This window comes from Homalodisca vitripennis, chromosome 8, assembly GCF_021130785.1.
Source record: "Homalodisca vitripennis isolate AUS2020 chromosome 8, UT_GWSS_2.1, whole genome shotgun sequence".
Taxonomy (NCBI): domain Eukaryota; kingdom Metazoa; phylum Arthropoda; class Insecta; order Hemiptera; family Cicadellidae; genus Homalodisca; species Homalodisca vitripennis.
This window is the reverse complement of record NC_060214.1, coordinates 50,536,973-50,681,151: the sequence shown is the minus strand read 5'-3', so window position 1 is coordinate 50,681,151 and position 144,179 is coordinate 50,536,973.

Here is a 144,179-nt window from a genome sequence, read left to right as displayed (position 1 = left end):
AGCACTTCATTTTTGCAATGTTTGAAGACTGTTGATGGGAGCTCATCTGTTCCAGAAGACAGTTTTGATTTCAAGTATGTTATTGTTTTGTGTACTTCTATTCTACTTGTTGGTCTAAAGCCCTCTTCAAAAGACCTGAATTCACTCTCATGGATTGTTGGCAGTTTTTTAAAAGTGCCTGCTGGGAGTTTGACAGAGCTTGTTCTGCAGTATTAGCAAAGAAGTGATTCATGTATTCAGCTATTTGTTGAGGGTCTGTTATTGTTAAGTCTTCTGTGTTAATGGATGTTATATAATTGTTTTGAGATTTGTTGCTGAAACGGTTATTATTTATTACTTGCCAGACTGCTCTGGTCTGGTTCTCTGCATTTGCAATGTAGTGTATTGCTGCTTCCTTTTTAAAATATTTCAGTCGGAGATCATATTCTTTTTTTCTTTCATTGGCTTGTTTTTTATTTTCCTCAGTGCTCATCAAGATTGATTTATTAAGAGCTGCAGTATATGCTCCTTTCAGTCTCATCAGTTCACGTTCCTGTTCTTGGTTTGTGTTGACTTTTTTTTTTTTAGATCTTGACTGTACGGTGGGACATGCTATGTCCAATGCTTCTCTCATAATCTTGTTGAATTCTGTGTATGCCTGGTCTGCATCTCGTGTATTTAAGACAGTTTCCCAAGTTTCACGCACTAGAATATTTTTGAGGTTTTCCAGGTTACGTGCATTGAAAAACCTTCGAGATGTTCTTGGCATTACAGCCTTATCAAGTTCCAGGTTTATTTTGCATATCTGACCGGTGTGGTCTGATAGGCTTGTGTGAAGCACTGCAGTTTCAACTTCTGATAGCATCAGGTTTGTTGCAATTATGTCTATTGATGTTGCTGAATAAGCAGTGATCCTTGTTGGTGGTAGAGGGATCCTGATGATACCATGACTCATAAGAACTTCATTCAGAAGTTTATTGTCATCTCCGTCAGCCAGGCAGTCCACATTTATGTCTCCAGTTATGATAATTGGATTTTTCCAGGTAGGGATGTCGTCAAGTATGTTATACAAGTTATCAAGGGCCTTTTCGAGATAATGGTGAGCGGGAGGCCTATATATACCCAGGATGTATAGTTCAGAGTTTTTTATTTTGATTTTTATTAGCTGCGTTTCACAGACAAGTTCTATTTGTTTCCCTGTGATGTCAATACAGGAAATTTCGTTGCCTAAGTTTTTTTTGGCATAAATTGCAACTCCACCTTTCCTATGTTCAAGTCTTGAGAACCCCCCTACATACTCGTAATTATCAAGCCGGGTGTTTATTAGTTTGTCCTTAGAAAGACCATGCTCTGTGAGTACAACCATGGTTGGGTTGGCGAGTTTGAGTTCATGGTTTAGTCTGTCAATTTTACTCCCGAGGCCATTAATATTTTGGTGGAAAATTGTGAACTTGGCTGGTTGCGGCAAGGGCATTTTCTTAGGTTTGGCTATGTTGTTGCTAGTCGCTTGGTTGTTGGCACTAAAAAAGAAGTTTGGCTGGCATCTGTAATTTTTTCAGTTGAGAGTTTCACATCCCTTTGATAAACCTCTTTTAAGGGTTTATTTGGGTGAAGTCTGGTTCTAGGGATATTTAGATTTTTAGATAGGGATGATTCACTTAGTACTTGTTTAATGCTTCTGTCATAGAACGTTTGTAATGATTCAGAGGGGTCTCGCCTGACTGCTGTGATTGGGGGAGATATTGTGACTTGAAACTTATTTTTATGTAGTGTAGGTCTGGTTTCAAGCAGGAGTGATTGCTCTCTCTGTTGCTGTGGTTGACTATCTGTTATTTCGCATTCCTCTCTGTATTTTCGTGCCTGCAATGAGATGCTGAAGTAGTTTTTCCCATGTTTAACCTGTCTGTGTTTGTTTTCAGGTGTTAAAGAGGAGGCAGTATAGGGTTTTAAGACAGATTTATTAAGCTTTTTCATTTTTGGTTTGGGGGTATCAGAGGGATGAGCTTGATCTTTCATGTCTTTAATCAAGCTTTCTATTTGACCTTGCCTTATTTTTATTTGGGCTATGTCCCAAATTACAGTGGAGTTTGATAGCTGTATGATATTTTCTATATTGTCTTGTCCTGATTTCAGTTTGGCTAGTTCTGTCAGTAAGAATTTATTTGAGGCCAATTGCAGTGCATTTTGGGCCGAGTCAGCCGGTGACTCTGAGTTATAAGTTTGCGTTTCTGTGTTCTTGACATTTTTTTGGCTGTCTAATTTATGTGTTACCATATACTTGTTTGTCTTAAGTTGTGTCATTTCCTCTTGCAGATGCTTTATTTTTTCTTCATATTTATGAATTATTTCTCCATTTTTCTTGTCATGATCTTCAAAAGTCCTTGTTAGTTCTTCTCGCAGTTTAAACTCTTTTTCCAGTTGTCGGTCAGTTTCGTTCACGGTTTCAAGAAGACTCAGGTTTCGTTGCAGTATAGTTTCCTTCTCTTCTTCCAATTTTTCAATTTGAGCTTCATAGTACACATTGCTAGTATTTTTTATTTGGTTAATTTCTGTAGTTAGTTTTAGGTTTTCCAATTTTATCTGTTCCAGGCTTTGTTTAAGTTTCTCATTTTCCACCAGTAGGGTATTCCCTACTTCAGCAGCCAGAGTGAGAGAGGTTTCAAGATCTGGTTCTTGTTGATTTTGTAGATTTTTTATTTTTTCTTCAACATGTTGCATACTCTGGCTTTGTGGGGTGGCTGTACAGGTGGGGCATTTCCATTTCTCTATTTCCTCAATTTTCAGTTGTTTAAACATCTTGTCTGCCACATTAAGGCATTTTGAGTGGAACCATTTATTACAGGGGCCTGTACAGAGGAGTGCTTTGTATCTTACACTGGTGGCACAAGCTCCACAGGGGTATTTATTAGGCATAGCCCCTGCAATAATTATCTGTTATATAATCAATTAAACAGACAGTAGTATAAATGTTCCTCTTTATGGAATTTATGGTATGATATTTTGGTTCTTGATAAATAAAATTAAAAATATAATAATATAATAAATAGTGTATTTCTTTTTTCTATAGCAAAAAGTTTACTAGGGTCCAGGTGGATTTGAAATAGGGATCATGCTGCCAGTAGGTAGTGGCTCTATCCACTGATATGATATTTGGCCAGAACCTCCATGCCTAATTTTGTTTAATTAATACATATCAACATTTGTGTTTTACTGTAAACAATAGTAAAACAGCTATATATATATATATATTCACTTCGGGTGTATAAATGCAGAATTGCTCTATTATAACAATTGTTGGACTTCTTGGTATATAATTTCCTTTAATATTAAAATTAATAATATAGTTTTCAAAAAGGTATAATAAAAATAAAAAATAACCCCGCAAACAAAATTTACATAAGTATATGTATAAAGATGAAATGATAAATTGTTTTTATCATGTATTATTTTTTCTAAATTCTTTCTCTGTTCATGATATTTCTCTTTGGTGTTAATCACATGTTCAAAAATTCCTGTTTATTTATTTATGTAAATTTTTATTTATTTACTTATGTAAATTACATTATATATATATTATATATAATATTTATATATATATATATGTGTGTGTGTGTGTGTAAAACAGCTATATATATTAGCTGTGGTGTAATTTTAGCATATTCACCCGGCAAGTGAGAGTTCCGGGTTTGAGTCTCGACGGAGCAAGTACTTTTTGTGATTCAATGTTTATTGAAATTAAATTCTGCTATTGCCATTTATGCAGATTTAATTCATGTAAATAAAAGTTGTTTGACAGGTGTTTGGTCTTCCGATCATATGTTAGTTTGGTTATTTAAACGCACATGTGACAGATACGGCCAAATACAAAATAATTGAATGGTAAAAACTAAGGGCTCTGTGGTGTAATGTTTATCAACAAACTGGTGAACCAGCTAAACACTCCATAAATTAACAGCCCATATTCATGAATAGACATGGTAAACCAGTCAAACACTCCATAAAAAAACTGCCAATCGTTATCTATTGACATAGTGAACCAGTAAAACACTTCATAAAAATTGTTTAGTCTTTATTATAAGCATAGTGAGCAAACAAAACAACAAAGAAAATACTTATTCAGTTTTTACTCATATACATAATACTGTTTATCTCTAACTATTAATCAAATCACCATGGTAAAACCAAAAACAGAAACCCCAAAGTACCGTTGTGGTGGTGTATTTAGTATTGGGGTAAAATATTCAGGCTTTTATTGTTCTGGGGATATAAAACTTGCAGTAACAATAATTAACTTGGAGGCCAAAATAGAAGACATTAAAAAGGAGGAAGAAGCATATCTTCGAAGAATTGAGACACTGCAGCAAAAGCTAGAAGAAAGGAAAAAAACAATTTGAGAAAGAAAAACAACACTTTCAGGAAATGCCAGATATTTTTGAAGATAATGATAGAAAACCATTGCAGTCTATAGAAGGATATATCACAGACATTAGGAAGTTAAAATCAAAACTCCTACATAAAGAAAAAACTCCTCAACATTATATTGAGGATAAACAAAATTGTACTAGTGAAATAAAAGAAAAATTTAAAGGTCAATCTACTTCCTGTACTGAAATAGTTATATGGGTGACACCAAATTTCCTTTGTGACCTTAAAGAGTTAAAGCAGCATGCCATGGAACATAAAGTTGTGCTATTAAAAGGGAAAATAGTTTCCTAAAGCGAAATAAAAAATACTGAAAGCACTAAAGCAAAACAGAAAAAACTGTGCTAATATCCATAAAAGATAAATAAAAAAATAAGTTTGAAATTTCTAACTCAGCATTGAAAATAAGAGAGTAAACCTCTCAACAATCTTGAAGAGTTCCTCTCTAAAACCTGTCATTCACCCTCACATTCTGCTACTTGATGACAAAGCGGATAGTACCATCACTCAGCAAACGTGAGCATGAGAATTATTACAGCTATAGCAGTCAACTCTAATACCGACCTCATCTCGACAAAAGATTCTCAATATGTACAAGTGATTGGAAAGTTGAAATCGTTAGCATTAGCTTAAAAAACTGCAGAGGACATGACTAAAAGAGTAAATGAACACAAGCTCTCACACAATAGTTTTGAAAAGCTTTTTTTAAAAAAAGAAGATCTACTTTGTAATATGTCAGCCATCAAAGCACGGTAATTGGAGAGAAAAACTTTAAATTTAATTAAAATATTAACGAATGTGAATTCCGGTACTTTTCTCACTGGATGAAAGTGACATGCTTTTTTTGTTCTCTTAGGACAAGAAGCATATAAATTGCGCTTAGTCCTATAAGAACCTTAGCACTACTTCCGGAGTGACAGGATGGGTAAGGTTAGGAGATATGGGTCGCCTCCTATCGAGATCCATTAGGAAGAATTAGGCCACTATATCTCAAATTCATGTCTCCCTTCAAGAAGGGGAAGCTATGACTCAGCCTCTCCAGTCAATGTAGGCAGAGTGTGGCACACCCTTGTTGAGGCTTGCAAGAACTTCTGAGGTTAGGGAACAAAACCCCACCAACTCCAACAGTCATCTCCCACAGTATAATAGACCTATTGAATTGCCCTTGAACCCCAGAATCTCGACATTTGCTATTAGTGATGTGCCGCTCCTGGACATCCATAAGGTTGCCCAGATTTAAGCGACACATCGGTTTTTGCTGTGTCTAGTGGTAGGTTCAACTAAAGGTATAAACCAGCCAGAAGTGATCCCTGCTGGGTATAAGTGACATGCTTGGCTCACTAGAACTATGAATCAGCAGTAATACAGTTATCCTGCAAGTATTTCAACAGTTTGCCTGCAACGCTTATGTACACATTCAGATTCTATACCAGTGACGAATTATTTAAAGAATCTTTGGACCAAATTGAGTTTTTATAAAAGAAGACACAAAATTAAAAGAAACAAACAAAAAAGTGTAAATCAAGAATACCACTTTTACACACCACTGTATTTCTTAATGGAATTACAAATAAATATTATTGTCTATTAAAGTTCTAGTAACAGTAGTAAGTTCAATATACATACAAATTTATCAATTTATCTTAAGAAACTAATGTTGGGCAGACAGTAATACAATGCTTAAATTATTCCTTGATGACATATTTGTTGATATGCTAATTTCTAAACAACCTATAAATAACTTCAGTTTTAAATACAATGTCTCCATAATTTTAATTTTGAAATAGTAAAACATATAAAAAACAAAAGTTGGACATTTACATTCATAAATTAATTACATGAGCCATTTTAAAGTGATTAGATAAAATATTTAAGAAGATAACGTATTTATTCCAATAAATTATTTTTTAGTATCTGCTACAACTGTATTTGTTACATACTTCTAATAGAGAGTAGTAAATATTTGTGAATAATTTTATTTTTATTTTACATTTAAAATCTAAACTTTAAAAGACTAAACGTTTTCTTATGATTAACCGGTGTATTTTAATAGATAACGTGTTTAGGATATTGCATTTGTTTTGGAAAATTTCGATGTTGAAAATTAAAAAAGCCAGAGCATATGGGTTCCCTTTTATTTATTAGTTATTTATATAGCATACTCCCTTACAATTACATTTAAGTAAAGCATATTTATAAAGAAAAAGTGTGTTTGATTTGTATTTTTTTATAAATATGTAAAATAATATGAAACAAATAATAACATAATTTCAAAAAGTGCTTATTCATTGTCAAATTATAAAAGTGGCAAAAATCTTCAAGGAATGGACTTGTGATGGAAATATTCATTAGCGTTGTTCTGCTCCGTTTGCTAATAAGTAATAATCTCACTTTGCTCTTTCTTGATTTATTTTCATAAACTAGATTTTTAACTAGAAAATTTTTAGATGTAAAACCCAACACAGCTTCATTATTTATATATGATTGAATACCTTACATTTATATTTCAAAACATATTCTCTCAAAATTGACATGACATTAGATTTAACAATATGTTACTTTCTTGATGCCATGAAGTATTATGAATCTATTTCTATCTATCTGTTGTGACATATAAATATAATAAATATACAGGGTGATTCAAAACTAAACGGCAATCTCTCTAGAGCTTATTCTATAGCTAAAAACAAGTAAAAAAGTTCATATAACCATATGCCCGGAAACGCTTCGTTAGCGAGTTACGCCAAGCGAAAGATTTCGCCCGGATTTCAGAACCCTTGGTGAAGTCAGGCCGTATAAAAATGGTAAAGGTAGTTACAAAGATACAAATACGATTGTTTTTTATGTTTTTATATCTGACAAATTTATTAAAATTCGTCCCAGAGCTGTAAATGCAATACTTTCAGAGATATCTTACGTAAAACACAAGAATTGGTGCAAAGAAATAACACATTTTTGTGTTTAACGTAAGATTACTTCCATAAATGTTAAATAAAGGTCATTTTTTTCTTAAACATATTTGTAGAACATTTAATTCTGAAAAGATTCATGTGAATTACTTAGGAAAAAAATTAATAATAGGTATTGAAATTTAGCTTTATTTAAAAATAAAACAGACGCACAAAAATGCATATTCTTATCTGCATAAAATATTAACTAATGTTTAGGTTGTGAGTAACAGCTGATCATTTATTCAACACTTTTTATCGTCATATTTTCTTTGCAAAGGTTGGCAATATCAGCTGATCAACAATTAAGTTCATGAAGTAATATTTGAATAACCTTTATGGAGGTTTTTGTATTGTGGCGTGTGAAGATTGTATTTTGTGAGATCCTGTGATTATTTAGAAATATTTTATACAAGTGTATAAAATATTTATTAAATATTTATTTTTAAAATATTTTATTAAATATTTTTATAAAAGTGTATGTAATTATCTTAGTAAATAATGGCAGATAATGTAAATGGTATGTATTCGTTTGAAGAGTATACGGACATGATACTGATTTACGGCAAAGTTAACAAGAATGGTTTAGCTGCAGTTCAGGAATATCGTGATACTTTTCCACATCGAAGAACACCTGATCGCAAAACATTTGAAGCTGTGGAGAGACGACTTAGAGAAACTGGTAGCTTTAAACCGAAGCGAATAGATACTGGTCGTCAACGTAGCGCAAGGAACTATAATAATGAACAAGCAATAATAAATGCTGTAGAATTATCACCAACCACAAGCACCAGACGATTATCACGTCAGTTAAATATTTGCCAGTCAAGCGTATGGCGGACACTTCATGAAGCACAGTTGTACCCATTCCATATAACACGTGTTCAAGACTTATTACCGCAAGATCTTAATAAACGGAAGATGTTCTGCCGCTGGTTAAGAAGAAATTGTTTACGACATCAGTATTTTCTTCGGCGTATTCTCGTTACTGATGAATCCTGTTTTACTAGAAATGGAATTGTAAATTTTCGTAATTACCCATACTTGGGCGTACGACAACCCACATGAAACTGCGACGAGGCATTTTCAACATACATTTTCAGTCAATGTATGGCTTGGTGTTCTGGGTGATAATTTGATTGGTCCATTTTTCCTCCCTAATCGACTTAATGGAGTAGCGTACTTAATTTTTTTAAGAACAAACCTGCCTACCCTCTTGGAAGATATTCCTGTTCAAAACAGAATAAATGCATGGTTTATGCACGAAGGAGCACCTCCACATTTTTCTAATGATGTGAAAAACTATTTAAATGATACATACGGTAGACAATGGATTGGTCGAAATGGACCAGTAAAATGGCCACCACGTTCTCCTGACCTCACGCCAGCAGACTTTTTCTTTTGGGGTTGGATGAAGTCAATTGTTTATTCAAAACGGATTAACACCATAGAGGAGTTACGTAATCGCATTACAGAGGCGGCAGAGAAACTATCAAGAATGCTCCAAACGTTATGAAACGCGCTAGAAAAGAGTGGATTCGTCGTGCGAAAACGTGCATTGCTAACAACGGAGGACACTTTGAGCAACTATTATAGGTGATTATTACAGTTTTATAAAGATAAATACATTTTATGTTAATGTTCAGTCTAGAATAAATGATCAGCTGTTACTCACAACCTAAACATTAGTTAATATTTTATGCAGATAAGAATATGCATTTTTGTGCGTCTGTTTTATTTTTAAATAAAGCTAAATTTCAATACCTATTATTAATTTTTTTCCTAAGTAATTCACATGAATCTTTTCAGAATTAAATGTTCTACAAATCTGTTTAAGAAAAAAATGACCTTTATTTAACATTTATGGAAGTAATCTTACGTTAAACACAAAAATGTGTTATTTCTTTGCACCAATTCTTGTGTTTTACGTAAGATATCTCTGAAAGTATTGCATTTACAGCTCTAGGACAAATTTTAATAAATTTTTCAGATATAAAAACATAAAAAACAATCGTATTTGTATCTTTGTAACTACCTTTACCATTTTTATACGGCCTGACTTCACCAAGGGTTCTGAAATCCGGGCGAAATCTTTCGCTAGGCGTAACTCGCTAACGAAGCGTTTCCGGGCATATGGTTATATGAACTTTTTTACTTGTTTTTAGCTATAGAATAAGCTCCCGAGAGATTGCCGTTTAGTTTTGAATCACCCTGTATAATAACTATATTAATTAATAGTCAAGTTTGTAAAAAATAAGATAATCATTGAACTTATTAATTTTTACACCATATGTTCAATTAAGTAAGTAACCTTCAAGGTAATCGGTTTCTTACAAGAATTTGAAATCAAGAACCTCGTATTAAACCTCATGCTTATCATTTAAGCATATTATCAAACATTTAATTAGTATTTACCAATTTGTTCTAAACTCTTAATAATAATATGTTGATCTAAAATTATGGTCACTTTTGATATTAATAAGTTTCCGGAAGAGCAAGAACCTAGCCACTATACATATTTATAGATATGAAATTGGCTGTTACCATTTGTACAAAATCGATGGTAACAACACTAACCTAAAATTAAGGTACTATCTTATGATATTAATAAGCTTAATACACTACAGGAAGAACAAGAACTTTGCGGCTATAAATATTTATAGAGATAAAATAGTCTGTTGCCATTTGTATGAAGTCAATGGTAATAGCACTGATCTGAAATTAATTACTGTATCTTTTGATATTTATACCATTAATACAATCCTGTATAATAGAATACATTTTTGTTTAGAAGTCTATTCAAATAGGTAATATAAACTTACTAGCCACGGTTTCACATACAATTTTCAAAATCGAAGACCTTATACTACTTAGTGAAAGCACTTAAGATGGAAAGTCCTATGAAATTTTCTAGGGTTGAGATAGAAATATCTAGTTTCCATTGTTCTTCTTTCTTTTATCAATTCCTTTCAAAAGATGTGTCACTTAATGGGTCATTACATTTAAAAAGGTTGATCCGCCTCCCCAAAATCCCATTTCAGGGGAATGGGCAAAGTTGTAAGTTGTTGTTGGGACTAAAAACTTCACTTTTATGTCTTAGAAAAGTGTCATGAGTTCCATCCCTCTATCAAAAACTAAACAGAGTATCCATACTTTTAACTCACACTGTATATAATTTTTAGTATATGAGCATTTCTTGTTTAAATTGATTATATTTCTAAACTCACAGTTGACTCTGCCTTGTTAATCCGATCAAGAAAATATAACTACACGTCTCGGAAACCTACTTCTAGCCTTTGTTATATACTTCCAGTTTAAGATATTTCCAGTGCCATCGTAGAGTTTGCCTTGTTTCCCCAATAAAGAAAAAATGTATACGAATGCGGTTTGATAAGTCTGGTCAATTTTTATGATAGAGCGGGAAATTTTCTGAACCTGCTTTGTTATTGGTAACCCTGATATTTACATGGACATTACACAAGTTTCGAATGGCAACTGTTATTAATTGATTTTTGGCAGCCAGCTGAAGTAGTAACTGCATAGTTTGTTCCTTAGTATGAAGAAAAATGAATTTCGTGTGGTTATTAAACATTTTCATTTTAATGGTTGGACAGCTGCACAGATCAAATCTTAGTTAGATGAAGTCCATGTGGGTTCTGCACCAACAATGAAGACCATTTACCAATCTTTAGATGGATATAATGCATGGATAATGATGCCGTAAACTATGAAAACTTTGCATGCAATGCAACTATTCAAAACTTACATTATTTTCTGACCGATTTTTATTATCTAGGTGTCAAAATGTTTTTAATTAGATTTAGCAAGTTTATTTCGTCTTTAAAAAGTTTTCTAACCATATTATTTTTTAAGGTATTAAGCCTTCGACCCTATCTTTACTGGTTTCTGATATGACAAACAAAAACTAAAAAACACATACAATAACAGACAGACATAAACTAAGAGATAGACCATTGGTTGCATTTAGTTTTTAGCTCCTCTAGGTCCATGGAACAATATCCTACAGCTTCCTTAGAGAGATTTTTACACCCTGTTATTGCTCCTTGAGAAAACACCATTCATGCTCAGTTCTACCTTCAGTCCAGAACTGAGAGGCCAGACTTTGATCTTAGAGTATGAAAGTTTTCAGTTTTCAATAAGAGGTTGCAATAACGGTAACCGATATTATACTATTAGTAGTTACAACAATGTTCAAAATAGTTGTATTTGTTATTTTTAATTTTATTTCAATCATAAATTAAGTCTAGTTATGTAAATTTCATAATTTAAAAATAAACTATGTACAAACATTTCTGCTAATTGCTTTTGTTGGGGATAATATCACAGACAAAATTTATTACATTGGAATAAATTTTGCTTCAAAATTATTTTTCCCAATCCGAACCTTCAGTACGGAGAACCCACAGCACAAATCCAAGATAAAACCACTCAGAAAGTCACGAATAATTAGTTCACTAAGTGACATCGCTGTGCAATATACAAAATTTTAATGCAATTTAGGGCCTTTCCTATATGACTAGCTATTGCTTTAATACGACACTTTAACATAAGAGAACTTTCAACGCTGCTAAAAGTAGACTTTTAATGCACAAGTTGCATTATATATTTAAATCTAGTCTGATAAATCATCCCTTCTATTTATGTATCCTCATAATCATTTGTATTTTGTTCAGCAATGATTACTTAATAGAATTAAATGAATAAAATTAATAATGATTAATTATCCAAGTTACATAGAGAAATCCGCTTTTATTCGAATATGTCAAACAATGTGTTGGCTTTAAAAGCTGATAGCAAATAATGGATAATACAATTATAATTGCAATTTTATTACAAGTGAAATAAATCACTCTAAATAACCTACAAAATTTTACAAATAGCTTTGGCAAGGGTAAACAAATTAACTGTTCAAATATAATTTTACAGTTTGAACAGTCACTTATAAAAAAGTTGCTTGCCATCACAAGATAGAACTAACATTAATTTTCTTTTTTTATAAAAATAGTTGTGCTTGTTACTACAGTAGCCAAGCTGCTAATCAGGGTAGCTGTGGTCAAGGCCACTAGCTCCTTGATAATATCTGACTTCTAGTAGTCTGGGAACCTGGTTCAAATCCCATTGTGAGCATTTAACTTTTGCAACACAATAATAAAATAAATAAACTCAGCAAATCACAATTAAATATAAAAATATTGACTATCAATTATAAGTAGAATTTGTCATGGATAATGGAAATTGGGTAATTAAGTACCAAATTGGCGGAAAAGAACTGAGAATATTTTGTAAAAGAGTTTTTTAATTAAAGGGAACATTGATGTATATTTCCATTCACCAAAAGGAAATATTTATAAATTGAAATGAAAAATTGTGAAATATATTGAGAAAAATAACTCACAAACCAATGTTCATTTAAATTTTAAAGCAACTAAAACTTCGGATAAAAACCCTACATATACAGAGCAGGATCAAATCTAAAAAAAAGATGATAATCAAGAGGTTTTGTGTAAGGGTTAAAAATTAAGAAATAGCTCTTCTAATTATGTTTCATCATCACCGTTGAGTGAGGCCAATAAAGAAGACACAATAAATGAAATTTTCATAAATGATGAAAGGCAAGAGTTGTCAAATTTTGCTATTAACCAACATATGACTGTTCTCTCTGACTGAGTCCTTAGCTCAATAGCATTTTGAGAAAGATAAAAAAAACAGAAACTCCAATGATAACATTGGAAGAAGAGGCCGAGGAGGCCATTTTTAAGACATAAGGAGATAGAATAATTTAAAAAAGAAAACTACAATTTAAAGAATGATACTAAAAAGAAATATGAAGAAATAGGTAATATTATAATTCAAACAAATACTGAAATTCAAATTTCTACAGTAAAAATTACTATAATGAAAAACCAAATGATCATTGAAATAAGAAATTATGTAGGGAATTGAAGCAAGTGAAATTTAAAAATTGTATATATGGGAAAGCTTTCTATCCAACTGGAAAAAGAAAAACTCAAAACTTATGGATACAAAGCCCCCTTGTTCCATCCCTGACACGATACCATTAGAACCAAATTAAATTTCTGGAAAGTAAACTAAAACTATCTGAGGAAAAGAATGAAAGGGACAAAACTACATTCAAAGAAATTATTGAACTATTAACATCGGTCATAGAAAATGTAAACCTAGAAATGATAAAATAAAGGTAACATTTGCCAGTTAAGAATCAATGGAGAAACAGTTTTCTACCTTGAAACAAATATTCAAGGAAGCAAAACATGTAAAGGTTAACATAAATCAAACGCTAAATTTGACAAATAGTTGTCATTGCTTGGAAACTAGAAAACTATGATGAGGCTGAAACTTGTAATAAACAAAGAAAGGTCGAAAGAGAACAAAAACGTTAAGTCCTGATACTCTCCGACAGTCTTGGTTGAAACCTTTATTAAATATACAACAAATTTGGCCAAACTTAGAATTTTTTTTCATTTGGAATCCAAATGCAAAGTTATCATCTGTGGCAGGTGATATCAAAGAACTTTTAACAGATTTCATGAAACATGATGCAGTAATTACTATAGGAGGCTCTATTGATGATTTACACAGTCAGGAAGATTAACGAAAGAATTAAAAAAATACTAGACATGACAAGTAACACGAGAGTAATTCTTGCTGGTTTACCATACAAGCATCACACGGCAGGACTTAACAACAGGGTGGGCTTTGTTAACATTGAAACTGAATAGATAGTAAACAAGTCAACTCATGCCACCTTCCTGCCTGGTAATCAATTACCTTGATACTTGTACACTAAACTCTGCCTACATATCAACTGTGAAGATAAAAAAGACATTGTTATATAATGATAGTAAAATGCTTTAATGATTAAAAAACCTGCTAAATTACAAGAAACTAAGTAACACAGGCCAAAGAATAAACATTAAAATTTAAAGAGTAATGGAAAACATGTCCAAGTTATAGAGACAAACATCTAAAATATAGTAAACAAATATAGAAACGACAAAAACTCTGTAGTTACCCATTCAATATCAGCTGATGTTGAAGATCTGAGACAGATTAGTACTGGTATTGTAGTAATTTTCAAAACTATATCAAAACCACCTTTAGAAGACATGAAAACAAATACCCAGTAAGTCAAAATTCAAATCTCAGTGCAACAGTCTATGGGCTGGTAACCAAACCCATGTACAAAAAACCTACAGAGGAAGATTATGATCACACATTTCAAAAGCTAAACCTGGATTTTAAACAGAAAAATATAAAAATGTTTTTTTGGTCACCTATATTATTCACCTAATATTGATTGTACACATAATCAAATTTCCATAGAACACTTTGTGATATATTTAATTAACTTTCATCAAGAAACAGGAGATACTGTCCAAGTAGGTACTTATGAAGAAATGTCAAGACAGGTTATAGGAGAGGACTAAGCTATCCAGAATTTGTGGCTAGTAAACAAAAAGACTCAGAATCAACATATGTTCAAGGGACATGTCCTGCATACCTGTATATACCTGAGATGAATGATTATCCTCCACTTTCGAGACTCAGAATCAACATATGTTCAAGGGACATATCCTGCATATATACCTGAGATGAATGATTATCCTCTTCTTTTCATACTCAGAATCAAAATATGTTCAAGGGACATGTCCTGCATATATACCTGAGATGAATGATTATCCTCCACTTTCCAGACTCAGAATCAACATATGTTCAAGGGACATGTCCTGCATATATACCTGAGGTAATTATTATCCTCTTCTTTTCATACTCAGAATCAAAATATGTTCAAGGGACATGTCCTGCATATATACCTGAGATGAATGATTATCCTTTCCAATTTTCAGCCTCAGAATCAACATTTGTTCAAGGGACATGTCCTGCATATATACCTGAGATGAATGATTATCCTCCACTTTTCAGACTCAGAATCAACATATGTTCAAGGGACATGTCCTGCATATATACCTGAGGTGAATGATTATCCTTTCCAATTTTCATACTCAGAATCAAAATATGTTCAAGGGACATGTCCTGCATATATACCTGAGATGAATGATTATCCTTTCCAATTTTCAGCCTCAGAATCAACATTTGTTCAAGGGACATGTCCTGCATATATACCTGAGATGAATGATTATCCTCCACTTTTCAGACTCAGAATCAACATATGTTCAAGGGACATGTCCTGCATACCTGTATATACCTGAGATGAATGATTATCCTGCACTTTCGAGACTCAGAATCAACATATGTTCAAGGGACATGTCCTGCATATATACCTGCGATGAATGATTATCCTCTTCTTTTCATACTCAGAATCAAAATATGTTCAAGGGACATGTCCTGCATATATACCTGCGATGAATGATTATCCTCTTCTTTTCATACTCAGAACCAACATATGTTCAAGGGACATGTCCTGCATATATACCTGAGATGAATGATTATTATCTTCTTTTCATACTCAAAATCAAAATATGTTCAAGGGACATGTCCTGCATACGTATATACCTGAGATGAATGATTATCCTCCACTTTTCAAACTTACAATCAACGTTTGTTCAAGGGACATGTCCTGTATATATACCTGCGATGAATGATTATCCTTTCCACTTTTCAGCCTCAGAATCAACATTTGTTCAAGGGATATGTCCTGCATATATACCTGAGATGAATGATTATCCTCCACTTTTCAGACTCAGAATCAACATATGTTCAAGGGACATGTCCTGCATATATACCTGAGATGAATGATTATCCTCCACTTTTCAGACTCAGAATCAACATATGTTCAAGGGACATGTCCTGCATACCTGTATATACCTGAGATGAATGATTATCCTCCACTTTTGAGACTCAGAATCAACGTTTGTTCAAGGGACATGTCCTGTATATATACCTGCGATGAATGATTATCCTTTCCACTTTTCAGCCTCAGAATCAACATTTGTTCAAGGGATATGTCCTGCATATATACCTGAGATGAATGATTATCCTCCACTTTTCAGACTCAGAATCAACATATGTTCAAGGGACATGTCCTGCATATATACCTGAGATGAATGATTATCCTCCACTTTTCAGACTCAGAATCAACATATGTTCAAGGGACATGTCCTGCATATATACCTGAGATGAATGATTATCCTCTTCTTTTCATACTCAGAATCATAATATGTTCAAGGGACATGTCCTGCATATATACCTGAGATGAATGATTATCCTCCACTTTCCAGACTCAGAACCAACATATGTTCAAGGGACATGGCCTGCACGTATACCTGAGATGAATGATTATCCTCCACTTTTCAGACTCAGAATCATCATATGTTCAAGGGACATGTCCTGCATATGTATCTGAGATGAATGATTATCCTCTACTTGTCCCTCCAAGATACTTGATGCAGGCAAACCACAGTCAGCAACCTGGTGTTAATCCTCAGCACACAAGACAACTGACAGTTTTGTTAACAGTTTTATTAATAGTGTTCCACTTTCTACTGAAAGTACTTTAAATTCTCCACAGAATACAACAAACCACATGTCATGTAAGTACACCCTGCTAAAAATACTGAAAATAAAAACAATTTTCTATTAAATAATTATAGAAATAGAAAAAAATACCTTTAAACAAATTCAACTCAAGCTAGAGCAGATCATTTTAAAAATAAAATAAAATACTTCATATATATACATAAAACTATTTGGAGCATAATTAACACTGAATTTAGTGAAAAAGTACAAACAATATTTAAAACATTTCCTTTAGGGACGGATCAACATTTATCATTAATCCGAAACTCATCACAAATGTATCTAATAACTATTTGTAAATGTTGTTAAAAATGTAACTACAAATAAATTTAGGCTTTCTGAAAATGGAAGTAATGTAATAACGTTTACTGATAGCAATAACTATTACTGTATAAGAGAGAATTTTAATTTTACGTTTGTTGACACAGGGGAGGTGTAAAAATGGTTACCTCACTGAAAAACAAACATTCTATTGGTTATGATGAAATATCAATAAATGCCAAAAAACGTTAAAGTAAAGGTTTATGCCATTTATTAGTTCACCCTTTGTTTCAGGAATGTTCCCAGACCAACTCAAGGTATAACAATTTATACCAATTTACAAGAAAAATTATATGAAAATCACATAAAATTACCAACCTATTTCAATTCTTTGCGTAAAATTTTATGAAAACATAACAAAAAAACGATTTAAAAACCTATTTAGAAAATTTTAAGCTACTCAGTAATGTTCAACAGGAATTTTCATAGACTTGTCAAAAGGGTTTAATAGTGTGAGCCATTCTGTTCCGATTAAAAAATTAAAATCACTAAGAGTTTCTAAGAATGTAGTTAAATGTTATCATTCATATATTAACAATCAATGCCAATTTGAATAAAATTACTCACACAACAAAAAGTAATTATGTAAAAAGAAATTATATCAAAAACTCAAAATATTAAGTACTGTATCCCTCAAGGATCAATTTTGGGACCTCTTTTCTTTTATGTTATATAGATGACCTACCAACTTCCCTTACATGTTTGATGCAATGAAACTTATGTCTCTACAGTATATTGACTACCTACTCAAACTTAAAAGTATCAGCAAATATTGTTGAGCAAGTAGAAAATTTCAGTTTTATTAAACTGGAAAATATTGGAAGCTTCTTTAAAGAGCACAACTTATTGGTGATTGCACCAAAAACAAATTACCTTAGATTTAAAACATATCAGAATAAACAATTGACTGAACCAACTTTCAGGAAATTTAAAATAAAACTATTACCAAATTTCTGGGCTTAAAAACCGATAACTCCTAAACTGGGTCAAGCATATTAGTCAAGTGCTACCAAAATTAAGCTCAGGAATTTATTCACTTTATAAATGTCTTTTTTTGTAATAGGAAAATGCTGAGGCATATATTATATTTTGCAAATATTCACTCTCACTTGTCTTTCGGTATAAGTCTTTTTGGTTCATCAACAAAGATAATTATGGATAGTATTCTAATACAATAAAAAAGAGCAATAATAATTGTACTAAAATTGGAATATTATGAAATGACAAAAAATCATTTGAACTCTTTACAAATTGTAACTGTATATAGACAACTATATATAGTATCCTTGACTCAATTCTTATTGCACAAAATAATCTAATTACTCAAGAGACAAATTGCCAATCTTGCCCAGGCCATAATACTACAAATAGAGGAAACATAATCACAATTTGAAAATGTATGAGCTTTATGGGAGTGAAATTTCTGAAACAATTACCTCAGAACATATGGATGAAGGAAACTTGAACATATGTAAAAATACACAGAAATGTTTTCTAATAGATAAAACTATATACTCCTTAGATTCTTAGAATATTTTCCCACCACCTCGTAGAATCAAATTATAAAGTAGAAGTACTTCAGATTTATTAAATATGTAAAGTACTTTATACAGTTTTGTAGTTTTGAATTAATAGACAAATTTAGTTTAGTGATATGTAAATAGTATAGTACTATGTATGATGCTATTCGATTGTATGAACTATAAAATAAAGAATAATTCTCTATATGAATGAAGAGAATCTGAATGGAATTGAAAGGGGCTTTACTCTGTGGAAGAGTATATATTATGCCACTGGGACCAATAACTATAGTTTTTAATGAAAATTAAACAAACATAATGAAAAAACCGAGTTGCCTAATTCTCTAATTATACAGGTAAGGATTACACATTTATTTAAATTAAAAGAGGTTCAATCAGTAATGTATTAATGTAAATGGCAAAAAGTAAATATTTGAAGAACTATAACAATTGAGAAATTTGACTTTACCAAAAAATATTTGTAATCTATTCATTTATCATCATATGTGTTTGGATTTGTAATTGTTTATAATTTTACTTTGAGGTTATGGTACCTTGATGGTAGGCTTGATTACCAAAATATGTCAGTAATAAATATTATGAAAGGCTATTGTGTTACTTATTTGTGAATTACAAACTTTAATATCGATGGCTAAAAACCAAAATATAATTCACAGATTTAAATACCTCACACTGAAAGTAGTGATGGTAAGAGAGGGCATCCAGTTTAACAAGAAATACATAGGGAAAATATACCCAAAACAGGTCTAACAACAAACCAAAATAACCAAAGAACATAAAGATCCTCAAAGTTTAAATAATGAGTAAGCAAGCCATTTTTAGGTCTCTCCATAGTATCAGAGTGGATGCAGTTATCTTCAGTACAATTTTGAGTTTGTATACTAACACTGTGTTTAGGTAGTTCTTCATAAGACACTTCTGCCTGAGTTTCCTCTTGAAAATGAAATTTACCTATACAATGTAATAAATAATATTCAACTATGTATTTATTGATAAGTTATATTTAATCCCACAAGATTAATGGTTGGACCAAGATTAGACATAAGCCTCATCATATTATAAGTGCAAAAGTTAGTAAAAGATGGTGTTTGGTTGTTTTTATATTTGTATGTTTGGATATTTGATACTTGATCAAACAAAATATATTTGGAAGATTTATTAAAAGTTTGGCATGGCTGTTGCTTACATATCATAATTAAACATGTACATAATATTATTCCTAAATACTACTCATTATTAAGAATCAAGAATCAAGAATCTTTATTAGTCATAATAACATTATTAAAATGCATTGACATCGTCACCAGAGCTTCAATAAAATATTAAATCTAGATACATTACATTAAATGTTAATTCCAGTGAAAACCTGACTGGCCAGATGAAATAACAGTATACTATGTATAACTAAGCATGGACAATCAACAATAAATCCATGTATTAATAGATTTAAGAGAAAATAAATTAATAACATTGTAATAAAATGGTTAACATTCAATAATAAATAAATAAATAGTACAATAACAGACAATTTAAAACAGTAACATTTAAAACATTTATGTGGGCTACAATACAGATAGGTTTAAAATTTAAAAAGAAACATCTATCACAGACAGTGTCAGGTATTCATCTATACTATAAAAAGGTCTAGTTAACAGCCATCTATACATCACTGATTTGAATTTACTAAGACTAATGTTATGACTGGTAAAAGGTAGTTTATTAAACAAACGGATAACAATAAAAGAATACATAGATTGTGTTTTACTTAATCTGCAGTAGGGCTGATCTAAATATAAGTTGCCTCTAGTAGGATAGTGATGAATGTCATTTCTAAGAGAAAAGTCGCCAAGATTCTGTTTTAATTTAATCAGACATGAATAAATATAAAGGTTGATAACAGTTAGAATACCTTCCTCAGCAAAAATAGGTTTACATGTAGTTAAGGAGGAGACTCCTGCTAAAATTCTAACAGCCTTTTTCTGTAACAGTAATACTTTATGAATATCATGACTGTTACCCCATATGGTGATTCCATACGATATGGTGCTATGAAAAAATGCATAATATGCGGATTTAAGATAATCTTTGGGAACAAGTTTCTTTAGGTGGCGCAGCAAAAAAATTACTCTTGACAGCCTACAACAGACACTCTGAACATGGGGTTGCCAAGTCAACTTAGAATCTAAAGTTATACCCAACAGTCTTACACAGGACTTTAAATTTAAATTATACTTCGTTAGCGTAAGATTCTTACAAAGAGAAAATAAAATATTTTGTGATTTATTATCATTTAGTAACAGACCATTAGATGAAAACCAGTGGTTAGCTTGGTGGAGGACATGAGTTCTCTCTACAAACAAGGTATCTATATCGTTATTTATACAATAAAACGTGGAGTCATCTGCAAAAATTACTGAGCCGCAATCCACATTGGTAGGCAAATCATTTATAAGAACTATGAATAAGAATGTGCCAAGGTCCGATCCCTGTGGTACACCGGAAACTGGAAACTGAAGCTAACTCAGAGAGTGTGTTGTTGAAGTACACCCTCTGAGTGCGATCGGACAGGTAAGTTCGAAAGAAGTTTAGCTCAACACCATTTAGGCCATAATGTTGTAATTTGTTAAGGAGGATGTCATGTGGAGCACAGTCAAAAGCCTTTGTCAAATCACACAAGCTGGCAAGTGTGCTAGAGCAGTGTTCAAAACCACCTATTACTCCTGAGACTAAAAGCTCGACTGCGCCCACAGTGGACAAACCCTTGCGAAAGCCAAATTGATTTTTAGAAAATAGAGAATTAGATTCAAAAAATTCACTAACCTGGTATATCACAGCTTTTTCAATTATTTTGGAAAAGGTGGGCACCACAGATATAGGTCGATAGTTCTCAGCCAGGGAGGGGTCACCCTTTTTAAAAATAGGTACAACTTTTGACAACTTAAGCAAGTCAGGAAACAGGCCTGTAGAAAGACAATGATTGATGCTAGCCGTAAGGGGCTCTAGTATCACAGGCAAAACAAATTTCACCAGATCAACACTGATATCGAAGATGTCTTTACTGGAACTGCTTTTGATGCTTTGGACACACTTCAATACTTCCTCACTTGAAACTAGTTTCCACACAAAACGTAGGGGTGGAACATGGTAGCCGCTCACAAGTTGACCGGAAACCGCCAAAGAAGGAGCCTGACTACATGCTTCTTTCACTGTTGCAATGAAGGTGTAATTGAAGTTATCAGGGGTTAGGTTGTGGCTGATCTTACAGGCATTTGAGCTACCTTTATATCTGTTAATAATTTCCCATGCTGCCTTACAGCTATTAGATGCAGAGGATATATATTCAGCATTGAAATTTAGTCTGGCATGGATAATAGCTTTCTTGTAGGTTTTCCGAGCTTGAAAATAGTTTGACTTGGTTTGTTCGACAAACAGATTGTACCTTACTGCCCACAGATGAATATGATGCAGACTACTAACTTTCTCTTTTAGACGGAGAAGTTCTTCAGAAAACCATTTGGGCCTACTATTAGAACACAGATTTATTTTATGTCTAATTTTCACAATTTTCTTTGGAAAGCACAAGTTCATGCCTTCATGAAAATAGTTTAATAAGTTTTCAAAAAGTGTGAGATTTGGATTACTGTTTAAAACATGATTCCAGTCCGTTTGACCAAAATAAGAATAAAATTTAACTTTGTTAGACATACTAAAAGATCTTATTACCTTTTCCTCTTCTACGGGAATGCCACTCAGGTTATGTTCAATACTGGACTGAGAAGTCAAGGTCGTTATCAAAGCACTGTGATCTGACAAAGGAGGCTGTAGTACATCGACAGAGAGAGAATCCCTCGGTAGGCCACTTACAACATTGTCCAAACAGGATTTTCCCCTCGTAGGCTTGTAGTTGAAACAACAGCAGTCGAGCGATCTTAGAAGGTTGAGAAACTCATTTGGAAATTCTTCATTTACTTTATTGATGTCCCCAGAGGCAATGATAGGGAGGTTGAAATTACACAAAAACAACCACAGTTTTTCCATGTTGTTTAAAAATATATCTTTGTTGCTATTAGGAACTCTGTATATAGATACAAAGATTACTTTAAAATTATTAAATTCCACAACTGCAGCAACAACTTCAAAAACATTTTCTTCACAGAAATCATTTACATTAATTTCAGAGAACTTTAATGTTTCATGTACATAGATAGCGACTCCACCTCGCGATCTTAAAGATCTACAGAATATGGCAGCACAGTAAAAACCACTTATAAGAGCTAGGTCCTTAGAGTCATAGGTACACCAGTGCTCACTTAAGCATATAACAGAAAAGTTATTGTTGGCGATTATAATATCAAGTTCAGGGAGCTTATCTAAGAGAGACTGAACGTTGGCAGTCAAGATTTTATAGGTAGTCCTATTCGACGTCTGGTCATCACTCTTGATTGGAGGTTTTGTGAGTTTAAAATCCCTTAAGTAGGGCTTAATACTATTCAGTTTGTCTAGACATAACTTATCTTCTTCCAAGTTCACGTTCGACTCAAGAGGGTCTAAGTTACAGTTTGTGAAGTTGGGATTTGAGAGTTTAAAGACTTATCAGATTTCTTCGGTTTGTTGAAAAACCTTGAAACATATACATTTTCTGGCCAAAATTCAGGAGAAAAAATGTCTTTATAATGCGTAGCTGGAACGCCCACCTTGAATGACGAGTAGTAGTTTGGAAATCTTGAATTTAACTTTTCAACAAAGTATTAGAACAATTTTTAACAATTAGTATTTTTAACAGTATTTTTATAATACAAGTATTTTTAACAATTTAATCTAGAATTTTGCTGCAAATAGTAGTCTACTTTAGACAGTAATATTTTCAGTATTATGCTATAGATGGCAGCAGTGATAGATGGCATTTAGTTTACTTTGGTTACTCGAAATAATTTTATTTTGATATTGTAGGATGGCACAATTAAAGTAGCTGAATGATCAATTTGAGAAAAAAGTGATACAGTGAGCCCTGTGACCTGGAATCACAAAGCAATTAGCAGACACAAAGTGCAATGTTTTATGGCTGGAAAGCATCAAAGGAGCAGTATGTCAATTTTGTACTGAAGAAACATACGATACTAATTAATGTGTATAAAAATAGATATCGTTCTTAAACTGAATTAAGAAAATAACATGATATAACGAACGGAGATTGGACAGCAAGAGCATACACAGTGTACTGTATTATATTTACAAAAAACATTTCACAATTTCAATTTTTCACAAAAATGCTGTACATAGTCATAGTCAAATCACTTTATTCCATAATATGTACAATGTACAAAGAATAGCGTCACTACAATAAAACTAAATACTAATAATTATTAAAAAAATATATAAAAAAATGGTAAAATTAGTTCATTTAAATGATAAACCTTACATTTTAACGATCTATCTTCAATTCTTCTTTAAATTAATTAATGGATTTTTGTATTGGAATATTCCTCAAAAGAATATAGAAACAAAATAGTTAAATAATCCTTTATTTCTTTATTAAAATTTTAACAGATCTGTTTCTATTATAAATTTTGTTGGTATATTATGTAAATATCTCACACCTTTGTAATATGTTTTCTTTCTGTAAAATTCGAGATTTTGTTGATCGATATTACTATTAAAATGAGTATTATATGCATGTTTATTAGTTTTTAGTGTAGGATCAAAACATTGTTTTACATAAATTATTGATTCAAATATGTGTAAACCATATACTGTCAGAATTCCAGGTTCAGAAAAAAATATGTTTAACAGAATCTATGCAGATTCTGTACATATCTGTACATTTAAGAATGTTTCATGACTCTCAAAGATTTCTTTTGTAGGACCAACAGCCAATCTAAATTTATCATTTAAATTACCAATTTTTGCCATTTGTCGCAATGCATGTAGACCAATAGACATCTTATTAGTAACATGATCTACATGTTTATCCCAAGCTAAACTTTTATCTATTATAAGTCCTAAAAACTTTGTGTGGTCTACTTGTTTAAGTCTGTCATTATCTAGAAAAATGTCATAGTTTAAATTTGATCTGGATTGCTTTGTAGAAAAAGAAATATAATTATATTTATCTGAATTTATTAAAAAAAAATTTTTGTCAAAACTTAATTCTTTTTAGACTAATATATTATGAAATTTCAATATTCTCAAACTTCTGACCATAAAACAAAGCATTTGAATCATTAGCATACAGACATATGGCACAATCCAACCCCTCCACCACCCCTGGCTGGCAAACCTCCTACATAACATAAAAACTATAGAGGTCCCAGGATAGACCCCTGGTGGAACACCATGCCGCAGTGTCTGCAGCTGTGATCTATGAGCCCTCATATACAGACTTTTAACGTAAAAAATTGTTTCTTCTATTTCTACATATTGTTTTCTGTTGGTTAAATAGGAATCAAATCATGTTTGCTCCTTTCCATATATATCTAAGCTGTTTAATTTCCTTATTAACTTTACATGAAAGACACTATCACATGCTCTGGTAAGATGTAAAAAAAATTCCAAATACTTTTTCTCTTTTATCGACTGAGTCAATAATGGACTGGACAAAAACTATAGCGGCTGTTATTGAAGCTGAGTTGATCCTGAACTGACAAGCTCTATAATGTGGTGTCTAATTTAAGTAATTATATAAAATTTTAGTTTTCCATTGGTTTATAATTCTGTGTTTTGTGGAGATTTTACTACAGTGACGTTCTTGAAGACATGGACTTGGATTGTAAGACTATTTTTAATTGAAGTTTTAAAATTGTATAATCTTCTCATAACATAACCTCACTCTTATTATTAAAAAACTTAATTGTATTGACTTCATCAATAATCTCAATAGTTTGAAGATTAACAGTGGCATTTGAAGTTTGACAGATATTAACTAACAATAACATTTTGGAAAGCCCAGTGACTGTTTTAAGACAAGACACCTCTTTTTCTCTTGCCAGTTGTATAAACTGAACTATCAGTGTTTATTTCTGCTAACTGGTTATCAATATCAAATAGCTCATTTGATAAGGTGACTGGCTCCTAATGTGACAGATCCAGGTTGAAAGCCCACTAGTGGCATATACTTTTTGCAACCTCAATTCTTTAATGTATTAGTAATCTTGTCTGAACGTAATAATAATTTTTATTTTAATCTTTTATCTGACTGTTATTTGATTTATTTAACTAATTGTTATATTTGTGTATTTTTATTATTTTAATATTAAATGTTTTGTATGTATGCATTGTAATTATTATTGTAATTGTTATTGTCACCTTTTATGCTTTTAAACTTATCTGGCTTACAACTTTTGTATTTTAATATTTGTAATTGATTCACAATTTACTTTTTATTGTTGTAATAACTATTTATAAGAGCCTTGATTACTTTTTAACCTGTCTGTATTACAAATTTTATTAATTTAATTTAGTTTTTACAACGGTTTTATTTAGAAACAAGGCAATATGTCTAAACATAATAAATACCTTTATGGTGTATGTGGAAAATGTGCAAGCACTTCAGCTATATTTTGTAATACCTGTAAGTCATGGAATCATTTGAAATGTGTCAATTTAATATACAATAATGTTAAGAATTCGTCAGAAGAAGATTGTAAATCATGGAAATGTCCTAATTGCAAGCAGAATTATGTTGAGGAAAGTGGAGATAAAAGGATTGTATGTGACAAGCATGAAGAGGAACCTAGTAATTTAGAGGATTCTCTGACACTGGCAGCAGAAATTGGACAAGCACTTTATGAGAGAATGAAGAGCTAAAACAGGCCCTGCATGAAACCAGCAATGCCAAATATGTCTATGAGCTGGAACGTGAAGACAAAATAAAGCAAAAGGAAGAGGACATTGAAATAATGTTGGAAAAATGTAAAGAAAAAGAAGAATAATTACTTTTAGTTATAACTACTCTAAGAAACAAGCTGGAAGAAGAGAAAAAAACTAAATATGGAGCTCATGTTACAAGCAGAACAAGGAAACTGTGGAATGGTTGAAAAACTAAAGGAATTGCCCTGTACAAATTGTGAAATATCCAAAAATCAAACTAAAAACATGATATCCTCTATAAGACCTCTAGAACTTGCAGCAAAAGAAATAAAAAATGAAAATCTAGTTCTACAAAGTAAACTGAAGGTTGTAAACAAATCTCAATGTATTCAGTGTTTACCATCTTTAAAACTGAACACAGGGACTATGCAAAACATAGTTGCTGACCAAAATAAATGGCAAAAACTTCCTGTGGAACATAAAAAATCTGTACCTCCAAAAATCCAAACCACTAGTAGTTGGATTGATACGACGAACAATCACTTTGAAGTATTGTCAGGAAAGGAGACTGATGAAGACGAATTTGGAGATGACACAGAAGTAGCTATAAAATCAAAAGAGGAAGGCAGGAAACAAATTAACAAAAATAAATAATTTTTTTTTAAATCTACAAGACAAAATAAAACAAAAAGAAAAAACTAACGTCATACTGCTACACATACCGTTAAACAAAATATGCATGTGTCAACGAGACCTTCAATGGAATCTGGAACAGTAAACAAAAATAAAATCCTTATTCTGGCAGATAGTCATGGGAGACGCTGTGAACACATCAGGGACCGGCTTGGTAGAATGTTTGTGGTTACTTCAATAATCAAACCCAATGCAATTTTTAATGATATAATTGAAAACATTGAAGAACTAACAAAGTCCTACCAGAATAGGGATTATGTTATTGTCCTAGCAGGAACAAACAATTTCAACAATAGAACACCAGATTTAGATTTTCGGTTTGATTTAATAAAACAAGTAGCCCGTAAAACCAATGTAGTTATACCTGGAATTCCGCATAGATTTGATAAGTTGGGGTTCAACACCAATGATACTATTAAAAGATCCAATATCAAAGTGATTGAATACATAAGAGTCTCAAAACTTGATAGCCACAACTTTGTCATTGTACCAAATACTAAATATACCTTGCATGATCATACCAAACATGGCCTGCACTTTAATGCAAGTGGTGAAATTAAACTCTCAAACCAAATTTGTCTTGGAATTAAGAATCATATATCCAGGGCCGCATTTACAAATTCGGCGCCCCTAGGCCTACAGACCAAAGAGCGCCCCCCCCCCCCCCAGAGGACTCTGATTACACTGACGTATAAATCCAGTAAATTTCTTAATTACGTAATTTTGATGAAAGATAATTACAATATTATACATTGTAATTATATATATAGGAGTGTTTTGAATAAATAAAAACAATGAACCAATGAATGAGTCAACGTCGCACCCCGGACCTAGTTGACCTTGGCCACCCGCCCCGCCGAGCGCCAACACCACCCGCCGCCGCAACTTTTTTCTTTTGTGTACTTAAAAATTTATGCGCCCCCTAAAATTTTGCGCCCTAGGCCTGGGCCTAGTGGGCCTATAGGGAAATGCGGCACTGCATATATCCAAAAATATACGAGACGTCATTCCACAAGCTACTGAGAGTGAACTAATTACACTTCCCCATGAGACGTACGTGGATGCTGTCAAAGGCATCACTGATATACCTGGAGGAGAAGCAAAGTTCATCACCTCAACTACATCAGAAGTGCTGCAGTCACATGAGGAAAGAGACAGTCCAGTGCCAGAGTTTACCACAACTATAACAAAACTTGACAACAAAACTTGTACAGATGATATTTTAGGGACACAGGTTCCACCCCCAGAGTTGCAACACAGAGCTTAAACATCTTCCAAAAAGTAAAACACAGACATAAAACTTTGTTAACAAATTCTACGTTTAGCATAGTCCACCAAAATGCTCAAACTGCAACAAATAAGTTGCTCTTCTATGTGAGGAACTAAAACAAGACATCTTCACAGTTTCAGAACACGGATTTACAAACGAAACAATACATTTTTTCAAAATTATTAACTTTGATTTGGCCCAATCCTTTCAGCGTCAATTTTATAAGGGAGGTGGAGTAGCAATTTTAGTTCGAGATCGAATCAAGTCTGAGGATTAATGTAGGTATTGAATTGGATTTTGAGATGGCTGGAGTTAAGGTCTGCTTGAGTTCTCTCGGGAGAATTGCTGTGGTTGGTTTGTACAGATCACCAAATGGCCAATTTGGTGTTTTTTTTCGAGAGGCTTGAGCGGCTTCTAAACTATTTCCTCAATAATTTTAAGTATTTTGTTATAATGGGGGATATCAATATTAATGTTTTAAATATGAATGATAAGCAAACTCAACAGCTTATAGATTTGCTCAAATCTTTTAGTCTTAGCTGGTCTGTGAACTCGCCGACTTGTGTGACAGCGACATCGAGCACTGCCATTGATAATGTCATAACAAACGTACTCAATAGTTCTGTGTCAGTGCTGAACACTGCTATATCCGACCATTACGCACAGGAGATGGTGAACTGGGGATGTTCAGTGAGCCAAGAATCCCACAACATTATTTTAAGGAGAAATGTCCATCCACATAATATAAATCTTTTAAATAAATGTCTGGCAGATGAAAATTGGAATTTTTTAGATTCTTTTACTTCTGCAGACACAATATTCAACTCCTTCAACAGTTGTTTCATGTTCCACTTAAATGTTTGCTGTCCCCTTAGGAAAATAAAAACAAAAGGTAAAGTTCAGAAGAATTCTTGGATAACACCTGGAATTCTAATTTCTAGAAATAAACTAAAATTCTATAATGAAATATTCAGGAACACTAATGATTATAGATTCAAATCCTTTTATAGAAAATACAAAAGAATTTATAAAAAAGTAATAACTGCTGCAAAATCATACGAAATAAACAATAAACTAAAACAGTCATCTAACTTTTCTAAGACAGCCTGGAACATTATTAAAAATTCAGCAAATAAAGCATCTTCAAAATCCATTCAGCTTGATGCTGATGGGATAAAATTAACTGATCCAAATGCAATAGCTTTGGAATTTAATAAATTCTTCTCCTCAGTGGCTAGTTCTCTTGATGCTGACTATGAATTGGAACTGGATACAGTCGCCACACATACTCCTGCTTCATCTATGGTTCTGGCTCCTGTGTGTGAGGACGAAGTGGGACATACGTTTTAGCTGAAAAACTTCTTACAATACTGTAAGAAGTTTTTCAGCTAAAACTTCCAATGACATAAATGGCATATCAATGTGGCTTATAAAACAATGTTATCAGCACATATTAAGCCCATTGACAAAAATCATAAATGTTTCTTTCGAAACTGGCACATTCCCATCCGCACTCCAATTGGCAAAAGTCGTACCTGTTTTCAAAAAAGGCGATCCAAAGATAGCGGATAACTATCGACCAATTTCAATTTTACCTGTATTTAGCAAAATTTTTGAACTGAACCGACTTCTTAATTTTCTTGACAAACACAAAATTTTGTCTGATCAACAATTTGGTTTCAGACCAGGAAAATCTACTTTTGGAGCAATCACACAACCTGTAGATTTTATTGTGGAAGGCTTTGAGACACACCAAAGAACGCTCAGTGTCTTTCTTGATCACTCAAAAGCGTTTGATACTGTTAATCATGGTATATTGCTACACAAGCTGGAAGGCTGTAGTGTACGGAGGACAGCACACCAGTGGCTCCACTCATACTTGAGCAACAGAAGTCAATGTGTTCAGGTCCAGAATGCAGTATCAAGTAGTATTAGAATATACCAAGGAGTCCCACAGGGATCAATCTTGGGTCCTGTCCTTTTCTTGATTTATGTGAATAACATCCATGCGTCAGCCTTATATGGGAAAATCATTCAATACGCAGATGACACGACTCCCTGTTTTTGGGCTGATTCTCTGACTTCTTTGGAGATTCAAACCTTCATTGATCTTAATTCCTGCATTCAAAATTTTCTGGTAAATAATCTCAAAACTAATCATGAAAAGACAAATTACATCAACTTCTGTTTACGTGGGTTGAATACTTATGAAACCCCAACAGTAATGATGGATAACATTGTTCTGGAAGAAACTGATTCTGCTAATGTTCTAGGAATACACCTAGATAAAGGGTTAACCTAGAAAGTTCACGTTGAAAGTGTATGTGCTAAATTGGCAACTGGAATTTTTGTCCTTTGAAATTTATCAAAGTTTTGTACGTCTTAATGATAGCTTACTATGGATTAATATTTCCATACCTGTCGTATGGAATTTCTATTTGGGCAGTTGTGTCATATCAAACTTGGAAAGAGTATTCAGACTGCAAAAGAAAGCTGTTCGAACCATCACAAAATTTAACAACAGAGAGTCATGTGCCTTCCGGGAGCTCAACTTGCTAACTCTACTCAGCTTATATATTTTAGAGACTTCATTTTACTGTAGATTTCAGTGTATATTGACGCAGGGCAGTGATATACACAAATACGAGACAAGAGCTCGGGGGCGCTTTCGAGCCCGACAGCATAGAACAGCAGCATTTGAACGGCTCCCTTCTCAAGCTGTGATCAAATTCATTAACAATCTCCCTGAAACACTAAATTTAGAAACAAATCCAAAAAATTTTAAACCCAATTAAAACATTACCTGGTGTTTTGTGCTTTTTACTCAGTAGGCGAGTTCATGGAGCACACTTGGGATTGATATTCGTGGCGGTGTTGCAATCCTGGGGGTTGATCCCACGAATTATGAATTTTTGTTTTTTTGTATGTGTATGAATGTGTGCCTGCGTGCAACTGTATGGAAACCCGAGTGAATGGATTTAGTTTTTAAGATAAATACTGTACAAAATTTGTATTATTGACTATTGCAATACAATGTAATAAAATATATTCTATTCTATTGTTGATTTTCCACGACGAAAGCCATGTTGTTGTTTGTCCAACAGTTCATTAGACTCTAGGTGTTTTAAAAGCTGATCATAAACCACTTTTTCAAATATTTTACCACCAATTGGGAACAATGAAACTGGCCTATAGCATGTTGGATCAGTCACATCACCTTTTTTAAAGAGAGGAATCACTTTGGCAACTTTTAAAATATCAGTAAATACTCCTGAAATTAAAGAAGAATTGATTACATGCACAAGAGGTTTCAAAATAAAGTTAATATTCTTTTTTACAAAATCAATTGAATATCATTGTGCCCTACGTTTTATCAGAGAACGTTTTAAATGACAAAACAATTGTTTTTAACTGATACTCAGACACCGGTTGAAATCTTAAACATGGCCGAGCCCAGTTCAGATGCTCACTATTGATATAAATAAGCTGAGGTGTGTTAGGTAATACTAGTAAGTCAACGGCTGTCACCAAAAAATCATAAAAAGTTTTTCTTTAGTAACAGGATTAGTTATTAATTTTCCATTTGCAATAACAGTTTTATTATGATTTACATTAGATTGTTTGTTTACCTCATATTTAATTATTTTCCAAGTTGTTTCTGGTCTGTTGTCTGAGTATAGAGTTTTATTATGGAAGTATTTTTGTTTGTTTCTATAAATGCACTCTATCAATACAATTTTCTTTTCTTTTATGATTACTTTCAAATTTGTGTTTTTAGAGACTAATTTTTTCAAGTTCAACTATTTAATTTCTTTTAATTTGTATATCATCTGTAATCCAGTTTTATCCTATGGAATGTTTATTAATAGCTTGATAAACTTCTATCCATGTCTCCTTTGCTATATCTCGTAAAATGTTTCAGTGGTATTAAAAGTAAATGTTCTGCATAGTTTTTTATATTCATTTTACTCGAATCAATACAATTTCGTTCTAAAATTCGAGAACTAATTGAGTATCATGATCGGATACTTGTATTATGATATATTTAATTTTGTACAATCTATATTCATAATAAAGTTATCTATGGCTATCTGAAAATCAGCTGTGACTCTAGTTGGGAAGTCCACCAAATATGCCATGTTATACACTTTTAATATGTTACTAAATGTAGTGTAATTATATCTTTTTTTGAATACATTTATGTTTATATCTCCAGACAAAATCACATTTTGAATTTATTACATAGTATATTACACAATATATCTTAGTTATTTAAATATTTATCTACTAGACAGTGATGAGGTAATCTATATAAAATTGCTAATACAGATGAAAATTGATTTATACCTATTTCAGACAGGCAGCACTCAAATTCTTTTTCTCCTAAGAGAGCTTCAACTGCTGCTAATTTAATACATCTGAAATGTATATGCTCTTTAGCCAATATTATCACTCCACCTCCAGATGACTGAGATCTCATAAAAGACGAGCAAATGTTGTACCGAGGAATGTTTAACACAGCCAATTCTGCTGCTGTCAATTTATGTTCAGTTAGTGCTAAGATATCTGGTTGTATTTCCTCTAAATTTATATTTAACATATTTAAGTGGGATGACAATTGTTGAACATATTGGAAAAAAATAGAAAACGTAGATAATGATTGACAGCTCCTTGCTTTAGTATGCTTACTAGAGCAAAATTATGTAAACTATCAGGTGATGGGGGCAGGTGCTGTATGTTCTCATGAAAATTGGTAATGTTATTTGTATATGATGTATTGTTATTTTGTAAAACTGAATCTTTGCTATTAATTTTCTCTGCTCTATTTTACTGGGCTCTTCTGCAATTGATGTGCTAAAAAGGTGATAGTGGTGATGTTAATGAAGGTTGTGTTGACAAGTGACTACATGTGTTTTTATTGCTCTTGGAGTTGCTGTTGTTCTGTATATTAGAGATTCTCTGTGTGGTTGAATATTCTTGTGTGTTTGTGTTGCTCTGAGCACTGCAATGATCTTTGTTCTTATTTTATCTTATCAACTTAACTAGTAAAGCTTTACCTCTTTCAGGCCCGTGCGCATGGGGGGGAGGGTTTGGGGGTTCAAACCCCCCCCTTGAAGATTGGGATATATCATATTGTTTCCATATATCAGTTTAATTGTGCTCTATTGCGCCGTCAGTTTACGCGCATGTATTTCCAATCGTTTGATTGCGCACGCTTTCCGCCTGATTTGTGTTATATACTGTTTAAAAATTAGATGTGAACTCAGTATTAGATGAATTTTTTTCTGTACCTCGACGCATCAACTTATTGAAAGAGTAGATCACATATGTTTTTATTTGAAAAAGTTTTTACTTTGTTTAAAGAATGAGTTACAAATGTATTAAAAGTACGGTATGTAGTTTTACAATTTTATAATAAACTCATTTTCCATACATATTAATTTTTTATCTATTACTTATTTAAGTTTCTTCTTTTTTATTTCATAAAATAAGTATAGAACCCCGTCCTAAATAAAATTCTGCGCACGGCACTGCCTCTTATATTAAAATGAAAGCCATGATTTGTATAGTAGTTAGGATGAATGGTTGACAAATCTATATAACCTCTGATACTAGATGTTGACATACCTTTATGTAGTTTTGCATTTACACAATGAATAGCAAAGTTTTCTTTAGGCCTGCCAAAACAGAATGGAATGCTTAGAATATGTACATTTATTTTAGATGCTATATTTACTATTTTATCTAACTTAAAAGTATTTATAATTAATTCATGATCCTTGACTCGATCACAGCCATTGTTTCCACAAAAAAATAATGCATGGTCTTGAGCTGTAAAATTAGACGTCATCTCCATCAAATTTTGAGCATCATAGTTAAAATTTGCTCCTGGATTTGTGACAACTTCCACAGTGAAACTCTCCCCAATTTCTTCTTCCAGAAGTGGTGACATATGTTTCCCATGACTATCTGTCATAAACAGCAATCTGGGATTTTTGGTTTTTGTTGACCTCGAGTTTGTTGGCTGGTTACATTTTTTCAATATTCCTGTGAATGTTGTCTGTAATCCTTTTGACTCAGAAGTACTCTCCTCCACTTCCAACTTGTATAATGCTTGAAATTTGTTTTCACACATTTAAAGGTTGTTCTGGCTTTAGTAACGGCAAACTTCAATCAATCAATTAATCATCTTTATTCATATTTGCACAGTAAATACAAGAATAGTGTCATATTTTATCTTATTTCTATATAATATTATTATTTTTTCTTAGTAGTACACTATCACTACAATACAGAATTTTAAACAATCTAAAGACAGAAAAATGCAGTTACACACTCATTTATACTTAATTAAATTTTTTTTTATTACCACCAAACTAACATATTTTATTGCTGACATTTTAATTGTTGTGAGAAATAAACTCTTCTATAGAGTAAAAAGCAGCGTGTGCTAAGAATTTTTTCATCAAACTTAAAAAGGTATTAGGGTTTTGCTCTTTTTTTATGATTTGGGGTAAATATTTAAAAAAATATTTCCTTTAAAAGTGGGTTTTTTTCAAAAAATAATAATTTATGAGGTTCAACCAATCTATGTGACCTAGTGTTATATCTATGGAATGTATTACCTATTGCAATTCTTTTATTGAGAAATACAAATTTAACTGACTCGTAAATGTACAAACTGTAAACTGTAAATATATTAAGTTCTGAAAATAAATGTTTAACAGAGTCTGTTTGCTTCAAATTAAACATGATTCTTAGTGCCCTTTTTTGTTGCATTAAAAGTTGGTCCATATTTCTTTTTGTTGTTGATCCATAAATGCAAATTTCGTAGGAAATATGTGAATGGATTAAAGCATAATATAAATTTTTTAAAGTTTCAATATTACATGAATGGGCTAGTCTCCTTAAAGCATAAAGACCACTAGACGTTTTACGAATTACAAGATTAATATGTTCGTCCCAGGCTAAGTTTTCGTCTATAGTCAAGTCTAGAAATTTTGTTTCCTCCACCTGCTCCAATATTTCATTGTCCACAAATACTGTAGGAAAAATTTTATTCCTTGCTTGTTTTGTAGAAAAGGAAACAAAACTAGATTTAGATGAGTTTAAAAGAAGGTTTTTACTGTTTAAAAAGTCTTTTATTAATGATAGGCCAATGTACGATGAAAATTCAACTAATTCTTCAGTTTTTGCATTTACGATTACATTAGTATCATCTGCATAAAGACAGACCTTATTGTTGATATCCTGTACTACTCCAGGTAAACCTTTTAGGTAGCACAGGAATAATAAAGGACCTAAAATCGATCCCTGTGGGACTCCATATTGTGCTTTTAAAAGGTGAGAGGAATATTTTTCTTTATACTTAATTTTTTTACTATCCAAGAAATGGTCTATTTCAACATATTGTTTTCTTTGTGATAGATATGATTTGAACCAAGTTAACTCAGTGTTCTCCACTCCTAGATTTTGAAGCACATCCACTAACTTATTATGTTCTACGCTATCAAAGGCTCTTGACAAATCTAAGAAGATTCCAATTACTTTTTCACCTTTATCAACAGATTCAATAATCGACTCTATAAACTCAACACCGGCTGTTATAGTAGATTTGTTGGACCTAAAACCATGTTGTTCTTTGTCAAGTATCTTATTAGACTCTAGTGTCTAGGTATTTATAAAATTGATTAAAAACTACTTTTTCTAAAATTTTTGAAAATACAGGAAGTAAAGATACAGGTCTGTAACACTTGACATCTTCCAAATTACCCTTTTTAAAAATAGGAATAACACGAGCTAATTTAAATTTTTCAGGAAATACTCCTGAAATTAGAGAATGATTAATTATATGGGTCAGCGGAGTGATGATAAAAGGCAAGACTACCTTAATGATCATCATTTCCTGTTGAGTATTTGTTTTCAAAAGAATTTACTGTTTTTTCAATTTTGTTTTCTGTTGCCATTTCAAATTTAAATTTTGTGTCCACTGGAGGGACATTTGACAAATTCAAATTTGCAGAATATTCTGTAATTTCTGGTAACACTAAGTCTTTGACTGCATTAACAAAAAACTCATTGAAAGTATAACATATAGCAATTGGGTATGTTTTGTAATTCTCTTGATAAAATAATTTAATATTTGCATTACATTTTGGCTGTTTACCTGCTTCCGTGTTAACTAATTTCCATGTGGTTTTAATCTTATTTTTGGAATTGACAATTTTTTCCTCAAAGTAGTTTTTTTTACTATTAGCTATATTACTTTTTAGCTCTCTTTTTTATGTTTGATTAATAACTTTAAGTTGTTATCTTTAAACCTTCTAAATTGAGATTCCAATTCTATAATTTCGTTCTGTTTTATAATTAATTCTTCATCAAGCCATTCTTTTGTTTTACATGGGTTTTCTGTTACATACCGTTTAGGAAAATCTATATCAAAATAATGTTTAAAAATATTGTAAAAACTATCATATTTTAGATCAACAGTAGATTGGTAGACCTCAGACCAAGATTCTGAGCTTAGATGACTGCAAAAAATGTCTATGTTACTATTTTCAAATTTTCTTACTTCTTTCCTAGTTAAATTTGTGCTATCAGAAACTGCATTCATCAAATTCATAAGTTGACCATCATGATCCGAAATTTGAGTAATTACTCCATTTACACGAACATTGTTTGGTTCTATATTGGTTATAAAGTTGTCAATTGCAGTCTTAGAGTGGTCTTTTACTCGGGTGGGAAAGTTAACCATATACTTCATACCATATATAGACAAAATATTTACAAATCTGTTATAAGTATCATTTTTTATCAGAACATCTATATTAAAGTCTCCCGCAATTACAATTTGTTTAAATTTTGTGCACAAAACATCTAACAATATTTCTAAATTGTTCCAGATTTGAGTAGTTTGGAGATCTGTAAATACATCCTAATATAAATGAAAAACTACCTGTTGTTATCTCTACTAGACAATACTCAAACTCTTTTTCTATTAATAATAACTGAATGGAAGGCATTTCAACACTCTTAAAATCTATATTTTTATGAGCTAAAATTATAACACCTCCACCTCCACCCGATTCCCTTGAAAAACAAGACGCTGTTACATAGTTTGAAATTTGTAGCAAATCCAATTCTTCTACTCTCATTTTATGTTCGCTAAGTGCAATTAAATCCGGTTTTGATTCTTTAAGGAAAATTTCAAGTAAATCTAAGCGAGATGGAAGATGTTGTACATTGTGATGTAAAATTGATATTGTATTTTTGACTATGTTATTGGAGGAAGCAGGAAATGTACTGGGAATGTGATACTTGGATGAGCAATTGGTTTGATTAGTTATCTTTGTAAGGTATTTTATGACATTGGAGAGTTTAAAGGAGAGGAAGGTTTTACATCAAAAGCTTTAATATTTTTTGGTGACATAGTTAGGGTTGTTAAAGGGGGACTCGGGTAACTGTCTACAGAGAGAGTGTTGTGCTTGAAGTGTGTGGAGAAGGTGGTTTCTTGTGATCTGTTGTGACCTCTGGGTGTAGCTGTGGCTTCTGCGTAGCTGCGATCATTGGGAGACACCATTCGAGTGGATGTTGGAATACGGCTCTCGGGAGTAGGTTTCTCAGCTTGCTGTGGTTCTGCAGGTTTTTCATTAATATTTGTCTCTGGTGATAGTGTTGACTCTAAGTTGAGGACGATGTTTCCAGTTCGGCCAAGATGGTAGTTCTAGAAGAAACCTCAGGGGCAGTTTCAATGGTGTTCCTGTTGTTGATGGAGTTTGAAGAAACTGGGGGAACCTGTTGACTGGCAGTTACTTCTTCTGCCACTTGTTTGTAGATTTCATTTGGAATGAGCATAGTTGTTGGTTTTACTCCTCTATATAATGTTGAGGTTGATATTTGAACTTCAGCTTCACATTCGACGACTTTTTTCATGGCAAGATTCTTTATCATCTCAGCAATCCGGTTTTTACCTCTTCGGTTCATGTGTAAGCCATGCGCTGTGAACATATGTCGAGGCAGGAGATGGAGGGGAAGAAGTTTCACCGTGCCATCGTGCACTTCGCCAATGTTCTCCAGTTCAGCATTTATTTTTGTAATATTTTGATCTAGCTCCCAGCGGTCATGCCTCATGGGTAGTGTAGCCAGCAAGAGGGTGGTGTGCTTTGTATTGTTAATTAATGTATGAACATCACTCATGACACCTGATTTCTCAACATTATTTGTGCCTGCCATCACTAAGAGGTAATCAGAGCTGGTCAAAACTTTTGTGATCTCTCCCACAACTTCTACGACCTGGTCAAATCTTGCTCCTGGCCAGAACATAAGAACACACATTCAAAGATGACCTTTGTTCAACCATAGTACCTACTGAGCTTTTTCCCATGACTGTCCGCTAGAATGATCAGTTTGGGCCTTGAAGTTGAATTTCCATGCGAAGGTTAGTTTCTGCTTTAGCATTAGTTTTAGTATTTGGTTTTACAATTGATTTATGAGTGGGCCTTGAATTTTCCTCTGTTTTATCATTTTCAACAATGTCTTCCATTTCAAGAATTTGAAACTGGTTTTCAGTTGTAAAACTGTTTTTTTGTATGAGAGGCGAACTATTTTTGGCATTGTTCCGAAAGTGAACTTTAACATTTGAGAAATCAGAGCATTGTAGAGGTGGGTAGCAGTGGAGACACTTATTATTTTCAGTTGATTCATTAAGTTCGTCGGTGTTATCCCGAAGTTTAAGAATGAGTATTTCTTTACTATTAAGTTCTTTTTCGTATTGTTCCAGTCTAGTTAAAAGTTCTTCGCTCGCTTTATTTTATGAAGCTTCCTTTCTTGTCTGTGTACTGGTTGAAATCAAAATTTTTGGGGACAGATAGTTTAGTTCCTCTAAATTGCAATAATTTTCCAATTTGTTGTGCAGTTCCAATAGCTCTTTATCTTTCTTACATAATTTTTTTCAAGCAATTTTATTTGGTCTCTGAGACTGGCTATCTCCTCAAAATTCATGCACATCTCAGTAGCTTCTTCCTCCACCAGACGTAGGGATGATTCCATTTTTTCCTTTTCATATTGTAGCTGGCTGTTTATTTCGTTTACTTCAATTGAACTTTGTTCAGCTGGGTCGTTTGTAAAGATCTCTTCTGTGTATTCATTAGTATAGCCTGCATTCTGTACTGGATTGAGCAGAACATGCGTTTCAGCTTCCTCTAATGCAATTTTTAAAGTAGGTGTAATTTTACAATTTTACAATAATTTTACAATTATAAATAAACTTCTTCGGACTCTTTTACTTTTAGCTTTTACTTTTACAGTAATGGGTAAAGCTCACTTGCATGTTTTACATTAATACTTTCTTTTTGTTTCTTTCATTTTGTAATTTAGTTATAAATTCTTCTCTTTCTATAAGTAGGGTTTCTAAGCTGGAGATTCTTTTCTGCACACCTTGATACCTCCAACTGTTTACCCATGTCAGTCACTCTCAAATTTACACTTTCTAGTTCATTGCTTAGCTCCTGATTTAGCTGCAATAAATCTTCATTAATGTTGTCCGTGTCAACTAGTGTTGCCTCTTCAATTTCCCGCTCATTATCTTATCGTTTTTATTTTCCTTTTGTACAATAGTCTGCTGGATCTGATAATGAGTATATATTACACTTCCACTCAATAACTTTCTTTATTTCCTTACACTGCTTAACAGTACAAGTTCTATGAAACCAATTTTCTCAAGCAGTGCATTCTACGCTATATCTTCGGGTCCCCAATTTCCTATTGCATTGTTCACAAATGTATATGCTGCTCTTTCTGTGAATAACTATGTTTTAAAATAAAAAAAGTATGAAAATATTTGTTAATTAATTAATTAAATTTATTGACTGGGAAGTTTATTTGTAAGTTATTTTATGGTTTCTAATTTTACGTCCTTTCCAAAATATTATAAATAAATTAGATTAAAAGTAACTACTTATATGTGTCCTGTACTTTATTCAATTAATTTGAAATAATTTAATAAATTTAAATCAATAAGCAAAAAAAAATGTCAGGTGAATGATTTGAACCACTGATCTAATTTGAACTCTGATAGCCATCCACCTTACCCACTGAGCTATCAGTTCTTATTGATAAGAAATCAAGAATCACTCAGTATCAACTCAAACTTGCTCACTCATAATCAGATATTGTAGTAACCTGTTGTGACAGCATTACTGCATGGTGAAAGTGAAAGTGAAACTAAAAATTATTTTACTGTTACGCCAGTACAGTTATAAGATAGTTTATACTTGTAAGTTTTGAAATAAACTTTAAATAAAATCACTGCAATAAATAAAATTAAATAAAAATGATTCTATTTTAGATTAGTTAGTAGCCTAAGCTATCAATATTTATATGATTAAAAAGTTTAAAAATGACAACTTTATGGTTTAAAATATTTACTCTTTAAAACTCTTTTACTTTTGAAAACATGATATAAAACTATTGCTTAAACTTCAATTAACACTGATATTATAATGAGCTATAAAACAACACTGTGATACTTTCAAAACATCCGTAGCCAACTTAGTAACTAACAGCAAACAAACAAAACAACAACAAAACATAGCAACAGAATAAAAGATACTCGCTAACGAAATAATGAACAAGTACTCCATTAAAACTGATGACTTGCTAATATTTAATAAAAATAACAGAACTATATTCTAACATAATCTACTATTGATGGGTATTTTCTTTTTTAAATGCTCAAAACTGTAAATAAGTTAGCAGAAAAAATAAGTGTAGAAAGAGGAAATATAGGACCCCTAAGCAAAATTAGGCTGGTTAGAGCTTCATTAAAATTGATCAAAATACAATTAATTTATTATTTTAGTTCCTTGATTTTATTACAAGTTTTAAAGTCGGCTCATTTTCATTTTTCAAATTGTATTATTTAAAAAATTTGTAATGGTTAATGTCGTGTACCCTCTCTTGTAATAAGAAGTACAAATAAAGATATTCATTGACAAGTATCTAATACGTAGTGACTCTATTTAGTATATATGTTATTTAGAGGAGAAGGTGCCAATTCTTAGTGGGACATTCATTAATTCAAGGCAATGAGCTTTGAATTATTCCATACTGATCTTAAACAGAGTGTATAAGGAATCAATATGTTAAACACTGCTAAGTAAAATTTCCCATATAATGTCTGAGATTTAGGGAAATCACAATCCATGTATTATTTACTGTCCCTCAGCTCCATGAACTGTATTTCACATATATTCCAATTAGGGTGCCATCCCAAAATATTTAGGAATGGAAATTCTTACTTAGCATATATTACTTCGTTCCATCCTAGTCAATGAAATTAAATTCCTTCTCAGCATACTAATTTGTTCATAGATGGGATTTGAGTTACATGAATCGGAATGAATGACGAAATATCCCGTAGCAATATTGAGGATTGCATATTTTAATGTCATAGATTGCTGTCTATGTACTGTATCCTTCCTAGCTACTCTAGATTAAATCCAAATTTTTCTCAAACTCACACAACCAAAACCACCCTAAGTGAAATATTTGGTATTCCTGAGATAAATAATGGCAATAAATAGAAAAAGATATGTTGGTAACACATTACATCTCATTGCTTTTCGTGTCTTCATTGAGGAATTCGGATATAAGTAAAAACTTTTCTTTATTGTTTATGAGGATATGCTATGTTTGTTTTGTTGAAAATTGTTACTTTCTAGGCTCCTTACTATCTCATTGATACGGTAGACTCCATTATACGAAAAAAATCTATTCGTTGTCATCTGTGGACAGTTTATGACTGAAAGAAAAATACTACTCAGCAATTTGTTCCGACTTGTTGATCCACATCATGTTTCAAAGAATCCCTAGAGGGGTGTCATTTGGACCCTGGTGTAACCTAGGAAGCTTCCTACAACTATGAATTAAAAACTAGACAATAGACAATATTCTTTATTTGCAATTTCTTTAAGAAATACAATGGCGTCAACATGTGATAATCTTGCTTTACAATTTTATGTATCTATTTGTTTATTAATTTTGTGCAATGTTTTGTCATCTTATAAAAGGTCAAAAAACTCCTTGGTCGAGTATAAGGGTCGCTCCACTAGCCAGTTCTGAAGTTCATTTTTTAACTGGTTTCCTCTCTTGTCCTTAAGGTTTTGTGGCAATGAGTTGATGATTTTGCGGCCAATGTATGAAGGTTTTTTGCTAAATGTTGTTGTGTGGTGAATAGGAAGACTGTAGTCGGCTGCTCTCCTGGTGTTGTATGAGTGTATGTCTTCATTTCTTGGAAGGTCCAGCTGATTGGTGTAGATGACAACTGCAAGTATGTAGAGTGATGTGACGGTTAAGATCTTAAGTGACTTGAACGCTTCTCTGCAGCTATCTGTAGGGCCTAGGCCTGCAAGTGTTCTAATAGCTTTTTTTTGGAGGATCAGGATTTTGTTAAGGTTGGCCTCGGATGTTGAGCCCCAAGAAATTAATCCATATCGAATGTGAGATTCCACCATCGCGTAGTAGGCTGTTTTGGCTAATTCCGGGCCTCCCATCCACATCATTCTTTTGACTACAAATATCCCAGATGAGAGTTTCTTGGTCAGTGCATTAATATGATCTCCCCAAGAAAGGTCAGCATCAATTGTGAGCCCCAGTAGTTTTGTCTTTTGTTCTGTCGAAATATTGGGAATATCTGGTATTTGTTCATGTCTTCTGCTAAAATTGATGAATGTACTGATGAATTGATGAATTGATGAAAAACTGATGATTAAAAAAAAATCAAATCAACTTATTCAACCTCTCTTATTTCTCCAGAAGGATTCTACATCACCTCCAACAGAGAATATCTTCAAGTGATCATCACTTATCAGGATTGTTTGGAAAGTAGTCTAAAAAGGATGTACCTATGATGTTCGTCCTCAGTAGAAAATTTCGTACAAACTGTGGGTAAACTGCTAATCTTCTATATAAGCGGAACAATTAGAATTTATTCTTTAATTAGTAAAAATAATTTATTTAGTGCAAAAGTTAATACTGGCATTATTAATACCATTATCAAATTGTTTAGTTAAAATATTTTTTAAAATTAATTATCCACATAATTTTTGTTATTATGGAATACTGATGTATTGTTTGATAACCATTAAAAAAATGATATTATCTTAATTTATTTTTTTGCATGTTCTTGTGCAAGGAGTGCTATTCTATTAATACATCTATAAAATAAATAATGACACAGTCTTCATTTACCAAACTTGAACACATATATTTTTATTGCAACAATCACATTAAAAATAGAACACAGAATATACTGACTTAATACCAACATATGGGTAGTCCATTCCTCTGTAGCCTTATTTTACATTACTTTTGATCAGTTGGTCCATGTTTTTTCAATATTCGACAATCTTAAATTTTAACAGTTTAATCGATTGTGAGCCTCTCGACTTGATTTTGCCTAAGCTCAGTTTGTTTTGCTAACTACTGTAAATCCTCATTGCACCCTTGTCTCCTGGTTAATACACCCCTTTATCCCTGTATTCACTGGTAGGTAGTAGTGATTCACTAAATTTGAGTTTGAATAAATAAAGGTTATTCCCTTCCAAAAATCATATGGTAAGATAAAGTTCCTGTAGAATTTGGATAACTCTATACCTGTCTATCAGGATATTATGACGCTGCGTGTTGTGAATAACATTATAACTGTTCAAAAAGCTATCAAATTCTTGAGAAGAAACTGCCTTTCATTGTCTAATATTACCTATCTTGGAAAAATTGAGAATAGTTTTAGCAATTTTAGGTAGACCTGCTTAATTAGGCATTATGTCATCTGTTTTGTGAATGCATTCATCACTAAAAATTACTGCTGATTTATCTGTTGGACCAAAGTAGTCAACAAGAATTTGTTCTAAGGGTTCTAAAGGTTCTTGCTGTGAATTATTTTTTGAGGCAAATTTTCCTTATCTCACCAAGACGAGATTAAATCATCAATATCTCACTCTGTTTTTCCAAAAGCATAAACTTCTACTCAAACCTTAACGGTTTTTAGCTTCAATACAATCTAAATAAAATTCCTGCAGAACACGCCTTTTCGATGAATCGAACACAAGAAGTTTCCATCTCTGTACCAATCTTCAATCCTGAGTAGTTATTGCTTTATTATGGTGATAAAAGTTTCTTCAATCCTGAGTAGTTATTGCTTTATTATGGTGATCAAAGTTTCTTCAATCCTGAGTAGTCAGGGCCGTGCGCAGAATTTTATTTAGGGGGGGGGGTTCTATACTTATTTTATGAAATAAAAAAGAAGAAACTTAAATAAGTAATAGATTAAAAATTAATACGTATGGAAAATGAGTTTATTATAAAATTGTAAAACTACATACTTTTAATACATTTGTAACTCATTCTTTAAACAAAGTAAAAACTTTTTCAATAGCACAATTAAACTGATATATGGAAACAATATGATATATCCCAATCTTCAAGGGGGGGTTTGAACCCCCAAAACCCCCCCATGCGCACGGACCTGTGAGTAGTTATTGCTTTATTATGGGGATCAAAGTTTCTTCAATCCTGAGTAGTTATTGCTTTATTATGGTGATCAAAGTTTTCAACTGATTTTCCAGATACTAGTGCTTGATGTTCTGGTCCAAAATTAGTGTTTGTTTTAGTTCCTTAACAGTAAATTGCTTGTTATGTCTAAAGTATCTACATATTTTTTTGATCTGGAAATAAGAGTGGCCATCTGTTTGATTGTTCAGCTGTAACTCTGTTGAAAAACGAGAAAGGTACTCAACATTGACCTAGTGATGTTGCTTTCCTGTATCTAATATCATAATTAAACCCTGACAGGAAATTAGTATAATTAATTGTGTGTTGCTGAGACTGTTAGTTTTAAACAGACAGGAAATGAACACCAAAGGATATTGACTGTGATAATCATAAACAGTCTTCTACAACAGTAGGAAAAGGTTTTTATACATCTGATACTTAGTGCTTCTTTGTCTATTTAAGAATATTTCTGTTCTGCCTTGGTTAATGGTTGAGATGGGTATGTGCAATGGGTGAATCAAAATTGTTACATGTACAGGGTGTTCACGAAAGGGTTTCACAAACTTCCATGGTTGTTAGTACTTTTCATTCAATTTTTTTACTTTTCATGTAAACATAGGTCAAGAAATGTCGAATTTAGAAGGTACGTACCATCCATTTTGAATTTTGTGTAAAAAATTGTTATCTCCAAAATTGGTTAAGCTAAAGATATTAAATTTTGCACTTAGGATTGAATGGATAAAAGGAAATTAAAAATAATTGTATTGTTTTCTTTAATATTAAGAAAATGGCACCTGTTAAAAATATTTAAATCAAATACCAAAAAACCGGCATAACAAAAAAATAGACACCAAAAATTTCATTACAATTCCTACTGTACTTATTTCAAAGGAATTCGTCAATCTATAAGCGAGCACAACCACTTTAAAAGGGCTTTCATAAGCCGGAAGCAGCAAACATTTTGTCTATTGATAGGCATCAGCTGTTTTACATAGATTATACAAATTTTACAAAATACTATTTTCAAATTATTTTTAAGAATCCAAGAACTACATTTTTTAATGTAACCTGTCAACGCATAAGTGAGGATGATAATTTTAAAAATACGCTTACACAAGCTAGTAGCAACAAACAACTGATTTAAAAAAAATTTTTTTATTTATTTATTCTCTGAAATGACAACAATTACAAATCATTTTATACTTAAATGCAAAAACCCTATTGGGTTTGTCTGCATTTCACTAAATATACTATTACTTATTTTATGCTTTAAATTAATTTGTGGTCAAGTCCATGCAGTTTTAATACAAGAGTAAACACCTCACCAATAATGCAGTCACTATAATTAATTAACATTTATAAAAAATAACTTAATCCTAACAACAATAAATAAATATTCAAGGATAACAATAACAAAAACAACAAACAGAAGAAACAAATATAAAATATGCATAATTTAATTCATAACAATATTCCCAAAAACATGTTTAAAGCTCAGATAAAATCATTCAAATAACAACAAATAAATAAATATATATAAGTTACCTTAATTGTATTTGAAAATTATTTTCAATAACATTTATAACAACAATTGTAACAAAACCATCAACAATCAACAACACAACAAGAACCAGTAATATTAAATTTCATTTTTCCATAACAACTCTTTTAATGCAACTTTAAACAATTTACAGCTCTTAGCATTTTTAACATTGCTTGGAAGCATGTTAAAAACTGTAGGCACATAAACTTCCAGAGTTCTACTTCCATATTTGTTACTGAATTTAGGTACAACAAGATAGTTTTTTCTGACCGAGTAAGGATGTGTGTTCTTTATTTTATAAGTGTCAACTCTTAAATAATCATTAATTATTAAAAATTTAAACAATTTGTCTACTTGTAATCTATTTAAGTTTTGGAAAACATCAGCATCTGGTAAAACTTTCAAATTATTTGGCATAATACATTTAAGTGTCTGTCTTTGTATGCTTTCTATACTTTTTAAATGATAGTTGGATGCATTGCCCCAAGCTCTGAGCCCATATCTTATAACAGATTCACACAGTGCATCATATATTGTTAACAGTGTTTTACAGGGCAGATATTGCTTTAAGTAGTATAGTTTACAAGAGTAGACTCTGACCTTTTGACAGACACTTTCTATATGCCTATCCCACTTGAAATTGTGATCAACCAGTACCCCTAAATATTTAAAAACTTTAACATTTTCTAAAATACTACACTGACAATTATCAACAATATATGTTTTAGCATGTAAACAATTATAATCATGATGTTTAATTTCAACAATTTTACATTCAAATGATGGTGAGTGTATATGCATTAATTTTGATTTAGCGGCATTTATAATTAACCCATTGTCATGGCACCAGCATATGAGACTATTAAAATCCATTTGCATGTTTTCCTTTGCCTCTGTTATGTTTTTATGAGAAGTTACCAAAATTGTGTCATCAGCGTACATATAAATTTTACAATTTTTCATTATACTTGCTACACTATTTACATAAATTATATACAAAAGTGGTCCCAAAATACTTCCCTGAGGCACCCCTTATGTTATGTCATGTTCCTGTGAAAAACAATTTCCAATTTTAACTATCAATTTTCTATTATTTCTTCAAACCAATCAAGAAATTCCCCTCTTATTCCCACTGCTCTCAGAGATTCAACTATTTTATTGAACTGAAGTGTATCAAATGCTTTAGAAAAATCTATAAAGGTAACCAATATTTGTTTTCCACTACCAATTTCCCTGTTTACATAATTAGAAAAATCTGTTAACAAGGTTTCTGTACTTTTATTTCGTTGAAATCCATACTGGCAATCATCAATTATCCTGTTATCTTTTAAATATTTATTCAAACCATTTGCTATGTAATGCTCCATAACTTTATCTACCGCAGAGAGTATTGAAATGTGCCGATAGTTCTGGTATGTTGTGTGACATCCAGACTTGTATATAGGTCTAACAATTGCTATTTTAAGTTTATTTGGGACTTTGCCTTCTGATATTGACTTGTTTATTATAACTGATAGTGGCTCTGAGAGACTTACAGAGAATCTCTTTAAATCCATCATTCTGATTCCATCTATGCCAGGACTTTTCTTCTTCATTCTTCCCAAAATATTTTCAATTTGTTTTGCATTTGAGTATGGTATATACAACGATGTATTGCATGACATAACAGGGTTATTAATTAATACATTTCTCTGCATCTGATAAGTCTTTGTATTACATTTATGTGTTATGCTGCTTATATCTTTTGTGTAAATCGTTCCAAATTTCTCACATATGTTCTCTAATGTACCTACTTTATTCAACATGTATCTATGTATTGTATCATCAATATTCATCTTTCTCTTTCTTCCCAAAATTTCATTAATTTCGTCCCATGTTCTTTTGATATCCTTTTTATTTTTTTCTAAATTTTCTTTATGAAATTTCCTTTTTGCCCAAACAATGTTTTTATTTATATCCCTTAATATTTTGTATTCTTTCTGAATGTCTTTATTTTCTGGCTTATTTTGAAGTTGCTTGAAAAGTCTATCACGGGTTTTTATCATCTTAACTATAGCCCATGTCATCCAAGGCTTTTTTGGTTTTTTGAATTTATCTGTTTTCCAAATGGTTGCTCTCTTATAAATTGAATTTATTATATCATCCAAATGCAAATATGCCTCATCTGATGACATACTATCATCCGTTACCCATCTCCAGTCAACCTGAGAAAAATTTGAATAAACGATTTTTTCATCTAATTTTTTAATTTGACATACAGACATATTTACTTGCTTATTCCTAGTAACAGAAGTCTGCATGTTGAGCAGGCAAGGGTAATGGTCAGATATCTTTAATTTCACAATTGCAGACCTGGCTCTTATCTTATCTGCCCTGAGATAGATATGATCAATTAGTGACTGGACTACCCTGTCTTGTCTTATCTCCTCTCTTGTGAACTGGTCTATGCATGACAAAAATCCATTGGCAGCCATCAAGTTCTTATATGCATTTACATTATTACAGTAATTATTCTTAATATTAAAATTAAAATCACCAATTGTCACACTTATACTTGTTTTCATGTTTACAATTGTATTATTCAATTCCCCTAAGAAATCCTTAATATTAGTTTTAGGTGGTCTGTACACAGCTAAGATACACACAGACATACTGTTTACCATCTTAAAAGTTACATTCAACATCATTCCTTCAAAAGTAGTGTTTTTAAGATTTCTGCACTGGCTAACCATATGAATTTTCCTTACAAAAATACAAATTCCTCCCCCCTTCCCCCTTTCTCTTATATTAAAAAAGGTGTCAAAATCATTGATGTTAAACAATTCTTTCAGATTTTCCTTTAAATTTATCTCTGTAAAAACAATTACATCCAGAAATTCAATGCACTCCTGAAAAACAATTAAAAATTCATTCCAATGCTTTTTCAGGGATGCAATATTTAAATGCAAAATAGATATACCCTCAGTAAAATTATTTAATTTACTATATCCTATTAGTGTTTCTATATCATTAAAACTACTACTAGGTACACTATCACTATTTGCTACAAAATCAACCATTCACAAACAATTTCTCTTTGCCCTAGCTTTGCTACTTTACGTCTTATTTAATTAGTTCCAAGTCATCCTCTTTTTCGATCAATATAACTCTGCTATCCGGGGCCTTCTTTACTCGAACCAATCCATTTCTGTACCAGACAAATTGATAGTCAAGTCCTCTGGCTTTAAGCTTGGCTCTCTTTAACAAATTCCGATAGTAAAAGGAAAGATTCTCACCAACAAAAATTCTTCCTCCCTTGAGTCCTGTAGTTTCAGCATTAGTCACAACCGTTTTTCTAGCTTCCAATAGTCTATCACGGATCTTCCTTCTGGCGAACTGAACAATTATGGTTGCTGGTCGGTTTACTTTTCTTGCCTCTCTTACTGTGACATGTTTGGCACTTCCGGCTTGTACAAGCATATCCTTAAAACGGTCGTGCTCGCTTATGCGTTGGTACTATCCTGTATACTGGTATTATTTGATTTTAAATGTTTTCAACAGATTCCAATTTTCTTAATATTAGAGAAAATAAAAGAATTATTTTTAATTTTTCTATTATTTGTTTAAATGTATATGCCAAATATGGTTTCTTTAGCTTAATTAGTTTTAGAGTTAATATTTTTCTAATACAAGATAAAAAATGGCGTCTAGCATCTAAAAAAGACAATTCTTAACCTATGTTTATATGAAACTTTTTGTTTGAAATGATGAGTACCATAGAAGTTTGTGACACCCATTGTGAATACCCTGTACGTGAGATAATAGCTCACCGGCCACTGATTTGCAGCAAAGTAAATAAGTACTTACTTATTATCAGTTATAATTTCCTTGGTTTATAAAACTGCTCTAACACTCTTCTGTCTAGTACGTCATACCTTACCCCAGTAGCTCGTTTAAGGGGTATAATATCATTAAATAGTCGCTAATAAATCTATTGTAATAGACCTATTTATTATCTCTTAGATTTCGTCTCACTTCAGTATGGTTTTATGGTCTTAAGTTCAATATTGTCCTGACTTAAGCGTTGGACCTGTGTAGTCGCTCAGAATCTATTACATGACTAAGATGCTGAATTTTCGTTTGGAAAATCTGTATTCGTCTGTCGTTTAGGCATAAGTTCTTTCTTTAAATCTTTTAAATAAAGTTTTGAAGCAGCCAAGCTTTCGTTGATTACTGTACTAAAATGCCATCACATAAACTTGCACCCAATCAATTATACAAAGTCTCATTTATAAACACACATATGGACAGACATATACTAAAGGAAACGATATAAGACATGTGTTTATATGAAATTTTTGCATGTTTATATGTCCAGACCATTTCTTGAATATGTGACAATCACTTACGAAAAGCCCTGTATTCATTATGTACATATACCCTACACAGTAGCATGTATGCATAGCCTACACTTTGTCCTTTTTGGAGCGCTATCACTAAGGTGGTTATAAGTTTTTAAATCACATTGTGACTGGTAATGAGACTTGGGTTACGTACTACACTTCAGAGACAAACCATCAACCTAGTTTCACCCAAACTCCCCGACGGAGCTACGGAGATTCAAGCAAGAACCCTCAAATTTAAAACCATGGCCACGTTTTGTTTGCAACCGGAAAGACCGGTTTTATGTTCTGCCGCAATAAATTATAATAAATGCAGAGAGATACTGTGAAAGGTTATTGAAGCTTAGGCGCCGGCGAGGACTGCTCTCTGGTTCTGCTTAACAATGCTGGCCTCACGTATCGGTAAGAAAACAGAAGCAGCTGGGCAACTTTTGTTGGGTTTTACTGGATCATCCACTATACAGCGTTGACTTAGCACTATCAGACTTTCATCTTCTTCCAAAACTCAAAAAATTTGTTGGTGGGAAGCGAAGCACAAAATCACTGCAATTTTGTCTGTGGTACAAAATTGTATGGAAAACGTGATGTTAATATAACACTAAGCTAAGCATGTGTTATTTCTACTTTTTCAGGCAAATTTTCATTTTCTACAGTTTCATGATGTCTGAATGAATATTAACTCTCTTTTAAATGTACTGCACTGTTATGTGACATTATGTATGCATGTTTATACTACTCATAATATAAAATATAGAAACTTACTGTATATTGTTCCAGAAAATGCTGTTATGCTGGTATGTTCATTGTGGTGCTCTATCTACTTGACCATATACGGTTTACTGCACCTTCAGGATATTTTAATATAGATCGGTGCAAAAATGTAAACTGGTACAATACGAAAGATACACTTCTTATAAGCTAACTTGGTTTTGCCAATATAATTTATTGAGGGACATCACTGACTTGTCTGGAGCCAGCATGTGATGGAAGTTGACTAAATACACGTGTTCTACGCTGTTATACTCTGTAACTGTCCCTTCCTTTAATGACATGAACATGGCCGTCACTACAGAACATCAGTTCACACCAGAATCTGCAGAAGAACGTCACATAAAAACCATAGAGGAAAAGAAACGTCATCACACCAAACTTCCTAAAAGCAAATCGTCACGAAATGGTTTTAATTTTGACAAAATTCTGATTAACTGATGAAGTTAAAAGCTCTATTAAACCTTACTAAAATACATCCGCCCTCCGGTGTACCATAGGTTAGGCATGGATATATGAAGTCCATACATAAGTCCAAACAAAACCTACCTTAAAACATCTGCAGAGCAAAACGGAATTGCGTATAACGAAGTAAGTTATGTACCGTAATTACCGCCCATATCCCTGGAGGTTTGGTTTGATCATGGATTATTTGTGATCAGCTTTTAAAGGCAACACATTGTTTGACATATTTGAATAAAAACGGAGTTTCTCACATAACTTGGATAATGATTATTTATTTTATCAATTTACTCCTACCAATTAATGATGGCTGAACAAAATACATGTTTAATTTTGTGCATACATAAATAGAAGGGTGTGGGATTTAAAAGAAAGGGCCAAAATTGCATTTAAACTTTGTATGTGGCAATAGCTAATTATGCCACTTAGTGAACTGATTATTCTTGACTTTCTGAGTGGTTTTGTCTTGGGTCTGTTCCATGGGTTCTCTCAGTGAGGCGTGTTCTGATCGGGACAAATAATTTGATGGTAAAATTTATTCTACGTAATAATTTTCGTCAGTTATATTTTTTCTAACAAAAACAATTAGCAGAAAGTCTGTACATATTTAATTTTTAATTTATGAAATTTACATAGCTATACATGGCTTAAATAGTATTTAACTTATAATTTAAATGCAATTAAAAATAACAAGTACAACTATTTTTAATGAAGTTATAGCTATTGCATTAATTATTAAAATTATAATATCGGTTATAAGTATAATATATTGGTTGCTGCAACCTCTTATTAAATTGAACAATTTTATATACTAAGACCGACATACAGTTTAGCAACAAGGGCTGGCCTGTTAGTCTGGACTGAAGGTAGAACTGACTGTGAATGCATTTTGTTGAGGAATGATGGAGAACTATTGCGCCCTGGCCTTCGCTTCGTTCGTCTTGAGGTAGAACTGTGAGGTCAATCTTGCCTGCAGTCTTCTCATGACTATCTCTTTTGACAAAATTCTGCTCAATGTGGCACAACAATCGTATGTAAGCAAGAAGATTCACTCCGATGTGTACGGGATAAAAGTTATTAGAGTAAAAATTAACGGTAATGTGTACGTAGCCTATATTATAGATAGGGTACAGTTATTAAAATATTCACCAGGCGAATAAGCAATTCAAACACGAAATGAATGTTGTAATAAAAAACAGTACGGGAAATATTTTGTTTAAGCAGGGTGTAACAAAACTCTCTACGGAAACTTTAGGATATTGTTCTATGGCCCAAGAGAAATTAAAAACTAAATGCAACCAATGGTCTATCTCTTAGTAAACTGTTTACTGTCTGATTTTATGTGTTTTTTTAGTTTTTATTTGTTGTATCAGAAACCAGTAAAGATATAGAAATCAAATTTGGTATAATCATTTATAGTGCAGTTTTAAATCAAGAAAAAAATTACGTGATATTATCATATCAAGCTTGAATATGGTAGAAGTTTTTAAAGCGTAATATCTTAAAAACTAATAAGGTTATCAAACCTAAAAAATGTAACAACACTTGTCAAATCTCATTAAACACATTTTGACATTCAGATACAAAAAGTCGCTCAGTAAATGTGTAAATACACGTTTTGAACCGTTGCAACGCACGCAAAGTTTTCATCGTTTGCATGATTACGGCATCATTATGTATGCATTATATCCGTTAAACGTTAGCAAAACTACTCCTGGGTCCAATTTTTCATTCTTGTGCAAGGAAAGAAATCCTGGCCGGAAATGCGTGAAACTGAATTAAGTTTAAGACTTTTGAATATAATGAGATGAAATACTATTTTATATAAATCAATTTATTTAAACGTACACAATGTTATAGTAGGCTAATCATAAAATTACTTATTTCAAAAAGTCTTTCTTTGTTAGCTATAAAAGTGCTACTTTCAAGCGAGAAATACCACAGCTTTAATATGAGTAACTCAACGCAAATAGAACAACACAGAGCAGTGACGCAATCTCCTTTAATCGTTTAAAATAGTACAGCAAGAATCAACGCGCTTGAATATAGTCTGATACAATTAAAACTCACACTGTTTGGTCCTTCCCTAGGCATGTAAAAGCTAACCGAATGCTGGATTTTATTCATCAAGTAAGTATTTAAACAGGAATATATACTACCTGTTTTAATAGCCTTAAATCATACATAAAAATAAAAAATAAAGTACTGTATGAGTAATACTATTCTTATGTCAACATTAGCTATACGGTATAATTCAATCTCTGGTATTTGCCTTAAGCATGGATAACTAACTGATCGTAATACTACGTGTAGATGCAAGTACGTAACTGTTTAGACCAATTATAAAAAAAACTAGTTAAGTATATTACTGTTTGTGTAACAGTTAGCTATCTGGAATATTTAATACTATATATTCCCAAACCTTGTAATATAATACATATCCTAATGATTACATTGTTCTATCTAGTCTAGGTCAACGTTTATATATCGGCTATATTTAAATGTATCCGATGTATTTTTTCTAAACAAATCTATTAACTGTGTTACATATTTACGTGAAATAACTTAGTTAGCGACTAGTGTTTCGGATTTCTTTGATAACTATTGTCGCTTCAATTTAATAATCTTATAGCAACATAAGTTACAGTCACAGAGCAAGAATAACTGAGTGACCTGAGACACAGGAATATTTCTTAAACAACTTCCAAATAATTTATTAGCTTATCTCATTCATGAATCTTCCTCCTCAATTTTTGTTCTCTTTATTCTATCAATCATTCAATCGATTATTATCATTATTTAATTCTCGCAACGGAGCTATGAACTATAGGATTTTCTCTTAAAAAACCGTTAACACTGATATTAATGCTTTCCAGATCACAGTATTTTACATTTTCAAAAGAATTAATATACTGGTTTGGCATTGTTCTTTTCGTGGTTTAAGAGAACTTCATGACTATCGTATAGGCTAAGATCGAAGACTGCAACTAAGAGAATAGCGTCAGTTTTTCGCCCTCACTGGTACATGCGTGACGTGTTTGTGTTCGTGATTTTTGAGCAGTGACATCGCTTTGGTTCATACTATCCAGTGTGAACTTCATGCTCTTGCGTAGCAGGAAGATGTTATGAATAAATTTCCAAATGGTAGTCCATTGTCTAGCTTGGCAAACAATACAGCGACGGAAAACACTTTGATCCTACTATCCTTTCAAACCATCCTTTGTCAGTAACAAGCTTTAAACAAAAAAGAAATTTTACTATACCATTGTTTTTGATACTATCAAGTTTGAGGAAAACAGTGATGTCATGAGAATTGAGTGCCTGAGGTAGGGAAGGAACTAAGCTACACAGCCTTTAATTTTATTTTTTTATGATTCTGGTTAGTGCTGTCATCTGTTATTTATATATCAAACTATTTGTTCATACCGCTGCTTGAACAAAATGGTTTACTGTGGGACTCATTTATAAAAATGATTGTAATTGAAGCTATACAAAACAAAACAAACAATATGACGTTAAGAGCGAGAGTAGGAGAAAGGTATCGAATTATTTGCTGAAAAATGGAGATGGTAAGGACGTGAGGATATGTTTGAGATCATTCTCGAACATACTTCTATTTCTAAGAAGCGAGTATCAATCGCAAGGACTAGAGATAAGTCTGTAAGAGCCATAAATACTGTAGGCATAGGTGATGAAGAATGTGCAGGTGAATTAAATCAGTCACTCCAATCAAGCGGATCTATGTTACTACCACATTTAGATAAACGTGGTAACAGTGTTACAAGCTTAGTGACTTCCAAACTAATTTTGTAATAAATTATAACAAAATGTTTTCTCGGTATAAAAGCCACTACAGCAGGAAAAAACCCCTAACAAAGTTTTGCTCGAAGTATATCGTCTGCCAAAGAAATGTACAGATTCTATATTAAAGAACTTGAAAACATATGTGATGATAATTTAGGACCGCCTGTGAAATATAAAAAATACCTGTATATTTTCAACCAAAAATTTAATATTGGTTTTAAATTACCCTTAACTGACACTTCCTCAGTTTATGATTAGTAGAAGTTCAAGCAGGAAGATGACATTCCTTATATCATATGCCTACATCAAACAAAAGTAGAACATGGCTGTAGCTTTCAGAAGGTATAAGAGAATCGCAAAGTCCATCCTACGATCTTCAACAAACATGCCACTGCTCAAAATACACACCGAGAAATTATTTAATTTGAGGCAGCTGTAGGTGTACAACCTGTGGTATGTGACCAGAGGACAGCTTCTCGTGAATCCTGTGAAATTAGTTCTTGGTTTATAGAAAGTGCTTTTAAGAACTAATATGGCAAAAGAGAAGTCGTGGTTCTTTATAGTTTCCTGCAGTGGCCAAAATAAGAATATCGTAGTTTTTAAATTATATTGTATTTTAAACCATATTGGAAAATTTTAAGCAATTATACATACATTTCTTATACCTGTGCACACATTCATGCTAAGCAACAATGACTGATTGATAAAAGCTCCGAAACAAGACTACTTATTTACAACTATCTGACTGAGAAAAGGTTGTTAGGAAATGTAGGGTAAAAGATCAATTCCAAGTATTAGACATAGGCACTTCGAATTTTTTGAACCTGAAAAAAACTCTTGGATACCATACAACAAATTTTACGAGTACTGATAAAAAGAAAGCTGGCAGTAGAAATGTTATTTCAGTAAAAGTGACCAAGGACAGCTCAGAATATGTTTTTAATACTCCTAATCAAAAAATGAATCATGGACCAAGATACATACAGACACAAACACAAAATCAACGTGGTCGTAAAAATAGAATGGTGGAATAGCTAACTAACGTAATGTTGAAAGAGACTTTGGTTAAGGCTCAGGCTAATTGCTTTAATGCTTGTATTAATCCTAAATAAATAGTGTGTATGTTGAAATTTTATATTCAATATCAGAAATATAAGTTACTAGCTGTTTCCCGCGGCTTCGCACGCTTTTCGTAAGCGTTACCCGTGTATGTGCACTTCTGGCTCAAGTAAATTATATTTCCAACGTCGATGTAGAGTTTGCTTTGGTGCCACGATCAAGAAAATCTGTATATGTTTATAGCCATTGTACACGTACATGTGTTTTATTATAAAGTGGTCTAACACTCAAGCTTTAAGTTCAACCACAAATTTATCTTCAAGACAAATACACATCATAACTCAGCGCCTTCAAATAGTGTTTGGCTATTAAATATTCGTAACTGTCTCGTAATTGCAGTTTATAATATGCAGGCGCTTTGAAAACTATTATCTTTGGCAACGCCACCTGGAGGCGAGTTACATCAATAGACATAGCATAGAAACCTTCTTCGTGGAAAAATACATATACATACAATTTTTCGTAATGATCGGTCAAATAGTTTACGATTCCATAAAGGACAAGCACACAAACATTCATATATATATATATATATATATATATATATATATATATATATATATATATAGCTTGTAAAGAACAAAAAGATTTGTTCCGCATATGGAGAGACTGTTATTTAAAAATAGTTGTAGCATTAGTTAAAAATAATCTTAAAATAATTAAATAACTATACTTAAGTTAAAAAAATTATAGTTTTTTGGTAGCTCAAATTCTCTTGTGATGTGTTTAGAGAGTTTTCAATCTCCGCTTCCAACGAGCTGCAATGTTACTTGCACGTATGATATAAAATGTATACATGTGCAAATTTCTATAATAGATGCACAACAATAAGTTATTAGCTATGAGCGTCTCTGTACCTATTATGCTTTAAAGTTGCATTGTTTATTATTTATTGCATTTTAACAATCGAAAGATAACTAAAAAATATTATACTGTCCTAGAATGATAACAAAAATTACGGATAGTAACGTACAATAGACTGGTATTTTAAAGAACAACTGTGTCAATAAGCGCGTATGATCGAACCATTAAGTCATTTTCTTCACGATGTTCTATAATGATATTTTAGAGCTTTAATTGTTTTACGATAACAATTGGCCCAATTGTAACAGCTGGTGTGGTGAATACTACAATACTGATACTGATAAATGTGTTAGCTATAGTAAAATAACAATTCTGCATGCTCCTATCTGGGGAGAAGCAACATGATTGAAAACCTCTTCTGTTCCTGATGAACTCACCAAAGCAAAGTTATTTTACCTCAACGAGTTACTATAGTTGACGCGCTCGGTTTCCATATATAAAATGCAAAGCCCTCACCAATTCTCCAACTTTCCAATATTTTGGACATTTTAAATGCCTCACCACTTCAATAGAAAAACTATAGCATGTTCATAAAGATCAAAACCAATGTATGTTGAAATGGGTTTGAAACCTATACAAGAACTATATTTTCTTTTCCAACCTCTTAATTTTCCAGAAATATGAAATTTTACGCGTGTGTCTCATGCTTTCAGCAGAAAAAAGAAAAGACTTTTCATGCAGACTCCCTTAGTCAAACTATATTTTTGGTTTTTGAACTCCCGATAGTCTATTACGATGAAATTTGAAATGCACTTACCTTATGCTTTCTACAGAAAAGTGACGGATTTTTCATGCCAATCAACCACACACAGGGCTTGAAAAAGCTTGCAACCACTAAAATATTATCTTCAAAATCCTGATGTCCTAGAAAGATGAAAATTAAACTGAAGTGTGTTCTGCTCTCAAAGGCAAATTTTTGTCATGAAAAACAACCACCCATAGGAGTTGGAATCGTTGCTAGAACTATATATGTTTGTTTTTCCAAGTTACAACAAAATTAGAATGTGACAATTATATACATTATACTTTCAACACTGCAAATACCTTAGACCGGAAGTAGATTAAAATGTCTGGAAGTAGTAAGTATATACTGAAGTAGATTATTCAGACCAACATTTGTGTGTACTATCTTGACCGGGACTACAATTCAAACGCTTATACGGTGTTGTAAATGCCTCAGACCGTAAATAGATTGCAATGGCAGGAAGTGGATACTTTTCCATAGAAGAAAACTTTTTAAATCAACATATGTATACAGGGTGATTGAAAATTAAGTTGCATCCACCCCTTAAGACTTAAGGTTTTGTGTTTTGTTATTTTAGATATGTGAAATCTGTTTGTGGCACTCTTACTAGCTACAAAGGGCTATACTAATAATGATAGTTTCAAAATTGTTGACCCTCAGGGACAGGAAGTGAGGGGCAGCTCAAAATTTTCGAATAGCGCTTATAATCTTAAAACATATAATTTTAAAGGAATTGGTTATTCAATAAAAATACATTTTCAATAAAGAATTGAAGTTGGACCTCTCTAAAAGAAATGGCAGCTCCCCACGTAACTGAGTGTTATTGTTATTCATAACGCAGAGAATAATGCCTAATTTGACAAATAATGAAAATAAATTAAGACAAAACTTATTTGAGAATATTGTCTTGTTAGGAAGGGAGTAGTTGAGAAAACTAATACTATCTTGTTTATCTGAATCTTAACTTATGCAATGCTGTTATACCATCAGTTTTCCAAATTTCTAACAGTTCGCTTGAAAGGTCTGTCTTATTCAGTTACCGAATACTGAGTTCCTTCTGAGTTAAGATTTTAATTCACAGTATGTCGTAGGAACGTTATTGTAAGGATAACATCCCAAACTTAATGTTTTAAGGTGTAATTCAGTAGCCCATGTTCTAGAATGAATCGAGCAAGATATAAACAGCTGAGCATAGTTGGTCAGCTGAACGTATGTTTTCGTTTCGATCGATTGCAATCTTCATAATGTTTCGAAGTTTTATTTAATAAATGTAGTTACCAATTGATATTTTGGTTTATTAGTCTTGGTTTAGAAGTGACGATAAGTAGTGTGTGAACCCTTAGTAATTGAGTATCTCGGGTAATTAAAACACGTTTTTTTCGATATAAGAACGTTTAGAACTCGTCCTACTCTATATAAAAGTAGTAATTTACAACGCTGCTAAAGAAGCTTTTAATGAAATAAACCCTGGCCATACTATTTAGCAGGACAGCAGTCACTAAATTAATTCAGAAATTTCAGCGAACTTGAAGTGTTGCAGATGAGCTTAGAACCGGTCGACCCAAATACTTTGGCATTTGAAGTAGGCGTTTTAGCAGAATTTTTTACCACCCCACCACAGTCAGCTAGAAGTGTTGCGCGTTAACATAACTTAACACTTTGGTAAGTGAAGAAGGCATATAGGTTCATACGTGTCACCCTTATAAAATCACTCTAGTACCAGAAATGAATGAATATCATTTTGATAGAAGGCTAGAACTTTGTGATATCATGACGCATAGGCTTGAATCGTAGGAATTATCTTCTTTTAATATTCGTTCTACTGACGAAGCATCATGCAAATTAATGGACAAGTTAACCGACATAACTGTAGGTATTGGGCACAAGAGAACCCTCACTAGTACCAGGAAGGCCATACCCAACACCCACAGAAATTAAACATATGGGCCGGTATGGTTAGTAATTTTATCGTAGAACCATTAGTTATTGGTGTCAACCTGCATGGTGTAACCTATCACAACATGCTAAATACTCAGATAATTTCAGCTTTCAAAAAATTATTAGAAACAGCTATAACAAAAGATGGTAATCATGTTTTTATTATAGACTAGCTGTTTCCCGCGGCTTCGCACGCTTTACGTAAGCCTTGGCCACTTCTGGTTCAAGTGCATTATATTTCTAACACCGTTGTAGAGTTTGCCTTGTTTTCACGATCAAGATAATCTGTGTATGTTTATTATATAGCCATTATACACGTACATGTATTTTATTATAAAGCGGTCTAACAGTCAAGCTTTAAGTTCAACCATATATTTATCATAAAGACAAACACATATTCTAACTTAGTGCCTTAAAATAGTCTTTGGCAAATTAATATACGTAAGTGTCTCGTATTGCAGCTTATAATGTGCAGGCGCTTTGAAACCTTTTATATTTTGCAGCGCCACCTCGTGGTGAGTTTTATAAATGAGTATAGCATATAAACCTTCTCCAGTACATATACATTCAAATTTTCATAATGATCGGTCAAATAGTGTACGATTCCATGAAGGACAAACACACAAACATTCATTTATATATATATATAGATGATGTATTTTTCCACAAGCTAACCTCTCCCCATATGCAATAGTTGTAAGGGATTCGTGAAACCAGCAATTCTCTAATCATTGGATTGGCCGGAGAGGAAGTATCGAGTGACCAGCCCGGCCACCTAACATAAACCCACTAGATTTATTTTGTGGGCCCATTTGAAATCAGTAGTATACAGCTCAAAACCAGAATCTACTGAACAATCAAGAGAGCGAATAAAGACTCAATGCAGACGAATTATGAAATAGTACTAGGAAAATGTTTGAACAAAGGCTGTATTACTGCATGGAAGTCCTCGGAGAGCAATTTAAACACCTAATTTGAGGTATAGAAGTGATCTTTTCTTAATTAATTGAATATTTACTAAACATATTCAGTATCCAGTACTTATAACCAATTTGATTAAACATTTAACTTACTAATAGTTTATTATCATTTTAATAAATATTTAAATGGAAAAGTTGTAACAAAATAAATTAGTTAAAAAAATATCTTCTTCAAGAAAGTTCCATTTGTGGTTAAACAGTTATTGTTCTTGACTTGTAGCCTATCATTTACTATTCTGAAAGATTGCAGCAAGATATGCAATTGATGCAAATTATTTGTAACATTATACGTTTTGGGCTGCCATTTCATGTAGAGTTGACCGATTTCTATTCTTTAAGTTTATATTTTATTGAATAACCAAGACTTTTAAAATTATATGGTACAAGGCTATAAGTGCTACTTGGAAACTTTGAGTTATCCCCGCCCCCCTTCCTCTGAGGGTGAAAAATTTGAAAACGCCATTAATATTGTAACCCTTTGTAGCTAGTAATAGTGCCTCAAACAGATTTCAAATATATACAATATTAAACAAGTTAAGGGGGGGGATGCAACTTACTTTTCAATCACCTTGTTTATTTACTTGATCGGGGCAATAATGCGAACGTTACTATGCCACCAAAAATACCTTATATCACCACGGTTTTTGGTTGAAGTTGTTTTTTCATAGAGTTTATGCATTTTTTTCAAGAAAAAATAAGCCAAATCTGTTATGACTTCTGAAATAATTCATTTGAACCAGAAGTGTTCTTACACCGCTAAAAATAAAATATGAGCCAGACACAAACTTGTTAAATTATTAACCCAGTAATAAAGTATAGATCATAAATTGATCTACCTTGGATTTAAAATTACAATATTGCATTATCACACTAACCTATAACATTGAAGTTTTTACTGATATATGTTAGGCATCTTCTGAAGTGAGCCTCTTCTGGACCGTTCGTACTTTTCATTGAAGATTATTTTTTTTGAAGAAATTTGCCTTGGCTCTCGTACCATTTTGACTGGCATCATTAGATTTTGGATGTGTTAACTTGTTTTTTTTTTAAAAAATATTTTCAGCCAAAGCTCTCAACATTTGAAAACTAAATATTGTATTGTTCCAATGAAGAATTTTGGAAATCGCTATAATAATAATAATAGTTTGAGCATTATGAGAAAATAGGCCTGCAGAAACATAGCTTTAGGGCAACATAGGAATGTTTTACTATGTATATGTGAAATATGAGTGATGGGAATAACAATAAATCTATATGAAAACAGTCAATTTCCTTTCTCCATACTTAAGTAAAAAAATGTATTAACCTTAAATCATAATCCATACATACTTAATTTAAAACTTTTACATATATCCCCAGCCATTGTTCCTGAGATTAGGTATAAAATTGCTCTAAATTATTACTTCATATGTCTATAATGTTTTGTAGAGTAATGATATAATTAAAAAAAATTTTACTCCCTTCAGAAAAGCTATTAGGACTGTATCTATGAATTTGAACGAAATAACCAAACTTTACTGGTAATATTTATTAACAGTCAGCAAAGATATTTTAAACTAAAATTCCTATGCTGTAAGTTGTGACATTTTCGTGTGTTAATGTTTGTGGACATCAGTATTTAGTATTAATTATTAATTTTATAAGCAATATTCCATCTGTTTCATTTGTTAGGGTAAGTAAGAGACAGCAATGTGGCCATCGGTTTGTCTGGTTAAATAAGGAATTTTTCATTTCAATTCAATTCCACCAGTCATCAATTAATTGTAGGTGACAATGTATTTCACAAGGAAATAGAAACCCAGTTATTTTGTATTCAATCAACTACGAACTAGATTGCTTTTAGCTGTGGATTTTTAACATCGGAGGTGTTTAAATTTAAATTTCTTCCATTAACTGATAAAATGGCATTGGTAGTGGACGAATCAAAATACCTTTTTTAAACCTATAATTGAAAAATCTCACCGTCAATTCAATTTCTGTCATTCTTAAACATTTGAAGACTGTCTGATAATGTGAAAAGTAATCTGGGAATGCCACGCTTTGTAAATACATTTGCAGAAGTTCTGAGAAATAGCTATATTTTTAGAATAAAGTCGAATCCTCTAACTTATACTTTAGTTTGATAGATTACACGAGTGTATGGTAATTTGATATATTATGAAATGGGCTTTGGGGAAATATAATTTTAATGTGGTAAAAATATGGGAATAAATTTGCGTCACGTATTAAATGTATTTAAAGTTAAAATGTTTGAAAATTTTCAAACCACTTTGGTCATTATAAAATATATTAACATATAAACACACACACAATAAACACACACACACACACACACACACACACACACACACACACACACACACACACACACACACACACACACACACACACACTGAGCCGGGGCTCAGTTTGGGCAATTTATTTTTTGTCTATTATTTTCCCACCTCGGCCACTCTTGTCAGTCGGTGGGGGAGTCACTCCGTCAAGTATTGATTTTCTGCCTGGTTGGACTGATTGGTTGAGGTCAGCTGGTTGACCTTGACTAGTTTACCGACCAGCTGTTCACCGGCACCGGCACCGGCTACTGTTCGGAGCGGTCAGACTGTTCGGAGACACGTTCGGAGAAGCTACTGCGTTTGCTGTCTGTTCGCTGCTCGTCCCGTTCCACATGGCTGGCTAATTCTCCGACTTTCGGCAGGTAAATGTTCTTTTGCACTCTCTTAACTTATTTAGTTGGCGGTTTTTCTCTCCCACCCAGACATATATTATCTTAGATTAGTTATAAGTAATTTATATATATTTTTGTAACTTGTGTTCCTCGTGTACGTGTTCGTGTCGCAAAGTGTTCGTTCCTGTCTTTCGTACATTCTAAAATTTGTTAATTTTTTACTATGCTAGTTTAGTTTTTTATATTTTTGCTCTAGTGCTTTCTAACTGATCCGTTCGGCGAACGGAAATTATTTATTCCGTGTGCACACTTTGATTTTTTTAGTGTAAGCGAGACGGTACAGACTTTGCAAATTTTTGTTACCTCGTGTTTTGTGTTGCGTGCAAAATTGGGTGGCAACATTCATGATTTCGATTTTATTATTTAATTATTGTTATTTGGGAAATAATGTATTGTTATTATTTGTAAATTATATAATTATTATCAGGCCTACCTTACAATTAATATTTAATAGCAAAATGTAAATTATTATAATATAATGATTAAAATCCAGCGAATTATAGTTACAAGTAAATGTTATCACGCTTAATCATTTAGTATGGCTGTCCTAGCCTATGTAATATTTAATATTGTCACCAAGTAGTGCATCTTAAAATACTTGGTGTCTTGAGTTATTTTTAGGAAATAGTCTTTGATACTTAAAAGGTACTGTTAGTTACAGATTGTTATTTTTTTTAATTGTTAAATTTAAATATTTTATTATACTTTGTGGCAAACATAATTAAGTTTTTATTATTACTCGGGTTGTAGTAAAGTTGATCTGAATTTCTACTGGTTATGTTGGGATTCTACAGGGTCCCCGTGAGTGCCGTCAGCGGGACTGATGCGGCGAGTCTGCCCACAGCACTGAAACCAACTGAATGCCCGCGCCCTGCCAGCGCTATTGGACCGGCATCCAACCGGAGTGTAGTGCTCCCATTAATTTCTTCTGGAACAAGGTTGGATCAGAAATGTTTTTTACTTCTTATACCCCTTGAGAGGATAGGCTTGTATGGAGCGCTGCCAGATGTTAGATCTGGAGGAGGGCCAGTATATTAGCCAGTATTATTTAGTTTAGTTACATGAACTGAAGGGGAGGATTTCATCTTTAATTCGGATTCGTGGAGGCAACTAAGCCCCCCGCCTCCTTCGAAAATTGGCTTTAAATATTTTTTTTTAATTTTCGGCTACAAACTTGAAACCAAATTACTTTTTAAAATTAGTGGGCCTAGAAATTCTACAACCTTTTCCCTCCCCTCAGTTCATAAAAAATTACCTGTTAAAATTTTTAGATTTACTACTGCCGTACCTGATATTATGTTATTTAGTATATTATATTATTTATTTATTATGTTATTGTTTCTATTTATTATGTTATTGTCTTTATTGGAATTCTATTGATTGTTGTTATTTAGTTATTAAGTTACGCGGTGCACCGTGGTGCTGAAGTAATTGTATTTTGCATGGAAATGTTTGCCACCTATTAATTATATTTCTTGTACTTGAAATCTTGTCTCGTTTTTGTCTCTTCCCACTAGTGGCATGTGATTTTTTTTTTATGATTTGCTCCGAGTTTGGGAGGGGCACGCTTCCGAGGCCTCCTGTATTTTTCACTAACTCGGAACAAAATGGTAGCAGAGCGTGGTTACGTGTTTTTACCCTCTGCGGGCCCGGGGTTTTGTTTTGCCACTGGTGGTGAGAGGGATGAGTTGAAGTTAGTTTGTGACTTCCTGCGCCTGTGCCGTCTCGCTGAGCTATTTATCGCCGATCTACAGGAAGTGTGTAAACTTGTTTATTATTTTCGGATTCTTGTTACTTGTGTGTTTTTGTTATATCTTGTCTTCGTTGTTTTTTTTCTGGTTTTGTTCTGGTACGGCGTAGTGTTTTGCTGTGGTATTTTGGATTCGCTGACGTGTTTCGTGGACGGCAGGAATTCTGGGGACCCTGCTGAGAGTGTTGTCTCACTAAGTTATTCACTTGTCGCCTTAGTTATTGCTTTGTTAGTCGTTGACTTCGAGTCAGTGTGTTGTTTGTTAGTTTTTTGTTACTCTTTGTTATCATGCCTGTCTCTCTGGTGCCTGAATACTTGCTGAAGGAGGATCTCCATTTTGAGTTGTTGGCTCGTGGGCTTAATCCGGGTTCCGACTGCGAGTCCATGCGGAAGCAACTGCGTGATAATATGGAACTGGACACGACCTGGCCTAGAGATTTGACGTTCCAGAAGCAGAGGCCTATTTTGGAGGCTAAGTTGGAGACTTTTGAAAATAGTCAGGAGGACTGGTTGGAGTCGCCGCCTACTGGCCGAGAGAGGGCTAGGTATTTGTCCCGGCTTACCCATCTACATATGAGGCTGTCGCTACTTAGATCCAAGCTTACCAGTTCTGGTGATAGGGAGTGGTTGGAGGAACGCATCACCTTGGTGGACAGCCTGCTGACTGTACTCGAGAGGGACGAGGGAGCAAAGGCTCCTGAAAAAACCTTGTCTGCGGTTGACTCTGATGCGGCTGTTAAGGGTGAATGCCGGATCCCTGGGTCAGTGGTTGCAGACTTTGATGTGGGCGTGGCGTCGGGGGTGTCTGGTGTGGACGGGACCCTGCCTGCTGGATCTGGAGGACTGGGAGCTGTGATGACGGGATCCTTTGTTCAGTTTCACAAGCTCCCAAACCCACTTACCCCGTTGCTGCAGCGACTACCTACGGTGGATGGTCTAGATACTGAAGCCTTGCTGCGGTTTCTTTCTGAGATCCTGCGACTGCATGACTTGCCTGGTCTTCAGGGAGCGAGCTTCCTGCATGTCATCTCTCCGTTTTGTAGGCCACCTTTGGGTGACTGTCTGGTTCGAGTTCTCCAGAGGGGTGGTACCCTGGATGATTTTCATAGGGAGGCATTGGATTTCTTTGTTCCTGGTCAGTTGAGGGAACGTCTCCGTGTGGAGAAATTCTTTAGGCCTCAGGGCAACGGAGAGAGTTTGGCTAAGTTTGTGGCCGAGGTGAGGGACACTGATAGGGTGTTAAGGCTCAATATCCCCGAAAGTACTGTGGTCACCACCATTCTTGAGGGTCTCAATCCTGAAGAGAGGTCCCGTCTAGTTTTTGCTGGTCGCCCTTCCACCTTTTCTGAACTGGACCGTCTGTGCATTGCTTCGCGCAGCGTGCAGTTTGCTGACCGGCAGAGGGCGGAGAGGAACAATCATCGTTCCATCCAGCCCTCCAGGGCTGTCACGGCCGTACAGAATCCCGTGGATGGGCCACATCACTCTGGTGGGCTTCATCCACCCATCTGCTATGCCTGTGGTGAACGAGGTCATACTCGTCGGGAGTGTCCTAGGAGATATCGCACTGGTCCAAAAAACGAGATCAAAGGGGGGTTTTCTCTGAAGTTCCCCCGAGGTCTAAGAAAAAATTTCAAAAAAATAGTACCTGTGCGAAAAATTTGATTAATAGTTTGGACACTATGAGCCTAGCAGAAAAGGGAAACCTACGGCTTAGGACAGCATCTTCGGTGTGCCCTTATATCAATATCTTAGTGGGAGACTCAGTGCATAAGGCCCTAGTTGATTCCGGGTCAGCCTGTAGCCTCATCTCTTCCCGTCTTTTTGAAGCCATTTCAAGGTTAGGTTTGGTGAAGCACACCGAGGAGTCTTCTTTAACTTGCTGGACTGCTTCTAATTCCCCTCTTCCAATTTCGAAGAAGGCTTCAATCAAGTTTAAGGTTGAATATTTTTCATGGGTGTGGAGCTTCCTTGTGGCCCAGGACCTGAGTATGGATTGTATTTTGGGGGCGGATTTTATTCAAAAGACTGGTTTGGTGCTGGATCTTCAGGCGGGCCAGTCTTATTTCAAATTCAATCGGCGAGTGTCAGTCCCCTTTTCTGAGAATTTCAAATCGACATCGCAGGTTGGTGAGGTGGAGTGTGAGGAAGGTTCTGCCCCTGGGGACCCGTTCGGTCACTTGGATGAGGAGCAAGCTGGGGTTCTCCGTGAGCTTTGCTCAAGATTTCCGGAGGTCCTCACACCCAAGCTCGGTTCTACCCATCTTATTGAATATGAAATTCGTCTGACTGACACTCAGCCAGTACGCTCCCACCCATACAAGTTGGCTCCTCCAAAGATGGAGGTTATGCGTGGTATCATCAAGGATCTCTTGGATCAAGGAGTTATTGAGCCCTCAAACTCATCGTATGCCAGTCCAGCGTTCTTGGTTCCAAAGCCTAATGGAAAACATCGTATGGTGGTTGACCTAAGAAAACTTAATGCCAAAATTGAAATAGACTCAGTGCCTCTCCCCGATCTCCATTCTGCTTTTGATTGGTTCAGTAAGGCCAAATTTTTCACTATATTTGATTTGAACCAAGCATATCATCAGATTCCGTTGAAGAAGGAATCACGTCCTCTCACGGCCTTCTGTGTTCCGTGGAATTTGTATCAGTACCGATCTGTGCCTATGGGGCTAGCTGTGGGGGCCCAAACGTTAACTAGGTTGCTTGACTCCATCTTCCACGATGTGAAGTTCAGGTATGTCTTTAATTATCTTGATGACCTTCTGGTCTACAGTGAGTCTTTCACGGAACACGTTAAACATCTTGAGGAGGTATTGGTTAGGTTGGGTAGGGCTGGCCTTACAGTCAATCCGGAGAAGGTGTCTTACGCCAAGTCTGAAATATCGTTTCTCGGTCACCTCGTGTCGTCTAGGGGTGTATCTATAGACCCTGCCAGGACCCAAGGCATTCGGGATTTCCCTCCTCCGAAGGATGCCAAGGGTGTTGCCAGATTCATAGGCATGGTTAATTTCTACCGTAGGTTTATTCCTGACTTTGCCGAGGTGGCCGCCCCTCTGAACGCCTTAAGAAGGAAAGACGCAAAGTTCGTTTGGGGTGAAGATCAAGAACGTGCTTTTCAACTGCTTAGGGAGGCCATTATCCAACCTCCTGTGCTGCGAATACCGGACTTTAGTAGGCCCTTCATCTTGCAGACTGACTCCTCATCCTGTGCTGTAGGAGCTGTGCTTTCTCAAGAATTCGACGGCGCTCGGCAACCTATCGCTTTTGCATCTAGGACTTTGACCCTTCAGGAAAAGAAATCTTCTATTTATGAGCTGGAGTGTCTGGCGGTCGTTTTCGGCATGGATAAGTTTCGGAGGTTCCTAGAGCATTCCGAATTTCTGCTGGAAACTGACAATCAGGCTCTTTCCTGGCTATTGGCCCATCCTCGACAACTCGGGAAGATTGGTCGCTGGGTTGTCAAAATTGCGGCCTTTAAATTCAGGGTGCAGCACATTCGCGGTACCCAAAACGTCGTCGCCGATGCTCTTTCTAGAATGTATCATCTACCCAGCGATCCTGTTGATTCTCAAGCACCGTTGTGTGGGACTGTGATGTTGGATTTCCCTGCTGCCTTTGAGAGTTTTGGCTCTCACCAACTTCAAGACCCCGAGTTGTCAAACATCATTGGTGAGCTCCAGGAGGGAGAAGCCCACTCTCCTTACTTCTTGTCCAAGGGTGTCCTCTGCTGTCGTGCCCGACGCGGAGGTGGTCCCAAGATTGTTCTGCCGAGTGCCCTCATACCGATGGTCTTTTCCTATTTTCATGTTTCTCCCGTGGGCGGTCATTTAGGGATTCACAAGACCATCGCTAAAATCAGAGATAAGTTTATCTGGAAGAGTATGGACAGAGACATTGCTGGTAGAGTACGAGCTTGTCATCTTTGCTCGGTCAGTAAACCAGCACAAAATACCAAATTAGGACTTCTTTCCTCCGAGGTGGCGGAGCGGCCTCTTGAAAAGGTGTTCATTGACTATGTGGGACCCTTTCCCCGTAGCAAGTCAGGGAACACCTCCCTGCTTGTCGCTGTGGATGCTTTCTCTAAGTTTTGCTGGTTGATTCCTCTTAGGAGTGCCACGGCGTCGCTCACCGTCAAGGCACTCAAGTCCCGCCTTCTACAGAATTTTGGAGTGCCCGCCACCTTCGTCTCAGACAACGGCACACAATTCGTGTCGAGGGAGTTTCATCGCTTCTGTTTTGGGCATGGAATCAAACATGTTACGACATCTCCTTACTACCACCAGCCTTCTCATGCTGAGCGGTTCAACCGCAATCTCAGAGCCGCCCTCATCGCTTATCACGCTGAGAAACAAACTACCTGGGATGAAAACCTGAGCTGGCTTCAGTTAGCCTTCAATTCTGCTCTTCACGAAAGTCATGATTCCACGCCTTTTCAGGTCATGTTTAGTCGTCCTCCTTCTGATCCCTTGTCTAATCTCTGGAGTCTGGATAGTCTTCTACCAGTACCTGGTACTCCCAATGTGAGTGACACTTGGGAAGCAGTCAGGGTTAAGCTCCTACAGTCTAGGGAAAGGGTGAGGAGAAAATTCAATAAGGGACGTATTGCTAACCCCTTCCAGGTGGGGGATCTTGTCTTTTGTAAGGCCCATCCGGTCAGTTCGGCCGTTGATAAACGGGCAGCCAAACTTTGCTATCGGTGGACAGGTCCACACCGGATTCTTCGTTTTCTCTCCCCAGTTACTGCTGAGTTGGTTGATCCCGTATCGGGGAGGTTGTGGCGGAAGGCCCATGTTTCTCATCTGAAGGCCTTCCGTGGTGATACCTCTGGTCATGCTCTGGATACTGGTGCGGCTGCGGGGGTGTCCGGGGACTGATCACCCCTGGTTTTCTCTGTGGTGTCGTTTTACTCTCTTTCTGTTTTCTTCTTTCTCCAAGAGAGGCGCCTCTCAAAATTTTTCAGGAGGACCGTGTTTTGTCTGCCTCCTGCTCAGGACTTCGTTTCCTGTTAGGGTTCTCGACTTCCCGTATCCTGTGCCAGAGCTTGTTGGTTCTTCTTTCAGTGGGGGAGAGGTTTTGTTTGGGGTTGCACCCTTTTTAGTGGGGGAGGTTGAGCCGGGGCTCAGTTTGGGCAATTTATTTTTTGTCTATTATTTTCCCACCTCGGCCACTCTTGTCAGTCGGTGGGGGAGTCACTCCGTCAAGTATTGATTTTCTGCCTGGTTGGACTGATTGGTTGAGGTCAGCTGGTTGACCTTGACTAGTTTACCGACCAGCTGTTCACCGGCACCGGCACCGGCTACTGTTCGGAGCGGTCAGACTGTTCGGAGACACGTTCGGAGAAGCTACTGCGTTTGCTGTCTGTTCGCTGCTCGTCCCGTTCCACATGGCTGGCTAATTCTCCGACTTTCGGCAGGTAAATGTTCTTTTGCACTCTCTTAACTTATTTAGTTGGCGGTTTTTCTCTCCCACCCAGACATATATTATCTTAGATTAGTTATAAGTAATTTATATATATTTTTGTAACTTGTGTTCCTCGTGTACGTGTTCGTGTCGCAAAGTGTTCGTTCCTGTCTTTCGTACATTCTAAAATTTGTTAATTTTTTACTATGCTAGTTTAGTTTTTTATATTTTTGCTCTAGTGCTTTCTAACTGATCCGTTCGGCGAACGGAAATTATTTATTCCGTGTGCACACTTTGATTTTTTTAGTGTAAGCGAGACGGTACAGACTTTGCAAATTTTTGTTACCTCGTGTTTTGTGTTGCGTGCAAAATTGGGTGGCAACATTCATGATTTCGATTTTATTATTTAATTATTGTTATTTGGGAAATAATGTATTGTTATTATTTGTAAATTATATAATTATTATCAGGCCTACCTTACAATTAATATTTAATAGCAAAATGTAAATTATTATAATATAATGATTAAAATCCAGCGAATTATAGTTACAAGTAAATGTTATCACGCTTAATCATTTAGTATGGCTGTCCTAGCCTATGTAATATTTAATATTGTCACCAAGTAGTGCATCTTAAAATACTTGGTGTCTTGAGTTATTTTTAGGAAATAGTCTTTGATACTTAAAAGGTACTGTTAGTTACAGATTGTTATTTTTTTTAATTGTTAAATTTAAATATTTTATTATACTTTGTGGCAAACATAATTAAGTTTTTATTATTACTCGGGTTGTAGTAAAGTTGATCTGAATTTCTACTGGTTATGTTGGGATTCTACAGGGTCCCCGTGAGTGCCGTCAGCGGGACTGATGCGGCGAGTCTGCCCACAGCACTGAAACCAACTGAATGCCCGCGCCCTGCCAGCGCTATTGGACCGGCATCCAACCGGAGTGTAGTGCTCCCATTAATTTCTTCTGGAACAAGGTTGGATCAGAAATGTTTTTTACTTCTTATACCCCTTGAGAGGATAGGCTTGTATGGAGCGCTGCCAGATGTTAGATCTGGAGGAGGGCCAGTATATTAGCCAGTATTATTTAGTTTAGTTACATGAACTGAAGGGGAGGATTTCATCTTTAATTCGGATTCGTGGAGGCAACTAAGCCCCCCGCCTCCTTCGAAAATTGGCTTTAAATATTTTTTTTTAATTTTCGGCTACAAACTTGAAACCAAATTACTTTTTAAAATTAGTGGGCCTAGAAATTCTACAACCTTTTCCCTCCCCTCAGTTCATAAAAAATTACCTGTTAAAATTTTTAGATTTACTACTGCCGTACCTGATATTATGTTATTTAGTATATTATATTATTTATTTATTATGTTATTGTTTCTATTTATTATGTTATTGTCTTTATTGGAATTCTATTGATTGTTGTTATTTAGTTATTAAGTTACGCGGTGCACCGTGGTGCTGAAGTAATTGTATTTTGCATGGAAATGTTTGCCACCTATTAATTATATTTCTTGTACTTGAAATCTTGTCTCGTTTTTGTCTCTTCCCACTAGTGGCATGTGATTTTTTTTTTATGATTTGCTCCGAGTTTGGGAGGGGCACGCTTCCGAGGCCTCCTGTATTTTTCACTAACTCGGAACAACACACACACACACACACACATCAAAGTATGTGACATTTCACAAAACGAACTGACCTATGGACGTGACATTTTGCACGACACTTTATTTCTATACCGGTTGAACCAGACCTTAGTTACTGATTGTAGCGGTGTAGCAAGTGAAGATAAAACTGCGTTTTAACCGTACCTACCCCACCGCTATTTCGTTGCCAAATAAATTATTTCAACGGGGCGGGGGTTGTTTTCTTGAAATTTGTAGATGTAAAAGTGAGTCGTCTTGGTCTCTTGACACAGATCATTTGAAAATGTTTTTTCTATTACATCTTGCTGTAAATATACCGTGTGTAAAAAATCTAAAACAGCAGCTCAGGTATTTTATTGTTAATTTACCGTTGTAAAATTCCAAAAGTTACCCAAAATAGTTGAGGACCTTTATCCTTCCAACCTATTTATCTGCAAGATATCTCAATAATAAAGTAAGTGATATACTTGACATTTTACATGCAATCTCGGCAAATCCTGTTATTCGACCCAAGGTATGGTTTACACCTTGCCTTATTACAATAGCTCTTCTATAACCTTATCTCTTAGGAAATGGGGTTTTTTTTAAAGTTTCGTGACCTGATATTTTAATCAATGTCGAGTTACTTTTTGATTGATGCAATACAGTATATATTTAACAAAAGAAAATTTTTAATCAAATCCTTGATGCAAAGAATGTGCTATTCATTGCCAATAAAACATAATTGTCAATAAAACTAGATTTGCCTGTAACGTTATAATAATTTCTGGAATAATAATGGCATGATTTCACTGCGTTCCTTTCTAAGAAATATATTGGACTTTGAAATGCACAACCACTTGTAAGAATGTTAGGTTCTGCTCCAGTTCTTAAACTCAATAAATCTCGTAAAGCTATCTTATTTTCTCTTCAAGTAGAGAAATTTCCTGGAAAACAGTAATTTACTATAAATAATCTTTCAATTCAAGCTGCTGTAATGTATTTTCGTTCCAGCAAAGCGAATATTATTATTGAGTGTTTGAATTATAAGGTACAGACAAAATAAATTAGAATGCAAACACACACACACACACACACACACACACACACACACACACACATATTTGTTTCTGACCAGAAAAATTGACGGTTTAGTATTAAAACTGATATTTTTAGTAAAACGGTACATATTTCTATAACTACCATGTTTTAAATGAGGTTTAAATATGTCATAAAAAGCTTAATTTTATTTTACGCAAATAATGATTTTTTAATCATATTATATTTTGATTTAAAAAAATATTACACTATTAATGTGCAAGACACTAGTATACGTACTTGCACAGTCTAACACTTCACGCTCCTCATTCTATGAACATTCTATTAAGAACAGAATTATGCTTTTAGATGAAATAAAAGTAGTGGAACCTCGATATATCGATACTAAGGAGAAATAAAATCTTCGATATGTCGATAATTTTGATGTAATTATTTTAGATACATCAAGACTCTTCAGGCAAACTTCTATAAAAGTAGAGAATGATATTAGAATATAGCAGTTTACAACTGCTTTGATTCGGCAACAGCAAACAAAGGAGTGTTTGTGTTCTGTTCAAGGAGAAGTTCCAAATCTCAACATGAAGAATACGGTACTACATTTATTGTCACTCGCGTTGATAAACTGAACTTCTATATTTAGAGTTTAATGATAGGAAAAATTAAGGGCTAAATTCGATGTATTGGGGTTATTTATGTTAAATAAGTTCTATATAAAAAAGTAAAATTAGAATTCCAGTAAACGGAAACTTATTTGAATTAAATTTTTCATCTAAAGTTTCTTGGATAAAGGTTTCTCAAAAAAATTAATGTTAAAATAATATTAGCATTGTATTACATTTATGTGCAGGCCCTTATCCTATAAGTAATATGCTTCAAAATCGCATTACTTCCATAAATTAAAATCAAAATTAAAATAAGTTTAAAGAATATAATAACAATTTACACTCTTCATATATATTAGAGCCAAATGGCAAAAGATATTGTATTCAATGGCGTGAGTACAAGTTTCCAATAAAAATATTATCACAGGAGCACGAATGCATGAGGGTGGGATTGAGTTTACTCATTGGATATTTATTTGGCTTTTAGATACTCACAAGGCCAATGTAAAAATGTTCGCTAACGCTAAAACAAATCACGTGGAGTGATATGGACTGTAGTTAAACTCGAGTTTAAGTTTGACTTTATAGAAATAAAGCTTAATGAAACATTTAAAGTCTATTAGGTTAGTTCATTCTGCCGATACACAAGGCAGACAGCAACGAATTGCTTCAGACCTTCAAGTGATTACGCTCAGCCAATTACATATAATTTGACATATTCAATTGCTTTATCCGTAGAATTGAGGCATTTCGTAACTACAATTCTATTCTTATGTGGTAATCTTTCGTTCTCGTGATTGTGTTGATACTTTATATATATATGTATATATACTATATATATATATATATATATATATATATATATATATATATATATATTGTGGCACTGCTAGCAGAATTTTAATTGAAGTTTTGACAAATCTATATAAAGAAAGAGACGTTTAAAGCAAGATTGAATGAGTTAATACTAAGATAACCGAGACAAGCAACTCGAGCGTGGCTGCCCCTTGGAAGCGTTGTCGCTGAGTGTCCTTGTACTTGCAGCCTGCCTGTCGGCTATTTCTGGTTGTATGGAAGTTCTTTATGCCATTGTTCCCCAATAAAAGTACTAGAGAGGCTTATCAACCACAATCCTGTCTGTGACTGTAACATTTCTTATCATTCCAATCGACCTTGTACTGTATCGACTCTGCTCCTTATTCTTTTTGGTAAAATAATCGCACAGATCAGTGGCCCTAACGACGGACGGAATAAAACTTAACAAAATATCGTCATCTCCTTAAACTTGTAGCAACCCTTCAAAGTACCCAGAAAGGATCACTTCTGCCTGGTTTATACCTTCCAGTTGAAGCTACAAATGGGGACAGCAAAAACCGATGTGACACTTAAATCTGGGCAACCTTATGGATGTCCAGGAGCGGCACATCACTAACCGCAAATGTCGAGATTTTTAGGTTCAAGGGCAGGTCTAGTCTACTGCAGGAGATGATTGTTGGATTTGGTGGGGTTGTTACCTAACCTTAGAGGTTATTAGCCTCAACAAGGGTATGCCATCCCCCTGTCTACTTTGACTGGAAAGGCTGGTTCAGAGCTGTCCTCCCCTTCTTCCGGGGAGACATGACATTGAGATTAGTGCCCTAATTTTTCCTCATGATAGGAGGCGGCCCCTACCCCCTAACCTTATACATCCTGAATATCCTGTCAGTCAGGAAGTAGCGCTAAGGACTAAGTGCAATTTCTAAGCCTCTTGTCTCCTGAGAGAACAAAAAAAAAAAAAACAAAAAAAACCTTCAAAGATAAAGCATAACAATTTTGAAATCCTTATTACTCGTAGCTTAAGTACAAATACAAATAAAATTTTTGCATCACAGTACCAGTCTGGTCCTCATCCTTTTTTTCGGTTGTTATAACCTGTACTACCGGACTGATACTGGAAAAATAATATAGGTTTTAAACTACAGTTCTTAGAGATAAATAATTAATTGTATAATATTATCAGCAGCAGTCCTTGTTCTGTACTAAATAACTCTGTGACCAAAATGCCTTAAAAATTAATCATCTACTCAAAGTGATTAGGTTTTCAACCATTTCGTCGTTTTTCAACCACGACATAACATTTGAACTTGTATCTGGTTCTTCGGTATCATTAATCTGTATCAATAAGTATGTTTGGTATCTGTTCGTGTACTCTACATTCAATTGAGTCCGGGTTACCAAAAGTGATTTTCACGTATTTATTTATGTCTTTCAATATTAATGCGCTTTTCTTTAAATATGAGAGTACAAGGAGGTAAACAATATCGAATGCATTTTCATTTTCTATATTTACATGTGAACTGAATAATTATGACTTTACTTTGCAATTGTCTGACAATTTAAGCTATAGAATTTGTTATTTATTGCATTTAACATACTTTTGTTATGGAAGCACGTCATTAATTTATATAAAGTCACGTGAATATAAATATAATCTAAAACATAATTGACAATAGTAAAAATTAAGCATTTGCGTGGAAATATTACGTTTATACATGGACGAAATATATTACAACTAAATATTACAACCTAAAAGCTTTATCCCTCAGAAATTTAGGAAATGGTACAAAAAAGGAAACAGGACCCTGTTACATTAATTTTAAATTTAAGTTAATATTTAATAAATGGTTTCATAAGGCATAAAACTGTCATAAATACTAGAAATTTGTTAATAAAAATTACAAAAACTTGATTAATAAACATTGAAAATTCTATACTTAGGATTTATTCAGGTTTTAAAAGAAGTAGAAAAACTGTTATTCTCACGGATTTGACCTTTATTCAATTGAGTTCAGTGCAAAATACGTAAAATCTTTCATAAATATGCAAGCAAAACATATATCGTTAACGTTAATTGAAACCAAAAATCATGTCTATGGTATTGGAAATGTAGCTTATGAAGATCATTTTCAGATTTGAAAGGAAATATTACTTTCCATTTGATTAAATTCAGTGAAGGCAACTTTGTTAGAGAATATTCCTGTAAAGGAAGGCGTAAATGAGCGTAATTTTGTGCTGAAATCTTAAGTGTAGTTTTAGTGCTAAAGGCGCACGAAAGAAGGATCCTCAAATGAGCATTAGTGCAATTTAAATTGAGGTTAAGACCTCCTTAAAGTTTGCAGAGTTTGACACTCGACTGCATTATTTTCTACAACTAAACTGCTTAGTATATACAGAACAAACTAACCGAACCAAAAAATAGTAGTTTCTGAATACCATAAACTCGCATAAAATATGGAGCGCTATAATGTTATAAAGTTATAAAGAGGGGTTGACTAATAATGACTAACATATCAAATCAATTGTGGGAACTTATTTTGGGTTTCGTTGCAATGTTAAAAAATCATGTTCGCATGTTTAAATAAACGGAAACCCCATTTAAAAGTATTAACAAATCATATACCGAAGAAAATAGCCTTCAACGGTCTTTTCGTTGTAGTGCATAAGGAAATATTTTTCTAATTTACTATGAAAATAATAACAATTAAGGAATTATCAAAATCTAAATTGGGAGTGAATCACAGACTAAAGCAAAGTAATAATTTCTTACAAAAACTGAAAAATACAATGAGACCACAGGAGCGCCGAATAATAAGGTACGTGAGGAATAAGCAAATAAAGTTATATGAATCTCTTACGGAGAATTCTTTTGTCTTATTTGTAATGTTACACCTAATGTTTTATCATAAAAGAAGTAAGAGAATTACAGATACAGAGATGACTATCAGCATGTATATGTATCTGACGTCACGATAAATGTACATGCTGTCGTGGTTACACACATGCCCGTATTTAGTCATTATGCTCCCCTATCCAATCAGTGTTAACCCCCCCCAATTCATACCCATCCCTCTCTATTATTCTACCGTACAGTAACTTCGTGGTTTCCTAAAAATTATGATGTAATTTTTCAATAAGACATTGTTACTAATAAATTTGAAATAATAAATCATGGAAATGAAAATAATAATTATTTTTAATCAAATTTTTTCCCATTCTTCTATATAAAACAATAACAAAAGTGAAATATAAGAAAATTGTTGGAATTAAAAAGTCTCTCTTTGAAAGAAAAACTCCCCTTGTCTCACTTCTATTTTTCCTACATTAAAATCGTCAATTAATTCATAAAATATTACACTTTTTCTTATGTCTTATTCAATCCAAAGCACTTCTGCACAAATAGATCATGTATAAGACACCGCCCACGGCAGTCTTGCAGTTTGTGCGTTTCAACTAGAAGACGCCGACCGCGATATATTTATAAAATCTGTTAAATGAAAAAAGTGTAGAAAATTAAAGTATAGGATCGTGGCTTAAAAATTACAAGCCCAAGATAATGACTAAGAACTCCATAACGTGACAAGTGCGAAATATTTGAACTGCCCTGTCAAGGATAAAAATTAAGATTTTGATGTTTGAAAACAACTTTAACTCGTATAATTTGTACCGAATAATTTGGACGAAACACATGATGTTGGATACCGCTGAGATTGTAGTAATGAATACTCTATTTGCAAAGTTTACTTCTATGTTTAATTTTGGCAAATAAAAATTCTTATGCTTTGTATTTCTGCTTTTACACAATTTCTAGATGTTAAAAATAAAATAATGTATTGCCACGTTGCTGCCAAATAGAGAGATAATGAACCAAATGATATCATAGGGTTGAGCCTAATGTTCCAATGTTCTATGGGAATTTTGCATACGAACTTAATAATTAATACAACTTTAAAATTGACTTCCCTTCACGTTGATGTCGACTCACAAGCGCGAGTGTCACCATCTTGGCACGATATTGCTGCTGTAGTCGGAAAACGTGAAAATTAGTTGATTAGAAGTCTAAAAAGCGAAGTTGAAATCAGATTAAGATACTCGAAATTAAAATAGAGACTCGGTTGAACTCGCCTAAAGCAAAATCACGACGGTATTAGCCACTTATCGAGACAATCTTATCTTATCGAGACTTAAGATTCATGACAACGTGATCTAGTCACCACTCAATTATCCATATTAATCTGCCAAATAAAACATCAACCAAGGTAAGGTACTTTACCATTTACAACTTTACTTCATATTAAATTCAAAATTAGATGTCTCGCATGAAAGGGATAATTATTTTATAATACGAAAATATAAATTTTATTTACGGACATGGCGCGCGAGATGTTTCTCGGCAGCAGGAACGGCAGCTACAAAGTTGACCTGAGAAAAAATTAATACGCGTGCCAATTAGGTTATTAATCAGCCTAGAATTTAGTTTCAAGAAAATCACAGGTAACTTATACTAACCATTAACGAGTAACAGGGTTGCTAAAATATGTATTATATAAAATACAACTAAATAACGCTAAAAATAAAAAAATACTTCCATTATTGAATAATAATATATAACGTGTAACCCCAACGCTCCTAAATGAGTCAAGTTAGTTGAGCTGAACCTCAGCCCAAACGTTCGATGCCTTATCATTCCGAACAGGCCTATTGAGTTGTTTCTCTTTGTCGTAATCCTGTTGTACATTTCCTAGTTTCACGGACTCAACTAGAAAGTCTTTGTAAAACCTTTCGTAAATGCTGTTCGGTTAAATTTCAGTGTATAGAGCAGCAGCAGTTGTGTAGTTATATAAATATTCACCTAACAACTTATTACCATCAACATCGAGTAAGCTTCTTCATTGGTAAATGGCATAATATTGGATAGACAGCAATACACTTCTGCACGGACATGGCAAAAAACCGACTGACCAACTAAAAGAAATAAAATCTGATAATACGTGATTGTCATCTCTTTATCATTTCTCCCATACTAGATCAAAAATATTCAATAGTTGTAGAATATACGCTTGTCAATATCCGTTGAAAATGACTGAAGCAATTGAAATGTACGAATACAGCTTATGCCTATCACAGACAAAATATTTGCTTCTTGCCTGTGCAAGCGTACCTTTAAAGTGGTTGTGCTTGTGTATGCCTTGACGGATTTCGTTGAATCTCCGTTGGAAATCGTTCTGTTGGAATTGCAGTAAAATTAGTTGTTGTCTAGTACATGTTTTATAACTATAGGGATTTTTTGTAATTTCACTTTAAACATTTTTAGCAGACGCCATTTTCTTCATATTACAGAAAATAACACAATTATTTTATTTCATTTTTGTTTAGCAAAAAATTTCGTCACTGCTTTTATCCATGGAGTTAGGGACCAGAAGAACGTTATACTGAAGACAGATTTTCATACAAACATTTCCTTCGCTGCTCTTATCCATGGAGATAGGAACCAGAAGAGCGTTATACTGACGATAGATTTTCATACAATTTCCTTCGCTGCTCTTATCCATGGAGATAGGAACCAGAAGAGCGTTATACTGACGATAGATTTTCATACAATTTCCTTCGCTGCTCTTATCCATGGAGATAGGAACCAGAAGAGCGTTATACTGACGATAGATTTTCATACAATTTCCTTCGCTGCTCTTATCCATGGAGATAGGAACCAGAAGAGCGTTATACTGACGATAGATTTTCATACAATTTCCTTCGCTGCTCTTATCCATGGAGATAGGAACCAGAAGAGCGTTATACTGACGATAGATTTTCATACAATTTCCTTCGCTGCTCTTATCCATGGAGATAGGAACCAGAAGAGCGTTATACTGACGATAGATTTTCATACAATTTCCTTCGCTGCTCTTATCCATGGAGATAGGAACCAGAAGAGCGTTATACTGACGATAGATTTTCATACAATTTCCTTCGCTGCTCTTATCCATGGAGATAGGAACCAGAAGAGCGTTATACTGACGATAGATTTTCATACAATTTCCTTCGCTGCTCTTATCCATGGAGATAGGAACCAGAAGAGCGTTATACTGACGATAGATTTTCATACAATTTCCTTCGCTGCTCTTATCCATGGAGATAGGAACCAGAAGAGCGTTATACTGACGATAGATTTTCATACAATTTCCTTCGCTGCTCTTATCCATGGAGATAGGAACCAGAAGAGCGTTATACTGACGATAGATTTTCATACAATTTCCTTCGCTGCTCTTATCCATGGAGATAGGAACCAGAAGAGCGTTATACTGACGATAGATTTTCATACAATTTCCTTCGCTGCTCTTATCCATGGAGATAGGAACCAGAAGAGCGTTATACTGACGATAGATTTTCATACAATTTCCTTCGCTGCTCTTATCCATGGAGATAGGAACCAGAAGAGCGTTATACTGACGATAGATTTTCATAAAATTTCCTTCGCTGCTCTTATCCATGGAGATAGGAACCAGAAGAACGTTATACTGAAGACAGATTTTCATACAAAAATTTCCTTCGCTGCTCTTATCCATGGAGATAGGAACCAGAAGAGCGTTATACTGACGATAGATTTTCATACAATTTCCTTCGCTGCTTGTATCCATAGAACGTAGGGCCAGCAGAGCGCTCCACTGCAAGAAGATGCATTGCCCTCCATCGTTTTCTATACTGCACTCTCTTACATGGTACTATACCATCACCTCTGGCCATGTCAAACCAGAGGTGGCACTTTCTTCTTGGCCCATTAGAATGGGGTAAATCTGGTCGATATTTAATATCATGTTTGACAATCTAATATATACTCTATAACTGACTATAAGTTTATATCGAGAGAAATTTTAAATAATTGGGCATAGCTGGAGTTCTGAATACTAATAAATCGGACCTAATCGTTGTAGTAAGCTTCAATTTAAAATTTGGCATACATTTTTAACTTACATTACCATGGAAACAATAAACAGTGTTTCATGGTTGTTAGAATTACTGTTATAAATTAAAACTTATTGTGGCAGCCACTTACTCATAAATAATTTTGCGTGTACTCTGGAATATTTTACCTCGTTTCCACTCGCTTCGTATTCGTTTTTCTGCAATCAGTGTATTCGTATTCAACAAATTGTATCTCTGCTTAATTTAAAATATTTTTTTCTAAAGTTCTTTGTGTGCTTGTCCTCTTGTGGAGAAATCATGTTGTTTTTAAACATACTAAAATCAAGGTTATAAATTGTAGCTCCTTAAAAGTCTTAAATTATAAGTTTTTATTTAATATTTCAATTGACCAAAAATACTGATTTTACGATATTTTGTTGCATTTAGTACGCCATTGTATTCTCCTAACTTTACCTTAGGATATTCAAAAATTTCTAAAACTTGTTTTAAAAACATCTTCCGTAAATGAGAGGTACTGTATACCAAAACTATGAATTCCTGTCAAATTTAAACACTGATTAGATTCATCTATTAGTGACCTGTCATGAATTTGTTTGATAACATATAAAAAAGCAATGCCAGCTATGGTTAAGCCTGTTTTTAGTTAATGTAAACACGTGTTTGTACGTCCAGTTATTTTATACTGAAGGATTGACAAGTTTATCTTCAACATCTACTGAAGATTTTCACGTGACAACGTCTTAAATTAGGTTGCGGCTCGGAGTCACTCATGAAAAAGTGTAACGCCCGGTAACGTTACGATGCCCGTCCAGTGGGTCCGCCGCACGGGATCCGCACGGATAAAGCAGATAACTGTGGGTCCGCCGCACGGGATAAAGCAGATAACTATGTTTATTCGTGAAAATGTGGAACAATAAAGGTAAATAATTGTATACTGATATTTCATTATCGTAAACTATGATTGATTGATTAATTGTTAGATTGACACAAAAGTTGAGAAACTGAGTTTATAGGTTATGTCATACTATTGACAAATGTTGATAGTGTTAAGTAAATTATTAGTTTAAATCACTCTGCAATCAATCGTAATTCAGTCGATTGAGAAGAAACAGCGCGTATTGCTAGTCAAACATTTAAAATAACAAATTATAACCTCTAACCTGTCATAACAGTGCGACCAAACAAACGAACTAAACCGACCAATCACCACGCGCGAAGTTAGAATTTAACTGTGTTTAGCAAGAATTTCAAATTCCAATTTTAGTAAATGTTTTATTCAACTTTACCATTTACAATAACAAATTTTAATTAATTTCAAATTATGTACAATGTTTTAGTAAACAAAATATATTTCTATAGTTAAAATTTGTGCAATTCTTATTTTCATTCAATTCCTTGTTCCTATTGTGCAATTTAATAATATTCATATCAATAAATATTCTACCGAGAAAAAGACGTTGTCACGTAAAATCTTCGCCCGTAAAACCGACTTTACAGGCAACCATAATTTTTTGAAATTTGGGAAAAATGATAAAATGCACGGAGTTGATTTTTTTCCCAAGCTGGTACACTTCTCTCAGATATGATTATTTTGAATCATTTTAGAGACTGGAAGTTTTAATACTTTTTTGTAACATAATAAAGTAACGTATAACAAAATAAAAATTTCTCAAAATTTGTTTAAAATTATATACTTTTTTGTGTTTAAAACATTTACATTTATTATAAATATTTAGCCAAAAATAAACCTAAAATTCAATTAGTTGTTTTCTATTAACATTCAACATGAAAAATATATTGACCAAACTCCAAGTAATTATTTTCCATATTTCCTGAGGTATCGGTACCTAATGATTAAAAACCTGAATTTCGGAAACCGCAAAAAACAAAGAAATGAATCATATAAACTTAATTAAATTCTACCTAAACACTCCAGGACAGTATTAACCATTCCTATTGTCATTTCAGCTAGTCTCTTTCTTCAACTTTCAATTCTGGCTTCTTTGGTTGCTTCTATGACCGCACATGCAGCATTCCGCAGTCAAACCTTTTTCAGTGCAGCAATGGTGAATTATTCCAGGTCTTCCAGTTCTGTTTTCCAGAACCTGGAGCTTTCCAGTATTAAAATCATTAAAAATTAATAGTGCATCCTTTATTACACCAACTTCTAGAGGTATTCCTTCTAGAAAAGTGTTCTTTGGAATTCTGGACACCAAAACGTTGTTTAATAAGTCTGGGTGGGCTTGAGCAAAGAAGACTGAGTTTATTGCCCTTATGAATGCTGTTGAAATAGATTTCCTATGAGTATGAATGAAAATCTCAGCTTTGGCAAGTTTGTACCTACAGAATGTAATAGGTTGAGGGTGGCAAATGGTGTGGGTTGGATTCTCGCCACTAGATAGCTTATAAAAATAAATAGTACACAGTGTGATTTTTGTTTTTTGAAAATAGTACACAATTTTTATAACTTTACCACAGTAGACCTGTAACTGTGCAATAACTTTAGCAGGGAGCCATATAATACTCCAATTGGTTTTTCGTCTGAGACCAGAGTTTACCTAATTTTGTTTTAGCTTCCGAAGTCTGGTACCCAACCTTTTTTGGATATGCCCTACACATTACAATTTCTCAACAATCACATTTCTATTAGGCCGACTGTCACAAACAGAAGGATATGATTTAGGATCACTACCCCCAAGAAACTTGCAGCCGGATTTGCATATGGTTCTCACTTTTCGATGTAGAAATGATATGACTGGAAATTTAAAATATTAAAAACTAATAAGACATAGAAGCATCAGATTTAACATTTTTTTGTATTGTTTTACTTAAAATTAAATAAATTAACACGACATAATAAAACAAATCTGTTATCTCCCCTTAAAGCGCAAAAGATTTGTTCGTTGTCAACGAAATAAAAAGTGGAAGTTATGTTTGTTAACTCTCAGAAATAAGCGAGTTAATTATAATATAACTTTCGTTATTACAGCTTTACTAGTTAGTTCTTGGTCAATATAAAAACTCGGGTATCTTTACTTTTTGAACCCAAACTAGTACATGGCGATGCTCTTTATCAAAGCTTAGAAACGTTGACATTTATGACTTTACCGTAACAAATATATGTTGTTTATGTAAGTAAATGTTTTTATAATCAACAATGACGACTGCTTCTATTAACAATTGCCACTTTTTTATTATATAAAAACTGTAGCTGGACATGTGTGTCCATATTTCTTCATAATATTTGTAATTGAATTTAAATATTGTACGAATTTCGATTCGGAATGACCTTAACTCTGGCAACCATAAGCAATTATATCATTAGGTATAGATAAATTGTGAAAATGTGAACGTTTATAACTTAAAATTTAACTTAAAATTTTTTCACACATCTCTCGATCCCCTGAAAACCCTGCACATATATTAACAATTTTTTTGAAATTAACAATCTGGTAGAACATTTTTTTTATAATATTTTCCTGAGCTTCGAATCATCAAAGTTCCGTATGTGGTCAGTCTAGATTATGTCCACGGGAATCGTGTTACAGCTCGTCATAAAGTATGATTTAGATTTGTTACAATACAATGATAATGTGACTACCAAAATTGACAGAAAAGTAAACATTTCATAATGAGATTGAAATTGTGCTTGAAGAAGGATGGAGTAAATTAAAGTTTGACGAAGCCTTAGTTTTAATAACTCTATCACTGAACGATGTTAAGAACAATCCATCAATGCCAATCATGTCACGTCGTTATGTATACACGTGTGATACCAGAGTACATAACCCATTTGTCGTTCTTAATAGCATGGTATAAACCACTGAAGACAAACAAATCCCGTCTTCCTGATAACAACAGAGAACACATATTGCTTTAACTAATGTTATTCATATTTTACGTTCAGTTTAGTCCATGACATCAACTTAAATGAAACAGGAGCTATTCAAACTCCGAGATATATTTGATATGTACGGAAGCAGCCGGAGAGACATGCTATCAAGTAATTAGGCTCAGATGACAAAGTTTACGATGTGCGTAGACCGGGAGAGCCTAACGACGGTTCTATGTAATGATGGTTAGGTGTTGTGGGCGGTGGTGATAAGAGATACATTTTAGGAATTGTAATGTATTTATACATCTGACAACTTGCCAGACTTTCACTTGAAACCACATTTTTTCCTTCGGGACATTAGCCGTGATCGGTTATCCACATTTTTTATCCAACTTCCTCCAAATTTTTATTCACTAGAAATCACTAACTAAAATTGTCTAGGGTGTTGAATCTGCTTCAATGACGAGAAATCAAGTCAGTGGAATAGTGTTTATTCGTCGTTTACTAAATATTATATGGTTTTTAATTGGTTTCACTTGAAGACACTAAAATCTATCTGCAGTCTTACTTAGAGAATTAGACATTTTATTAGTTTTCAATAACAAGAGTGCTTTTATCTCTTACAAAAAGTATTGCTTGTATAAAAATCAAACATGATGTCAAAATTTATAATTAAAAAAATATGTGCATTTAAAGTGTAAAAGGTCATTAAGGACATATTCTTTCATTATTTTTTTAAATATGTTCCCTATCTGCAGCATCACTCTGAGAATTAGACATTTCATTAGTTTTCAACAATAGTGTGCTTTTCTCGATGAAGAAGTATTGCTTTCATATAAATAAAACATGATGACGGAAATGATAATTTAATAATATGTGTATTTGAAGTGTGAAATTTCCTCAAGGCCATAGTTTTACATTATTTTTGTTTTAAATTCTTCCTTTAAACACACTACTTAACATAGATATGATTGTCCGAAGCTTTTGGAGTGTCTTTGAAATACGCAACATTGAAAGATCAAAAGCAGTTAATAGTTAAAGCCGAAGGTTTCAAAGTAGACTTTGGTATTGCCGCTAATCCATAATTAAGTTAGAACGGACGTTTCACGGCAGAACAAACTGAGCCGCCTAATCAACGAGTAACCGCCAGAGCGTTCACAATCCTTGTATTATGTGTACTTTACAACACGTTCTGAATTGTTTATTCATAAATGGTTGTAATCCACTGTTTCGGTTTTTAGTTGTCTGTATGAAAGTTCTTTGCAATACTGAATAAATACATTGAAATTAGTAAGATATGTAATATATTTGTAATTTCTTAAATTGAAACACACTTAATTATTAAGAAATATAAAATTGTTGGTCAATTTTTGATTAAAAAATCATGAATATTGTACTGAATACTTTATTGACTGATTAAATGTCATAAAAAAGACTTAGCTTACTATACCAACTCTATTGTTAAACGTTCCATTCTGGCTCCTTTACTTATTGCATTGAATTCCGTCAGTTCCTATATAAAATTCAACAGTAGTCTTATGAAAGAGTGACTTTCACCACAGGGTAAGGGTAAGGCTGAGGCTTTATAACCGAGAGGTCGCGCGTTCGATTCCCAGGGAGGTTAATAAAAGTTTGCAAACGGTTTTGTACAGTTTTCACGAATGTAAGTATACATTAAAATGCCACTGGTTAAAAAAATCCTTTAGAAATGTGTTTCTTGACGCAGATGTTGTATCAATGATTGCTGACTAGGATGAGGAAATTCATTGTCTAGATATGAGTAACCGACCCATCCTACACTTATGATGCACAGTAATTATTCACCTACTCTGTAGATGTATAGCTTGAAATCGAAGACTGATCAAGAATTAGAAGCTGTTGTATAGTTGTTATAAATATTTTGACTTCTACGTCAAATTAAATAAATATAAAAATTTTGTTTTAACCTGGAAGAAACGCTTAAACCAATTATAAGAAAACAGTTGATACAATTTTCATGAATACGTGCAAATAAAAAAAAACTTAACTATAAGTTACTAAATAAAAACTGCACGGCTAAATAAACAGTAAAAAGATAATGTAACACTTTTGGTAGATCGGGTTAATACCAACTTTCCTGGAAATTCAATATATGTTATTATAAACTTCAGAAAACGATAACATGGCTCGTATATTCTTGAATGCGGTTTAAAATTAAAGTCTCTATGCAACTACAGACATTTGATGTTACATGTATTATATTTTATATACAAAATATTGCACAGTTTTCAGTATTTTAGTAAATTATTGAACAAATTTAAATACATAGTTTCTTACAATATCCTTCTTTCTGATATTCGATAGAATATTTCTGATATATATTCGATTACTGATATAAATTATATATTCTGATAGAATTATTTATCGAGTAAAAATAATCATGTAATGTATCAATACATTTGTATGAGTTTAATAAATACATAAATGTAGTTCCTACACTGAATCAAAAGGAAACTGGAGAGTTCCCGCATAAGATCTGGTGAATAAAACATTACAGATGACAGCTAACAACTCTTCTTCGTATTTGATGTAAAAATTGTTTGATGAAAGTAAATGGTCTTCTATTATATAAAACAAATATCATTGAATATATTTTATATAATAAATAAAATTCATTGATGTTTTGAATTATATTATTGACAGCTTTATAAAAGAACCCAATCGTTTTTAAAGGGATTGCATTTTCCTATTATTGGCTGGTTTATATTTCCTATAAAGTCTGGAAATACGTGGTTTCCACACTATTTCTCCAGAAGGAACAGAGTCGAAGTTTTTCACGAAGCTTCAATTCTATATTAGCATAATCGATTTTGATGATAATGAATGTCACTTTATGGGATTAATCTGAACGTTAGTTAACATTTTACATTGTACTTTTAGGTATGTATTATGGCAACGAGACTATCGTATGAAAATAAATTTGTAAACGACCTTAGTAAAATCTTATGACATTTTAACACTCCTAGTTTAATGAGGTAAATATTCTTGTGGTGTATTTTCTAATTACATATTTTCCTTATATTGGTAGGAAAGTGTGAAATAAATATAATTTACTGGGTTGTCACATTGTTACGTTACATAATCCACGTAGATTGATAATTAGTAATATCACGTATAGCACAGTTACAGAATATCGGTAGATCCAGCAATAAAACCGAATGTTGGTTGAAATTAAAAAAAATATTCAATGTATTTGCCCTGTACAATGCCTTCATAGAATAAAAAAATATATTTTTCTATTTAATCTCAATTATTGACGTTTAATTTAGAAATGTTAAAAAATTTGTAATCTGAAACAATAATACATTGCTGATGTCAATTTAATTGAGTTATTATTTATTAAAACCATTTCATCCCCTGAAGCTATACGTTCTTTAAGAGAAAAATTGTAGTAAAAATATTTTAATGAATTGCCATGCCTTTAAGCATTTTTATTGAAGATTTAAGTAAGAAGAATTTACAGTATGTAAACAAAAGATTACTTAAGTAAACCAATTTTTTGTAAGTAGAGAAGTATTTTTGAATTAAATATTTTTACAATGAAAAATATAATTTAGTAATGTAAATTGTATAAAAATTTCATATCTAATATTGTAGGGCGTTTCATTAGGCCTCTACATGTTGCCTCAAATGCCTAAAAACTCTTAGTGGAATGTTATAAATGATTATTTTTGAGTTTTTCTTTATTATAGTTAGGTTACTTCCTGTGACTATCAAGGCATATGAGATGTAGTTTAATTTGATGAAGGTAGATATTTATATGCATGATTAAGTTCAGTGAAGTGACATAAAACGAAAAATTATTTTCTCTAACTATTTATTGATGGTAAGAAAATTTACCTGTATAATACATATGCATTTAGGTCTTTACGGGTTGTATATTATTGCTTATAACAACACACACACACACACACACACACACACACACACACACACACACACACACAACACACACACACACACACACACACACACACACACACACACACACATATATATATTTATATACTCTTAAAGAAGTGTTAATAGAAAACTACAATTATTTTCCGTACAATATTTCGTTGCAATTACAACTTTTTCAAGTACACTGTATTCCTCCTCCGTAGACTAATGGTTATAGTGTCGGCTCTCTAACCGAGAGATCACGGTTTCAAATCCCGGGGAGGTCCAATCATGTACTTTGTACTTTAATAAAAAACCAGTGCACTTTGAAGCCGGCATAGCTGACGTTGAGGCTTAAATGAGAAAGTACACTGTCTGTATACACGAATTAAATAAACAAAGAAATGAAGAAAACCTGATAATAAAATTTCTAAATGTAAATAAAAATTTTAACATTTAAACAAGTTTTGATTAGTTATTAGTTTAAAACAATAATAACACAGTATAATATAATTTTGAAATCAGGTAAATTTGTAGATAGGAATTTAAGGATTCAAGTGGAAAACAATAATTTAGCGAATGTTAGGTCCATTGTTTCGATTTTAATATCAGTTGGTGTGCTTAATTCACTTTTCCAATTCACATTATTCCTTAAAGTCATATTATTTCTAGAGCTATTTTCCCAAGGTTTTGATTTTGCTTATAGCTTTGAGTTTATAGCAATCCTCAAAATCTCACAAGAGAGGCTCTTATTTGGAGACAAAATAAACGTAATTGGTGTACTTACATGCTATTTACCATTATACTTACCATAGACTTTAGGTATACCCAGTAAAAATAAAGTAAACATCTTAAAGAGATTAAAATCTTACACCATGCTATTAACAAATCGTATTTCTTAAGCCTTGGTACACTGTTAAACTGGTTGACTCAAGCTGTAACAACGTTTATAGCCACTTCAGAGCGCCGAACACTAATAAGGCTCTGGTGCCTGGACTGTTGCGTTAGAAACTAGAAGTATTAACCCGTACTTTTTTAAACCCAAATTACCCTATATTTATTACTCACCTAACTGGATTTTATTGAAAACTTTATTTTATAACGTTACAATATTATTTTTCTGTACTTTATAAAACAATTTTAAAGCAACCTTCCTTGCTGTTTACAAAATAGTTAGTAACGGTGTGCTTTTTTAAAAAATCTTCAATTTTATTTCTCACGAATCACACAAATAGTGGTTAAAGATTGTTTCGAAATGGGAAGGGATGATGGTTATGATTATTATTATTATTGTTATTTCTCCTAGATGAAAAATTCCAAACAGGCAACTAAAAACCTAAACATTGGGGTTTTTCAATACAAAAATCAATTACCGTAAACAATTCAGTACATATTGTAAAGTAAAAATATAATACAAGGATTGTGATTGCTCTGGCAATTGTCGTCGATTAAGCGGCTCAGTTTGCTCTGCCGTAAAACCGTCCGGCGCGTCCGTTTTCACTTAATAATGGATTAGTGGCAGTAACAAAGCCTAATTTGATATCTCTCATCTTTAATTATTAACTGCTTTTGAATCTCACAATATCGTGTATCAACAACACTCCAAAAGCTTTATGCAATCATATTTATGTTACGTCGTGTATTTAAGGGAAAATGTTGAAAATAATGAAACAATATGTCCTTGAGGACCTTTTACGCTTTAAATACAAATATGTTTGAGTTAGCATTTCTGACATCATGTTTCATCTTTATGTTTGATCTTTATAAATGCAATACTTATTGTTTGAGATTAAAACCAAATAAAAATGTTATGATATTCCCTAAACGCCAAATAAACACTACTCCTCCTCCTCTGGCCGCAGTTCTCGTTATTGGAACAGAAAAAATATTCAGGACTATATTAATACTGTGGTTTATAGTGAATAATAATGTGGAAGAAGCTGTCTCCTACAATTGCACCCACTTCGTCCATAACAAAGGCTGGAGTACAATAGACTAGCCTGTACACAATACTTGCCAGAGCTGGTGACTTGAGTTAGCGCATACTTTGAAGCTAATGAGTATCTAATAAGTAAGTTTCAATATGTTCTATTTTGTCTACAGGTAGCTAGACATTCCAAAATATAATTCAAACTAGATGAGACGAACTATTTTTAAAGGAATCTGTATAAATACTCTTTTTAGAACAAAGACTAGCTTTTTTTAGGTGTTGACTATTTTATAATAAGTACTTTTATACTTTTGCTCAGACTCCGAACTACTAGCAATAGAAAAATGAGCATCTTTGGAATGTTTAGATTCAAAGTAAGTTAAATCTCTAAAACCTCTGAAAGTTAAATTCAGCATTAGTTAAGAATAGATCAGTTTCATCGGGATAGAAGGCCAGTTGGAACTACTGTGAGTTTTGCTGCCTTTTCAAGTAGGCTTGGACGTTAAGTATAAAAATCAGTTAATTACCATATTTCAACGTAAGCAATAATTAGACTCAAGAATAATCAAAACCTAGTCTAAATTATCGTGATCACCCGATCACGGCTAATGTACCAAAGGTGTTTCAGGATATGGTCTAGCAAGTTGTCAGACGCTTCATACGTCGTGCATGAATATATTTCTATTCCTCCAAAATGACTCTCTACATCGGCTACAACACCTAATATTCTTTTCACAGTTCCTTGGTTAGGCTATTGTGGTCAACTCACATTGAAACCCTTTCATTTGAGTATAAATTAAATCTTAGAAATGTCACTCAGGTTGCTTGCCGTAGATGTCACTTATGATAAGTATATCTGGGAGTTTAAATAGGTTCTTTTTGATCTGAGTGGATGTTACGCTCTTGGAGTAATGTAAACGTAGAAAAGTAACAACAGTTGATGACGTGATTATGTATTCTATGTTTTTATCAGTAGGACAGGATTGATCTGTCAGGTGGTATAAACCGTGCTGTTGAGAACGACCAATGGGTTATGTACTCTGATCTCTTACGTTTATAGATAACAACGAGGGATGATTGGCTGATGAATTGGCATTAAAGATTTAAGTGACGAAGTAACTAATGCTTCCTCAAATTCTAATTTTATTTCATTCTCTTGCAGCACTAATTTCCGGCACCTTATAAAATGTTTATTTCTTTCAGTCTGTTTTGGTAGTTACAGTCCATGTCTGTGCGTGAGAGTCATGTAAGTTTGTATGACTTTAACACTTTTAGATGAGATATACGAGGCGGAAAAACTACGTCATCATAAGTATTAACAATATCGTCGAACATATCTAAATCATATTTTATTCCTATTGCAATAATGTAGGCAGACCAAATACGGTACTTTTATGAGTCGATGCTTAAAGAAAAAATCAGAAATCATATAAAGGTAATTTCTACAAGATTTTGAATTTCAAAGACTTCATTACATGGATAGGGTAGTCATGGTTCTCAAATTATGTATTGCAAGACTAACTGAAATTTTTCATCTGGGAGGAATAACAATAATAATAACAATTATAACCATCCCTTCCCATTTAGAAACAATTTTTTGTTGTAATTGATACGGTTTTTGCACGTTTATGAATGTTTTTATTCCTTGCGATAATGAATAAATATATTGTAATTAGTAAGAAATGTAATATATTGTTTATTTATTTAATTGCAATACACTTAAATATCATGAAGTATTAAAATGCTTGTTCAATTTCTAATTAAAAAAAATGAATACTGCACTGAATACTTTATTGACTGATTATTGATTGCTTTATTTGATGTCATCAAATAAGGCTTAGGCTAACTGTAAACTTGGCAAAGTTCTATTCTGGCTCCTTTACTTAGTGCCTTGGATTATGTCAGTTCCTAGAGTAGTCTTATGAAAGAGTGCCCTTCAGCACACGGTAGGGTTAAGGCTACGGCTTTTTAACAATAGAGATCACGGGTTCGAGTCCCAGGAAGGTCAGTACTAATTTACATACGGTGTAGTACAGTTTTCACCAAAGTACGTTTATTGCAGCTGATTGAAATGCCACAGGTTTAGGAAAATCCTTTAGAAAGGAGTTTCTTGACGCATCTATAGTGTCAACGATTGCTGACTAGGATCAGGAAATGCAATATCTAAGTACTCATTATTTAATTATTAGCCGGCCCCTCCTGGACTTATTATGGACAATAATTATTCACCTATTCTGTACTTGTATAGCTTGAAATTAAAGACTGATAAAGAATTAGAAGCTCTTGGATAGATGGTATAAATATAATTTACCAAAATAGAAATAAATGAACCATTTTCGGTAGATCGAGTTAATACCAACTTTCCTGGAAATATGAAGATGTGTTATTTTACATCTGTGAACGGGATAACAATATATATTAACGAACGCGGTTTAAAGTGAACATCTCTATGCAACTGCATTCTTTTCATGTTACGTATATTATATTTTATTTACACAATATTGGTGTAATATTTATAATATTTTATTTAGCAAAGTTAAATAAATAGTTTCGTTACAATATACAGATGTTAGTTTCTGATATTATACCGAATATCAAAACTGTTATAAAGTTATAAACAGAAGTATTTACAGAGGAACAGCGATCATTTAATGTACAAATACATTTGTATGAGTATGATAAATCCAGACATGTATCTCCTAGACTGAATCAAAAGGAAACTGGAGAGTTGTCGTTTAAGATGTGGTGAATAAAACATTAAGGGAGACAGCTGACGACTCTGCTTCCTATATTTGTTGGAAAAAATACTGTAATGAAAGTAAATAGTCTTCTGCCTTTATGAGATATATTTTATATAAAAAATGTCATTAATATCTCACAGAATAAATACAATCTATTGATGCCTGTATTATACTTTTTAACAGACTTATGTAAGAACACATTCGTTCTTATAGAGATTACACTTTTCTATTATTGTTTTTTTTTGCTAGAAAAAAGGATTTCTACACTCCATCTCGAGAACGAACTATCCTACAGATTCAAAACTTTTCACTAGGTTCAATTTTATATTAGCCTCATCGAGATTGATGATGGTGCATGTCACTTTATGCATACAAAACCAGTTTGTAAAAAAATTGGTAAAATTATATGGCATTGTAACATGCGTATAGTAACATGTATAACCTAATTATATAATTAAATGAGTTATAGGCTTTAAATTTAGTTTCCGACCTCAATGAAACCGGTTACGTAACACATAGTGTAGCACACGCCTAGCTTAATTAGGTAAATATTCTAGTAGTGTATTAGCTAACTAAATATATCTTAAATATCTTTATTCGGTAGTTACATATGATAATGTCATTGCTAAATCATATAACCCACGTAGATTGATAATTACATAGTCAAGTGGAGCTCAGTTACAGTGTATCAGTAATTACCAACCAGTTAAACCAGTTTTTAAATAAGTAAACCAAAATTAACTTCATAGCCCTTTAAACCTACTTTCTTGAATACGAAAAATTAAAACTTTTTATTTCTCAGTGGCCGAAATTATGGGTGTTTCAAATAGTAAATGTTGACACATTTGTAACAAGATCCTAATAGAAATGGCTGATTACAAGTTATTAAAACTATAATTTATTAATGCCATGAAACTCTCTAGAACTAACCCTTTTTAAAGAAAAGTAAGCGCTTGTAACTAAAATAATTTAGTAAAATGTCGTGTCTTTATAAAATATTGTTTGTAGATTTGATTAACTTTTTACAGTAATTAAAAGATTACTTGAGTTAATCTAGATTAATGACGTAATTATACTAGTGGCGTATTTGTTAATTACATATTTCCCTAATATAATTTCTTTGGTTTTCAGTATAGCATATTATAATATTGCTAGGAAAGTACGAATAAATTATTTTTTGGGTTATTTATGTTACGTTATATAATCCATGTAGATTGATGATTAGCAATGTCTTGTAGAGCTCAGTTACAGAAATAAAAAATATTCAATGTCTTTACCCTGTCAAATGCCTTCCTTGAATAAATAAATTGAAATTTTTTTTTTCTATTTAACATTAATAATAGGCGTTTAATTTATAAATATTGACAAATTTGTAACTTGACACAATTATAAATTGCTGATCACAATTTATTTGAATTATTATTTAATAAAACCAGTTCATCTCCGTGAACTATACTTTTTTAGGAAAATTAAATGGTGTAGTAAAAATATTGTAATAAAATGCCATATGTTTAAAAGTAAATCTTAAAGATTTAAGTAAGAATATTTTACAGTATGTACATTAAAGATTACTTAAGTAAATAACTTTTTTGTTATCAGAGAAATATTTTTGAATTGAAGATTTTTATGGTTAAAAAAATACCATTTACTAAATAAAATTTTATAAAATTAATGTACAAATTTAACATTCAATATTGAGGAGCTTTTCAATAAGCCTCTACATTTTGTCTCAAATACCAAAAACTCCTCTTGGAATGTTGAAATTATTTTTCATAGTCAGGTTAATTCCTGTAGTAACATGAAGTATTATATGATAATAATCTATATGATAGTAATCAATATGATAATAATTAAGACTTATAAGTTGTAATGGCTGGTAATAATCAAGACTTACAAGGCGGGTATGGATATAATTGCTTAAAATCAGTTGCGTCATGAAATGTATAATTATTTTCTCCAACTATTGGTAATAAGTTGAACATTATTATTAACAATGCACCTGGATGATGCATATGCATTTAGGCATTTATGGGTTGTATGTTATTGCGTATAACAATATTTATATATTGTAGGTTGTCACAGGACAGTTTTTCAGTCGGAACAAAATAGACATAATTGGTGTACTTATATGTTACACACCTTCCTACTTACCATGGACAGTGTGCCTTTAGCTATACCTAGTAAAACTAAAGTTAACAACTTAAAGAGATTTCAATCTTACACCATGCTATTAACAAATCGTAATTGCTTAAGCATTGGTTCATTTTTAAACTAGTGGACGTTGTTAACAACGTTTATAGCCACTTCAGGGCCACGACCACTAATAAGGCTCTGCTAGTTTAAAGGCCTTTAAACTAGCAACTAGAAGTATTAAACTGCAGTTTTGTACACAATCACCTAAATTACCATATACTCTATTACTCACCTAACGTGATTTTATTGAAAACTTTATTTTCTAACGTTGCAGTATTATTTTTTTGTACCCTGTAAAACAATTTTAAAGCAGCAGTTAAAGGAATTGAATTTTACCTTCCTTTGCCTTTAAATCAAAATTGGTAACGGTTCGCTTTTACAAAAAACTCGTAATTTTTAACTCTCATGAATTACAATTAGAGAGTATAAATTGTTTTTCAATGGAATGTGATGGTTATAATTGCTCTTATTACTGTTGTTTTTCTCAGATGAAAAATTCCAGTCAGTCTAACAATAAATGAGTTGTTGTTGTTGGGAGGTTGAAGAAATTTTTCTTATGTCTTTCTTTGTATCGTCTATGTTCTTTCTCTTATGTGCAAAAACAGTATCAATTACAACAACAAATTGTTTCTAAATGGGAAGGGATGGTTATAATTGTTATTATTATTATTGTTATTCCTCCTAGATAAATAATGTTAGAACCAATGTTTTCGGAATATTTTCCTTATTTTATCCCATGGAATCATTGGTTGAGTGTGAAACATATAACTTGACAGGTTGAAGAAATTTCTTTTATGTCTATCTGTCCGCACAATATTTCGAGAACAATCTGATCAACACTCTTGAAAGTTTATATAAATCTTCATTTCTATATATTTCTATATCTTCATTTTCTTGTGTTCTGTGCATATATTGTAACATTAAGTTCAATGATGGTATATTTCACTCAAAAGGATTTGGCTGAGCATAGTAAACAGTCTTACACTGTTCCTTTGGTTAACCATGGTGGCATCTTAGCCATACGTAATGTGAAACAATGATGACTGTAGTTATGAAGATGAAAAACAATCTCATATTAAAATTAAAAAAACTCATTGTGAATTTGGTTTGTGGAACGTCAAGACTTTTTTGGAATACTTTTCGATATGATGGCAAACATAAGGGGCGTTTTACATAATTTAGTTTGACCTTTGAAAATGCGTTTATTTTAGATAATAAAATATGTTTTCTTTCTACCTAAGTGCTTAACTTATACAATCCATCAGAGTAATATAGTACATCATATATTTTTGCAAAAATAAATTACGGAGTCGAATCCAAACCTATGGATTTTGGCAAACCATGCACTTAAAACAATCATATTTTTAGACCATTTACAATGGTTGGTTTTGTGAAGATCCCGTTTATTTCACTATTCTACTAAAATATGTATATTCTAGTTAAGTAGTGTTTAGGCAGTACATAATTGTGCAAAATTAAATACTTACGAAGATTAATAGCACTGATTTAATAGCACGTTCCTACGTAGACAAAATAGGAAAGTGTTATAGGTAATATGGAGAAGATAATTATTGTTTGTCTCATTTAGAGATATGGCGGTGCTGGTTATCAAAATGTTGAATCCCTGTTATTAGTGGTTTTATCAGTAATATCCGTTGTTCGTGTACGCCAAAAATTTGATGATAATAATAGAAAATTCTGCTATTAAAATTTGCTACAAATCAAACAAAATTTCTTACTATGATAACGACAATTCTGTGTCTTTAAAGGAGACGTAATTGTTGCAAAAGGACAATTTAAGGTGAATTATTTAATTAGATATAAACAGATTAGTAAAACATGTTTTAAACACGATAACAGAGAATGTACGACTGAATAATAGGATTAGGGACAAAAGTTTGCAATTTAATTTTCTTGACACAACTTGTTTGCTTTGTAGAGATAAACCAAAGTTTCTTAACATGACCTGCAAAGTGAAATATTCTCTTTATGACTCTGTCAACTTTGCCAAGTTTCTTGTTACGTTAATATGTTATAACGTAAGTCTGTAGATATAATATCTGATGGACAAAATAACAAAATTTAAATATTTTTTCAATGTGAATTGTTGGTGAGTTTAGAGTATAGTTTACGTTGCGTTATGTTTACTTGTATTCAAAATATCATTGTAATTGTGAAAGTTATTATTTTTATAATCTTTATAAGTGCATACATATTTTACGGTAGATTCGCAATGATAGCAACTGTGGTAGTTTTAAATACTTGGGTCATTAGATAAATTTAAACTGAGATAATTTGAACACTTATAATTTGAAATTCTGATTTGTTCACACATATATTTTGATCCATTGACAACCCTAAAAATGTAATAAAGTGTTTGAAATTCAAAATCTGGTAGAAATTACTTTTTTTATGGTTTATTTCTTTGAGCTTCGGATCATAAAATTCCCCTCTTTGATCAGCCTACATTATGCCATTGATAATAAAGTAAGATTTAATTATGGTTGAAAAAATCGTTAGTACATATTATTGCATATTTTTTTCGCATAATATATATGATCTGTAAGTGAGTAACTCAGACATACTTACATTACAATTATATAGTCTCTCACGTACAGGCCTGTGACTATTAATACTGACTGAGAAAAATATAAATTTCATGAGGTGATGGACATAGCGCTGCATAAATAATGAAAAAATAGAGTTTGAGGAAGAATTAATTATTCGTAACTTTGAATAACTGATAAGAACATAGAATACGTAATAACGTCATCAACAGGTGTTACTTTTCTATATTTACAATGGTTCAAGAGTCCAAAATCCACTAAGACCAAACAGAATCTATTGGAACTCCCAGATATATTTGTCATATGTTATATATGTGGTAAGCTACCTAAGTTACATTGCTAAGAAGTAATTTACGTTCAAATTACGATGAGCGGAGACCGAAGCGACTCACAATGGAACTATGTAAAGAAGATTGGGTGTTGTAGGCAGTGGTGATGGGCGAGTGTATTATTGGAGGAATAGAAATGTGTTCATGCACACCGTTGAAGAGTCTGAAAACTTGTCAGAATATCACCTAAAACACCATTTTTACCTTGGTAACATTAGCCGAGATCGAGTGCTCACAATAATTTAGATTAGGTCTTTATTATTCTACAGTATAATATTTTCTTACGATGAAATATGGTAATTGACTGATTTTTATTCTTAACGTGCCAGCCTACTTGAATAGGCAGCAAAACTCACAGTAGTTCCAACTGTCCTTTTATTCCGGTGCAACTAAATTATACTTAACTAATGTTGAACTTAAGTTTCAGAGGCTTTGAAGATTGATTTAAAGTACTTTGAATGCATGCATTCCAAAGACGTTTTTCCAATGCTGCTATTTCGGAATCTGACACTGAATTTATTTGGTTTTATTTTGGTGAAAATGACTTATTATAAAATAGTCAGCATCTACAAAAAGCTGGTCTTTGTTGTAAAGAGAGTATTTCTATAGATTTTTATAACACAGTTCGTCACATCTAGTTTGAATTATATTTTGGAATATCTAGCTACCTATAGACAAAATAGAACAGATTGAAACTTACTTATTAGATACACATTAGCTTCAAGGTCTGCATTAACTCAAGTCACCAGCTCTGACAAGTATTGTATACAGGCTAGTCTATTGTACTCCCGCCTTTGTTATGGACGAAGTGGGTGCACTTGTAGGAGACAACTTCTTCCACATTATTATTCACTTTAAACCACAATATTAATATAGTGCTGAATGTTGTTTCTGTTCCATTAACGAGAACTGCGGCCAGAGGAGGAGGAGGAGTAGTGTTTATTCGGCGTTTAGGGAATATCATAACATTTTTATTTGGTTTTAATCTCAAATAATAAGTACTGCATTTATAAAGATCAAACATAATGTCAGAAATGCTAACTCAAACATATTTGTATTTAAATCGTAAAAGGCCCTCAAAAAAATATTGTTTCATTATCTTTTTAAACATTTTCCTTTAAATACACGACGTCTATTGTACTCCCGCCTTTGTTATGGACGAAGTGGGTGCACTTTTAGGAGGCAACTTCTTCCACATTATTATTCACTATAAACATGCTGCTGGATGTTTGTTCTGTTTCACTAACGAGAACTCCGGTCGGAGGAGGAGGAGGAGGAGGAGTATTTATACGGCATTTAGGGAATATCATAAAGTTTTTATTTGGTTTCAATTGAAGAGCCTAAAATGTTTCCATCCTTACTTCGAAAATTACACTCTCCAAATCCTTACCTTTCATTACTTTTCAAAAATAGAGGGTTTTTTTCTCAATAATAACAATAAGTATTGCATTAAAAAAATAAAACATGACGTTAGTAATGATAACTCAAACATATTTAAAGCGCAAAACGTCAACATGGACATTATATTTTTAACATTTCCCTTCAATATTAGACGTAACATAAATACGATTTCCTAAAGCTTTTGAAGTGTTGTTGAAATACACGATATTGGGAGATTCAAAAGCAGTTAATTCATTATTAAGTTAAAACTTGGATTTCATGGTAGAGCAAACTGAGTCGCTTGATCAACGACAAAATGTCAGAGCAATCACGATCCTTGTATTATTACTTTCCAACATGTACTAAATTGTTTACTGGTAATTGAATTTTTATTGACAAACCCCAATATTTAGGATTTTAGTTTTCTGTTTGATATGTATTGGTGTAATTTATACACATGTTTTTCCTTGCGATACTGAAAAATATATTATAATTAATAAAACATGTAATATATGATTTAATTATTCAATTGCACTACACTTTATCTACTATGCAATATTAAATAGTTAGTTCAATTATTAACGATAAAAATAATGAGTACTGTATTGACTACTTTATTGACTGATTAGAAGAATAATCAAGAAATACTTATGTTACTGTTTACAGTAACGGAATAGAAAGTATGTATTTTAATACATACTTTCTATTCCGCCTCGTTTACTTAATAAATTGGAATCCGTCAGTTCCTTGATAAGGTTCTACAGCAGCCTTTTGAAAGAGTGAACTTCACCTCAGAGGTAAGGATGCGGTTTTCTAATTGAGAGGTAACGGGTTTGATTCCGATGCAGGTCAATAAAAATTGCAGCTGAAATAAAAAAAAAGCTAAAAAAAATTTCTAGTAGAGCTGATTAAAATGCCACAAGTTTAAAAAATGACTTATCATGGTGTCAATAACTGCTGACTAGGATGACGAAATGCAATGTCTAGTTTACTCATTATTTAATGAATAACCGACCCATCCTGGACTTATGATGGGCCAAGAACTCTTCACCTTTTTTTACAACTGAATAATTAGGAATTGAAGATTGATCAAGAATTAGAAGCTGTTTGGATAGTTACTATAATCATGTATCATAAATTAAGTTTAAATAAATATAAAAATTTTGGCTTCATCTGGAAGAAATGATAAACCAATCATACGAGAACAGTTGATTAACATTTTTATGAATAAGTACAATTTAAAAATGCAAGTCTCTGATATTATATATATTAGTTTCTGATATTACATCGAATATCACTAGTTACACTAAATTATAAGATAACTATTTATAGAGTAAAGATAATCTTTTAATGTACCAATACATTTGTACGAGTTTTATAAATACAGTAATGTATCTCCTAGACTGAATCAAAAGGAAACTAAAGAGTTGCCGTATAAGATCTGGTGAATAAAACATTACGGGAGACAGCTGTAGACTCCAATGGCGCAGTGTAGTGGGTACGGCGGTTATCGCAAGATAACCAGATCAAGCAACGCCGAGCGTGGCTGCTGCTTGGACAGGTGACCGCTGAGCGATCCTGTCCTTGCAAGCCTGCCCGGCCATTGGTGATGGTTCGGAAGTCAACTTTAAGCCGTTGGTCCCCAGGTTAAGTGTTAGAGAGGGCTTCTTAGCCCTAACTTCGCCTGGTAAAATAAGACATTCTTTACTTAACTTTTTAGACTCCACTTCATATATTTGTTGGAAAAGAATTGTTTGATGAAAGTGAATGGTCTTCTGCCATGGTAAGATATTTAATTACATAAACATAAATAGCATTGAATATATGTTATAGAATAAATAGATTAATTGATACCCTGTGTTATACTTGTTAACAGATTTATGCATAATACCAATCGTTCTCAAAGGGATGGTATTTTTATATATTTGGCTTAGTATTAAAGGAGGGCTGGAAGAACGTCACTTCTGTCCATGTGACTACACTCAAGAGCAAATTAACGTACAGACTATAAACTTGTCATAAAGCTTCAATTCTATATCAACGTCATCGAGTTTGATGGTCACTTTATGGGATTTTCATAAGCGTTGGAAAGCATTTTACATTGGTCTTGTAGTTATCTTATATGGCAACGAGATAATCGCAGAAAGAATCAACTTTTAAACAAGCTTGCAAAATCATATGCCATTTTTACGTGTGGCATAATGTACCATATAGAACCCAAAGAAAGGAAATACTATTTCTTCCAAGTACGTATTAATAATAGGAACATTTACATTTTTTTCCTTTATGATACATATATATTGAGGTACTTATGGATGGTAAATTATTATGTATAAAAATATATTAATCTAGTTTTTACACGACGTCTTTCAGCTGGACACGAAATATACATAATTGGTCCACTAATATACCTTACCTACTTAGCATATACCTTGCTACTCATCATAGGCTTTATGTGCCTTTAAGTATAGCTATTAAAATATAGCAGGCATCTCAAAGAGATTCGAATCTTACACTCTGCCATTAATGACTCGTAAATTCTCAAGCCTTTTTTCAATGTTAAAATGGCCGACCTAATGAGCTATAACGACGTTTATAGTCACTTTAGGACCACGAGCACTAAGGAGGCTTTGGTACTTGGGCCGTTACGTTAAGATCTAGAATGATTAAACTGTACTTCTGTACTCAATAGTCTAAATTACCATACACTTTATTAGTCAACGTACTAGATTTTATTGAAACATTTATATTTTTATGTTTCAGTCTGAATTTTATGCTCATCGAATACAGTTTTAAAGCAGCTATGAAAAGAATTGATTTTTTAATACCCTTGCACTTCACAACATTATTAGTAACGGTGTACTCTTATTACAAGAACTAATATTTTTTTAATTCTCATGAATCTCAAATACGGGGTAATTATAGTATCTAAATTGGATGGAATGGCATGTTAAGATTGTTCTTATTGTTGTTCTTCCAAGACGAGACGTTAACTTTAGTGAAATGTGAGGTAGACTAGCAACAAATTATTTTAGAACCAAAGTTTCAGGAACATTTTCCCTAGTTTTGTCCTAAGAAACAGCGCTGAGTGTTAGCAAAGTACATCACTTGAGGGATATTAAAAAATTAATTTGTGACCGTCAACCCACATAATAACTCGAGAACGCACTAAGGTTTAAACTTGAAAGATTGCATACAGCTCCATAACCAACATCGATAATAGATAATATATAACACTCGTACACAAAAAGAATTATAATAAATAAGCAGCCAATATAATGCGCTAGAATTTTTAATAAAATACAACATTAATAAATAATAAATCAAATACTGCCTAAACCTACCTATATAAGCGTTACAAAATTACATCTTGGCTGGATAGCAGTGAGTAACCGCTTTTATTAAATGGAGAAAGGGATTCTTCCCAGACAGGGACACTCCCCTGCAGTACAAAAATTCACAAAAATATCTGCCGGTATTCCACTGAACCTTCTCACAACCGTTCGCCAAGAACTTTCAATTGTTCATCATCCTATTTCTCCATATTTATCGACATTTATAAATTCCATACGTTTTTACTTATTCTTTATATTATAAATTACTATATTAAAAAATTTAAAAAGGTAAATTATGTTAATAAAATTGTGATAGCATAGTCTTCTTTTGATAAAACAATTGAAACATTCGATAAAACAATCGAGTAATGAGTGTACGCCGCTTATTAAAGCCTAAATGATAACCGTAACGACTGTTACACTGCACTGTTTGATTAGACAGTCTGTCCTGTTAATTACACGTTAATTAAGGCTAGCTGGCAAGTAATTCAGTTTTTGTAGCTGTGTTTGCCAAAATTAGTTATGCCTCGTTTTAACAAACATCCTCGCTTTAACATTGGTTAATGGTTTTAATGCTCTTATTTTTAACTGACTCATTAACAGTTGTAATGAAATGAATACCTATGTTTCGTTATTAGATATAACTGATCAACCAAATGCATCATAATGCGAAGAAAAACAATATGTTTGTTTAATTTTGTGATATATAATTGAGTTGGATAGTAGAATATCTAGGTATACGTCTTATATTAATTCAGAAAAATTAATAAATTAAAATATTTGGAAAATAAAATCCATACATTCACTTTAAGAATAGATCCGATTCCAGATATCCAGAATCTGCACTGATTTGTTGTATTACTGAACTATAGCAAATGTCCGAAAAGTCCTTTAGAAGTGTTCTAGAAGATTATGTCCAGGTTTATTTGTTTGAAAATTATTACAGAGATGGCTTGCGTGAAATGAAATTATTGAAACTATTTTAAGCAGTAATGGCTATACCAAAAGTACTCTGGAAGAAAAAAAGTTATGTTTCCTTTAGGGTAAATGTTTTTTAGAATGACTGTTTACAATGGACGTATTCGTAATCATTAGTAATCAATAATTATTGCGTGAGCTTGCAATTTTTGTAATATATTTCTGCACTGTAATGGTATAAATTTTACATAACTTTCTATCATAAAATGTTTGTTAGGGCAAAACTACGAAACTTAAAGGAATATTAAGGTTTACTGAACTAAGGTTAATTAATTTCTGTTACGATCCTTGTTTACAGCGGTTTATAATTAAAAAAACTTAAGTACTTAATTACCGCCCTAGAATAACTCGTTATTGTAGTGGTATAAACGTTGCTTTTGCGTCATAAACTCTAAGATGAGCATACAGTGCTCTAACAAAACCATTCAGTGAGATTTCTGTACTTTATCGACTAAGGCACGGCCACGTAGCTGACAAAAGTAAACAGAGTGTTGTTCAATCGCTCGGTGCTAAACCCTTTGTTTTCTTGAAGTTTACTTATTTGTATGTCTGGATTTGTTTACTAACAAACGAAACAAGACACTGTTAAACACGTTACACAGTTATCTTTATTAAACTGGTTATTTTCTAAATTTTAGTGAAAGTACAGAGTTCTTAAAATTCGGTTTTACTCGATTTTGTCTGCAAATATTCCATAAAAATACTTTCATCGTGTGTGTCCTATTAATTTAGTTATTTTCAAAAAATCAAATCACCACCAAGCCCTTATTCTGTTTTATGAACTCTGACCTCGTCGTTCAGTGTATTATTTTTCACTTTTAAGAATAATACATAGTTCACGTAAAAAAACACAACACCTAGTTTAATATATAAACTAGAATTGTTAAACTGTAGTCAAAAAAGTGACAAAAATTAGTATGATAAGTATGATAACGTTCAAGGTGATATTTCAATAGATTCTAAATTCGAGAGTAGATGTAGAAAACTTACACTTTTTTTTCGTTTGTACTTGGTGGCTAAATTTGATGTATTTAATTTTATACGTGATCAATGTATATTGTTTAAAAGTCTATCGAATAGTAATGCTTTTGTTAGAGAATCATATAATATCAAATCATGTTGAATATAAATCAAATCATATGAATCAAATAATGTTTTTGTCATTTAATAGGACATTAGAATTAAAGTTGGCACTATAAATTTCAAAATAATCCAAAGTTGACAATAGGTTTTTTTTGCATGTGTGTAATAAATAGTGGAGTATAAAAATTAAATTGGAATGATTGTCAATCCCACTATATTGGACAAACCGGTCGATCCTTCAAAATTAGATTTAATGAACATATAAAAGCATTGAAGACATCATCAAATTAAAAATATACACACCATTACGCAGACCATACACCGTCCATACGCACACGAACATCGAAAACAATCTCGAAATTTTACACACATGTTATTTACAAAAGTACCAACATTAATCCTAATATATTATTAAATGACAAAGATTTTCTAACAAAAAATGTATTATTCGATAGACTTTTAAACAATATACATTGATCACATATAAAATTAAATATAAAAAAATAGCCACCAAGGTAGTTCAAACATTCGACAATCTCATTTCAATTACTTATTTTCATAATTTACTTTAACCTAAAACTGTGCCTGATGATGAATTCTTAGAATTTGAAATGTACATCCTACGATATAAAAAACAATATCAAAAGTGTTTGTTGGTTTGTTATTGTATATAATGATGAACGAACTTTGGTTCAAATTATTGTACACTTGCGAGTGAAAAGAAGGAAAAAGAAACTAACCTGTAAAAGCTTATAAAAAAAGTGGACAGTTTTTTTTTTAACTTTTGATAAACCTAGTTGTCCTGGTAAACCTAGTATTTACAACTATTAAAAAAATTATTTTTCTGTATTTATAAAAGTAAACAACATTTTTTAAACGTCTTATTTATTTTATTTTTTTAAAGAAACTTATTTTTTGATTAATGGGTCTCATTCTCTTGCGCACAGTTGCTATGCACCTATGTGAGAAAATATTTCCACAAACATTAGAGTATTCTATATATAAGTATTTAATTTTGTTTAACAATTTGATGTATTGGTTTTAATTACTCAAGTAATTTTAAATTATAAATGTGAAATTGTGCTCCTAAAATTTCTAAATTTTTGAAATGAACATGATTTTGATTTGATTTTTGATTTTTATAAAAATTACATATCTTTCGAAATAAAAATATCACATAATTTGCGTTTTTTCCCCTGTTAAGGAAGTTTTAATCAATCTCAGAACAAATTTAAATGAACAGGTTAACCCAAACCAACTATGGAAATAGTAGAATACAATAAAATACTATTGTATTTAACATTATTTTTAAAAGCAATTTAAACACGTTTATTTCTGTAACCCTTACGGACAAGGAAAAGCAGTATCAAAAAGCAAAACGAACTTTAAAGCAAATTAATTGAGCAGGTCAGTACACCCAGCTAATAGCACATGAAAAGATCAATATTATCTTTTGACTAACTTCAAGTTTTACGAAAATGTCTTTGTTGATTTTAACAGTATTTAAGTCCCGAGACAATCCGTTGTACAAAGTAGAGCGGAATAGTAAACACCATAACTGTGACAAGAGCTGTAAGAGTGACGAGTAATACAATATAGAAACAGTTGACGATGATAGATGTGATAAAATGTAATTGGAAGATTAAGTTGTCTGAAGAGACACCTGGAATGACCGCTATACCTGGCCCTACTTACGAACTATACTAGGGGGTTCGTACCTCTCTATCACACTGATGTTTAATTAGGTCACTTTGACGTATCTTTCCTCAGAAACTACTATAGATACAAGACTTAAGTGTGGTTTTATTTGAAGAGCAAGCCTTATTTAATCACTGAATTTTTTATCTAAAATATTATTTATATACTAAATAAAGGCCATTTAAAAACCCTTGTTAAAATGTACATTTCACCGGAAAAGACCTTATTAAAACGAGTACTTAGTAAGGAAAAAACACCTTCATTCACCATGACGGTGAATTGTTTAAAAACAAATTCTTTATTCCACTTACTGATCTTTAATTACATTATGCATAATTTTTAAGTATTAAACCGTACTTACGCTATATTTATTACTACTCACCTAACTGGACTTTATTGAACACTTTATTTTATAACGTTGCAGTATTATTTTTCTGTACTTTATAAAACAATTATAAAGCAACCAATAAAGGAATTGCATTTTACCTTCCTTGCTGTATACAACATACTTAGTAACGGTGTTCTTTTTGAAAAAATCTCCAATTTTAATTCTCATGAATAACACAAATAGCCGTTAAAGATTGTTTTTAAATAGGAATGGATGGTTATGATTGTTATTATTATTGTTATTCCTCCCAGATGAAAAATTTTAAACAGGCAACTAAAAACCTAAACATTGGGGTTTATTAATAAAAAAATCAATTACCAGTAAACAATTCAGTACATATTGTAAAGTAAAGATAATACAAGGATTGTAATTGCTCTGACAGTTTCTCGTTGATTAAGCGGCTCAGTGGCTACTCAAAGGCTACTTCAATACCGCTCATCTTTATTTATTGCTTGCTTTTAAATCTTTCATTATCGCATATTTCAACAACATTTCAAAAGCTTTAGGCAATCATATTTATGTCAGGTTGTGTATTTAACGTAAAATGTAAAAAAATGAAACAATATGAGGACAATGGAGGGCCTTTTACCATTTAAATACAAATATGTTTGAGTTAGCATTTGTGACGTCACGTTTAATTTTTATAAATGCAATACGTATTGTGTTCGAGTAAAGAACACTCTATTGGTTAAAACTAATGAAAGTTCTTGAGAGTCTATTTCTCAGAGTAAGGCGGCAGTTCGATTATAGGCTCTTCAAGTGAAACCTAATAAAAACGTTATGATATTCCCCAAACGTCAAATAAACACTAATACTACGACCTTAGTACTCGTTAATGAAACAAAACCAACATCCAGCACCATGCTAAGTTAGTGGTTTAAAGCGAATAATAATGTGGAAGAAGTTCTCTCCTACAAGTGCACCTACTTCATCCATAACAAAGGCGGGAGTACAATAGACTATCTTGTACACAATACATGCAAGAGCTGATGACTTGAGTCAGTGCAGACTTTGAAGCGAATGTGCATCTAATAAGTAAGTTTCAATCTTTTCTATTTTGTCTATTGGTATCTAGACATTCCGAAAGTAATTCAAACTATATGAAACGAACTGTTTAAAAAAAAATGTAGAAATACTCTTTTTACAACAAAGACCAGCTTTTTTAGGTGCTAAAAATTTTATAAAAAGTAATTTTTAATAGAAATATCAACTACGTACAGTGTCAGACTCCGAACTACTAGCAATAGAAAAAAGAACATCTTTGGAATGTATAGATTCAAAGTACGTTAAATCTCTAAAGCCTATGAAAGTTAATTCAACAACAGTTAAGAATAGATAAGTTTCATCGGGATATAAGGCCAGTTGGAACTACTGTGAGTTTTGCTGCCTTTTCAAGTAGGCTTAGACGTTAAGTATAAAAATCATTCAATTACCATATTTCAGCTTAAACAATAATTAGACTAAAGAATAATCAAGACCTAGTCTAAAATATTGTTAGCACCTGATCACGGCTAATGTACCGAAGGTGTTTCAGGCGATGGTCTGGCAAGTTGTCAGACCCAACACACGTCGTGCATGATTACATTTATATTCCTCCAAAATTATTTTACTCCAACACCATCGGCTACAACACCTAATATTCTTTTCACAGTTCCTTGGTTAGGCTCTTTTGGCCTACTCACATCGAAACTTTTTGATTTGAATATAAATTAATTCTTAGCAATATCACTCAGTTACTTGCCGTAGATGTCACATATGATAAGTATATCTGAGATTTTAAATAGATTCTTTTTGTGATCTGAGTGGATATTACGCTCTTGGAGTAATGTAAACGTAGAAAAGTAACAACAGTTGATGAAGTGATTATGTATTCTATGTTCTTATCAGTAGGACGGGATTGATCTGTCAGGTGGTTTAAACTGTGTTATTGAGAACTACGAATGAGTTCTGTACTCTGATATCTCACGTCTATAGATAACGAAGTGGGATGATTGGCCTTGATGAATTGGCTTTAAAGATTTTAAGTGACGAAGTAACTAATGCTTCTTCAAACTCTAATTTATATCATTCTTCTTGCAGCACTAATTTCCGTCACCTCATAAAATATTAATTTTTCTCAGTATGTTTTGGTAATCACAGTCCAGGTCTGTGCGTGAGAGCCATGTAAGTTTGTATGACTTTATCACTTTCAGATGAGATATACGAGGCGGAAAAACTATGCCATTATAAGTATTAACAATATCGTCGAACATATTATCTAAATCATATATTATTCCTATTTCAATAATTTAGGCAGACCAAATACGGTAACTTTATGAGTAGATGTTCAAAGAAAGCATAAGAAATCATAAAAAAGTCATTTCTACAAGATTTTTAATTTCAAAGCCTTCATTACATGGCTAGGGTAGTCATGAGACCGTGAGAATAATTGGTGTGTTAACAATTCCAAATTTCATATTGTAAGTGTTCAAATTATCAAATGGTCAGCGTATTTATGGTTGCCATAGTTGCTATCGTTGCAAATATAAATCCGTAAAATATTTATGCACTTATAAATATTATAAAAATAATAATTTTTACAATACCAGTCACAGTTTGAATACAGTTAAATAAAATGCAAAGCATACTATACTCGAAAGACACAAGAAATTCACATTAAACAATTATTAAACATTTAAAACATTTTAGTCCATCATTTATTGCAACTACAGACTTACATTGTAACATATTAACCTGAGAATAATCGTTACATTTAACAGCGTTATACAGAGATTATTTCAATTGCCACGTCAGGGTAGAAAAAGAATGGTTTATCTCTACAAGGCAAACAAGTTGTTTTAAGAAAATTAAATTGCAAACTTTTGTCCCTAATCCAGTCCTAACTTTTTACGTAACGTAATTCAGTTGTACATTCTGTGGTACCCTGTTTTCACATTACATATGGTCAAGATAACATCATCGTTAACCAAAGGAACAATGTAAGACTGTTTTCTTATGCTCAGCCAAACCCTTTTGGGTGATATGTACCATCATTGAAAATGATGTTACTTACATATAAAAATATATATACAAACTTAACATATATAAAGGTATACTCGTATACAAACTTTCAAGTGTGTTGATCAGAATGTTCTCAAAATATTGTACGGACAGATAGACATAAATGAAATTTCTTCAACCTCTCAAGTTATATGTTTTTACTCTCAACCAACGATTTCATGGGACAAAATTAGGAAAATATTCCGAAAACATTGGTTCTAAAATTATTTATTGTTAGACTGACTGAAATGTTTCATATTGGAGGAATAACAATAATAATAACAATCATAATCATCCCTTCCCATTTAGAAACAATTTGTTCTTGTAATTCATACTGTTTTTGCACGTTTACGAATGTTTTTATTCCTTGCGATAAAGAATAAATATATTGTAATTAGTAAGAATTGTAATATATTTTTTATTTATTCAATTGCAATACACTTAAATATTACAAAGTATAAAATTGTTTGTTCAATTTCTAATAAAAAGAATCAATACTGTACTTGACTCCTTTATTGACTGAGTACATGTCATCAAATAATGCTTAGGTTACTGTAAACTTGGCTAAGTTCTATTTTGGCTCCTTTACTTAGTGCCTTGGATTCGGTCAGTCCTAGATAAGAGTCTAGAGTAGCCTTATGAAAGAGTGCTCTTCATCACACGTTAGGGTTAAGGCTACGGCTGTTTAACAAGAGAGATCACGGGTTCGAGTCCCAGGAAGGTCAGTACTATTTTACATACGGTGTAGTACAGTTTTCACCAAAGTACGTTTATTGCAGCTGATTGAAATGCCATAGGTTTAGGAAAATCCCTTAGAAAGGAGTTTCTTGACGCATCTATAGTGTCAATGATTGCTGACTAGGATGAGGAAATGCAATATCTAGGTACTCATTATTTCATGATCAGCCGGCCCATCCCGGACTTATGATGGACAATAATTATTCACCTATTCTGTAGTTGTATAGCTTGAAATTAAAGACTGATAAAGAATTAGAAGCTCTTGGATAGATGGTATAAATATAATTTACCAAAAAAGAAATAAATGAACCATTTTCGGTAGATCGAGGTAATACCAACTTTCCTAGAAATATGAAGATGTGTTATTTTACATCTGTGAACAGGATAACAAGATATATTAACGAACGCGGTTTAAAGTGAACATCTCCATGCAACTGCATTCTTTTCATGTTACGTATATTATATTTTATTTACACAATATTACACTAACATTTATAATATTTTATTTAGCAAAGTTAAATAAATAGTTTCGTTACAATATACAGATGTTAGTTTCTGATATTATATCGAATATCAAAACTGTTATAAAGTTATAAACAGAAATATTTACAGAGAAACAGCGATCATTTAATGTACCAATACATTTGTATGAGTATGATAAATCCAGACATGTATCTCCTAGACTGAATCAAAAGGAAACTGGAGAGTTGTCGTATAAGATGTGGTGAATAAAACATTACGGGAGACAGCTGACGACTCTGCTTCCTATATTTGTTCGAAAAATACTTTGATGAAAGTAAATAGTCTTCTGCTTTTGTGAGATATATTTTATATAAAAAATGTCATTAAATATCTCACAGAATAAATACAATCTATTGATGCCTGTATTATACTTTTTAACAGACTTATGTAAGAATACATTCGTTCTTATAGAGATTACACTTTTCTACTATTGATTTTTTTTGGCTGGTAAAAAGGATTTCTACACTCCATCTCGAGAACGAACTATCCTACAGACTCAAAAATTTTTCACTAGGTTCAATTTTATATTAGCCTCATCGAGATTGATGATGGTGCATGTCACTTTATACATACAAAACCAGTTTGTAAAAAAATTGGTAAAATTATATGGCATTGTAACATGTGTATAGTAACATGTATAACCTAATTATATAATGAAATGAGTTATAGGCTTCAAATTTAGCTTCCAACCTCAATGAAACCGGTTACGTAACACATAGTGTAGCACACGCCTAGCTTAATTAGGTAAATATTCTAGTAGTGTATTAGCTAACTAAATATATCTTAAAGATCTTTATTCGGTAGTTACATATGATAATGTCATTGCTAAAACATATAAACCACGTAGATTGATAATTACATAGTCAAGTGGAGCTCAGTTACAGTGCATCAGTAATTACCAACCAGTTAAACCAGTTTTTAAATAAGGAAACCAAAATTAACATAGCCCTTTAAACCTACTTTCTTAAATACGAAAAATTAAAATTTTATTTCTCAGTCACCGAAATTATGGGTGTTTAAAATACTAAATGTTGACACATTTGTAACAAGATCCAAATAGAAATTCCTGATTATAAATTATTAAAACTATAATTTATTAATGCCATGGAACTCTCTGGAACTAAAGCTTTTTAATGAAAAGTAAGCGCTTGTAACTAAAATAATTTAGTAAAATGTCGTGTCTTTATAAAATATTTTTTGTAGATTTGATTAACATTATTTTACTGTAAATAAAAGATTACTTGAGTAAATATAGATTAATGACGTAATTATACTAGTGGCGTATTTGTTAATTACATACTTCCCTAATATTATTTCTTTGGTTTTCAGTATAGCATATTACAATATTGCTAGGAAAGTACGAATAAATTATTTGTTGGGTTATTTATGTTACGTTATATAATCCATGTAGATTGATGATTAGCAATGTCTTGTAGAGCTCAGTTACAGAAATAAAAAATATTCAATGTCTTTACCCTGTCAAATGCCTTCCTTGAATAAATAAATTGAAAATCTTTTTTTCTATTTAACTTTAATAATAGGCGTTTAATTTATAAATATTGACAAATTTGTAACTTGACACAATTATAAATTGCTGATTACAATTTATTTGAATTATTATTTAATAAAACCAGTTCATCTCCGTGAACTATACTTTTTTAGGAAAATTAAATGGTGTAGTAAAAATATTGTAATAAAATGCCATATGTTTAAAAGTAAATCTTAAAGATTTAAGTAAGAATATTTTACAGTATGTAAATTAAAGATTACTTAAGTAAATCACTTTTTTGTTAACAGGGAAATATTTTTGAATTGAAGATTTTTACGGTTAAAAAATACCATTTACTAAATAAAATTTTATAAAATTAATGTACAAATTTAACATTCAATATTGAGGAGCTTCTATATTTTGTCTCAAATACCAAAAACTCCTCTTGGAATGTTGAAATTATTTTTCATAGTCAGGTTACTTCCTGTAGTAACAAGAAGTATTATATGATAATAATCTATATGATAGTAATCAATATGATAATAATCAAGACTTATAAGTTGTAATGGCGGGTAATAATCAAGACTTACAAGGCGGGTATGGATATAATTGCTTAAAATCAGTTGCGTTATGAAATTTATAATTATTTTCTCCAACTACTTGTTAATAATAAGAACATCATTATTAACAATGCACCTGTATGATGCATATGCATTTAGTCATTTATGGGTTGTATGTTATTGCGTGTAACAATATTTATATATTGTAGGTTGTCACAGGACAGACTTTCAGTCGGAAACAAACTAGACATAATTTGTGTACTTACATGCTATATACCTTCTACTTAGCATGGACTTAGTGTGCCTTTAGCTATACCTAGTAAAACTAAAGTTAACAACTTAAAGAGATTGAAATCTTACACCATGCTATTAACAAATCGTAATTGCTTAAGCATTGGTTAATTTTTCTTCTAGTGGACGTTGTTAACAACGTTTATAGCCACTTCAGGGCCACGAGCACTAATAAGGCTCTGTTCTTGGGCCTTTAAACTAGCAACTAGAAGTATTAAACTGCAGTTTTGTACTTAAGCACCTAAATTACCATATACTCTATTTCTCACCAAACGTGATTTTATTAAAAACTTTATTTTCTAACGTTGCAGTATTATTTTTTTGTACCTTGTAAAACAATTTTAAAGCAGCAATTAAAGGAATTGAATTTTACCTTCCTTTGTCTTTAAATCAAAATTGGTAACGGTTCGCTTTTACAAAAAACTCGTAATTTTTTAACTCTCATGAATTACAATTAGAGAGTATAAATTGTTTTTCAATGGAATGTGATGGTTATAATTGCTCTTTTTACTGTTATTTTTCCCAGATGAAAAATTCCAGTCAGTCTAACAATAAATGAGTTGTTGTTGTTGGGAGGTTGAAGAAATTTCTCTTATGTCTTTCTTTGTATCGTCTATGTTCTTTCTCTTATGTGCAAAAACAGTATCAATTACAACAACAAATTGTTTCTAAATGGGAAGGGATGGTTATAATTGTTATTATTATTATTGTTATTCCTCCTAGATGAAAAATTTCAGTCAGTGTAACAATAAATAATGTTAGAACCAATGTTTTCGGAATATTTCCCTTATTTTATCCCATGGAATCATTGGTTGAATGTGAAACATATAACTTGACAGGTTGAAGAAATTTTTTTTATGTCTATCTGTCCGCACAATATTTCGAGAACAATCTGATCAACACACTTGAAAGTTTTTATAAATCTTCATTTATATATATTTCTATATCTTCATTTTCTTGTGTTCTGTGCATATATTGTAACATTAAGTTCAATGATGGTATATTTTACTCAAAAGTATTTGGCTGAGCATAGTAAACAGTCTTACATTGTTCCTTTGGTTAACCATGGTGGCATCTTAACCATACGTAATGTGAAACAATGATAACTGTAGTTATAAAGATAAAAAACAATCTCATATTTAAATAAACAAAAACTCATTGTGAATTTGGTTTGTGGAACGTCAAAACTTTTTTGGAATACTTTTCGATATGATGGCAGACACAAGAGGCGTTTTACATAATTTAGTTTGACCTTTGAAAATGCGTTTATTTTAGATAATAAAATATGTTTTCTTTCTACCTAAGTGCTTAGCTTATACAATCCATCAGAGTAATATAATACATCATATACTTTTGCAAAAATAAATTACGGAGTCGAATCCAAACCTATGGATTTTGGCAAACCAAGCACTTTAGAGAAATAATATTTTTAGACCATTTACAATGCTTGGTTTTGTGAAGATCCCGTTTATTTCACTATTCTACTAAAATATATTATAGTTAATAGTGTTGAGGCAGTACATCATTGTGCATAATTAAGTACTTACGAAGATTAATAGCACTGATTTAATAGCACGTTCCTACGTAGACAAAATAGGAAAGTGTTATATGTAATATGGAGAAGATAATTATTGTTTGTCTCATTTAGAGATATGGCGGTGCTGGTTATCAAAATGTTGAATCCCTGTTATTAGTGGTTTTATCTTAAGTAATATCCGTTGTTCGTGTACGCCAAAAATTTGATGATAATAATAGAAAATTCTGCTATTAAAATTTGCTACAAATCAAACAAAATTTCTTACTATGATAACGACAATTCTGTGTCTTTAAAGGAGACGTAATTGTTGCAAAAGGACAATTTAAGGTGAATTATTTAATTAGATATAAACAGATTAGTAAAACATGTTTTAAACACGATAACAGAGAATGTACTACTGAATAATAGGAGTAGGGACAAAAGTTTACAATTTAATTTTCTTGAAACAACTTGTTTGCTTTGTAGAGATAAACCAAAGTTTCTTAACATGACCTGCAAAGTGAAATATTCTCTTTATGACTCTGTCAACTTTGCCAAGTTTCTTGTTACGTTAATATGTTATAACGTAAGTCTGTAGATATAATATCTGATGGACAAAATAACAAAATTTAAATATTTTTTCAATGTGAATTGTTGGTGAGTTTAGAGTATAGTTAAAGTTGCGTTATGTTTACTCGTATTCAAAATATCATTGTAATTGTGAAAGTTATTATTTTTATAATCTTTATGTGCATACATATTTTACAGTAGATTCGCAATGATAGCAACTGTGGTAGTTTTAAATACTTGGGTCATTAGATAAATTTAAACTGAGATAATTTGAACACTTATAATTTGAAATTCTGATTTGTTCACACATATATTTTGCTTCATTGACAACCCTAAAAATGTAATAAAGTGTTTGAAATTCAAAATCTGGTAGAAATAACTTTTTTATGGTTTATTGTTTTGAGCTTCGGATCATAAAATTCCCCTCTTTGATCAGCATACATTAGGCCATTGATAATAAAGTACGATTTAGTTATGGTAGAAAAAAATCGTTAATACATATTATTGGATATTTTTTCGCATAATATATATGATCTGTAAGTGAGTAACTCAGACATACTTACATTACAATTATATAGTCTCTCACGTACCGGCCTGTGACTATTAATACTGACTGATAAAAATATAAATTTCATGAGGTGATGGACATAGCGCTGCATGAGTAATGAAAAAGATAGAGTTTGAGGAAGAATTAATTATTCGTAACTTTTAATAACTGATAAGAACATAGAATACGTAATAACGTCAACAACAGGTGTTACTTTTCTATATTTACAATTGTTCAAGAATCCAAAATCCACTAAGACCAAACAGAATCTATTGGAACTCCCAGATATATTTGTCATATGTTATATCTGTGGTAAGCTACCTGAGTTACATTGCTAAGAAGTAATTTACGTTCAAATTACGATGAGCGTAGCCCGAAGCGCCTCACAATGGAACTATGTAAAGAAGATTGGGTGTTGTAGGCAGTGGTGATGGGCGAGTGTATTTTTGGAGGAATAGAAATGTGTTCATGCACACCGTTGAAGAGTCTGAAAACTTGTCAGAATATCACCTAAAACACCATTTTTACCTTGGTAACATTAGCCGTGATCGAGTGTTCACAATAATTTAGACTAGGTCTTTATTATTCTACAGTATAATATTTTCTTACGATGAAATATGATAATTGACTGGTTTTGATACTTAACGTGCAAGCCTTCTTGAATAGGCAGCAAAACTCACAGTAGTTCCAACTGTCCTTTTATTCCGATTGATTTAAAGTACTTTGAATGCACGCATTCCAAAGACTTTTTTTCCAATGCTGGTAGGTCGGAGTCTGACACTGAATTTAATTGGTTTTATTTTGGTGAAAATTATTTATTATAAAATAGTCAGTACCTAAAAAAGCTGGTCTTTGTTGTAAAGAGAATATTTCTATAGATCTTTTTAACACAGTTCGTCAGATCTAGTTTGAAGTATATTTCGAAATGTCTAGCTACCTGTAGACAAAATAGAAAAGATTGAAACTTATTTATTAGATACACATTAGCTTCATAGTCTGCACTAACTCAAGTCATCAACTCTGGCAAGTATTGTATACAGACTAGTCTATTGTTATGGAAGAAGTGGGTGCACTTGTAGGAGAAAACTTCCTCCACATTACGAGTATTATTCACTATAAACCACAATATTGATATAGTGCTGAATGTTGTTTCTGTTCCAATAACGAGAACTCCGGCCGGAGGAAGAGTAGTGTTTATTCGGCGTTTAGGGAATATCATAACATTTTTATTTGGTTTTAATCTCAAACAATAAGTATTCCATATATAAAGATGAAACATGATGTCGGAAATGCTAACTCAAACATATTTGTATTTAAAGCGTAAAAGGTCCTCAAGGACATATTGTTTCATTATTTTTTTAAAACATTTTACCTTAAATACACGACGTCTATTGTACTCCCGCCTTTGTTATGGACGAAGTGGGTGCACTTTTAGGAGGCAACTTCTTCCACATTATTATTCACTATAAACATGCTGCTGGATGTTTGTTCTGTTTCACTAACGAGAACTCAGGTCGGAGGAGGAGTATTTATACGGCGTTTAGGGAATACCATAACGTTTTTATTTGGTTTCTATTGAAGAGCCTACAATGTCTCCACCCTTACTTTGAAAATTAGACTCTCCAAATCCTTACCTTTCATTACTTTTCAAAAATATAGGGTTTTTTCTCGATAATAACAATAACTATTGCATTAAAAAAAATAAGACATGACGTTAGTAATGCTAACTCAAACATATTTAAAGCGTAAAACGTCTCCATAGACATTATATTTTTAACATTTTACTTAAATACACGACTTAACATAAATACGATTTCCTAAAGCTTTTGAAGTGTTGTTGAAATACGCGATATTGGGAGATTCAAAAGCCGTTAATTCATTATTAAGTTAAAACTTGGATTTCATGGCAGAGCCGCTTGATCAACGACAAAATGTCAGAGCAATAACGAACCTTGTATTATTACTTTCCAACATGTACTAAATTGTTTACTGGTAATTGAATTTTTATTGACAAACCCCAATATTTATAAAAACAGTTTATACACCTTTATACATGTTTTTTCCTTGCGATACTGAAAAATATATTATAATTCATAAAAAATGTAATATATGATTTAATTATTCAATTGCACTACACTTTATATACTATGCAATATTAAATAGTTAGTTCAATTATTAACGATAAAAATAATGAGTACTGTACTGACTACTTTATTGACTGATTAGAAAAATTATCAAGAATTACTTATGTTACTGTAAACTACATACTTTCTATTCCGTCTCGTTTACTTATTAAATTGGAATCCGTCAGTTCCTTGATAAGGTTGTACAGCAGCCTTTTGAAAGAGTGACCTTCACCACAGAGGTAAGAATGCGGTTTTCTAACTGAGAGGTCACGGGTTTGATTTCGACGGAGGTCAACAACAATTGCAGCTGAAATAAAAAAGCTAAAAATAACTTCTAGTACATCTGATTAAAATGCCACAAGTTTAGAAAAAGACATCATGGTGTCAATAACTGCTGACTAAGATTAAAAATTGCAATGTTAAGTTTACTCATTATTTAATGAATAACCGACCCATCCTGGACTTATGATGGGCCAAGAACTCTTCACCGACTGATCAAGAATTAGAAGCTGTTTGGATAGTTGCTATAATCATGTATCATAAATTAAATTTAAATAAATATAACAATTTTGGTTTCATCTGGAAGAAAAGATAAACCAATCATACGAGAACAGTCGATTAGCGTTTTTATGAATAAGTACAATATAAAAATGCAATTCTCTAACTACAATTTATTAAATAACTCGGTAAATCGAGTTAATACCAATGTACTTAGAAATGTCAAGATATGCTATTGTACACCTCAGAACAGGATGACATGATACATACACGAATGCGGTCTCTATGTAACTGCAGACTTTTGATGTTACATAAAAATATTACACAGTTATTTATAAAATAGTATTTAGGAAAGTTACATATACATATAAGTTTCTTTATATATATATATATATATATATATATATATATATATATATATATATATATATATTAGTTTCTGATATTACATCGAATATCACCAGTTACACTAAATTATAAGATAACTATTTATAGAGTAAAGATAATCTTTTAATGTACCAATACATTTGTATGAGTTTGATAAATACAGTAATGTATCTCCTAGACCGAATCAAAATGAAACTAAAGAGTTGCCGTATAAGATCTGGTGAATAAAACATTACGGGAGACAGCTGAGGACTCTGCTTCATATATTTGTTGGAAAAGAATTGTTTGATGAAAGTGAATGGTCTTCTGCCTTGGTAAGATATTTAATTACATAAACATAAATAGCATTTTTTTTTTTTTTTTTTTTTTTTTAGGGAGAGGAAGGAAAATGCATTTACGCACACAGGTGGCCAGCCTGTAGTGTGGGACTCTCACAAGGTGGTAAACTACCCACTAAAAACCTCCTCTATACTTCAGGATCCCAACCCGGAAACTGTTTGTCACATTACTTCAGGTTAGGTCTGAATTTTACCTAAGCACTCAGGGCTCGCGCCTATCCAGCCATCAGAAAGTCAAAGGTCTAAACCGCATTTAGGTCTAGATCTATCTTTTTAGCGCGGAGAATACCCTGGACAAAATGAGACACACAGTTCCAGTTGTCCTGACCCTCCAGCATCACTTGGCAGACAGAGTCCACCGAAAAAACACCCAGAGTGCGTGTTGCCTCAAGGCGGGGCCTTTCCCAATGTGGGCAGCGGAAGAATGTATGCTCCGCATCATCGGGAACACCCGGGCAATAAATGCAGTCCGGTGAACCGGTCTTTCGCATCAAGAAAAGGTAGGACTGAAAATATCCATGACCGGTGAGAAACTGGGTGAGGTAATAGTCTACCTCACCATGTCGCCGTTTCACCCAGACCTGGACCATCGGTATCAGCCGTGCTGTCCAACGTCCTCGGGTCTCTTGATCCCACAACTCCTGCCATTGCCGGTAGGTGCGGGTGCGCTCTTCTGATGTGGCACGTTCCTTGCCGATCTCGCCTTTTCGCTGGTATATTGCTTTCCTCTCCTCAGCCAGAAGTTTGACCGGGATGACTCCAGCAATCACCAGGACGGCAGGCTCAGAAACTGTACGATATGCTGATGCGACTCTGAGAGCTGCTTGTCGCTGCACCCGAGCAAGCCGCATCCGATACACCTCCTTATTTAATGCATCTGCCCACACCTCAGCTCCGTACAGGAGGACGGACTGGACTGCAGACATGAGGAGCCGTCTTCGGCTAGACCTGGGACCACCGACGTTGGCCATTAGCCTACTAAGGGATTGCACTACCTTAGCGGCCTTGTCCGCAGTACGGAAGATTTGGTCTCTCCAGGTCAGCTTATTGTCCACCATAACCCCAAGGTACTTGGCGGCACGAGTAGATTGGACAGTCACCCCACCCACGCGAAGTGGAACGACAGTGTCAATCCTCTTCTTAGTCAAGATTACAATCTCTGTCTTAGCCAAAGCAAGAGATAGCCCGTGATCCTCCATCCAGTTGTTCACGACGCGCATGACTTGGTTCAGCTTCAGCTGGGCCAGCTCAACGTTGCGTGCGGCAATCAGTGCTGCGACGTCATCGGCGTACCCAACTAAAACTGTCTCATCCGGCATCTCGGACCTCAGAAGGCTGTCATAGGAGACATTCCAGAGATCCGGACCCAGGATTGAGCCCTGCGCGGCGCCGGAGGTCACATTCATTGTCCGCGTCCCTTCTTTAGTGTCGTATATAAGGAGTCGGGCCCGAAGATAGTCTTCGATGAGCCTGAGCAGGTACGCTGGGATGCGAAAGGTGTTCCGCAATGCATCTAACATATCAGCCCATCTCGCCGAATTGAAAGCATTCTTGACATCAAGCGTAACAAGAAGCACAACTCGACGAGAGTACCGACTATGACTCTCAGCCCTCTGAACTGCTCTCCGGACCTCTTCAATTGCGTCAATGGTTGACCGCCCCTTCCTGAAACCGTACTGGTGGGGGCACAAATCCCCGACAGCTTCCACGGCTAATGTCAGTCGGGAGCGGATCAACTTCTCAAAAAGTTTCCCTGCTGTGTCCAACATACACAAAGGCCTGTAGGACGAAGGCAGGTCAGGGTCACCTTTCCCCTTGCTAATTAGTACAAGCCTGGCTCTTTTCCACCGGGACGGGAACACCGCTTCAGAAAGGCAGGCATTATACATATTTAATAGAATCCTTGGATTGACTTTGAAAACTTGTTTAAGAGCTTCATTCGGAATCCCATCTGGACCAGGAGCCTTGTTGTTCTTCAGGGAGAGGACAGCCGTCTCCAGCTCCTCATTACTGAAAAGCGGGATGTCCTCCACCCTATCGAATATGACTTCTTGCCTCGACGGACGGGTTGGAAACAGGGACTGGACGACCTTCTCCATGGTGGCGCCGTCCATGACGGATGGAGGTGATCTTGCGCCAATCTTTCGGGTTACAATCTTGTACCCCAGACCCCATGGATCGGAATCGACGTCCTCCCTGAGTTTCCGCCAGCAGTCATGCTTGCTCCGGTTGATAGCCCGGCGGAGAGTCTTTCTTACAGCCTTATAGGCCTCCGTCTTACGACCTCGGTCTGCGGGATTTCTAGCTCTCATGGCAACTCTTCTGGTTCTTAAACAGGCTCTACGGAGATCCGCAATCTCGTCTGTCCACCAATAAACGGGTTGCTTGTTGCACCTTATTCTCCTGCGCGGCATGGACTTATCGCAGGCCGAGGTCATTAGTCCCATCACTGACGAAACCAATGTCTCGGTGCAAGCCCCACCGTGCACCGCAGGTTCCCGCGTTGTTGCCCGTAAGATGACATCGGTGAACTTTCCCGCGTCCAGCTTCTTAGTATTCCACTGGAGCGGTACTTCTCGAGGTGCAGAGGTTCTTCGCAGGCCGTCCGTTACATCAAACAAGATATACTGATGATCACTGGCAGTGTAATCATCAAGCACCATCCAGTGTGAGATCCGCGGCAAGAGTGACTCAGACGCAAGGGTTATGTCGGGGATCGTGCCTCTTTGCCCGGGGCGCTGGAAAGTAGGCGTATTGCCCTCGTTGATAACAACGAGTCCAGCTCTGGCAGCAAAGTCCAGGATGTACTTCCCCCGGGAATTGGTGAGAGACATTCCCCACTCGACAGCCCTTGCGTTGAAGTCCCCACCAACGATGACATGTCCACTGGTGCCAATCACGCTCTCTTCCAAGCAGTCGATCTTATCGCGGAAGTCCTGGATGGCCTCGTTGGGGGTGAGGTAGCAACTAAAAATTGTAACGTCCCTACACCTTGCCCAGACGAATCCTCGGCCTTGTCCATGGCTCCGCATCAAAACTTCTTGTGGATTCCGCACCCAGAAAGCAGCAGTATGGAGTGTGTCGGGAAACCACACCGAAGGGTCCCTAGTTCGATACTGCTCGCTCACTAAAAGCGCGTCGGCACCATGTTCTTAGGCCAGCTGGTCAAGCAGACTATCAGCTGTCCTGGATCTCTCTAGATTGCACTGGAGGAGCCGAATTACTGAGCTTTCCCCTTTGCCCGTTCAAGTGCGGCCTTAAACACACCGCACCGTCCTGAGCCCGGTATGTGCTCCAGGGCGTTACCCTTACTGCCAGCTTCTTTACAAATGAAACAGGAGTTCTGGTTACAATCCTGCCTCTTATGTCCGATCTGACCACACTGAAAACAGTGCTTGGTGCGGTCAGGCCCCTTACAGGCTCGAGAGGAGTGGCCGAACCCAAGGCAGCGGAAGCACCGTGGGACGACAACTCTTCGTTTAACCCGGCCACTCACCCAGCCAACTCGCAGATGTTGGAGAGCCAACAGCTTATTGGCGTGTCTCTCGCCTAATTCGGCGACCGCCATTCGCTGCTGGCTGCGGTTCGGCTTTGTGAGCCATACTTTAAATGTAGATTCTTTTAATTCGGGAATAGCCCGCTTTATAGCCTCTGTTACCTCGCTATCATTGGTGAGTCCGTCAAGGTCACGAATTTCAATCGATACCTTTGGGTCGAGTGACCGCACGGACCCCTTGTCTCCGAGTGCTTTTTTTAAGCTCTCAGCAAAAGCGGCTTTATCTTTCGACTTCCCCAGCTCGAGCAATACATCCCCGTTTTGGGTCCGTCGAATTGCCTTAATGACAGTCTCTGACTCTGGCTTGGCTTTCGCCCGGAGTTCCCCCAAGACTTCAGCAAACGATCGCCCCCCGGAGGGCTTGATCAATATTGCTTCCAACCTAGGCCTACTCGGTTTGTGTTTTAGCGCCGCGGGGTTTCTTGACGCTGCCCTGGCCGGAGTAGACTTAGTCACTTTTGGCGTCTTTCCGTCACCTAATTTCTTTGTAGCGACCTCCGCCCGCTTCTTCTGCCTCTTCTCCCTTCTTGTCAACTTTTTCTCCCACTGCCTCTCAGGTGACTGTTGGACATCACCCTCCTCGTAAGTAGTACGCGGGCTATCAGTTGGGTGTTGCTCAGGGGGGCTTATCCTGTATTCGGTGGAATTTTTGGACACCACAGGGGAAGTCTGCGTTGCCGTCGCTATCACCACAGGTGTCGCATCGGGGCTACAAGGTAATGAGGTTCTTACCTTCCGCTTTTTGTTAGCATTGCCAGCCTTTGGAGAAGCTAAGGTATACTCTTGGGCTCTTGCCTTGTGCCTGATCTTTCGGCATTGCATTACTGTGGCCAACAAATCCTTAATCTTTGGCAGGCCATCTTTGATGGTACGGTTAACGTTAGGCTGCTGCCTAACAGCTGTCTCCATCTTCTTGATAAAAACTTCGATCTCTAAAAGGTGCTTTTCCTCCTCCTTTTCGGCATCAGCTTGTTGCTGCTGCAACAGGCCTAGCTCGAAAGTTGTAGAAAGAGTACTTAAGGTGTTATTTTTCTCAACCATTTGGGGGATTTTGGGATCTGGGTACTTGGGCACCCCAGTAGTTTTAACTGCACCTTCTCCCTGCATTTCAGGGATGTGAAAACATACCGGAGGGGGTGATGTCTTCATTCCCGTTCCAGGCACCTTCGGTGTTGCTTCGGCCTTGCCACTCACTTTCGTTGCCGAGGCTTCCGCTAATGGGACTACTGCCTTAGGCGGCGTCCTAGCTATCTTGGAGCTTCGAGTGTCCAACATAAATAGCATTGAATATATGTAACAGAATAGATAGATTAATTGATACCCTGTGTTATACTTGTTAACAGATTTATGCAAAATACCAATCGTTCTCAAAGGGATGGTATTTTTATATATTTGGCTTAGTATTAAAGGAGGGCTGGAAGAACGTCACTTCTGTCCATGTGATTACATTCTATCTCAAGAAAAAATTAACGTACAGACTATAAACTTGTCATAAAGCTTCAATTCTATATCTACGTCATCGAGTTTGATGGTCACTTTATGGGATTTTCATAAGCGTTGGAAAGCATTTTACATTGGTCTTGTAGTTATCTTATATGGCAACGAGATAATCGCAGAAAGAATAAACTTTTAAACAAGCTTGCAAAATCATATGCCATTTTTACGTGTGGCATATTACCATATAGAACCCAAAGAAAGGAAATACTACTTTTTCCAAGTACGTATTAATAATAGGAACATTTACATTTTTTCCCCTTATGATACATATACATTCAGGTACTTATGGATGCTAAATTATTATGTATAAAATAGATTAAACTTGTTGTTACACGACGTGTTTCAGCTAGAACGAAATATACATAATTGGTACACTTATTTACCTTACCTACTTAGCATATACCTTGCTACTCATCATAGGCTGTATGTGCCTTTAAGTATAGCTATTAAAATATAGCAGGCATCTCAAAGAGATTCGAATCTTACACTCTGCCATTAACAACTCGTAAATTCTCAAGCCTTGTTTCATTGTTAAAATGGCCGACTTCATAAGCTATAACGACGTTTATAGCCGCTTTAGGACCACGAGCACTAATGAGGCTTTGGTACTTGGGCCGTTACGTTAAGATCTAGAATTATTAAACTGTACTTCTGTAGTCAATAGCCTAAATTACCATACACGGTATTACTCACCGTAGTGGGTTTTCATTGAAAACATTTATATTTTTATGTTTTAGTCTGCATTTTATGCTCATTGAATACAGTTTTAAAGCAGATATGAAAAGAATTGATTTTGTACCCTTGCACTTGACAACATTATTAGTAACGGTGTACTATTATTGCAATAACTAATATTTTTTTAAATCTCATGAATCTCAAATACGGAGTAAATATAGTATCTAAATTGGACGGAATGGCATGTTAAGATTGTTCTTATTGTTATCCTTCCAAGACTAGACGTTAACTTTAGTGAAATCTCAGGTAGACTAGCATCAAATTATTTTAGAACCAATGTTTCGGGAACATTTTCCTAGTTTTGTCCTAAGAAACAATGCTGAGTGTTAGCAAAGTATATAACTTGAGGGATATTAAAAAATTAATTTGTGACCGTCAACCCACATAATAACTCGAGAACGCACTAAGGCTTAAACTGGAAAGATTGCATAAAGCTCCATTTCTATATAAGAAACGTCAAGTCGATGATGGCGCATGTCACTCAATGAGATTTGCCTGAGTATTATTAAACAATTTTAAATTGATCCTTTGGTTGACCATGATGTAACCATGATGTATTGACTACTTATAGTAATACTAGTTATGAAGAGGACAAAAATGTTCTTATATTCTTTGATCAGGTAACTATTTTATAACTCAAATTGATTTTCCATCTGAGAGCAGAGTTTTACATAATTTTGTGTTAGCTTCAAGAGTCTGGTACCCATCCTTTTTTGGATAACCCCTACACATTACAGCTTCTCAACAATAACATCTCCATAAGGCCTACTATCACAAGCAGCAGGATATGATTTAGGATCACCATCTCCAAGAAACTTGCAGCCGGATTTGCGCATGGTTCTCAATTTTCGATGCATAAACGATATAAAAAAATTAATAACACTTAGAGGCATCATATTTAAAATATTTTTGTAATGTTTTACTTACAACTAAATAACGCAACACGATATAAAAGACAAATCTTTTAAGTTCCCTTACAGTGCAAAAGAATTGTCCAAAAGAGGTCCTTGATACAAAATAGGAAAGGTTTATACAAATACAAATGCATGTCAAAATCAGGTATATGGCAATGCTGTTTATCAAAATTTATAAACGTCGAGTACCTGTTATTGATGATGCTACCATAAAAAAAACACCTGTTGTTCATGTAAAGTCAATGTTTCGATAATGAAAAATGACGACTTCTTCCATAAACACTTGCCACAGAAAAAACACAATCTTGCTATGACAATAACAATTGTGTGCTTTTGAATGAGATTACTGCAAAAATTAATTTAAGGTGAGTTATCCAGTGTAACTTAGGCACATTAGTCAAATAATTTTAAACAATATAACACATAGTGCACAACTGTAAAAGAGAATTAGAGATAAAGGTTTGCAATTTAATTATCCTCAAACAACTTGTATGCTTTTGGGGATACACCAAAATTCCTCTAACCCGTCTTGCCAAGTGAAATCATCTTTAAAAACACTGTCAAGTTTTCGATGATGTTCTCAGGTTAATATGATACTAAGTAAGTATGTAGTTATAATGCCAGTTTGAGCTTTACAATGTTACATATAATTAACATAATTATTTAATTTGAAATATTTATTTGGTTTGTTTTAAAAAATAAACTTTAAATTTTCTTTTAATTGTTTATAAAATGTATCTGGATATGTAAAAGTATTTATTTTCTTAATGTTTGTAAGTACACCTAAATATTTTACGAATGTCTATTTGCAATGATACCTGCTCTGGCAAACATAAACAATCGGATAATTACGTATAACTGAACTGTGAACGTTTATAACTTAAAATTTAGGATTTTCAACACATTTCTCTTGATCCGCTAAAACCCTGCACATGTAATAAAGTTTTTGAAATGCAAAATCTGGTTGAAATGATATTTTTATGATTTATAATTTCTTTCTTGAGAATCGAATAATCCAAGTTCGGTATTTTGTCAGCCTAGATTTGCCAACGGAAATCGTGTTACAGCTCATCAGATAATATTATTTAGATTTTGTACAAAATTGATGATAATGTGACTACTAAAACTGACTGAGAAAAGTAAACATTTAATGAGATGATTTAAATTGTGCTGCAAGAAGAATGGAATAAATTAGAGGTCAAATAAATTAAGCCTTAGTTTTAGTAACTCTGTCAATTAACAATGTTCACAAAGGCCAATCCATTGAGGCCAATCGACTCATATCGTTATATATACGTGTTTGATATCAGTGTACAAAACCCATTTGTCGTCCTCACTATCATATCTTAAACAATTCAACTGAAACCAATCCCGCTCTCCTGATAACAGCATAGAACATATATTGATCTCATTGACTGTGTATTTTACGTTCACTTCTACGAGCATGACATCCAAAAAGATCAAACAGGATCTATTTAAACTCCCAGATATATTTGTTATATTTGATATCTATGGGAAGCAATCTGATTGACATGTTAACAAGAAAATTAGGTTCAGTTAACAAGGTTTACGATGTGCATACACTAGAAGAGCCTAATAACGTTACGGTGTAAAGGAGATTAGGTGTTTTAGGCTGTGGTGATAGGAGATCGATTTTTGGAAGTATTGAAATGTATTTATACACGACATGTGAAAAGCCTGACATCTTGCCAGACTATCACATAAAACGCCATTTTTATCTTTGGACATTAGCCGTAATCATTTAGTTAAGCAAAATTAATCAGGTTGGGCCAACCGTACGCACCTTTTTATAATAGATGTTCGAAAATGAGGCCATCATTATCAATACATTTTGCAGCACGTTTGTGAATTGCTTTTGTTGCGTTTCTTAATTTTTCAGGACTTCCCTGTATCTGCACAGCCGAATCCATAATACGGGCAATCAATTCATCACGAGAATTCACTTTTGTCTTGTATACAATGTCTTTCATCCATCCCCAGATGCAATAATCCAATGGAGATAGATCTGGTGATCTTGGTGGCCAAGGGTGAGGTCCTCCACGTCCAATCCAGTGTCAAGGAAATTGTTTATTTAAGTAAGCAGAAACGGCACGTGAAAAGTGGGGAGGTGCTCCGTCATGCTGGAAGTAAACATTTTTTGTCTGAGATGTAAAGGAACATTCTCTAACAGCTGCGGCAACTCTTCTTGAAGGAAATGCAAATAGAACTCAGCATTTAGGCGTCCAGGTAATATGAAAGGTCCAATCAGCCGAAAGGCCACACCAGACATTGACGCTAAATCGGTGTTGAAAGTTCTGTTCCACTACCTCATGTGGATTTTCTTCTGCCCATGAGTGTTCATTGTGCAAGTTATTGACACCATCCCGAGTGAATTGTGCCTCATCCGTAAACAAAATACGCTTGTAGAGTTTATTATTAATATTCAAAAAGTTGCAAAACTCCAAGCGAAGCGGACCATCCCCTAGCTGTAGATGTTGAACCTTTTGTTTATGAAACGGATAAAATTTGTTTCGATTAAGTGACCTCCACACCGTTGACTGCGAAACTCCTATCCGCCTAGAAATACGTCGTGTACTTACACCTGGACTGCGATGAACAGCATTAATAACAATATCATCATCAAGTTGGACAGCTCATTCATAATTGGTTATAGTACTTGGTAGTGATCCTGTTTCCCGAAGAGTACGTAAAGTTCCTGAAATTGTTTTGGTATCTGGAATCCTCCTATTAGGGTAACGTAGTTCATATTCTTCTACAGCAGCTCTAGCATTACCATTACAGTAACCCAAAATAAAAACCATATCAGCGTATTCCTCTGATGTAAATAAGTAAGGCATTTTTTCGCTGAATAAACAATCGAATTATAACTCACAGAAAAATTTGAAAGACATTGTATACAAGACAAAAGTGAATTCTCGTGATGAATTGATTGCCCGTATTATGGATTCGGCTGTGCAGATACAGGGAAGTCCTGAAAAATTAAGAAACGCAACAAAAGGAATACACAAACGTGCTGCAAAATGTATTGATAATGATGGCCTCATTTTCGAACATCTATTATAAAAAGGTGCGTACGGTTGGCCCAACCTGATTAATTTTGCTTAAAACTAGTAATGTATTATACTGAATAAAATCGATTTTTTGGTACATATTTCTGTTTTATTTTAGACTTTGATTATATAAATATTCTCAGAATTAAATTCTCTACAATTAACGTTTGTTGATTTTATGTATTTATTACCAATTTAACAAAGTTATTGTACATCAAACTTAACAAAACATTGTGTCGTGCCCCAATTTTTTGCATTTAACCCTGAATCCCTCAAAAACTACTACAGGTACAGTTCTGAAACCTATTTTATTAGCTTTATCAGGTAAAAATACATAAGAATCCACGATATTTCTTACTTAATTAACCTTTTCAAAAGTTCAGTATGGCTTTATTTTACTCTTTACCCAGGAATTCAGGCGAATCTTTCGCTAGCTGTAACTCGCTAACGAAGCGTTTTCGGACCTATGTTTATATAACATTTTTTCATTATTTTTACTAGTAAAATATGCTGTAGAAGTGGGGGGAGAACTTCATGAATTACCCTGTATATATATATATATATATATATATATATATATATATATATATATCAAATAAGACATAATTGGTGTACTTTATAATATAAAAACCTTGATACCCGCTTTACGATTTAAGAGTCATTATATATAAAAAGCAAAAATATACCAGGCGTATTGAAGAGATTCGAATCTTCCAACATGCCATTAACAACTCGTCAATTCTTAAGCCTTGTTACATTGTTAAACTGGTGGACTTAATCTATAACAACTTTTATAGCCACTTTAGGGCCACGAGCGCTAACAAGGATCTGGTGCTTGGGCATTTACGTTAAGAACTAGAAGTATTAAACTGTACTTTTGTACACAATAGCCCAAATTACCATATACTGTGTTACTAACTAACTAGATTTTATTGGAACATTAATTTTTTTATGTTGCAGTGAGCTTTTTATGTACATTGTAAAACAGCTATTAGAAAACTTGCTTTGTTCTTTCTTTCCTTATTACAAAAATAATGGCAACAGTACCCTCTTATCACAAAGACGCGTCCTTTTTCAATTCTTATGACTCCCAACTTCAGGGTAGATATTGTTTAAAATTGGAATGTTATGGTAGGTTAATATATTTATTCTTATTGTTATTCTTCCAAGATAAGACGTCAAATTTATAGAAACTTCAGGATGACAGACAAGAAATTATTCTAGAACCAACGATTTTGGGATATTTTTTCTTATTTTGCCCAAAGAATCACGGGCTGAGTTTTATTGAAGCATACCACAAGAGGGATTAAAAATTTGTTTGGTCTGTCTGTCTTTTTGCACGATATATTGAGACCGAACTAAGTTCTTGGCTTGAGCGTTTATATAACTCTTCATTTACATATAGGAAACATCATGTTGTACGATAGTGGATGTTACTCAATGGTATTTGCCTAAGTATTAGCAATAAAATATACATTAGTCCTTTGGTTAACCATGATTGCATAACAGCCATATGCAATTAAAAAAATTGAGTCTAGATATAAGTATTAAACAAATATTATCGTATTTACTTTCAAGATAAGGTCATTGGTAATTTAGTATGGAACATGTTAAGAGTTTTGAAGATCTTTTAAAATCAACTGCAAACAAGGCTTATTATACGAGTGTGCATAGTTTAGTTTGTCGTTTGCAAATTTTTTATTTTAGTTTTTTCCTATCTCTATTGCTGCTTATTTTAGAATAAAAAATGTTATTTCCAAAAAATATTTGGTTAACAGAAATCAATAAAAAAATTAGTAAATTTCTATAAGTTTACGATAAAAAAAGTTCTAAGTCGAACCAAAACTTACGGATTTTAGAAAACCACTACTTAAAAACTAATATAAATATGTATAAAGGTTCTATACAGTTGGTTTTGTGAGAATTCTGCTTACTTAATTATTCTATTATAACCCATTCTAGTAAAAATGTTTTGAGGTGGTTTTTATAATATGAAAAAATAAGTCCTTATCATGATTACTTACACCGATGTTGCATAAACTAACTAATATGAACATTAGCACACATGGACTGTAAAACATCAAATAATGAAAGACATTATTAATCTTTTAGCAATGTAGATTACACTCTTGTTTACAGTTGTTACCATGGCAACATCTTCAAATGATCACTTTAACATTGAAGATTTAATGTAATTGAAAATGTTATTTAGCTAGAAACTCCTTATTAGCTAGTTACTCCTTATTGAGAACATGTAAACTATGTTCTATGAAAGGTATGGATAAATTAGTCATTTTACTTATGTCTAAAACCTATTATATCTTTTGTCTGTTTTTAAACTTAGATTTTTTGTGTCCGAGTCTATTTTAATTAAATGCTAGATAAGGTGAAAATTTAGATACATCTAAATACCTATACATTATTTAAACAATCTTTGAGCTACCTGGGATAAGCTTTAACCATGTTTTAATACTTAACTTTAATTTTTCAAAATTCAAAGGAAAAAATTGTGAAAAACACGTCAACTTACATGAAAAAAACAAACCCGATATCTTATAAGATTGATATCAAATAATTGCGGATTCTCATGGGACTTCCTATTATATAACATGTAAGTCACAGCCATGACTTTCTCAATCGGCATATAAACACTTCTGAAAATAAGGTATGGTCGCTAAAAGATGTTCTAGTATCCTTTAACAATTATCCAGTGGATCCTACTTCAGAATAATTTGGCATAAGATGTAAAGAGCAATGTTTTGCTGTCCGAAAGTCGGAGATTGAAACAATCTTTCATTGGTTACAACGAATCCACAAATTTATCAGCTACTTGTCATTCAGTAATAATATCTAAGTGACAAACTTCAACAATTTCAGTAACACCTAAAATATTTTAGGACAAAGTGGAGTAATCCTAAGTTCAGCTAGTAATCTGAGTAAAAGCATTTATGATGTAATATGTTGGCCCCTTAAAATAATTTAGATTTAAAAGTAGACATGTCTATGTTAAGTAATATGTGAGAGTTTATTGCTGAGAGGTTCAAAAGTCAAACAAAATTGCAGCAATTCTTATTTGAGTTTTATCGTGTGAAGTAGCACATGTTTATTATATTTCCCACACCATAATAAGTGTGCCTTGTTGCTACGAATCATTTGTCAGTAAAAATTTGTCCACTTTCGACACTTGCAATTTTCTCCCGGACTAAGTTATTCCCAGTGCCTGAGTTGCGTTTGCGTTTTCAGAAAATATCTTTACAGTAAGTAATTGATAAACACATAAACTGTATTTAATTTTATGCTCTTTGCTTTGGTGCATACTCATATGTGACATAAAATGGTTATTTAGAAGAATGTGAGCTTGTAGGCTACTCTATACCTAATAGTCATGTGGTGAACGAGCAACAACGAATTAGGGGCCTCTGACTGGTGGGTGGTGGGGGGGGGGGCTTCACACCAATGTTAGGCTCTTTATCAAATCTAAAACACCTAAATAAAACGCAAAAAACCAATTCCACAACTAGTATATGAACAATATATGCCTAAGTGAATAATAGCTAATAAAGTTTGCTAAATGAAACGCAGGTTTTGTGTTTACAATTAGTCATCATATTTTCTTCCTTATATATGACGTCTTTGTGCTCTTACAAAAATTTTAGGAAATTGTACCCTGTCCATTTAATGGAAGGCCATATTCCAGTTAAATGCTTATTTTAAAAGTAATACGAAGACTAGTAACATCAAATTTTTATTGTATTTATCAAAAGATTTTATATATTCGACATAAGTTTTGTGAAAAACGTAAGAATCGTATTCAGTAACCTCGTAAATATAAAATAAGCCAAGAAAATAAAATTAAAACAGAACTATTCATTTTAGAATACCATTTAACTGGGCTAGTTGCAAATGCAACACGATTAAAACGGGAACTACAACTTACAACTCCAGTGGCTTCAAAGGTAACTTCTTATTGAGAGTGAACATACAGACTTTGTTCAGCTGCTATTAGTTTTATTTTATGGCAAAATATGCAGTTTGTTGCTTAAAAATCAGTGTGTATAAAGTGCAAAGTCCTCATTCATGAGTTATTAATTCTCCAGCATTCAGTCATTACGCAACAATCAAGAAGGCTATATGACTATCTCTGTAGTGAGTAGTAGTATTACAACTTTTTTAGGATTATCTAATAAAAGTTTTTAATGGTCATGTTTTTTGGGTATTTTAAGTTGGGTATCACCTAAAAATTTGTTTTTTTTAGGATAAAATCGATACTACGCATTGTCTTCCACAGCGTTCCAACCATTATACCATTAGCAAAGTTTGTAGGATCTTTAATTATCGTAGGTGCGGGATTAGTTAAAAATCAATATACTCAGTGTATCAAAGTGCACTATGTTAGTTTTTTATAGATCATGGTTATTCCTCGAACCTTTTAAGCAGTGGACGATTATTATCATCCGAGTTTAACTCGAAAAGCGTAGTTTTTTTTATTTACCACTAAAGAACTCGTCAAGGATTAAAGCGTACCGACCAAACTTCTGTAGTTCATTGGCCATGTCACATAGACACTCACCTTTCTCAACTGTAGGCTTCTCTGGTTTCTGTGTGTATGTGATGCTGTCTGTGTCAAAGTAAACAGCTCTTTCTCCGAGTAGCTCTAGAAGGGAAAATAACAGTACTGGAATGAGTTACAAGAAAAACTTTATAAACACGCAAGGTTTACTTATTTTATTATATTTTTTCACCTTTTACGCTCGCCTATTCTCGGTAGTTGCAATTTATGTTTTGCCTGTGACCTATTGCAAGAATTATTGTAAGATTACTGTATGCTCTTCTCGTGTACGCTTTGATATTTATAAAAACATGATTTTTAAGCTATTTTAGATTTTCTATGTACGTCTTAGACCTAGAGACATCACTCGGAGTCGACATGTTTCGTCTTCCATCAGGGAGTTCTGATAAGCAGGACCATTCATGTATTACAGTACAAAACCAGAGTCCCGTTCTACTTGAAATAAACCATAATAAACTTTTTTTCGCTAAGCTTAAAAGTGACAAAAGTACGTCATGAATTGTTTATAACATACAGTAACAAATAATGCATAAGAATCTATCAACAAATTAAACTATTTTATTCTGTGATTAAGGAGAAAGATAGAAATTCGCGGCATCCTTGCTTACCTAAGAAAACACAAAATTTATGCATTTGTCAAAATTAATGTGAAATTTCAATTTAAGTGAAGGCTTTCTGAATAATAAAAAAACACAGCAAAACAACAGTAAGTGCGTTTATTTTTGGAATGTTTGTTAGTAATTTAATACATTGTCTGAAATTTATACCTAAGTTAAAATATCATCAGTGGAACCATGTTCAGTCAAACGTAAAGAGTTGTTGGCTACACGGTACTTAAAGAGCTATATAACATTTGATGCTGCAGGTTTGATTTTGACAGCATTAATAGCATTGTATTATAAAGATCTAAAAAATACCTAACCGAAAACCATAAACTAAATACATTGAGTCAAGTGAATTAGGCTTCATTTTGATAAGGATATATCACTAATAAATACTCTCAAGTTTCCAAGGATCCCTATCGTTCGAGCCATTTTAAATTCTGCGAGGGCCATATTTTAATGACGAGTTACGAGTGTAAGTTTACAAAATTTAATTTTTAGTGACGCAAGTGTGCAATCGATTATAATAACCAATAGATTTTATTCAGACAATACTACTGCAATAAACTTTCAAAATATTTTTACGTGAGTGATTTTATTTTTTATTTACGTGGTTTTGTAATTATCTTTTGATTGCATCGGCAGTTTCAAGTAACATGTGTTCAATATTTAAATAATTTTTTAATGTATGACAGCTAATTGTGTTGTTAAATAAATGAAAAGGGATAAAGTAGGTAAATCGGTAAACAATAATCACAATAACACAGATTTTATATATAACTTAGGTTACATTTAGATTACAATCTGTATGGTGACGCTGCAAAATGTTATATTTCCCATTAAAAACTTGTCAAGAAAGTAAAAAGCTTTTCAAATTAAAAAGTTGTTAATCTTGATCTGAATTGCACTTAGCTGTCATGTTCTGATAATGTCAGGGAACTTGTTAATTCTGACACCTGCCAGCTGATATAAAAGTTCAATAGAATCGCTTTAATTTTGTGCCACATTCATATAAATTAAGACCTCAATTCTCTATATCCATATACCTTTAAAGATTGTATACACTGCATAATTTAGTTGTTGTGGAGTTGGTGAAAAACGTTAATGAAAACATGAGTCAATTGCATGTAATGTAAAAATTCAATAGTCAAGGTCAATGGAAATGAGAGGAAAGTAGCACTGTATAAGCAGACAACTTATTTTAAGACCTGACTTTTATTAAAATCGATAGAAACATTTTTTTCTTAAGAATACATCGGCCGTTCCCTTCCTATATTTCGAGGATATCGAAATGAGAGACTATCGAAAGGCTAGCATGTATGAAATGGTTTTTATATATATCTATTTTTATTACCTTGCTACTCACAACAATTGCATCCCCAAGTAACTATGTTACTATACAACAGGTGTATGTATATTATTGAGATCAAACTTCATGAGAGGTTGAGGATGATAAAACAAAGTGTCAGACATGTTAATAAATGGTAAACTGGCGCCAGTAAACCACAAAAAGACCCTTAATATATGCCCTTTCAGCTAGTTTATGGTGGTTGTTTAATCATTATTTATCTATCTAAATTTATCTATTTCACGCGTATCAAGCTCGCGAAATATAATCTGAGACATGTTATGTTTTGTTTCCTTCACTCTTTCAATGCCCATCCATTTCAACCCCCACCAAAACTAACGTATTTCAAAATTAATTTTATCTTTATAAAACTGCTCTATCGGCGTCAAGAATAATCAGTTTGACCACTTTTGGCTCCTCGAATAAAAGTAAGATAAAAACTAAATAAATTAAAATAAGAAAATAGTAACTGTAGAAAGATTACAGTTTATAAAATATTAGCAACCATTTGAAGTTTTGAATATTATAATCTTTATGAGTTATGCATTAGGTTTGTTAAAAAGTGGTTTCGATTAGTTTATGATGATAACATACCTAAAATATGTTTTACGTTTTGAATTTAGATTATATTCTTGTGATGTAGATATTTGACACACTTTACGGGCTCAAGAAGTTTTGCAGGAGAGCATTTCGAATGTAAATAATAGCATTCATAGCATATGAGCATTTACAAATGATATAAATAGAGTTTTAGGTAAACTTTATAAACCCTGTTTAGCAATAACTTCCATCGCTTAAAATGTATTTATTTTCTCAACTGTAAGAGCTATTTACGTAATTCATACCTTAAATGAGCATTTGGTGCATTTACATTTCAAGTAAAGAAGAAAAAAGTAAACTATTTAGAAAAAAACTAACTAACTAAACAACAACGTAGCAACAACAACCAAATCGAAATATAGCCAACAAGCTAATAAACTATTAATGCAACAATACACCATTCTAAAATAATAATAACACACAATATAGAGAGAATGAACATAACCTATACACAGTATATATTAAAGAATACGTGATATATAAACAAATTACTATTGTATACTTGCTTTTAGACGAAAATTGTCAAATAAACATTATAGATAAACTCACTCACAATCTATTGTATAGATAAAAAGTAAAATGTATATAGTATTAAAAAAAGGTAACTAAACAAGCAGAATAAGTGGATGTTTATAGAATAACCGTATATGATAACATTCATTCAAAAAATATATATCATTAGTATGTGTTTAAGGGTGAAAACATAAGTAAAAAACTCTATGTTATCCAATTTTCCTTGTAGGGAGAAAATGGCATATGCCACATCAATAATATGTTTCATCTACAAGACAATAATATGTTTCCTTTGTCAAATCATCCCATTTCCGGTATGTAAGACTCTTTGTCGTCACTGAGCCGCGTCAAGGTGTGGAACAGTTGGAACAGTGGAACACCTTCACACCCCAGAAAGAAAACCAGAGTGTGAGAAACTGGCACGTTAGCAGACGTGATTCCTTTCTAGAACATTTTATTGCCTGCTCATTGGTCTTAGTCAATATTGGGAATATGTGATATTGATACAAAATGCTGCAAACAATGTTAATGCCAATATCGAATTGGTAGTCGCTGTGGAGGAATCCACAGTCATTATTAATCAATATGTCAAAGGACTACTTACAGGGGTAATTAGTAGTTACTAAAAGCCTCGTGCTTAAAATTTCCAACCTTTAAAGAGGATCCAAAACCTGCCAAATATTAACACCAATACACATCTGCCTGTACACGTAAATTCAAGGGGTTGGCGAATGATTGTTATTGGTTAAGGGTTTACCAATTAATGAGCGATATGACAAACTTTAATTAATATTGCTTCTTTATAGAAGACTGCCAGGATTTTTATAGTTTAATGATATTTTTGTTTGAATGAAGTTATTATTTATTGTTTCTAAGGTATATTTAACTATCTTATTTAGCATTTCTGTATTTGCTTCATAAATCTTGCAGTCAATAAACATATTAGGCACAAGTTCCGCTATGATACTGAAAGATAAGCCATAACGGAATGTAGTTCCAAAACCAAACTTGTAATTCGGTAAATCAGGAAAATATTATAAAGAAAACGTAAAAAAATCAAGAAAAAATAATTTAAACACAGAACATAGCGTAAAATTATAAAAAAATTTGGCTTGGACGTGTTAAAAAACCATATTGCTAGAATTTTAGTCAAATTATTTAAATGACGGTTAAGCTTTAGCCAACCACTAATCCAACCAAGTTACACGTCCTTTCGCGTACTCATAAAGTTAGGATAAGAAAGATGATGATAAACAAGACAAGTATCTAAGGACATGTCACTTGAGAGAATAGTTTTCTATTTATTTTTGCGGTTATTAGTTACTTTTTGATAATCAGAGAAATTAATGCACTTTGTTTCAAATTGAACTATAAATAATAAAAATAATAATAAAAAGCTGTATTCATCACAATAGATGAAATGAAGTAAAATCAATAAGACTAGTGGTAAAAATACTTAAGTAATCAAAGTAATTATATGGTCTAATACGCTTTGATTAGCTTCTCTCTATATGTATATTTTTAAATAAAAAAAAAAATTGTAACTAAAAATAGTCAAGTTATGGCTTTCTAAATTTCCATTTAATCATCTTCCTCCTGAAAAACATAATGTATTGTTAATGGTTTAACATAGTAGTATTTTCATAAACATTTATATGAACATCCTATATACATAAGTAGGCAATATTTTATAGAACAACTATTATCTAGTTGTATTGAATAAATATCAAGAGTGCTTGTAGTGAATAAAATTTGTGCTTAATATATCGGTTGACCCAATCAATTGTTAATTAAAATTTTTAATCAATTTAATGAAATGTTGTCACAAATAAATGTTGGTTCATTTGAGGGTATTTGTACTGCCAATCTAACCTATTATTAAATCCTCTCACAGCAACCCTTGCTCAAAATATGTCACAATCTTAATCTTAAACTAAACCAAACTACAAAACCTTACAAGGTGATATTAAAATTTTTTAGTTATTTATCTGTCAAAGCTAGTTATATTTCTATATCATTTTCCGTGTAGAAGCTTTTATTTGCCTGGATAAATACAATTTTAATCAACTACAGAAATATGCCAAAATTTATTGCATCATAAGAGTTTAAACTGACAAGCTAAAGGCCTTGACATTATTCTCCCTTTATAATAAGAATTGTTCACACTAGCCTAAAATAATTGTTATTGAAACCGTTGCAGCTATTCAACAAAATATCAATAAATATTTTAGATAAACACGATAAATGTAAGAGATACTTATATAAACAGTTTCCCTCTCCGACTTCAGGGCTCCACCCTTAAAGTCAAATCTAGAAAAGATCAAGAGATTACAGACTGTAAGGAATGCCATTTAAAAATAATGTGATAATGGTGTGCAGGGTTTTCAAAATGAAACTTCGAGCTAAGCCGTGGGTAACTGTTAGCATTCTATAGATTATTATTTAAAGAGCTTTATAATATAGAACTTGCTTCTTATATATAAAAGTACTATTCATACTTTTGAAAATACATACATACAAATTGTATTTAATTATAGCTTGTATTTCACATTAGTTTTAACTTTAACTTTTAACGCTAGTTGAGTTTTTTATAAACATCTAGATCATTTGTTATACGCAACAATTTATACTGAGTAGAAATAAATTGGGTTCATAACAACCTATTATGACTCTAAGCTGTGTGCGAATGTTTATATAATAATATTTAAAGGTACTGGGACAAGAAGTCAAAAATCAGTAATACAAAATCCAAATTATAATTAATATTTACAAGGGATTTAATTTTACCATATAATCATCTAAATACGTGACAGAATTAAGAATTGTATGTTATTTACTACTAAGGAATTAGATTTTGTTAATTTTGTATTAAAACACGTCAAGTAATCCTATTTATTATTTTTATTTATATAAAAAAAGCTCCGAATTAGAAGTATTCAACGGAAATTATTTTGCAAACTCTATTGTTTGTATAATTATTAATTGTTCAAAAAATATAATTGAAATTCTGTCACATTTTAGTACTTACCCTTTACAAGTAAGAGTATACAACCATTTTCCTTTTAAAATCAAGTTATGTCTTTGTTGCATTTGTTAAGCTTTGTGCAAATACAGTGAGGTCTCAACAGTTGAAATATTTACTGTATATGTATTTTTTCGTTTGTAAATAACCCCCATCATCCTTTTTTCGTTTGTAAATAAGTTTACTAACTCCACATACCCTCAAGTAATCTTTTTCTTATAAATATTAAATTATACTTGACCGAAACAATAGAAAATAATCTGAATAAGTTCTGCAAATAAGCTACAGTAATGTACAGAACTGTATTAAAAGGTTCACATTATGCCTTAATAATGTCTGCATTAGACAATGACTTCACTACGTCAGTAATGACTTCATTACCAACCTCCTTTGTTCAATCATAGCTCCGACTTTTGTCACAGATGATACAATCCGTTACTAATGTAATTTTGCAAATAACTATAGGATGCTTCCTATATTATTGAATTATTTGTAGGAATACTTTTATTTTAAATTAAGAGAATTGTAAACTTATATAATAGTTGAATTGTAAGATTGTGAGCCTTCCAGCAGTGCTGAATTTCTTGTCAATTCGGGTTCAAGGAATGCTAGAAGCTTCCTTTTGTATGTAGGTATTGAGCACAGGTTACATGTCTGGGTTGGATAGGTACCATTCAACACAGACATTGTGTTGCTCAATTTTGATTGGCCAATGTTAGCTTGATTAGATGGTGGGAGGGACTTCTAGATCCTTCCGGTGGCTTCAACCACGTTTTCAGGGGATTCTTTGCTGTGTGCTCAGAGAGTGTAGACATATTAAGTTTTAGCCTACTCTTGCCGTTTTGATTTTTCGGGAAGAAGGTTGAGTTTGTTGAGTTGTAAGATTTAAATTTCTTTTCAAAATTTAAAGTAGCGTTTCAATTAAGTAATATATAATAGCCATTTCGGTTACTTGGTGAAGTCTTCTGGAGAAGTGCGAGGTACTGTGAAATTTAGGATTTAATATTGAAATAGAAAATTTACTTGATGATATTTTCCTGTTCAATTTGGTTTAATCAGGAATAATCAACTGAAAAAGAAAATTTATTTAATCTTCTGAGATTCTATATATATTTAACTAGTTGCTAAATTTAACATTCAAAGCCAAGCGAACAATACTGGATAATTCAATGATTTGTAAATTGGAAACTTACAGAAAATAAGTAGTTTGAAATTGATAAATTTTTGACTTTAACTGGTTGGACATTGTCTTGGTTCATATATTATATTTTAATATTACCTTAATTTGTTTAATTTTTATTTTGAGAAGAAGTATTGTTTTATTATTTATATCATTTTATATTTGAAGAAGATTATTTTATTTTGAAGTTTAATGAAGATTTTAATTTTGAGTTTCTGTGGAAAACATTAGCACTGAGAACTAGAAGGATACAATTGTTGAATGACTGACTGATTGTAAATTTTAAGACTGGACTTGTAAAGTTTTGATGAGTTATAAATAAGATTTAATTGAGAATAAATTAAAAGTAAAGAAAGATAGCTTGGCGTTGCTGTATTATTGATTTCAAATTTTAATTAAAAAATCACTGTTAATTTATACTGAGGTTAATTATTGAATTCCATTGATCTCTCTTATACTAAGACAAAAATAGTTGTAATTAGTTTATAGTAGATAAGCTTACTATAGACACGTTACAATATCCCAGTAGTTTCTCTCTTGGTTTCTGTGATTCCTTTTATCTAGTTATTAAATAATTTAATAAAATCTTAAAGACTGATTAGCTCTTTTCATTGCATTCTCTACAACTACATTTCCTCCAGATTTGTCTAATAAACATGTCCTTTATTCTTTAACATATATTGGAATATATTTAAAATGTTTCAGATAAGGAGTATTGTTAGAAACGGACAGTTACTCAGTGAGGTTCTACCATAAACTAAGAACCACAAAAAGGGTTTAGTTTTTATCTACTTCATAATATAATGTTTTCACTGAATGGTTTAACGTGCGAACCGAAAGCCGGGGTTATAAAAATAGACACCTTATGATTGAATAAGTGGGTGTGTCTCTTAGTTACTTAAACTTGCAATACATTTTCTGTTTTAGAAATGCATAATATTGG